Source organism: Brachyistius frenatus, unplaced genomic scaffold, assembly GCF_029030835.1.
Source record: "Brachyistius frenatus isolate BFR_SWC_R1_liver_20210118 unplaced genomic scaffold, ASM2903083v1 Contig_129, whole genome shotgun sequence".
In the NCBI taxonomy this organism is placed as follows: Eukaryota; Metazoa; Chordata; class Actinopteri; family Embiotocidae; genus Brachyistius; species Brachyistius frenatus.
In genome coordinates this window covers 805150-920308 of record NW_027210728.1, presented here as the reverse complement: position 1 = coordinate 920308, position 115159 = coordinate 805150, and the positions used below count along the sequence as shown (strand labels likewise).

Sequence of the window (115159 nt, the reverse complement as noted above, 5' to 3'; positions counted from 1 at the left end):
TCACTGGAAGGCCAAGTAGGTAAGCAAAGTTTTGATTAGAGACTGACTGGATCTGGACCTCAGCAGTTCCCGTGTGTGTGTGTGTGTGTGCGTGTGTGCGTGTGTGCGTGTGTGTGTGTGTGTGTGTGTGTGTGTGTGTGTGTGTGTGTGTGTGTGTGTGTGTGTGTGTGTGTGGGTGTGGGTGTGGGTGTGTGTGTGCATGTGTGTGTGATAAAGAGGCTGAGGGATCACATGATGTTGACACGATGTCACCTATCAACGATGTCACGATGTCTGCATGAAAACTAACTGCTTCCAGTCACAGAGCTCACACACTTTTCTGTCTTCTTTTCTGCATTTTTTTTTTTTTTTATAAATCAAATAATTTAATTAATTAATTAATCAAGGAAAAAAACAACCTGATTATCATTCATATAATGGGAATTTTTTTTCTACCTTTGTCTGTTTGTTATGATATGCTTTTGTTGTGGTTGTAAAAAGGTGTTTGTTGAAACAGTTTCCATTTGTGACTGGAAACTCAGCGACGAGGAAATTTGAACTGTGAAATCAAATTACATTTACCGTAAGTGGGAGGAAGATATTTTTTTTTATTTTATCAGGAAATACAACCACATTAATTTTCTCATAAACTGTCTTGTTTTACCTGCTCGTGCTGTTAAAAATATTGTCTTTCAGCTTGTCCATTTCCTCAAAACAGAACTTGCTTGTATGACTGTAGTTACAGTTATCTAGGTCACATGCAGACAAAAACCCAGTCATAACCCTACAACAAAGGAGACATGTTTCAACGTGAGAGGTGGAGGGAAGTGGTCATGTTTCTCTTTTTCTTCTCCAAACCGGGCACGAGGACTTCCCCTTCTCTGCGGGTTGAACGGGCACTACTTTTTACATGAGCTCAGGCCTCAGGCCAGCTTTACAGCTGCGCTGCATTCCTGAGAGCTCAGTTGAAATCTGCTGGGCCAAAACAGCAGGTCTGAAGTCCCCTGTTTTCCACCACAAACACGGCCTCAGAAAATGTGCTAATGAAGGCAACAACAAAAAAGAAAAGTGCTGCTGCTCTGGAGCCATAAACAGGAAGCGCACATTAAAATACCTGAATGTTTCCCCCCCCCCGTCGCTGTCGGGAGCTGCTGGAAAAGGAAGGTGTTCTGTGTTGTTGTGCAAGTTGTGAATTTTGAACCCGGACTCAAGAGATGAGCTTTCGTTTTTTTAGCACAACGCGCGTCTCTAAACTAATAAAGGCTGAACTTTGTCATCTGTTTCGGGTTATCGAACTAGTCATTGCGACACACCTTCTTTCTGCTCTTTCCTCTTCTTCAAAAAAGCTTTTTTAATCTGGCATTTTAATCCACTATTCGTCCTTGAGTACTTTATCTTTCTTATTTTTAGTTGGTCCTGCAAAGCCCCCCGCCCCCCCCGTGTAGACTAAACATGTTTTCTCACCACTCCTTCAAAATAAGAGTTCACGAAAAGGAAATGTGTTTTTTTTTTTTTAGTTTTCTTTTTGATGAACTGACACTTTAAAAGAATTCCCGTATTTGTTTAGGAGGCTACAGTTTGTCGAAAATAATCAATATACTAGACGCACGTTGTCTTAACTATGTATGAATATGTTTCAGGGTTTAGCGTCTCGAGACTGTGTGAATAAATACCGTTTCAGAGGTGCCTTTTTTTTTTCTAGTTAAAGAAGAAGGACTAACTGAAAGGAAAAGAAAAACCTCAAGTCATTGGTAGCTTTCAACCAAAAATAGAACAAAGTTGAGAAGCCAAATGTGGCTGTATTTTGTTTTAACCCGGAGGCGTATTCTCAATCATGAAATGCGAAATCGGACAAAAATGGGTTAAATGTGAAAAAACACTGAACTGTTAGTTCTGTCATCTTTGTGCAAAAGTGAAACCAAACAACCACATGTTGGTTTTTTTTTTTTTCTGGTAAATGGAGGCTGCTCACATTTTTTTTCTTCAGCAAACGGCGTCTCTGGCTCTCTAACCCATTATACATGTTTCTTAGCACACACAACTCCTGACAAAGCCAAGTCTGCTTTAACAATTATTTTTATTTGCTTTTTCTTCGTCTCTCCTCTCAAATATTCAAGTACATGGATTCGACGATCCAGGAAACACAATCAGTGGCAAATACTTTCAAAAAATCATCGTCGTTTCATCATGTTCCCATCTGATTCACAAAGGTTTCCTGTTTAACCCCCCCCCCCAAATAAATTCCCCTCAGGCTAAGACACATGGACCTTTTGTAAACATGATACAAATCAATCTTTGCTTTTTTGATTACAAAAGGTAATCTGGTAGAAAAATATCTTTTTCTTTTATAGGTATTTCTCTTTTTATGAATATTTACATTAGGTACCTCACAGTATAATCTGAATTTGAAAAAGTACATATTGTAAAATAAACACAAAAAGGTCTCAGAGGGGTAAAAGGCCTTTGGTTTTCATGAAAAAATACGAAAACAACGACAAAAGAACGACAAAAAAAAAAAAAAAAAAGTCCATTCACTGTCCCGTGTACAACAACAGCGATGACTGGATTGGAGATTGTTGGGCTGTCTTGTCGCCAAGACTTCGGGGACACCAGATTTCCACAGGATTCAGAGGGTTGTTTTCTTCAACAACAAAAAAAAAAGTTCAGAACAAAACTGCAGCTACAATCAGGCGTCGCTCCTGGGGACGGCGGAGCCACACAGCTTCCGCTGGGCGTAGTAGCCCAGAACTATGAGCAGCATCTCCGTGGTGCTGCTGAGGGCCACGATGAAGGGCGCCTGCGACGCGAAGTCCGCCTCCAGCCTGCGGAAGGACAGCTGCATGACAGCCAGAGCCAGCAGGCTGTTCTGGACACCCACCTCGATGCTGACCGTCTTCCTCTGCGGCGGAGCCAGGCCCGCCAGCTTGGCCATGACGGCCCCGACCACCAGGCCCAGCAAAGGCACCGTCACCCCAACCGCCACGATCTGGGGCTTGACGTTGGCCAGGATGGACGCGCCCATTTGGTAGGCCATGAAGATGCCGCCCACGATGAGCACGAAGCTGAAGGGTCGTATGAGCGCCAGCAGGACGCGGGTGAGGGCGGGCAGGCGCAGCTTCACCAGCATGCCCAGCGAGATGGGGATGGCGATGAAGAGGAGGGTGCCCAGGATCTTCACGAACGGCACGTGCAGGGCGGCGTGGACGCCCAGCAGCCGGCCGTACAGAGCCGAGGACAGAGGCATCGCCGCCGCCGCCACCACCGTGGACACCAGCGTCATGGAGATGGCCAGGGTGACGTCTCCCCCGAGCAGCAGGCTGTACAGGTAGCCGCCGCCGCCGCCCGGGGCGGAGCAGGTGATGACCAGACCCAGGGAGAGCGCCGTGGGCAGCGAGGCCAGCCGGGACACACAGTAGGCATACAGTGGCATCACGAGGAACTGACCCAGCACCCCGAGGAGCAGCGGCACAGGGTTCCTCAGCAGACCCCGCAGCACCTCCACCTCCACCTTGCACCCAAAGGCACACTTGTTGACAAAGATGAGGGGCAGCAAGGCAAACAGCACAGGGTTCTCGGAGAAATGGGACAGGCCACCCGACTGGATGAGCCGGGTGGCCGGGTCATCGGTACCAGGCGCCACTCTGATGGCGTAATCTGTCCTCTCCTCAATCAGAACCGGCAAGGAGTTCTGGTCCAGGTCGAGCAGCTGGATCTCCAGCTGAGCCCTGCCTGGGAACCCGGAGCGGATGCTGATGATGTAGCTGTCGGCTGCTCCTGCGCGCCCGCTGTCCGTCACGTTGAGGATGGAGAGGACCTCCGGGTCCAGGGAGCGGACTTTCACCGTCTGCTTCCAGCTCTGGCGGCCCTTCCTGCTGCTCGCGGCGCTCCGGTACCGACTGGAGATTACAATCACGCCGTTCTTGTTTTCAGGAAACTCAAATTCCTGCGACGAGCCGTCCCCGATTCGGATGTACCTGCTGCTGCTGCTGCTGCTGTCGGCCGTCAGGTTGGTGTCGTTGCCGCTGTCGACAGTCAGGTTTCCGGTGGCCCACGCCCGGTCTGCTCCGCCGGTAAGAAGGAAGAGACAACAGAATGTAAATAGCGTCCTCATCGTATCGACGGGAAGGGGGGCGGAGGGGCGCCGCAGAGACACGCTTCTCCCCCCGCCTGGCGGCCTCCCCGGACGGTTACACCGTCGTCGCCCCGCAACACCAGGACGGTGAACTTCTCATTCTAGTCTCCGGTACAAAGGCACAGCGTCGGCAGCTGGCTCCGCATCTCTTCTGGTTCCCATTTTCTCGCCGCCGTTATACCGGAACCTAAACATCACCCCGCCCCGTCCTGTCCTGTCGGAGCCCCCCCGGCTCGACAGCGGCAAGCTCCGGGGAAACGCGCTCGCACGGGTCCGCCTTTTTTTTTTTTTTTTTTTTTTTTTTCGTCTACTCGGTGCTAAGATGAACGTCACGATGAACCGAAGCCTCGCCTCGTCTTCTGGAGTTATTGTCTCCCCGGTTGATGAAAACTGAGAGCATCGTAGTTCCGCTGCCGTTTGTTTGCTGCTCAGAGATTTTTTTATTTATTTATTTTATTTTTTTTAAAGCTGGCTCGAACTAAAAAAAAAAAAAAAAAAAAAAAGCGAGACTTCCGGTCACGAGATGCCAAAATAAAAGGCCTTTATCTCGTTGAGGAAAATTAAGCAAACTTTTTTGCTTATTACATTGGCAATTTTTTTGTTGTTGTATTAAATTAGTGAATTTCAGGGGTAATATTTTGCGTTACTATTGTTAGTTCTTTTTTTTTTGCAATAATTTTTTTTTTAAAATTTAATCCTAATTGAAAGGGGAAAAGAATCAGCACTAGAAAAACAAACAAAAACAAAAAAAAATCTAATTCATGATTTTTGATAAAAGCTTGAGTTGAGGTTTAACCCAGACATTTTGAAATCTTAACACATAAACATCACACATTTGATTAAAAACAAACAAACCTAAAAGTAGAATATTCACCCGCAATTTTTTTTTTTTTTAAATATCAAACAAAAGAATTCAGCAGCTGAATCTAAACATTAAACGAGAGAAATTAGTACTGCTAAGAGCCTACCTTTTTAGTTACAAACATAGCCTATGAAACTCTACAGCTATAAAATCTACGGTTTATCTGCTGTTTGCGTTTATTTAAAAAAAAAAAGAAATTCCACTGCTTCCGGTCTCTCGCTGGGTAACTATGACTACCTTGACGTAGCCCGCTATTAATCCAATCGGAGCGGCCCATAGCGTCGGCTCCCCCCCCCCCCCCCCCCCCCGCCCTCAGACAATAAACAGGGGCGGTCACATGGGAGAGGGAACACCATAATGTGTGTGTGCGTGTGCGTGCAAGGGATTACCTATGAAACACAAGACACAGCAGGACGTGTATTTCATTTTCCCCAAGCAAAAATAAAATGGTGGAATTTGCTAAGACTGAATACAAAATAAAACAACGGAGCGATACGTGAGGAGTGCAGCACACCACAGGGACGTTTGGTGCTGGAAGACTTGAGGTTAACAGGTCCTCATTATTGTGCGCGCAATTAAATCAAATTGATTTAAAAATATATATATATATATATATATTGAGATAAACAACTAGGATACATATTTAATGCATAAAACCTTTCATGCGTATGAGCAAACAACGGTGTGTTTTTCTGCTAAATTCAATTCGTATTCATGCATCAGTTCAGCCGATTCATGGTAGACCTATTCAGGTGTCAAGTGCTGCTGAACACAATGGTACGGGAATCAACATAATGGGATGGAAACAGACCCTCTTGCCTTTCCTGTTTTCCCCTGATGTCTAGTTTCCATTTCGCCCCACCTCTCTCCCCGGCATTGTGCTTGTCATTTCCTGCAAGGCAAATCAATATACAACACAAATTACAAGTTAATATGTTGGTACTCGTATTTATTGTGTGACCACACCGATTACTAAAAGTGAAAATGTCAAAGAGACATGAAGGAATAACGAAGACAAAAGAACCAAACCCAAAAAAAGGCACAAAACCCCCCAAAAATTCTACCTGAAACCAACTAAATCAGACCAAAAAAAAAAATAAACAGATCCTGTTATCGTGTGTCTCTAATGTTTAGACGATAAACAACGTTTTAAGACACAAACGGTACAGATAGTTGACAAGTGGAATTAATGTAATCGTTTAATATTTGTCCTCAATGTTGCCTTTATCAAATCATGTCACTTAAAGGGGACATTTCACCCGTCGGTACCTCTATTTATTGTTCAGTGGATGTTCAGCAGGAACACTTGACACAACACACAGTGTGCCCTCCACCATGTTTTTCAATGACTTACTGTAAATATGATGTAAACTAAATATGATGTAAACTGTAAATATGATATACACTGTAAATATGATGTAAACTGTAAATATGATATAAACTAAATATGATATAAACTAAATATGATGTAAACTGTAAATGATGTAAACTGTAAATATGATATACACTGTAAAATATGATGTAACTGTAAATATGATGTAAACTGTAAATATGATGTAAACCGTAAAGTATTATGTAAACTGTAAATACGATGTAAACTACAAAATACGATGTAAACTGAAAATACGATGTAAACTGTAAATACGATGTAAACTGAAAATATGATGTAAACTGTAAATACGATGTAAACTGTAAAATATGATGTAAACCGCAAAATATGATGTAAACTGTAAATATGATGTAAACCGTAAAGTATTATGTAAACTGTAAATATGATGTAAACTACAAAATACGATGTAAACTGAAAATATGATGTAAACTGTAAATACGATGTAAACTGTAAAATATGATGTAAACCGTAAAATATGATATAAACTGTAAATATGATATACATTGTAAAATATTATTTAAACTGTAAATATAATGTAAACTGTAAATATGATGTAAACTGTAAAATATATAAACTGTAAAATATGATATAAACTGTAAATATGATATACACTGTAAAATATGAAGTAAACTGTAAATATGATATACACTGTAAAATATGATTTAAACTGTAAAATATGATATACAAAGTAAAATATGATGTAAACTGTAAATATGATGTAAACTGTAAATATGATGTAAACTGTAAAACATTATATAAGCTGTAAAATATTATGTAAGCTGTAAAACATGATATAAGCTGTAAAATATGATGTAAGCTGTAAAATATGATGTCAATTTTATTGCTCCTCTCTATTGCTGACCTACTGCACACTTTTCACTCTCAGTTTCTGTTTCCTGACCTTTGACCCCCACAGGACTATCCCGTGACACTGATGCAATATGCTCACCACACACCCCGAGCCGTTTCCAGTTACAAACCCGCTGCCAAGTAGGCTGGTGCTTATTTGTCAAACACAAACAGGAGACACAACGGGGGAACATGACACCGCCGCTCATCTCCGGACTGTAGCATTAAAAAAAAAAAAAAAAGGGGGAACTCCGATCTGCCGGCAGAAGGCCTGCCAGCAGCGCTTTTTATAGTAACCGGCTCCCGCTGGGAGTCACTCACGTATTTAAAAGCCATTTTCAATTCATAACCTGCAGTTTTTCATTCCCCGGCGGACGGGTTAGCGAGGTCGCCTCATTGCGAGGCTCATCTCGCTCACTGTTCGGCGGAGTCACTTCCGAGACGGCTTGTTCATCATCTATTGTGTTTTCATGAGTTGTGCGTCCTCCTTCTGTCACCACGGCTAAGTCAGGGCTTCCAGAAAAAGAAAAGGCGGGGGAGTCCTCGGTGGAAACACTCAGCGCACGCCAGGACAACCTGCTGGGGTGATCGCTCCGGCCTGGGCTTTGACATTTTCGAGGAGCGACAGGCAGTTTGTTGTGGGGCTGCCAGGCACGCACATTTTTCCTGCCTGGCATTTGTGCTGCTGCCCTCCCCGGGCCGTCTAATTATTTACCCATGGCATGATAATTTACCTCATGACTTATTTCACAAACAGGAGGAGGGAGACAGCAGGAGAGAAGAGGTGGGTGGGAGTTGGGGGTGGGGGGGGGGGGGGGGGCGTTTTTACATTCATGTGTGAAACCGCCCTCCATCCTGCCGCCCCCTCCCCTTTCCCATCCCCCCACCTCCTCCCCCCTCTAAGATCTTCAATGAGAATCTACAGGAGTATTTGGCAGTTCGTGCTGCAGTTTCGTCTGTTTACCCGGACAACGCTGCAGTCTGTATTTGCACTCTGCTTGAATATTCATAAACCCACGGTTGTGATCTGCCTAGTGTTGCAAATGAGATCATACGCAGCCACGATGACTAATCCAACAGCATTGTCCTGAAATGCCAAATTAGCACCAGGCCACACAATAGTTCTCCTCCCAGCAGCCGAATATTATAAATACTGCAGATGTGTTGTTGTCTTTTTTTAGCACGACGCTCGCATTACAGGCCTCGATGCTGGACCCTGAATCTGAAGGTTCACGTTCATGTTTTTGTAAAACCGCTACGCCACAAGTTCCTGGGACTTACATTTCCCCAAGAACTAACAAGAGGAACTTCCCAAGTGGTGAATGGTGTTCCTGAACCTTCAGAAAGCATCAACAGGAGAAGTCTACGACCTCTTTGATTGCCCTCCGTACGAAGGCTTCGGGCTCAAACGTGCTCGAGTATTCGTCTTTCACGTAGACCCGGTTCATCCGGTGGGAGACGCGGGTAGAGGTACCGAATTTCTCTAAAAAGGTTCCCGTTTCCTGCGTTCGACGCACAAACTACCGACGTCAAACGAAGGACAGCGTCAGAGGGGCAAGATTTTATTTTCACAAGATAAATATACAAAACAAAAAGTGCTGCAGAGACTGCGGAACTCGTATGAATAAACCCTCCCCGTGTTAAAATGGACGAGAAAATGAAAAGATTATCCAGGGGGTGAAGCTGCTCGGTCATAGGTGGAGGTCGGGCTTCTTCTTCCTGCCTGTCTGTCTGTCTGTCTGTCTGTCTGTCTGTCTGTCACCTCCTCAACGAAGTCTGACCAGCGAAACCAGTCAAAGCACTTAACAGGAAAGTCACTGCAGACATCAAAAAACAGAAAACGAGGAAGCCTTTAACTCAAACACATTCAGAAGCTGTTGTACATTTAGTTTCTCTGTCTCTCGGTGTCACCTGCTCGCGATGCAAACCTTCTTCACATCTACACCACCTAAAAGCAAATGTGCAGTTTAAAAAGGCAAATTGGGCTCCGGCATGTCCAATCCATCCCTGCTCTGACTGCACTCCTAAAAATCTGTTGAACGGAAACTGGGTGGAGACGGCTGCGTTATTTCGAGAACGCTGCCCAAAATATCTGAGTGAGTTTTCCGGTGCGGCTCAAATCAAAAACACCCAAAACCCACAAAGGAGATCAGGCTACAGGGCCGGAGATAATAAAATGTCCACCTGTGACGGCGGATGGCAACCGGAGCCGGCGCTTGCCGCGGTCAGCGTCAATGTGAAGTTGGCTGTTGGCTGGAGAAGGAGACAAAAGCATCTCCGGCTCTCGTCTGGCGGGAGGAGCGACGGAAAAATTCCTGGTTCTGATCGCCTAGACTACCGACCTTCAGGCACTGGCGGAGGAAGCACCTATGCAAGCAACTGCATCCCGAATAAGGCATTCAAAGCAAAGAAGAAAGAAGAAAGAAAAAAAAAGTCTGACTACATGCATGAGAAGTAATCAAAAACAAATCAAGAGTAACAGTAAAGGAAGGAAACGTCATTCACGGGGAAACACAATGATTGTCCTTTTGTTGTTTACAGCATCATAAACTGACGTAGATGGATGACACTGAAGTCTGTTAGTGTTACCTGCGTCTATTTTAAACTGATCTTTCTTTCCTGGTAAATGTCAGCGTCTCCGTCCTTCAAACACAATTTAAATCCTTTTCTGGATGAAACAAAAAAAAAAAAAGAAGCTGCAAAAAAGAAACAAAAACACACCTGCAGCCTGCCGCGGCCCGTAGGACCGCCGGGAGGCCCGTAGGACCGCCGGGAGGCCCGGCTGCCCTCATAATAACTATACCTGCCAATTAAAACTCTTCATCTTGGTCATTTGTAGAATGTGGTTTTGTACAAAGCTTTTACATCCAAAAGCCTGTGATTTGGAGAAAAGGGAGAAAAAAAAAAAAAAAAAGTGACGGTAGACTGAGATCCGATGGGGAGTTAAGAGGAAGATGGAGAAGAGATGGATCGAAACGGGAAGGTGAACCACAGAGACACTCAGGCCTTTCTGGGTATTTCTGGGCTGCTGTGTGTTTGTGTGTATATATTTATAGAGCAGAGGAGAGAGGGGGTGGAGGGGCGCGTGGGTGGTAATCAATAGGCTCATTAAGTCCTCCCGGTAGGAACAGTTCGATAGAAACACACACAGCTCCCGTTGTCGCCGTCGTTAAAACTCATCTGCTTCCAGGCAGCTGTCAGAGGCCGCGTCGCCTCTCCGGCGGCCGACTTCAGTTCCTCAGAGCCGCCAACCTGTGAACAAAGAGCGCGAGGTGTTTCAGTGACGTCAACAAAGACGCATTAACAAGGTGAAGTGCATTGAATTACATTTCACGACCGTCCATCTGCCTGCTTTTAAAAGGTGCTTTCACACCCGTCTCGTTTGGGCCGGACCTTCTGACTTCGTCTTTCTCGGTCAAACTGAACCGGGGTTCGGTCACAAAACACTTTTTGGATGGTTCGGACTTTCTGACTAATTACAGGAAATCGAGGGAGACTATTATCACCCATTTAACAAAAGAGGAAGACAAAGAACCAGAAGGGAAGTACATTTTAGCCGGCTGCAGCACAAGAGGAGAGGAGGAGACAAAGTATTGAAAAGTAAAAGACATCAAAAGTAAAAAAAAAAAAAAAAAAAGAAAGAAAAGAAAAGCACTTACAAAGAATTTCCCGTAAGGACAATAACTGCTGGCAGTAATGCCGTAATAACAACACAACAGTGGCAATGACATAAATATGTTGATTCATTTTTTTCCACTGAACAACACGTCAGTCACACACCCGTCTGCCAATCAATCAATGTCAACGACGACGCGCAGCCGTCGTCGGTGATGACAACAGTTTGCGGGTTTGTCATTTAAAGTTCTGATGACTGCTCCCAAAAAAATTCCACGTTAAATTAAAACTAACCGGTTCGAAAGTATGGAACGTAAACATAAACCTCGGTTTACTTTCAGGTGTGGCATCGCACAAACTTGTAGCTATGTATAGCTATAATGTTGTCCATTACAGCTATAAATATGCTGTGAACAGGTAACGATTACTTTCACAATTCTTTCTTATTGTTTTGTTGACAAAATGCCAAGAAAATATAAGGAAATTTCCAACAGACCGAGGTGACTGATAAACACTTGTGTTACACAGAAAAGCTTAAACGTAATGAATAATTTTGTCTACACAATCGAAAAATTGCCATTATAATTTCCTACAGGCCAAGGTAACATTTTCAAATACACGACGCAATAAGCATCAAATCATTAAATTTGAGATGCTGGAAATATTTGGTCTTGTCTCAAATTGTGTTGTAACAGGAATTGCATAACTTGAGTGGTGCTGATACCAAGTTCCTGTCACCACAACATTCCTCTACAGAGCGTGTAAACACACCCCCAGGTCACAAGAAAAAACTCAAATAAAACCATTTATTTATATCTTGTGCTCGTGAAAAAAGGATCGTTATCTGATTTAATTTATTTAAATTTACAAGTATCGGGCTTTTGAGAGACCAAGAAATCCCAAATCCTGAAGAAAAAGGTTTTTGCAGGCTCGTTAAGTATGACAACATGCTCACTTTCCCAAAAAACAAACAACCCTTAAGGACGCTCTGATCACATATAATTATCCTGCATATTAAATCAGTAGAAATCATTATGAATTTACAGCCGGCGTCTCACTCTAACCTAAATCTTCTTTAAGCTGCCCATTTCTCTCAACATGGGACGAGAACAGCACGTTTCCTCCTGACAGCGTGTTTGCTGCCAGAAAGCCGCTCGTAACGAGATAACGGCACCTTCATGCCTTTGTAACACCTGCTTAATGAGCGGCTGACAGGCCGGCATGTGAAAGCTGCTTCCTGTCCTAATTATGCTTTTCTAGAAATAACTCGTGGTTCAGATGCAAAGATCACCACAGCAGCACACCGGTCATTCGTCACCGTCATTTAAAAAAAAGAAGCTCTTAATGCACTGAGAAAAATGTTTGTTTGGGATTTAAACCATCAGAAAATAGACAAGACAGTGATCTTCGAAAAGTGTCTCTCTGTGTCCAACCCACAGTCTAAAACCAAAACATATTCACAGTGAGATAAAGCAGTGATTCTTAACACCTGAGAAGCTGCAACCTTTGATAATTAGCCAATAATTGTAAGAGTCACTGATCAAGAGCCAGAAATATATTCATCCAATTTGCAACATCATGAAAACTACTGAAGAAATTCTTAAAAATTGTATTCGACCGATTGTTTGGTTCATTTAACTACCTGCTTTTTTCTTTACATTTTCCAGCATTATTGTCCATCTACAGACCAAAACTTGAATTACTAAAATCTAGAAAGTATTCCATCTTTATCTCTTTGATTTAAATGTTCTGCGCAGTAATTTTAAAAGGACACTTCCGGTCAATTTATCATTATTTTAGCTTTTAATCTATTTTCTACATTTCTATTATCTCTATCATCTTGCGTGCATTGGTCTCAAAGTGTTATTTAAATTATCTTTTTTTGTGTGTTTTTTTTAACTCGTTTTTCTTCACAGTGTTTACATTGTGTAAAGGGTAGTAACAGCCTCGGTGGTGGTGCTTTTCTTTTCTTAGCCGTGCACATCCAGCTGTAGTTACTGGGGAAAGGTGTAAAGTTTTAATGAGGGAAACTATTTCTGAATCATGTTTTGTTTTGAGGAAAAAATAAATCAATCAATTGAAACCGTGGAGAAAAAAACCCAAAAAAAAAAAAAACTCTGAGATTCAGTTCCTATTCTGAGCTGTAACCCTGCAGTTACAGAACAGTATATTAAGTACAGACGCTCGTCCTTACCGTCGAGACAGCAGGTCCTCCTTCTCCTGGACCCGGGAGCTCTCCGCGCCCACTGACGTAGCTCCGGCAGGCAACTGGCTGAGCTGGTCCATCACCTCCAGGCCGCTCTCCTCTGCTATCTGGTGGATCAGGTTGTCCACCTGCTCCTGAGGCGTGGTCAGCGTCATTGCTGAGCTCATTGAATCCTCCATCACCTGGTGCAGGAGAACAGAGCGAGAGAGAGAGAGGTTAGAGTTATTTTTCATATGTCCTTATCAGCCCTGGTGTTTGTAGAACATTCAAATCATTTGTACTACAAGCACAGAAGCACACAGGCTGCCGCAACTCACTGAGGTGTGGACGTCCAGGTTCTGGACTTGGGTTTCAAACTTGTCCATGACTGCAGAGACCTTCTGGAGGTCCATGGCGCTCAGAGCTTTGTCCAGAGCTTTGGTTACCTGGCCCATGTTTTTGGTCACCTGATGGAAAAAGTGAGACACATTTATAACATATAAATAGTTGGTAGCATTATTTTTCCTTTATTTTAAACATACAGAGCTGTTTTTAAATGGAGAGCAGCGCGCGTCCTGGTGACCTGACTGGAAACTTACTGCCTTCATGGTGACAGCTGTCTGGACTTTAGAGGCCACGGCGTCGACTCGTGACGCCATGCGCAGCCAATTGAGGCCTTCATTTTTTTTCCGGATGGCGTTCTCTCCATAAACTCTGGCGCACTCCACATTTTTCTGTTGCAAAGCCTGTTGCAGGGACAAAGACGCTGTTAATGCTCTTCACCAGTCATTTAATCCTCCAAGTGGACGTGCACACAGTGTGGATACATATTCAGACATACAGGCGCAATACTGCTTCATGTTTAGTCTTAACGTTGTACAAAAGGCTCAGATGGATTCTTATCAATACAGACAAAAAAATGGCTGCAACTAATGATGTTGTTTCACTTTGGAGTTATTCATAGATTAATTTCACTTTTACTGAGATTAAAAAAAAAAAAAAAAAAAAAAACACATCACAAAGCCCCATTAAATATTACCAGATCCCAGATTGGATTATACTTGAATTATTATCATTTTATTACAAAACAACAGAAGCAATTGTAAGCATATACTATCACATACTTGTAGCTTATAAATTACAGTTACAGATAGAGTCAAAAACAGCTACTGGTTGTGTGTGTGTGTGTGTGTGTGTGTGTGTGTGTGTGTGTGTGTGTGTGTGTGTGTGTGTGTGTGTGTGTGTGTGTGTGTGTGTGTGTGTGGACTACAAGTACTTAGTGCTGTTAGTATTTGTTTTCTTTTTGAATTTACTTGTATTTTTTGTGTTGTACTTTGGTGCTGCATTAAACATTGTCCACCTCTCACAGATGACTGAAAACTAATGAAAACAAAGTGCAGTTCACATAAAGCTAACAGCAACAATATGAATCAGAATCGATAAGCAGGAAGAAAACAAACAGCAGCAGCATCACATCAGACTTCCATCCCTCCTCATTTAAAATGCATGAGATGTTAAGCAGAATGACAAGTGAAGACTATCATGACTCAACAGGAAAAAAAATGTCTGTTGAGTGCGATAATAAGGGCTCGGTTGTGACACAGCTCCGTGAGTTTAACTGTCTGAACGTCACTTCTGTAATCTCTAAACCAAACATGTGTTTAAAACAGGAACAGAGTTGGCCAATGACCGATGGTGTAGCTCTAAAAACATCGAGCCATTCAGGAAATAGTGAGACATCACTTTCCACCCAGCCACTCCTTGGTCAGAGCTAAACTTGCACTGCCCCCTGCTGACTCATGTGTGCCACTAACAAGACTCATCTGACCAGTAAAATCTAAGACTATAGATGTACTGTTTATAAAAATTTAAAGTAAAATAATCTAAATATGGAGCCCTAAAAGTACCAAAAGGTTGTGAAAGGACTTCTAGCGAATATATGTGAATTTTCTGGATGGGACAAGAGTCCAAAAAATTAATTAGAAAAGTTTTTTGGATTAGAAGGAAAAGATAAAAGCTACAAAACTGCTCTCAGTGAGCACTTTATTAGGAGCACCACACAAATATTGTGTCTTATTCTCACAACCCAACTCAGTTCTTGGTGTCATGGACTCCACAGATGTTGTAAACCTTCCTCAGATATTCTGCTCCATGTCGACCTGATTCAAAGTCATATCATTTCTGCAGATTTGATACGGGTTTCAAATCAGGTGACTTTGGAGTCTCCTGAAGTCCACTGAACGCACCATCATTCTGACGCAGGGTTCAAACTCACATGTCCAGTGTCAAATTTCCTGACTTTCACTGACTAAAATATTCCATGAATTATAATAAACAGAAAAACAGGCGGTGCTACTTTACTCTTAGCCTTTCTGTCTTCTATTTTTCATCATCCAGTCTTTGAAGTCATCATTTTGTAGACAAAGCTCTTAAAATTTACATTTTCCTGGCATGTTTGCCATCCTTGACAAACACAAAAGGGGATAAAACCACTCAAAACATCTGAAATAAAGCAATTAAAAAAAATAATAAAAAAAAGACTACATGGAAAATATTATATTTTGATAAAATGCAACTAAAATTGAAAGATGCAAAAACAAATTCCCTGATATTCCATGACGTGGCCAAAAAAAAAATGAAAAACAGTTTTAGAAACTCCCTGATATTCCATGAACCCTGTTAATGACAGCTGGCCATTCAATAAACAGGTAATCAGGGTTGTTGTTGTCATCCAGCAACAAATTCCCACACAAGAAACACTTGCACTTCCTGATTCAAAGACTCTGTCATCGATCAGAATTGAAAATAACAATTGACTGAGAAAATAAAGACTTCCGGGCCACACCTAAACCTCTCTGAGTGAGTGAGTACAAATGCAAAGCAGCACAGTTTAGCAGGTTAAACAAATACAGATAAAGGGATAATCGGTAGGAATGTGATAACAAGTATGGATGTTTTAAATTCTTCACTTTCGTTAAACAGAACAATTAATGAGCCAGAGAAGCTGCTGCTGTAATAGTTTCTCTGATTGTTTTTATGCACATTTCCCTCGATTTAGATGCATTTTGATTGAATCAGAGAGATGGCAATGGAAATACAGAAAGAAAATAGTGACAGCAGATAAGACGGACAATACAGAGCACTGCGGGACCATTCAGTTACCCTGTCCTCTCACTACTGGTGTCCCTCAAGGCTCCGTCCTGGGTCCCCTCCTCTTCTCTCTGTACACCGACTCTCTCGGCTCTGTCATTCACTCGCATGGCTTTTCCTACCACAGCTATGCAGATGACACCCGACTGATCCTCTCTTTTCCCCGATCTGAAACGCAGGTAGCAGCACGAATCTCTGCCTGTCTGACTGACATCTCTCAGTGGATGTCCTCACACCACCTGAAAATCAACCTCGACAAAACCGAACTACTCCTCCTTCCGGGGAAAGACTCTCCCACCCTCAACCTGACGACTACCTTGGACAACTCTGTTATCGCCGACCCTGACTGCTAGGAACCTCAGAGACACTCAACAGTCAACTCTCTCTTTCTGCCAACATCACTGCAACGACGCGTTCCTGTAGATACATGCTGCACAACATCAGGAGAATACATCCTCTTCTCACTCAGAAGGCTGCGCAGGTTCTGGTCCAGGTTCTGGTCCAGGCTCTGGTCATCTCACGTCTAGACTACTGTAACTCCCTCCTGGCAGGTCTACCTGTTAGTGCCGTCCGACCTCTGCAGCTCATCCAGAATGCAGCAGCTCGACTGGTCTTTAACCTCCTAAATTCACTCCCACTACTCCGCTCCTCCTCCTCCTCCTCCTCCCCCTTCACTGGTTACTGGTAGCTGCCCGCATCCATTTCCAAACATTGGTACTTGCGTACCGTACTGTGAACAGATCAGGTCCAGTGTACATCCAGGACATGGTCCAACCTTACATCCCAGCCCGCTCCCTCCGCTCTGCTTCCACCAATCGGCTTGTTGCTCCTCACTGAGCTAAACTCTCAACAAAATCACGACTGTTTTCTGTCCTGGCTCCTAAATGGTAGAATGAGCTCCCCACCGACATCAGAACAGCAGAAACTCTGAACATCTTCCGCCGCAAACTAAAAACACACCTCTTCAGACTTTACCTTGAATAGTAGAACTTTAGTAGCGCTTAAAATGACACTTACTGATAGCACTTTGTAGTTTGGCTTTCTTTAAGAAATTGTATTTTCTTGATTCCTGTTGTTCTGGGTTTTGTACCCTCATGGTTGAAATGCACTTATTGTAAGTCGCTTTGGATAAAAGCGTCAGATAAATGAAATGTAATGTAACAACACAGCAGTTTGGCCTGAAGCTCAGTGTCAGTCGGCTCACCTTCTTGACTTTGGCCCGCTCCTTCTCAGACTCCTTCTCTGCCTTCTTGGCCAGTCTCTCGAGCTGCTTGGAAGTAAACTGCGATCCAAAGAGACAACATTTTTTTTTATTTTTTATAAATAAGCCACTTTAAATTGTCCAGCTCATATGGATTTAACATTTTCAGAGGGACATACCTTTAACTGGAAGAGTGTTTCTGCGGACAGACAGTGAGAGACGGAGTTAGAAGTGTGCAGTCTATGCAGTGTAATGTCAAGATTATTTATCAATTACATAGAAATATACTTTACATACAGTGTGTGGGCAAACTATAGATAGATAGTTACTTTATTAATCCCCAAGGGGAAATTTTTTCTCTATAATATATATTAATTATATATTTTCATTCTGATAGACTGTGTTCACCAAAATAATACTTTTTAAAGAGCTGTTTATAGCCACATTAATTCCCTTTTTCACAGTTGTTTCAGTGAGAAACTGAAAGAAAAGCAATTGGAACAATGGGCTCACGCTTATCAGCTAATCTTATTGTCTCGTGACAGGCAACAAAAAGAAATGCATTCAGGACTAAAACCTTCAAAAGGGTTCATGTGAAGGACCTGAATTCAGCGTTTATTAAGACTTTTCCAGACTTGTAGAAACCCTGGTTTGCAGTCTTTCTTTTTTTTTGTTTTTGTTTGAAGGTGAGAAAACAACTATAATAGATTATATTATAGAGGCATCATTTACTTCTGACAAATGAGTGTTTCTACAGGCAGGTGGAAAAAAAAAAAAATCTATCCCTAATCCCTGACACCTGTTTTTTTGTGTGTTGATATCCAGATTAAAAGAGTATTGTGCACATTTAATATGATGCCTTGTGATTTTGTGGAAGTGTCCTGACTGGAGATGTGTGAAAATGCACAAATATTAAGCTGCGAAACAACACTGAAACACGATCGACTCGCGGTTTATTATTATATTTACATATAGTTCATTTAAAATGTCCCTAAAAATGTAATCAAGGTGACGACAAATACAAATAATAATTTTTCCAGTGTATTTTTTTTTTCCAGTTAAAACGTGTCACGTTTGTGTATGAATGAAAATATGAGGACGTGCGTAAGAAGAAGTGACAAACGAAGGAGCTGGAAAATGAAAACAGGTCTGACAGCGAGCTCAGCTAGCCACACACCGAGCTAACCCGCTAATGCTGGCCTATCTTACGTTAAATCGGAGAAATAGCTGGAAAAACAGAGGCTGAGTCCATTCAGACGGTGTTACAACACGCCTTACCGTCCATGTCAACGCGAATATGATGCCAAAGCGATCACAGAAAATGTAGTTTTCAGCTCCTTAACAACCGCTAGTCTCGATTTGTTTTTGACACAACCGTGTCTCTTCCGGGTCCAAAACTAGTCACGTGACTGGAATTCTTTTTCTTCTTCTTCTTCTTCTTCTTCTTCTTCCCCGTCTCATTCTTCGCATATTACGTCACATATCTCCTTCCTCTGAAACACCGCCACCTACTGTCGGTTCCCGGGTGAACGCGTACATCGCTTGCAACAAATTTACAGCCATTTTCGTAAATATGATTTGTGAAATTATTACAAAACGGCTTTAATGGGGGTAATAATTGGAATCTATAAAGAATTTGCTTGAGATTCCTCATGTTTTTAAGATTTACATCGTATCTTTATTATTATTATTTTTTAATTATTTATTTATATTTATTATTATTATTACATGTTGTACATTAAAAAAAAAAAAAAGAATCGAATTAAAAAATTTCAAAATGTTAATAAATATGGGCTAAAAAAAAAAAAAAAAGGGGGGGGCTCACGTTGTAGATAAATCAAGGGCTCAAAGCGCAATTTACTGTGTCCATGGCAACCGCAATATACTGTACTTCCTGTTTCTTTGTTAAAGTTTGAATTCAATTAATTATTATTATTTATTTTTTTAAATATTCTGAAGATGCTGAAAAATAAGAATTATTCTCAAGGTATTTTCCGAATCCTTAAAGACTTCTAAAATATATTGATTAAAAAAAAAAATTAAAAAAAATTATCCCGCCTTGATAATAAAAAATTTAAAAATTAAAAAAAACAACCGTTTTCTTTTGAAAGTCGTCCCGAGTTACAGGTAGCGGAGTCCAGGGAGGGACAGCTGACTTGGCACGGTAAAAAAACAAAAAACAAAAAAAGCGAACCGGGTCTTTTTTTTAAAAGCTGTTGTTTGTTTTCAGTCAGCATCAACAAACATGTGTGTTTTGTTGAAGATGTTTAGTGGTGGAGAAAAGGTGACGAAGACGCTCCGGGTGGTGCAGAGAGAGTCGCTGCCGGGAGAAGACGCGCTGATGAGAAAGAAAGAATATCTGAAGACAAAAATCAGCCAGGAACTTCTGTTTGCCAAGAAAAACAGCATCAGAAACAAACACGGTGAGACGGTTTCGTAGAAAAGTTCATTTATTTATTAAACATTGAAAAAAATACACGTCGCTAAGTGATAAATAAATACAAATTTAAATTAAAAAAAAAAAAAAAAAGCTAAATGACTGCTGCTGTGAATGGACTTGAAACACATTAATAAATGCAATTTATAAACAGTAGAAATAGAAAGTCAAAGTAGATAATGGTTGAAAAAGTTTTTTAAAAAAAGTTTTTAAAAAAAAAGGTTGAAATAGTTAATGTAGATACATTTATGAAAGTCAGTAAAGCTAAAAGTAACAAATAAATGGTCAAACTTGATATGGTGAGTTATAAATAAGAGATAAAATAGCTAAAAGTAGTGGATAAGTATTATGTAATCTACACTATATAATATAAAATATAATATATATACTGTATATGTATATTATTGAACTCAACATTTTTTTTTTCAAATTTATGTTCACAAATTTGTTGAAATCCATATTTGTGAGCACTTCATGTTTTGCCAAGATAGAAAAAAAAAAACCATCAAATTAAACAGCATGATGCTGCTCAGGTGTGCCGTGGGACAATAAAAAGTCAATAACAAGAACCATCTCGAGATCTTCCAACACGTCTGAGTAAAGTCAAGTTTGGTCCTTTCGTCTCAGCGGCTCTGCGGGCGCTGGGAAGAAAGAAGCTGTACGAGAAACACCTGAAGTTCATGGACTGTGCTGTGGAGGCCATGAGATCTGCTCACCAGCACATGTGAGTAGGGCTGCCGGGATCGGTTATTATAGTTTAATAACAGACCTTATAAAAGAATAACAGCCATTTATTAAGCGTTGAAAATTCGAACATTATATGACATTTTTTTGGCTTCGTAAACAACAAATGCGCAGAGCAGATATGACATAAATATCAACTTTAACATACCTATTACTGAAATGTACAAAAAGAATGACTGACAATGATCGGTACCAGTTGTCTCTATAAATATGGTCTTGTTGTGGCACTAACTGTCCACTCAAGGTGCCAGTAAACCCCAGGAGAAGATGTCATACGTTGTCATGATATATAACATAGCTCGTGAATATAATTACGTAGATTTACGTAGAACTTTCTGCTGGCTGTTGCAGAGAAATCCTCCAGAAGGTGAAGGACCTGATGAAGGACATTACGGAGGAGCAGGATGTGATTCAAGAGATGTCCGACACGCTCTACACATCGATGAGCCTGGAAGTGGAATTCGATGAGGTAGAATGTGATTTTGATTTATTTTCAGAGCATTTTTAGTTTATTTGCAATGAATTGTCCAAAAAAAAAAAAAAAGCGTTGCATCACAGACTCGCCAGACTTTGGAGTATCTGTGGTGAGATCTGTGTTTCCTCTCAGGACGAGCTGCTGGCGGAGTTGGAGAAGCTGGAGAAGCTTCTGAGCGACAGCCTTTTCGAGACGGACGCAGCGGAGGACAGAGTCTCTCACCCCAAAGTCTTCTCCAAAGCATCACCTTCCCATCCGGGTAAGAGCTTCGGGGTCGTCCCGGGTCACGTTCGCAAGAGGCCAGCAGCGTCAGTAACCGAACATGTTAACTTCCTTTTAAAGCAAGAAGCTGATAATAACATTAAAAAAATAAATAAATAAAATAAAATCATGCAAATCGCTCACAGTTTATTTAAATTTTTTTCTCCCCCCCCCCCCCCCCCCCGAAAGCCAAGATGGAGGAAGACGAGATCGAAGATGATTTAGAGCATCTTCGGCGTTGGGTGAACGAGCCGTGACAAACACACCATCGGACACGACACGCCGGCGCAGGATGGAATAAATCGGCAGCAGTTATACATGATTGTTCGTGAGTTGTTTTATTATTTGTGAGGACATTTGACCGTCTTCTCTGCACAGGTAAAGTCGGTGAAAGCTCCTCGTTTACTGCGCGAGATGTCACAGAAACCGCAGCATTCACGTTGTGAGCTCTTTACGACAGCGTCATCATAATGACGCTGTCGTAATGGCGCTCTCAACGTCCCCTGAATGACCTTGTGACCTCTTCTAAACTAGGCGGCTCTCAGTACAAACTTGTCCTTTTTGTACGGCCTTTGCTTCGGCTGCGTGTTTCACCTTTGTCCTGTTGGCGTTCCTCTTCTGAGAGTCATTGTTTTGAATCGCTTTTCGCATCGTAAAAATAAAAACATGCATACGACACCTTACCCGGTCGGAGGCAGCGATTTGCGCTCATGAGATTTGAACGCCCGAGTGTGCGTTACCGTGCGGCAGTTTGTTCGTTTTCGTACTGAAGTGAGAGTGCATTCGTCTTATCCCCGTGTGACTCTCAAATCCGGGATCCCGTCCTGCTGCTGTGAGCAACTGCATGGGATTAGTGTCCCAGACAAGAGGCAGTGACGGCGGTGGGAGGAAGACGATTGTCAAAAGCTGCAGACAAACGCTGGTGAGCGCAGGCTGGACGGGACAGATGGGGCGATGTAAGCATCACGAATGTGGACGCGTACGAGCTGTGCAGCAGCTGACTGAAGCCTGATGGGTTCTGGACCGAGCCAGGAAGACTCAGGTGAGGATGAGACATACGTGAAAACTATAATCAACCATACCGGCGTTCTCATCGACAAGACGGATAAGGCTGATTTCTGTTGGCGGCTGCTTTAGCGATCGGTAATCAATTTCGTTCCGAGGTTCTCCACAATGTTCTGTTTTGTGTTTGTCCGAATGTGCCGGAGGTGTTTCTGTACGTGAAGCGTTGACTTTATTCATGCATTATTTAAATGATGCAGACAAAGCCCTAACACTCTTAACAACTTAGCCAAATCCAATTTAAAAAAAGTGCTGGTGCTCCTCGTACTGTACAAACACACACACACACACACACACACACACACACACACACACACACACACACACACACACACACACACACACACACACACATACAGACACTGAGGTCAGTTCAGGCCATTCACTGTCCAGGAAGAAGTACCAACAAGAAGCAACAACCGGAGGGACAGTGAATGACCTAGACACACACACACACACACACACACACACACACACACACACACACACACACACACACACACACACACACACACACACACACACACACACACTGCTGGGTCATATCCTCTATTCAGCAGCTATCTGTCATGTGCAGGTCAGTTCAGGCCAATGACTGTCCAGGAAGAAGTACCAACATGCCACAACCTGAGGGACAGTGAGGGACTCTCCCTGTCGGCTTTAGAGAACAACGTCCCGTCGCAGCCCAACCAAGAGCCCTATACAGCCTCTCGTCGTCCACCCATCATCCTCATCACGTGTCCGTCACAAGAGGACATCCACGCCGCGCAGTCGTCCAACATCACCATCGCCGAAGCCTTACAAGAGCGGCGGCCCGCGTCCACGCCGTTTGTCGTGGGGAAGAAATTCGTAGGCAGGCAGTGACTCCCGGTGTCAGCCGAGGTAAACGGAGAGGAGAGAGGAAGGATTTGTTTACAGAGACAACGGTGGGTAAATTGTACTTGATTAAAAAGTTTGTCATAATGCAAAACGTTCGTGGTGTCATGTTCTACTATTATTTTGAGGGATTCATTAGTGAGCAGCTTTTAAATGCTACATCTTGTCCAGGTTTTTATTTGTGCCTGGAAATCCTTTCAGGTTTAACACCAAAGTTCCCCCTTGCTCACGGACACATTATGAAATAGGACCACTTTTGTCACCTTTTTTTTTTATAATGTCTCTTGGCAGTCCTTTTGTCTCTTTTAGCAATAGTTTCTGTGTCATGTTGTACTCGTTTGCCTTCATTTGTCATTTGTGTTGGGTTTTGAAACTCTTTGCAGATGATTTGTGTTGTTGTAGTCATTTTGCATCTCTGTGCAGTAATTTTTAATGTCTCTTTGCAGTCGTTTTGTCTCCTATTGTAATAGTTTTGTGTCTCTTCGCGGCTGGTTGGACTCTGGCAGCATACACTTACATAAGTAAATAAGAAAAATAATTGTGTCCATTAAAAATCATGTATGATGTTTTACAGTATGTATTACTGCGTAATCTACAACAATGCATCGTATTTTTTTTTTTTAGAAGTCCTGAAGGGTAACTTCACCGACTTTATGCAAGATTAGTTTACTAATCACTGGGAGTGATGATGTCCATCAGGGTCATTTTAATGTAAAAACAGAGATATTAAATATTACAGCCCTTCTATCCTCATCTTGTGAACCTGCTCTTGTAAATGTACTTTTATTCTGGAAAACCTGGAGCAATGAAGTATTATTCTAGAACTGTGAAGCTGCTGCAGTAACAATGCTGCAGTACTTATTTTCTATATTGACCAGTTCATTATTCAGTTTTGAAAATGTCTCTAGGATATATATATATATATATATATATATATATAGAGAGAGAGAGAGCCATGGAGTGTGGACTATTTTTCATTTATTTTCTAAATCCATTAGTTGCTGCTATATTTTTGATATGACGTTTTTGTATGTATTCATATTTATTATTTGAGCTCATCCAAGAGGAACTCCACAAACAATCATCTCGTTACAGAACCGCAGAAGTGTTTCCAAACCGAGTCTGAAACTCCGGGAAAGCACTTTGTTGGCCTGCAAAAAAAACCCAACAACAACAACAACAATGGCGGCGGCGGCGGCGGCGTCGAGCTAAAACCGTTAACGGATGTTACTCGTTTGTACCGAGTTCAGAAAACATTTGAAAAGAAGGAATGGACGCCGTCGTAGAGGACGAACCGGACCCGATAAGGCTCAAGTCCATCAAAGGCAACAAAACCTTCACCGTGCCTCAAAATGAAAGGGTAAGAGGACGAGCGCCGCGTGCCGATCCCCGTTCACATCTCTGGTAGTTTTAATATAATCTGCCTGTCGGAGGCGAAACGTGACACAAAGGACGCGATTAAACACCGTAATACAAGACGGGGAAGCCTCGTCGAAAATTCGGCACACCCAAAAAGAAATATATCCGGGAAATACCGCTGTGCAGCTGCCTCTCAGTCCCACGTGTTCGCAATACCACTCGCGTTAAATTTGAATAATGCTGGCTAATGCCGAGCACCAAATCACGGATTACTGTTCAAGCTGAAATGCAATTAATAAACACGCCCCAAAAATTAAGTGGGAAAGGTGCGATCTGTTTTTTTTTTGTGGTTTTTTTGTTGTAAAGTGGCTTTGGTGTTAACTAGTTAAAATGGCAGGTTTTTTAAATGGACTTTGGTTTCCATCCAAGGGGAGTCTCCTCGGTTAATAAGCCCCTCAGTGCTTGTGCGTATTAGTGGATATTAGTAATTAGTTTTAGCCGGCGCCTTTCCAGTGTTAATGACTTCACTTTCAAGATAGTCACCGACTATCAAGTAGTCATCAAACTACAGCGGGATTCAGTCTAATTACTGACATACTGTGTAAGCCTGCATGTCAAAGCGCCCAAATCCACCTCATTACGGGAATACTGATCACAAGCCGACCCAGATTGGTGATTAATGTGTGTCGGTCCTGAGCGTTTTCCATTTAAGTAATAGCAAATTACCCTGAGAGCCAATTAGTGGCCCGAGACGACTGTCAGATATCTTGATTGTGAAATGCATGAACAAATCCTTTTCTCTTTTATATTCGACCATCCAGTGTCGTATTTTCCATGAGCCATATTTATTCTTTAGATTTTTATCCTGTAATACCGCAGTCAAAATGCACTGACTTTATTCGGCCTTTGGGATCGCCAAAGGGCTCTCTAAGTCTTTTAAAAAGCATGAATTTCAGTTCTGTTATCATGAGACGGGTAATAAATAATATTCGGTGTGATATTAAGGAGGTTTCATAATTTGATGAACGCTCCAGAAACTGTGGATCTTCTTAACTACATATATAGATATATATACTGTACTGTATATACTGTGCATTTTATATTTTTTTTTACTGCTATTTTATTGCTTTTCTATTATTCTATTATTATCTTATTGCTTCTGTATGCTGCTGTAGCGAAAACATTTCCCCTCCGGGATTCATAAAGTAACTACCTAACCTAACTACTGCTTCAGACAAAAATAAAGTACGTGACATTTTTCACCGATTGGAGGAGAAACTCTCTTCATCTCGTTTTCTGGTTGCTGTTTTTTTTGTTGTTGTTGTTGTTTCAGTTCGGGAGCTGCAGGAGCGTCCGAGAGTTCGAGAAGTTCAACCGGATAGGAGAGGGGACGTACGGCATCGTGTGTGAGTCGGCGCGGTTCGGGGAAGAAACGGGATCAACACGTCAAGTGTGAGCGTGAAACGCGCTCAGTAAATGAACCGTGTCCTTCTCTCACTGCAGACCGAGCTCGTGACACAAAGTCAGACGAGATCGTGGCGCTGAAGAAAGTCCGGATGGACAAAGAGAAAGACGGTGAGACGGCTGCTGCGACGTCAATGTTCCTGTTCAGCGTCTTCTACTCGTGTGATGCTTCTTTTTTTAATTTTTTTTAAATTTTTTTTATTGAGTCTGTTGAGGTGATCGTTTAAAGCTGGTGATGTCCTGCTCTTTGTCTGTCAGGGATCCCCATCAGCAGCCTCAGAGAGATCACGCTGCTGCTGAGGCTGAGACATCCCAACATAGTGGAGCTGAAGGAGGTGGTGGTCGGCACCCAGCTGGAGAGGTACTACATATATATATATATATATATATATATATACACACACGCACACGTTGTTGTTTTTTTAGTGTGTATCAGTGCTCATCACAGGATCAACAGCTTTATCAGTGTTACATTCACAGTTAATTGTGGGAATTTAGTATTTTTTGGTCTTTTTGTTTAGTTTGGATCCATTTTTAGTAAATAAGCTCCTTTCTCATATTTTGTGACTTCAAATATGTCGCATCAACTCGGCCGGAATAGGAATGATTTCTGTTAACGCGGTTGATTTTTTTTTTTGTGTGTAACCGTAGTAACCTGTTTTACCGTCGTGTGTTGATGTTCATTTAATGTTTTTCCGTCCAGTCTGTTTCTGGTGATGAGTTACTGCGAGCAGGACCTCGCCAGCCTGCTGGAAAACATGCAGACGCCATTCTCCGAGGCTCAGGTGGGTCCGAGCGACGCGCTCGTCGACCTCCGGCTCGTGTTTATACTTCCAACAGTGTCTTTGGTGTCACTTTCTAACAGAAGTGAATGTAATTCTTCTGTTTTCATGTATTTGTTCAGGTTTAAAAGGATTATTATTATTTATTTTTTATTTTTTTCAAGCTACCACTAAACATCACATTACTTTGGTCTTGGTTGTTACTTTGAGTCGTGGGTTATAATATTTTCTCTCCTGTTTCCAGGTGAAGTGTATCGTCCTTCAGCTGCTCCGAGGTTTGGAGTATCTCCACCACAACTTCATTATTCACAGGTACGAGTAGACAGACAGACAGACAGACAGACAGACAGACACTAACTTCATTAATCCCGCAAGGTACAGGGCAAAGCCATAAAAATGACAGAATAAAAAAAATAGAGGTAGTAAAAAAAATATTAAATGTAAAAATGCACATTATAAACAAATAAAATTAGAATAATATTAAATTAAACTAAACGTATCTTCTGGCAGCTCATTGTCCTCCGTAATCTCGTTATCAGGGACCTGAAGGTGTCTAATCTGCTGATGACAGACAAAGGCTGCGTTAAGATCGGTGAGTCCTCCTCTTCTTGCCGTAATCACATCCCATGATGCGACCGCTGACCTTTGACCTCTCTCCCTCCCCGTCTGACAGTGACGGATTTAGAGTCACGTGGGCGTCGCTGCAAAAGTATTGTCGTTTTAACGAAAACTTTCTTGCCATAACGAGACATTTTTCCTTATTTTTTTTTTAACATCATAACAAAGAGGAGTGAAAGCGTAAAGAAAACAGAAATTCTTCCATATAAAGGTTTTTCCTCATAATTTTAGATCCTTTTGGGGGCTTTAATTACTTTTTATTTACTCCCTTGAAGACACACTGATATCAAAATAACTGATATTAGCTTTTAGACATCAACATCCACCTTCTGCACGTAAACTGTGGAGGAAGTGATAATCTGTAAAATGTTTTTTTTGTTGTTTTTTTTTGTTCCCCTCCATGCAGCTGATTTCGGGTTGGCCCGGATGTACGGCATCCCCCAGCAGCCCATGACCCCCCGAGTGGTGACGCTGTGGTGAGTGTTTACTGGGTCACGTTCACCCAGTCAGCCTCATTCACTTTAAGTGTTCTCTCTCTCTCTGTGTGTGCGTGTGTGTGTGTGTGTGTGTGTGTGTGTGCGAGCTGTGCAGATCACACCTTGTGCAGCCTCAGCGGAAACTCGTACTTGTAATCCCTCGCTGTAATCTGTGTTTATTAAATCCACCACCTTCGGGGCCTCCGTCATGCAGGTACAGAGCTCCAGAGCTCCTCCTCGGGACCAAGACGCAGACCACAGCTCTGGACATGTGGTGAGAAAAACACTCGTTTTACACCTCGACAGAAGGAGGGGAGAGAAAAAAAATAAAAAAAATAAAATCACTATCTTTTAATAATCGGCAATTAACCACTCGAATATCCGAGATCCAAGATTTACAGTCGATTTGGGTGCTTCACAATGAATCGCTGAAGTTATTAATACGCACTGTTCAACGGGATCGCGGTGACGTGACGGTGTTGCCTTCGCAGGGCGGTGGGCTGCATCCTGGCGGAGCTGCTGGCCCACAAACCTCTGCTGCCCGGAACCTCTGAGATCCAGCAGGTGGACCTGATCGTCCAGCTGCTGGGAACGCCCAACGAAAACATCTGGCCGGTGAGACTTCGCCGAGGCCCGAAGGCGCTCTGTGGTACCTGGAACCGAGACTCGTTTCCCATCGAAGCGGCCACGACGTGTCTTTGGGTCAAACGAACTGTCCGTGGCGGTTGAGGGTGCGAAATCAGAGCCGCGATAATAACCGCGTGAATAGGAAGTATGCCGGATAAGTTGCGAGTCGGAGCCGCTGTTGATCAGCATCCTCAAACCCTCCTGAATTCAGCCGTCGACCGCAACGTTCACCGTCAGCACCAACATTATTCACTTCATCTCCGAGTAAAGTTTTACCTCATCTGTACAAATGTGAACTGACACAAGTCTTTTTTTTCCTGTGTGTGTGTGTGTGTGTGTGTGTGTGTGTGTGCGCGTCGCAGGGCTTCTCTCAGCTGCCCCTCATTGGTCAGTACAGCCTGAGGAAGCAGCCGTACAACAACCTGAAGAACAAGTTCACCTGGCTGTCTGATGCGGGACACAGACTGCTCAACCTGCTCTTCATGTTCAACCCACAGCGCAGGTACCATGACGACACCTCCCCCCCCCTCCAGATTACATCATGTGACCGTAACCAAGGCGGTAGCTCGGTCAGGAGCTCACGTCACGAAACCGCCGTCGCTAAAAATCCTTTCAGTTAACCGAGTCTCGTTTTGTTTTTGCCGCTCCAGAGCGACCGCCAAAGATTCTCTGGAGAGTTCCTACTTCAAAGAGAAACCGCTGCGTGAGTGCAAAGATTTCCGATTTGATTTACTCGCCGATGAATCGCCGTTCGCCGTCACCGACCACCCCCCCCCTTACTCTCTGCTCCTTCCTTCCAGCCTGCGAGCCGGAGCTGATGCCGACGTTCCCGCATCATCGCAACAAGCGGGCCGCCGCTCCGGCAGAAGGGCCCTCGAAGAGGAGCAAAGTGTGACGAAGACGAGGAGCCGGTGGACTCAAAGGACGACCCGCCGGTGGACCTCGTGCCGTCGGACGCAGGAGTCTCGACCGATGCGATCGTCTTGACTATTATAAAAAAAAAAAAAAAGGCTGAAACCGCATCTCCTGCAGTGTGGAGGCCGTCGTCCGCGTGCGCCGGAGGAGCGTTCGCATCCAGAGTCACGGACCGGACTCGTTATCTCATAATGACGAGAAATGAGGTTTATAATAACGAGATCTCATAATTACAAACTCCAATCTCACGATTACGAGATCTGATTTGCTAATTGTGAAAAAGAATCTCATTACTACAAAGTGTAAGAGAAGATCACATGATTACAAACTCCCAATCTTTTAATTACAAATAAAACCTCATTATTACGAGACGACTGCGATATCCAGATCTCATGGAGAGCCTCTAACGTTTTTTATTTTTGTCCCAGACTGAAGCAGATGAACCTTTATCTACTAGTTACACTGAATTTGAATGTTTTTAGAATTTCTTTCGCAGACCTGGTTTTTAAGCGAGTTTATATCATTTACTTATAAATAAGGCTGTTACGTAGAAACTCCCTTCAAAAACATTGGAGTGTACGATTTCCACCTGGATTTGCCTTCAGGAACGCTCCTCCTTCAAAAAAAAAAAAAAAAAAAAAATCTGCCAACACACGAGCGGCTCCACTTTTTCCGTGAGGTGAGCGGAAAAAAAAACGCAACTATCGATGACGAGAGATATTCTGGAGGAAAAAATAATAATTGGGGATTCAGTGTGCAAAAATACATCAGAAAAACTGTAATAATAAGAGTTCATTATCACCAAAAATATGTCATAACGACAAGATGCGGCTCATCAAAGTTCAAGAGACCTCATAATTATGTGAAAACAAAACTGTGTGGAGCCTCATGTTGACCCTCGTTCCTCTGGCGGGGAACCATTGCCTGTGTGTAGAAAGCCAGCTCGGGAACAGAGCTCCTCCAAAGCGTCTTGCTCTCCGGGGACAGTTCCTGCAGCTGAAACGTCACTTTTAAAAAGGACAATTAAGGCCTTTCATTTTACATAAACGCAGTTAGGACCGCCGCCCCGTTCGTACCTCGCCGATTAGACTTCGAACCACTTTAACGTCTATGTGCACATTTGTAACGGGTGCCAGCAAAAGACTTGGAAACGTTGTCCGAAGGCAGAACAAAAACCCACCGACCAGCGCCTGTGAAAGTGTCGACGGCCATCGAAAGCCTCAGCTCGAACGCCTACGACCTCGTCGGTAGACGTGCCGGTGGATTTGTTTTGCTTTGTCGCCCGGTTCAGGCTGACATTTATTTACCTCGCCGTCACGGTTCTGAAGACGTTCCCCTCTGCAGAATAAAACGTGTCAAACCAGCGCCGCTGCCCTCCTGTCATTTGAAACGTCAGTTTTTTTTTTTTTTATTAATTCAGGTTAAATTAGTAGTAATGGTTACATGGCCAGCGGCAGGTTGGGTCCCCGTACAGGGACGTTAATAACTGAGCTCCCACTGAACCACACACACACACACACACACACACACACACAATTTCACAACTCGGTGTGTACATTTGCCTCCCAAAATAAATAAATTAAATTAAAAAATAAAAATCAGGCCATTCACTGGTGCTCCAACATGAAACATGAAGAAAAATAATACTTCAAATGTAAACATAGGGTACCTCTATTAGTTACATGTCAACTGTGACTAAGAAGTTGTATAAATAATGTTCTGTAACACTGTTCAACCATGTTTGCAAAGCCCCCCCAAAAAAAAGAAAGAAAAGAAGACGTGATTGACTGATGCTCCTTCACAGGTTTAAACTCTGCCTGGCCTCAACTTTAACTTGAAAAGAAACACGAATCACTTCCTGTTTTGATCCACTACAGATGTGTGAATATTAGGAGCTGATTTACAAACATTTATAAACAGCAGCCGAAGAAGAAGAAGAAGGTGCAAAATATGTCGAAAATATGATGGAGACGCGTATTAGCGCGAGGACTCAGATCTGCTGTTCACCTCTCTGTTCATTGACGTTAAAGTCCGTTTCCATCGCACTTCATCGTGTTTCACTTCCATTTATTCGCCAACTTTTCCGCCCCAGAAGTGTAAAACTGTCTCGTGAGGTTTTTCAGGTGCAAATTGAAATTTTTTTTTTTTTTTTAACAACAGCCGGGTGGAAACAACTTGTTATCAGAGCAGAAATGTAAATGATGTCACAGTGTGGCACTGATGCATTCTGGGAAATGGAGCGAAGAAATTAATGTAAAGATGGACGACGTGACAGCTAAAGAGAAAACCTTTAACAAGAGCTGCAATGAATTATTTTGTTTAAATTATTTTGATAATGGATTAATTAATTGATCGTTTTTCAAGAATAAAAGATAAAAAAAAAAAAAAAAAAAAAAAGCATGGTTCCATGTTCTTGAACTTGAACTTTTACCGCTTTTCATCATCTGACATTAAAATGAACTGAAGACTTTGAGGTTTTGGACTTTTAGTCGGAAGGATACAAAACATTTTTCACTGTTTTTGGATGTCTAATAAAGCGAACAATTAAAACGTTAAACAAGATAATAATCTGAAGGTCCATTACTGAAATCTCAAACTTTCATCGCAGCTCTAAATCCTGTCTGTGTTTTTTTAATTGCAGAAATGTGGTCTTGAGCTCTCAGTCAAGCACATCTCTCTCTCTCTCTCTCTCTTGTGGGTTTTTTGTTTTTGTTTTTTTGCTCCGCCTGCTGCTCGCAGAGTTACAGGTCTGATCCGGACGCACTCGCTTAATTTAACTCTGAATTAAATAACAAAATAACGGGACTCTGGACATTTAGACATAAATATTAAGACACACGAGTTCGATAGAAACACTTGGATGCATTCACACACTCGCATGCCTGGCAGGATAATGAACTTCTTCTTTTGCGTCTTCTTCGAACGGCACCGTCCTTCATTGCGGTTCCGAAGCAAAGCGCACGATGGCAGCGAGATGTACGGGTCCTTCAGTCGGAGACGGGTCAGACGGAGACGGAGACGGAGGCCAACTTTCACGTGTTTCCTCGCGTCGAAATTGCAGCGCAGATGAGAAGTTCCTGTAGTGAATATGCCGTAACGGATCTTCGTGGGAGGAGGAGGGGAGATGGGAGTGGGAGGGGGGGGGGGTCTACTGTCCAACTACCAAATCACAGCAAGAGTTTCTACCGCAGCATTTGGTCCACGTCCTCCGAGGGTTTAGACATCCTGGCCTGGATGAACGCAGGTCAGACCGGCGGTTGTACGTTAAAACGCCCGAGAGGCAGCGAACCAAGTGCTCAGCGGAGAGATGAAAGCCTATCGGGATGGTACAGCGGCGAAAAGGGGTGAGGAAGGAGGGAGGTGCGGGGGAGGAAGGGGGGTTTCCTGTCTCTCAGCCCTCCATCCCAAAGTCCTCTGTGAACTTCTTGACCTTCAGCAGGTCCTCGGTGTTGACGGTGGGACGGGTGGTGGACAGAGAGCGCAGCATGTCCGACTGCAAAGGAGGGACAGACACGCCGCGTTTATTATTATTATTATTATTCAAATTACCCTTCAAGATAATTTGTATTTAGCAGATTTTCGAAAAAAAAGAAGTTGCGATGTGATTTGCAGTTTTAAGTTTGTTTGTTGCAGTCGAGAAAAAAAAGAAGGGATTCTTTTTTTGCTTTTTAAAGCACCACCTGATGAAGAGTGTAATTGCTTCCTTTGATACTAAGCATGCTGCACATCACATTGTTCTAATCTGTGTTTACTTATTTATTGAACTTTATGCAGTCATAGTTTCAGCAGAGCTTCTGTTGAGGATATTTTTGTTAAATTTTATTTCCTGATGGGACTCGGTTATTGTGCTAACTTTGCACCAGAGATTCAGGGGAACAAAAAGTCCCCAAAACGGTAAATACAAGGTCACAAAGTGCAATTTCCCTGCAACTTTCTAATTTTTTTTTTTTTTTTAAATCGGATTTGTACATGAATCATTAAAAAAAAAATAATAATAATTTTTTTTTTTTTAAATGCAGTGAGCCCCTTTGAACGGTCACGTTGCTGACTGCATTAGTTCGCCGACCTGATCACCTGCATAAGTTTTTTTTTTTTTTAAAGGGGGTGAAAATACACCAGAATTATCCTTTAACTCGTACGTATAATTACGTTACATTATAGTTGATATTAAGAGCCGAACTTGTGTTGTCATACGTGTGCGTCTCACCATGCAAACAATAGGCTCCAGTAGCTTATCACTAGGCACATCCATCCAGGTCATCTCTGTGGCTGCGGGGTCGCCGGGGGAACACGGGGTCAAGAGGTCGTCCACCATCACCTGGTTGTTGCTCCGGGACGGACCGCGAACCTGCAGGGGGAGGGAAGAAGAAAAAAAAACACCGTCGATCGATACGACGAGCGCTCGTCTCGAACGGATCGGGATGTTCAGGTGAAGACGAGACCTCCTCAGTTCGGAGCTTCCGGTGACCCAAACAGTTCCCGTCGCACGTTTCTCCACGTCGACTTTTAAACTTTTAAAAGCGCGAGGTTTGCCAGGAACAGCTGATGTGTATGTTGTGCAGTTGTGAAGCTGAAAATACGCTGCTGGTTTTTAACGGTCGATTTAAATTCAGATAAATGTCATTTTCGAGAGTGAACAGCTCAGAGGTGGATCTGATACTGTGCAGCGTTTGAGTGCCTGAACTGTTGTAATAACAATGAATAACGCGAGTGCTTTCATTTTTGCAAAACAAATGACAAACGTGTTGATTTATGCTGTTCTTTTGCTCTTCTGCTGAACCGAAAATGTACAAAACTGTGACTCAAAAAACAGGCGATTACATTGAAACATTACAAAAATGACAACTGTGTCAAATTGTGAAACATTCATCAAGACGTCAGTTACGAACACTTCACCAGGAGGAGTTCTGGTCGGGAACGAAGATGAATAAAGAGTTAAAAACGTCCTGCTATCTGTTCGCCGCTGCGCCGAAGTGTGAACGAGCCGCTGAAGCTCGTTTCCTCTCACCTTCTTGAAGTGCGTGGCAGACTGGACCTTCCTGACCGGCTGCATGAGAGCGTCCCGGACGATGATGCTGATGTCGGCGCCGGAGTAGCCGTCGGTCTTGCGGGCGAGCTGCCGCAGGTCGGCCTCGCTCAGGCTGTGTGGCGTGTTGCCCAGGTGAAGTCGAAACATCTGGGACCGGGCCTGCTCCTCCGGCAGCGGGATGTAGATACGCTTCTCGAATCTGACACACGACAGACGGACAACGGACAGTTTGACCGCACTTCCAACCGGCTGGTCGACGCGTACGGGGTTTAAACAGCCCGCCTCCAGCTTTCAGAAGCGTTTTAAGACTTGAAAAGAGCCGCCTGCAGCTGAAAACGGACACGGGGCACGACGTTATATACGCGTTACCGTGGTTGCCAAATGATCCGACACCACTTTCGCACGTCGGCTGTACGATTGCCTCCGGCGCAGTTCGGGAACATCGGGTGGATTTATGAGCAGTTAAGCTTTTTCATTTGTACTAAAACCGCGTCATAAAGTCCCGCGGTTGCTCCGTTTGGTTGGAGAAAACAAACCGGAGTCCGACCGGGTGTCCGGTCGACCGTCAGCCATCTCGCCCGCCCACGTCCACCACGCAAACAGACCGCAGTGTGATGTAACCGAACCAAAAACACCTTAAGACTTCACTCAGCTGTCCGTCAATGTAGTTCAATAAGACTACAGCTCCAGCGAAACGCCTCCTCTGACTGACTCCCATGTAAGATTCATTGGTTATCTGAATAACCCCACGAAATCAGGTCAGGACAAACTGTAGAGCACCGACGTGACCTCTGACCTTCTGCGGATGGCTGCGTCCAGCACCCAGGGGATGTTGGTGGCTCCCAGCACCAGAACGCCATCGTTGTTGTTTCCCACACCTACAAGAACCGGAGAGCTTCAGTCAGCGCGGGAACCTCTTGTGAACTGTCACCATTTATTTCTCATCACGTAAACCTTTCATTTACTTCGGAAAAACACGATGGTTTGGACTCTGCTTGCGGCAGCAGTGCCTGCTCTCAGTCGGTTTGTAATGCTTATATCGAACTCTAAATATCCTCTGTAGCTGAAAGTACAAAAAAAAACAACCTCAAGTCTAGAAGATTTACGAGGTTTTCTTCCTTCACTGCATCAGTCCAGTTTTTTTTTTTTTTTTTCCACTTCTTCCAAAGCTAAAAAGAGAAAAACCGTGAGCACTTGCTGGTTTTCGTTAAGTGTCAGTGCAGGGTTATGAATTTACAGATCAAAAGTGACTTTACATGTGTTTATGAGTTAAACATGCTGGCGGTGGAAATAATTGCTTTTCCACATGTTCTTGCTTGTTGAACAAGTGGTTTGAAAAAAAAGTACTCTTACAGGCTTTGTACTTCTGAAGGTTTCATTGCAGTGTAACAAGCACAAGTGTTGTCAACTCATTTCAAACATGAACTTTTCACTGCAGTCTCTTTACTGTCTGCTGTGTATTTCTGTTGAGCGACAGGAGAGGCTGCAGTGAAACCACAAACGACACCAAAAATGCGACAAGAGAACTCTCAGCGTTGTCTTTAGGCTGGCTGGATGGGGACGGCTCCACAAACCCAAATGTCTGTCGCTGAGTGATGACGCGTGACAGGTTTCAATTTCAAAAAGCCCGCGTTTCAAATTACAATCCCTCTCGCGTTTCACACACGGTGCAGACGCACACTGGGTTTTCACCTTCATGAGTTTTTTCCCCTTCGTTTGCTTTGGGTTAAGTGTTAATAACGGCAGAGAAAAAAACAAATCCTGCTGACATCATAGTTCCTGCACTTAATGCTGCATATTCTTCTCTGTCCGTCCTCGTCTGATTGTCCTCACGTGACTCACCCTGCATCTGGACCAGGAACTCTGTCTTGATGCGGCGGGCGGCCTCGCTCTCGTTCTCGTTCCTGGAGCCGCACAGCGAGTCCACCTCGTCGATGAAGATGATGGAGGGTTTGTGCTGGCGAGCCAGATCGAACAGGTTCTTCACCAGCCTGCCAGAGACAGACGGAGACGCAGACGGAGAGAATCAGACCGAGAGACACGAGGGCGGAGAACGAAGCGCGTGTGGATTCACTGGGAGCTCTTAAAGTCAGCTTCACAAATCATTTCAGACACATTATTGTCCTGATTTACTTTTGTTAGTTTTGATTGAACTATCGAAAGTCAGTTAAAACATTTTATTAATGGGGTAATAATAAAAGCTTCTATCACCCAATATTTAGATTTTGTTGCAGCTAGGGTAACAACAAATTATTATTTTCATTATTGATTAATCTGAGGATTATTTAATTGATTAATCATTTAGTCTTTGAAACATCAAATAATATTAGAAGCGGTGCCCACAAGCAGAAAATCCTTGTTTTTGTTTTCCATATTTTTTTTTTTTTTTATCTTAAGAGAAGAATTAATTGGTTATTAAACATTTTTTTCTTTCCTGTATGAACAAAAATTTGTTTTGGCTCTCGAGGATTCAGGTTTGAAGTCTATTCGGGCTGAAAATGTCAGAAGTAATAAAACTGCTTTTCTGCACATTTCTCTGAAGACAGCGTCAGACGACAACTATCGTCCCCGAGACAGAAAACGTACTTCTCGCTCTCTCCCAGCCACTTGGACATGAGGTCCGAGGAGGAGACGGAGAAGAAGGTGGAGTTGTTGGCCTCGGTGGCCACGGCCTTGGCCAGGTACGACTTCCCCGTCCCTGGAGGGCCGAACAGCAGGATGCCTCTCCACGGAGTCCGCTTGCCTGAGGACAAAGTCACCCGGAGGGGATGAAGGTCATACGAATGCAGTGATTCTGTAGCTGCCGGCAACAACTGGGAAAGTTATACTTATTTCAGTATATATAGTCAGTAAACAGAATTAGAGAAGGAAGATCGTACAGTACCTGTGAAGAGGTGAGGGAATTTGATGGGCAGGATGACGGCCTCCTTCAAAGCTTCTTTCGCTCCCTCCAGTCCAGCAACGTCGTTCCACCTCACGTTGGGCTTCTCCATTATAATAGCACCTACAAACACACAACACGATTGAGATGAAACACCTGCAGAGCAACTACTGAGATAAGAGCCTACGCGCTGAAAAGCTTTGATTACGATTAGGATCACACGATAAGGCAGGCTTTCCTGGTTTCTGTCCATTTTCCCTCCTCGACACTATTTTTGAAAGGGCAGCATCCTGAGTTTAGCCCCGCCCACGACTACTGTGATTGGTTAAAAAAAAAAAATAAAAAATACAAACAAGCCACAGAGTTTTCCCTCTTTACCAGACTCAAATATGAAAAGCATTGTAACAGTGGAAGAACACTTCCACCATCAGGTCAAACTGGAAACTACAGCAGAGCTCACTATAATTTCCACCCAACATACCATTATTAAAAAAAACAACTAGTTATTACACATCTAAAAACATTAAAAAAATAAAATAAAAACCACCTCTTATGGCTTGTTAACAACATGAGGGTAAAATTCATACAAGCTCACTTACCCATAAGTTGCTCCTGCAGCTTCTTCTTCTCTGGGTTTTCTCCCTCGCTGTCGCTGTCGCTCCTGAAACGAGAAACGGAGATCACGTCGGTACGATGAAGAACGCTTGTTGGGAGATCCGAGTGTGCGTTGCGGGAGAGTGACATCCTACTTGTCATTGCTCTGCGCCTCCTTCACGGGCTTCTTGCCCTGCTTGTCTTTGTTCTTCAGATAGTCCTTCAGTTTCTCCGCTCTGTCCAGGTACTGCATGCACTTGGCCCGTATGCTCTCCTTCGCCTTGTCGCTGTGGGCCTCATCTGGAGAGAAGGACGAAATCCCAATCGGGAGCCGTGAACGCAACGCAACGCAACGCGCCGACAGATCGTCGCGCCCGTCAGGCTGCAGCACTTACATTTGATGGCGTGGAGGAAATACTCCACGGCGTGCTGGTAGAGGCGCAGGGCCTCCTCATAGTTCTTCCCTTTGTCCTCCTCCGTGGCTTTGGTGACGAGATCAATCGCTTTCTGCAAGCAGATGCCGGAGAGACATCAAGATCAAAGGACACACGTGAGATGATTTTGAGGAGGAGGAGGAGGAAGAAGAAGGGTGGAGACATAAAAAAACAAAGATACACGTGTTAAAGTCAACCTCACATCAACCTGCACCTGAACCAACACCAGACCCAAAAACAAAAGCACAAGTTGTTCGGGATCCCGGCTGCTTATTCGGTTCATTAAACCAAATCCACGGTGCCATTTCTTAAGCCAGTTACCACACTGCCATGATGCTGCAAGCCCTAAATCTTTGTGGCTCCTCCAGCAGGAGCAACCTTCACGTGTATAACCCACGCAGAGCTCAATAATCTCATTATTTATGTACTTTATATTTGTATACACTCGTTTCTAATTCAACTCTATTTAACCTGATTTAAAAACTGATTTATCTTCGGGTTGTTTGTTGTTGTTGTTGTTGTTTTCCAAACGGTAAATTAACGGTCAATAAATAAACAACCTCGGAGGTCGTTTAAAAGCAGTTTATAATTGTTCTGCAGGCCAAAAAAAACCTTAAAGACCCCCTTTTTTTTTTTTTTTTTAACCATTTAGTAAATATAAAATATTGTTTTTATATTGTGTTTCCTCCCGAGCAGCGGAGAGGCTCCCCGGCTTTGTTTTGGGCAAAAAAACCCGAGATAAATAGATAAATATGTTTGTTATTTATTGTGTTTGTTCACCCGGGTAGTTAGAAGAGCCTTTGCGGGTTCTGAAACTACCTTCAGAACAACGCCGAGTGGGTTTTTTTAATTTATTTTCTTTGGTTATTTAAAACGTCGCTGGCTGGATAATTTACTTCCGACGGTTTTTTAGCTCCGCGACCCAGAAATGCGTGCTAACGCTGAAGCTAACGGTAGCCTAACCTGAAGCGTTGACGTTGTCATTTCATCTCACTTCGTCTCGCTGCTTTCCGCCCAGATTATATTTATATATATATATATTATTTTTTTTTTCCGGTCCTCTCACCCTCCACCAAGGTGGACGCGTGAAGAAACGCAGCTCGGTGGCGGCCCTGTGTTTGTGAGGCGCTCGGACCAAACACTGCGGCGGGCCATAAGCCAGCCGGCACAACCTCCACTTCCGGTTAAGATTTTCAAAATACAAAAAAAAAAAAAAGGCAAATGAGAAACGCTCTGCCCGAAGATGGCAGAATTCCCATATGCGCCGAAATTAATCGAGAATATATCTTTGTTAAAACCTTCCCTGAATGAAATATGTATCTACTGTCAATTAACGTAATAATATAAACATCATACGTACCTTTAATTTGTTCTGAAGTCCTCAATGTGGAACTTCCGGTTGTATGGTTAAAACGAGCAACGAGCGTAAACGACAGTGGCAGACAGGACCGCGAGCTGCTGCCACCTAGCGGCGGTATGATGTAGTACACTCACCAGTCAAATTAAAATATTGTGCTCATAATTAAAAAAAAAAAAAAAAAAGGAGTTAAACACAAAAAAAAAAAAGTTTCCATGTTCGACTCAGAATAACAATAATCACAAAGTAAAGACACATTTAATCCAGTAAATATTTCACATGTCAGTGGTGAAAATTGTGGAGCGCCACTTATTTGGAAAAACACAGGAATACTAGTTTAAAAGAAGGATAAATGGTTGCAATAAATATATTAAGATTCATGACAAAAAGTTTTGAAAAAAAATAATTTGTAAATAAATGTAACATAAATTGAACCAGTTATCTATTAGTTATCTAAGATTATAAATTGTTGAAACAAGCTAATTGTGATAAATTAATAGTGAAACTCTATTGTAAGTAATTAATAAATGTTACAAAAGCTCAAAGTAATGGATAAACAGTTGAAACGGTTAACTAAAAGTTGTCGATAAATATTGAGATAAACCTAAAAGTAATAAATAAATATAACTGGAAGCAAAAAGGACAGATAATTGTCGAAAAAGGTCACGGTAATAGTCAAATAACTGAAATAGTTAACGTAAAATGTTTAAAAAGCCGAAAGTGATGGATCAACAGTTGAAATAATCAAATAACAAAGTGAAAGGCTAAAAGTTATGCAAGAGCTCAAATATAGCTCAAATAAATGTCACAACAGGTACGAGTAACAGACAAAGAGCTAAAATAGTTAAAAGTGGCGGATAAATGGTTGAAAACGCGAAAAAGTTTAGAATAAATGGTCGAAAGATCCAGTTTCTGTCACTTCAAGTCCAAATGCAAACTTAAAACAAACTGACTTCAATACTGACAGTTCAGCTCCATTAAATAAATATTGTAAAATCCACTTTTATATATCCAGTACTGTTAAACAACCATAAAATGAAACACAAACACGACGGAAGTGTTATCTGACGGAAGTACGTTGTAAATTACAAAATGTGAAGTCATAAAAAAAAGAAGAAGAAATGACACATGACCTCGTGTAATTTATAACAGTTTTATTGGAAGGTATTTACATTTGAAGATTACTACATTGCTATCATACATTGTATACTGTATCTTGGAAGGAAGTCTAAAATACTTTGCATATGGCAGGTTGCTGCAGCAGCACTCTCTCGTGTGACTTTTTCAGTTTTCATGATTGTGTTGGACGCAAGCTGCCACAGATATTTATTTACCTTTGGTTCCAGAAACCCCTTCTTTTTGAAGCGTTGCTTTGCATAGACAGGAGAGCCAACATTTCAGAAACGTAAAGGAGGAAGGTGATGACGAAAAGGTGTACATTCACAGGTTTAAAAAAAAAAAAAAAAAAAAAAGGGGGGGGGGGTTTGACGGGTTTAGTGCATCGAGCTCAAAGAGGGGACGGCCCGTCGCAGATTAGGTTACAGCAAACACGACCGACTGGAAATTAAAAGCACTTTGAGAAAGGTTTAACGCTTCTTCCTGCGTCAGCTGTTGCGGAAACTGACTTCACTCATCAGGCCGAATGTAACTCAAACCTCCCACTCGCACGTCATGTTTGAAGGGAAGCAAAGTCTACTTCTGCTTTAACACAGCCATCGTTAACTGTAGCTTTCAAAAAGAAGTTAGGCAGCTGATAGGAACTATGCAGTGGCATATTTTCACTTTCATAAAAAGAAAAAACTTCAAACAATCACAAGGACATCGAGTCCAACGCAGGACAGAGGTCATTGAGGCGGATGACTGAGTTCCTTATCCGGGGGACAGAGAGGTTATCTTGTTTTCCTCCGTTGGACACAACGGTACATTGTCTGAGGTCCAAACAAACACAGAGGCTCCACTGAAGAGTAACTTTAGTAAACGTGTACTATGAACTAGCCGAAGCCGATGAAAACGTGTTTATTAGTCACGTTGAACTCACCGAGGAGTTTAAACGAAGGCGAGACGAAGCGAAGAGGAAGGACGGCGATTCCTTTACGGCCCTTAAGCAACGTCGACTCGCCTCGATTTCAACCCCCATCCCCTCTCCAAAAAAAATGAGAAACTAATCTAAACGGTTCAAATCAGATGTAAAAGGTTCATTGTCGAGGGAATAGTAGTTCGAGCGTTCTTGGTCAGATTGATGGATTTTTCCGGAGCTTTCAACGACTTCTCACTGTCTTCATTAGACTAAATATACTGTGAACACCAGCACGTGTCTTTAACCTAACAAAAGTTAAAAAAAAATACTATAGATGTGATTTAAAAAATAGTCGCATGTCATTGAATATTAAAATTATATTATATATACGTATAATATATTAATATTAGCATCATGCATAATTCAGAATAGGTACTTTTAGCCGAATCCGAGCCTTTATTTTGAAAATATTTGACAATATTATTGTCTACTCTGAATTGCTTACGGAGGACATTAATGATTTCACCCCCTCAAAAAACAAACTTGAAAAATTTAACAGATGTTTCTGAAAAATAACATTTTGCATTGTTGAGGAAAAAGACAGTGTTTTTGTAAAAGACAAAAAAAAAAAAAAATGTAGCAGAGTCCTGAAAAATACACTTTTTAAATAATTTGATCTTGTCATGAAAATGTTTAAAAAAAATTAAAAAAAAATTATAGTTTTGTTTTGTAAACAAATAAACTAACTGGAGGTAAAAACCTAGTTTGAGTTAGCTATTAGCCAAAGCTAACTTTGCAACTTTCTTCCAGTTTTTTGAAATTTCTAAACTCAATTTCCGAAGCTTCAAAACCTTCAGAATTTAATTTGTTACTGGTGGAGAAAAAAAAAGTAAAACTACACATAGTAGTGCTTAGCAGAGCCACGACAGTGGACCTTAGTGGAATTTGTACGATTTTCTGTGTTTTAGCACCTTAATCAAACACTAAAATGAACATATTATATCTACAGCTTCATTTATTTCAAAAAGGTCCTTTTTCCAACAAACAGGAAAGCTAAAGAAGGAACAACAAAACATTTTTTTCACTTTCATTTCCTCCGTGCTCATTAGCTCCTGCAGTATTTCTACTTTTGGTTTATTGTTCGGTGTGCGGTAGCGATAATCCCTCTAAAGTGTTTTAACATCTACAAGCTCCTCACTCTGCTGTGATGTTTGCCGAGCGAGCTTCATGTCGACTGAGAAAAGGCAGTGGGACGTGGTTGAAAGCTCCAAAAGAAAGTTAATAAAGGGGGATTGTTTTCCTGAGTTTCCTTTAACTCCTAAACTGAAGTGACTTCAGGGAAAGTTTCAACTTCTTTAAAGCTACAATTTTTTATTTTTTTTTAATTTTTTTTTACCATTTTAAAGGTTAGATAGTTTTTGCAGTTGTTATATTTTTATGTTAATTCTGAGAAACTTTACGAAGTACATTTTTCATATTCCACTGGCAGATTTCTTGGCTTGAAATTAGCAAAATTTAACGAGTTAACAAAATTTTTTGTGTGACTTTTTGGAGATTCGGTGCTTGTCAAGATTATGTTATGTACGAGAAGAACAATAAAGATTTCATCATGATGAAATAAGACATTAAAACTCTTGAATTTCCTTTGTTTTTGCTGTGATAGAAGCTAAAAAAAATGTTGTTGTTGTTTTTAAAAATCTAACTGAATGTAAAGTCACTACAGGCTTTGTAGGAGGTGAAGCGTTATTAAACTGCGTTGGTACCTCTGTCATGTGACAGCCCACCTAGAGACAAGCCGGGTAAAAAAGAAAAAGAAAAGTCCTTGGCCAGAGAAAAAGCTATTGTAAGGATGGTAACGAGAGACGGGTAATCTCGAGCAAAGTGGAACGAGACGACAGCGACGCGGAGACGGCGTGGTAGCGGAGGCGAAAGGAGGGGAGGACACACGCACACACACACACACACACACACACGGTCACGTCGTATATCATCTGATCCAGAGTTCACGGGCAGGAAGTCATGCCATCAGGAGATACACACTTAAGAAAAACAAACGTAGTAACACGGTTTTACACTATAAGAGTAATACTATTGCTTGTGCATGTCCGAAGCGTAAAATTCTCTTATTGTGTGAAAAAAAAAAAAAAATAGACGTTATAAAGAGTGTCTTTGACTACATGTAAAAAGGCACAGTTGGCGATCCTGATTACAACAGTAGTTTGGGATAATGTGCTAAAACTATCAGGCACACTATTAAGCCAACAGAAGCGTGTAGCATTTAGACACACAGACACGCACACACACACACACGCACACACACACACACACACACACACACACACACACACACACACACACACACACACACACACACACACACCTTTCTTCATCCGCGCAATCTCTGCTCAGGTAAACTGCATTGTGACTCTAAAACAGCGACTTCCTCTCACACACGCCAACACATTAAAAAGAGCCAAAACGTACATTGGAAGGCTGTTATGGAATGATAGGCAGAGTAAAAACAGGGAGCGTTTACCAATCCGTGCTCGGCTGTGTGTTAACCGTCTAAAAAAAAAAATAATAATAAAAAAAAAAAAGCCTTCTCTTTCTTTAACGCGTTTCTGTAACACTTTGCTTTATCGTGCGCGGGTGTCACATTCTCACAACGCCGCAGCTCATCTTTTCATACGTCACATCGGATAATCGTCACAAAATTTTAAAAACGTCGTCACGTGGAATGTTTGTCGGGTTGTTGTTACCGTCTTCTAACACCTCAAAGACCTGAAGCAAAGTGCCCCTCCCGGTTCACCTCGCCCCGTAATATAAATCACTGCAGGAGGCCGAGGCGCGGCCGGAAGAGAAGGCACATTTTTTTTTCGAGACAATCGACACAAGGACTCCTTGGGTTAAATTTCCCCCGCGGCGCCGCCTCAGTCCTTTTAACGTCAGCTGTGAATGGAGAAACTGGAGTAAATGAAGAGAAAAAAACCAAAACTTTTAAAACATCCTCTCGCCCGCGCCGCCGCAGCCGTCGCCGCCGGTCGCTTCACGTCAGAAGGCCCATGCGGGTGAGCTTGGCCGACAGGAAGGAGTGGAGCACGAACACCACCGGCTTTGGACCCGAGTGGAGGTCAAACACCTGGAGGACGGAGGGCGGGAGGAAGTGAGAGGAGGTCAACTTCAAAATGGATGGGGCAGGAAATGAGAGATTCATGGATATATATATATATATATATAACAAGATTTACTTCTACTAATCTGTTTGACACTACAACATCTGAGCTGTTAGAGTCGCTAACATGCAAATTATTTGTAGCTTTAATCGTTTACATTTGAAATCCGTTCACCTCTAATTCCTCTGTTGTTTTATCAGTTCCTGAACCTGTGATAGCTTAACAGTTAATATGGTTTATGTATCAGTAAATGAACAGTCAAATACGTTTTTTTTGTGATACATTTTTTTAATTGATTTTTATCTTAAAATTAAAAATAAAGGGTTATCGCCACCTTTTCTGAGAAACTCTTTCATACGCACTATTTACATTTTTTTTTTTTCATATATTCAAAGTTGCCCTCTCGCAGGTCCCATCGTCTGTTATTACTTACCATTTCTCCCTCCGGACCTCCAAAGTCAAGGTAAAGGTTGCGTATTCCGTCGTCGGCGGACATTTTCAGCTTCTCGTAGGGGTATCTGAAGAGCACAGCGCCTCCGGCTGAGTCGGCCGGCTCCCTCGTCACAGTGAAGCCCTTCTCATAGTGCAGCGTCAGCCGGACGTCCTGTCGGTTCAACGTGCAGCCTGGAGGAGACGGGGGGGGGGGGGAGAGCGTGAGAACAGAAAAGCTGGTGTACGAGTGATTCGGGGTGAAACTACAGTAAGCGGAGGGCGGTAGTGGACGGAGCAGTGCTGCAACTGGTGATTATTTTCACGATGGATTATTTGCCCAATTATTTTTTCAGTTAACTGGTCGGTTTACCTGCCAGTAAATATTGAGAAGCACGTTCCCAGAGTCCAGGATTACATATTCAAATGTCTTATTTTGTTCGATAGACATTAAAAACACAAAGATAACAAAAAAAAACAACAACAACAACAAAAAAAAACACTAAAAGTAACGGTTAATCAGTTAAAACTGATATCTAAAACTAATTTAAAAACAGCTGAATTAGTTAAAAATGTTATAGTACAGTGAAAGGGCTAAAGGTTGTGGATGGACACAATACGTAACGAGAGGCGATCAAAAACTTCAGAGAGTGTTCCTGTTGTGCACAAACGGTGACTTCCACCGGGCAGAAGGAAGCTATAACCTTCATGAGAAAATATTATAAGTCACGTGGCTCGATCAGCAGCAGTTGTGCGGTTGTTCAGGTCGTTTGCACCGACTGATTTTTTTTCCCCTCAGAACGTCTCGGCAGAACTCGGTGTTGACAGTCTGACCGGGTGGGAAGAATTCGAGGTGCACAACCCTGCAAATATGTCAAAGAAAATCCGAAGCTGCGCTCATGACCCGATGTGCCCTCTTTAGGTCTTAGAGAGAAGCATTTCAAGGGTCTCTGATTTCCTGAGTCCACGGTGAAATGTGCACGTACCGGTGGTCACAAAAACGTGTTTTAACTCAGGAGATTAATCTTGATCAAAGAAACATGACTGGGAGTACTTCCTCACGAAGGTTATTACTTCCTCTTGCTCGGGCTAAAAATAATGGCTGAGCGTCCAGCTTCCGTCACCTTCGTGAACTTTAACAAACTAACCAAAACATTGACTGGTTCAACTGAATGAACCAATTATTGTAATAAATTCCACTTTTATATAACCGACCGTATTAAGTTGCGGCCCAAAGACCCAAAGTATCTCTTCTATAAAAACGCAGCCTGGATGCAGCATGACTGTGAGGTCATTTGATCCGTAAGCATTTCCACGCGTTACGGTAACTTGAATGGTCCGAATGTTCCTGCACAACTGTGTGTTTGTGTAGCAGCCGGACAGGGAAGGAGAGTAAAAAAAAAAAAAAAAAGGCTTTCCAACGCTGTTCCGGCAGCCAACTATTGTTCTGCTCGGAGTGGAAACATTCCCCTCTGCTGGCTCCCACTTCTGCTTTTCCTACACACAGAGCTGCTCTTTCTGAGCTGCAGCACACGGAGCCAGCTGCTGTCAGGAGCTTCCTGTCACCGGCGCAGAAAATATCTTTTCTTGAGCGAACCTGCAGAACATTTTTTACATTTGGTATGCAGGGTTTAGTTTGCCAACATATATCCTCTCTAAAACACTAAATTCCACTTTACATTCGACTTGTACACCTGATGACTTCACGCACAAAAGCGAACCCACATCCTCTGGTCGGCTGACGCCACTGCGCTGCTAACCTGTGTGTACCGACACACACACACACACACACACACACACACACACTACACACACAAACATGGCGCATAAAACAGGCATATTCACATGTAAACACATGTACATGACCTTGCATGCCAAAAGTGCTCAATCACCTCTGTTGGGCTGGTTGGTAGCAAGTGGAAACCAACAGTGATGTCACCCACTGTTTTGTAAACTGCTCCGGTGGTACTCGGTGGTATTGCAGCTAAAGGCACTTCCACATCGGCCTCGTTTTTCAGAAATGGACGCTGCGTCCACTTTTATACACAGTCAATGGTTGCTACTGTATAACGCGGTGTTTCTTGTGCACTTGTGTGATCTCTGCTCACAGAAAGATACTATTTAAACACACCAAACCATGAACTCTGTGCGGAAATGCTGTTTACAGGCAGCAGGGAAGTAGGAAATTTTACAACGTCAACCATTTCTCAACATAACTGGTTTGATCAGTTACCTGCTTGTGTTTTATTTGTATGCAGTTGTAGCAGAGTTACTTTAGAGAAGCAAAGTAGCAGCAGGTTAAATTCTTTCTAATCTACTTTCTGTCAGTTACCTAAATACCAATATATATATATACTGTGCATTTTATATTTTATATTTATGTTATATTATATTATATATATTATATATATGTATATATATTTTATATTTATATTTTTTACTGCTATTTTATTGCTTTTCTATTGTTCTATTATTATCTTATTGCTTCTGTATGCTGCTGTAGCGAAAAAAATGTCCCCTCGGGGATTAATAAAGTAACTACCTAACCTAATAAAAAAACGAGTCAGAGGGCTGACATTAAGCTGGTTAGACTCACAAAAAACGACCCGCCTGACGAAGACAAATTTATGAAAGCAATTGTAAAGTATCATTTAACATCAAAATACCCTGCTCGAATTAGTTTGACCGACACTCGCCATGAAGTGACTTAATTTTGTGCTGAGGAAGTATATCTCTTCCTTTAAACACAACCTTAACAGGCGTTTAGGCAATTTCCCCTTCGGACATCGGAGCTGTCCAACTTCCCAGCAGCTTATGAACGCACCATTAGACACACGATAACTTCCGACATGACGAGGACAATTTTTTGAAATAGCAAAGTATCGTTTAAGGGAAGTAAATCTGTTTCTTTCACTCCAAATGTTGCCATCTCGGTTTTGGAGTTACAGTACGGTAAGTTTTCAGTACATTCATTGTTGGTTTTGGTCTTTTTAAGGGATTTGTTGACAACAAGAAAAATACAGGACATCACCAAAGTTGTCCTTGAGAGTTGCTTTGGGGGACCAGTCTCTACGAACTCTCCTCCGACTCCAAACTCACTCACCAATGGAGACTTCTTTGATGAGCTCAGCGGCAGCGTGCGCCCCCTGCACGAGGGATCGCGTCCACGAGGACAGATCCCAGTGGGTCTCCACTCGGAAGACGTGGGACTCGATTCCCCGCCCGGTGCCGGTCCGAGTGGCAAACACCAGGTCTGAACCTTGGGCGGGGGAACTCCGGGCGCTGCCAGAGTGAACCAGTCTGGAGGGACAGACATGAAAACACAGGCATAGTTGATATAATCAAATTCATGTCACCAGAGATACAGGAGGGATTCTGATCTCTGAAGTGACCCAGTTAGAGTTATTTTTCTTAAGGGGACTGAGTTCACTGCTTTTTCATTTCAAGACCTGCAGATCCTCTAAATTACGAGGACATTGAACTGCTCTACACATGGAGTACAGTTTGAGAACAGTGTATGGACAGAAAGCAGATCGGTCAGGTCAGATTTGAAGACTGCTGTCACTCTTGTTGTGTTTACCTGGTGGCCAGCAGCGGGTGTGTGAGCAGAGGAATGGACCAGGACTCTCGGCTCCACGGCACCGACTCAAACAGCAGGATGTCCTTCTCCGTGAGCGCCATGACCACCGGCCTGTACTGCTGCCGTCCTCCTTCCAGCTGGACCTACAGAAGAAAGTCAGCAGGAGCCGTCAGTGCTGACTGATCCATCAAAAACGTTCGTGGGGTCAGAGCCAGGCAGGTAGTGATGTAGTTTGACAGGAATTGATGTAATTTGACAGGTACTGATGTAGTTTGACAATGTAATGATGTAGTTCAACAGTGTTGTGACATAGTTTAACAGTGTAGTGATGTAGTTTAAGTGTAGTGATGCAGTTTAACAGTGTAGTGATGTAGTTTAAGTGTGTAGTGATACAGTTTAAGTGTGTAGTGATGTAGTTTGACAGGTAGTGATGTAGCTTGACAGGAATTGATGTAGTTTGACAGGTGGTGATGTAGCTTGACAGGAATTGATGTAGTTTGACAGGTGGTGATGTAGTTTGACAGGAATTGATGTCATTTGACAGGTAGTGATGTAGTTTGACAATGTAATGATGTAGTTCAACTGTGTTGTGATGTAGTTTAACAGTGTAGTGATGTAGTTTAAGTGTGTAGTGATGTAGTTTAAGTGTGTAGTGATGTAGTTTAACATAGTACAGATGCAGGCATGTAGCAGAGGAGTTAAGTAGTTCGCTCTGACAATCTGACCTGATTCAGTTGGAGCGTTGTGTTAAAAATAGGGCAGCGTTTCTTCAGAGTCATGACTCACTACTGAGTTGGAGTTAGTGAAAAACAATGACATGAAGCCACACAGTGTGTTTGTGAATGCGCCTGCGGTGAGTAGGTGGGCTCGACAGGAAATAATGCAACGGAAACTTCAATCTGTGTTTCCTGCGTGAACCCGGTCAAGATAAAACAGAACCATACATCCATTCACTGAGCGCGACCTTGAATGACCACTTCATCAAAGTGAGCAGATATTAATCTGGGTGAGGGTCCTGTTCCTGCTCTTGAACTGAAACGGGCCCCGGTTTAAGTTTTACATCTGAGGCTAATTCATGAAAACATGCTGCTTCCTGTTTGCTGCTGCGGGTTTTACGCTCGAGCAGAACTGCCAGTCTATACATTAGACGTCAGGATATACGCACGACTCAGGAAAACTTCGACATCAAAACCGAGATGCCATTTCCTTCTGGCAACAACACGTGTTTCAACTAAACATTTATCAGCACTGAAACTGCACTGTACTCCCGCTCTAACATGTAGGTGTATGTGCTGATGATAAAAACTCAAAATCGTGATCATCTTGAACAAATATTCATGAATAAATGACATTATCTTGGTAACTGTTAAAACTATTTTTTAGTTTTTCGTGTATTTCAGTTTTTGAAGTGAAAGATATTGAATTTGTTTTTTCCATTTTAAACCCAAAATATGTAGAAACAGAGATGTAAACATGTGTTCGAGCTGCCGTATCTTTTGACCAAACTAAATGCTTTTCGGAAGTTGCAAGTACGAATGACTCGAGGGGCAAAATACAGTCGACAATTTGGCAGCTGTTGAAATGCACGTATTTCTTCACCAGGTAATTTAAATAAATAATCAGTTTATTTTAGTTTTAAGACTCTCACTCTTCTTTCATTCTTTAACATTATCCTATTCAGCGATTCTGCAGAGAATCTAACATTTAATGAAATGATTAATCGCACGTGCAATATATGGCACGCCGCTGAAAGTACCTGTTCGGCCAGCCAGCCGATGTGTTTGAGGTGGGGGTGCGTGGAGGCCGGGGACGAGGCCCCCAGGTAGGCGTTGATGTGGGCCAGGGACTGCGGCAGCAGGGCGGCGATGTTGGTGTGGATGGCAGTGAACCAGGAGTTGGCGGAGGGTCCGTCTTTGCAGCGCAGCACCACCGTGTGTTGGCCGTCGGGGGAGTGGAGCTCCAACAGCCTGAAAGGGTCGAAGGAAATTACAAACGGTTCTCCCCCCTTTGTTTTTTTTGTATAGCTCCCATATTTTCCAGCTAATATCCTTCCCTCAAAATCCCCCCCCCCCCCCAAAAAAAAAATTGGATCAGAAGCTGACATCCGTTTCTTAGAAAGAATAACAAAAACTTCTTCAATATTAATCTCAGTGATATTTCTGCTGCACGTTAAATTGTTGCTTGTAATTTTCAGCTGCAGTGAAAATTCCTCAGTTTTGTGCTTCGAATGGATCTGATGATTTACAAATATAACTGACTGCGTGCGATAACATTTCTACCACTCAGCAGTTTCACTTTCGAACATGTTTCTACCTGATTTCCACAGACTGGACCTGTAAAATATAGTATCTCGGTGTGGCTCACTTTTATATCTGATTCACAATTATGAACTCTCTGTGTATCTTTCAAGAAAACCACAAACTATTTTCAATTTCCCTGACACAAGTTTTCTTATTTTTTTCTTAAATATTTGAATATAACAAACTTGTACTTCATAACTTTAGCACTTTCCTCTTAATTACGCAAAAAAATCGGCAGCTATTTAGCTGAAAAGTATAAAGTTATAAAGAGGAACACAACAGGTTTAAAGAAACCTACAAGAATATGAATTTATTATGACCCACTTTCTAAAAGGGCAGTGAGTTAATTCAAATTATGATTGTCATTGTGAAAGATGCATATGTATTGGTTGTGCTGCTGTTACTGACTGAATTTGGGTGGGGTTTTTTTCAAGTGGAAATTTTTGAAAAATTGACAGTAACTTTAGGGGTTTTTAGATTTATGTCTGAATTCAAAAAAACTCTTCATGAAAACAGAAGAAAACACCTGAACCAGTAAATATAGTAACATAAATGACTTACTTTATTTATCTTGATGAATAAGACACAATTTTCTTAATTTATTTAATCTCTTACTTAATCTACTTAAATATGAAACGTAAAATTCACTATACCTCTTGACTGCAAGGGGACTGAATTACAGGTCAACGTGTAGAAGTACTGAGGTTTTGATGCAGTTGTAATAAAATTAGAAGGGAGGTCGGAAGATATACTGATTAATTAAAACACAAAAGAAGCACCTATAAACTTCAAATTTCACATATTTGTAGCTACTAAAGTTGCTGATAATTTGGAAAGCTGCAGACTGTAGTTCTGGTTCATGAGCAACTTGTTAGTGTTATTGTTTAATATTCCACAAACACATCAGAGTGTTTTTTTTAATCACCCTTATTATCTCTCACAGAAAAAACATTCCACACTAATGCAGAGAAGTAAGACGCAGGAACTATTAACACACCCAACCACACCTCACCTCACCGCCCACACACTTAGGTATCTCGCTCCAACAAACACCAAGAGAGACACACACACACACACACACACACACACACACACACACACACACACACACACACACACACACACACACACACACACACACACACACACACACACACACACACACACACACACAGAGTCTCACAGCAGACCTGTTCTCCAGATCGGGCATGGTGAGGTTTCTGCTGATGAAGCACATCTTCAGGCTGATGACCTTCCTGTCTTTGGATGAGGAGGAGGAGCTGCTGTGTTTGGGCGACCCCGAGTCCTCGCTGCCGCTGTAGCTGGGCGACTGCGGGCGGACGCCGTCCCACGGCAGGTCGGCCACCAGGGACGGCTTCTTGAAGAGCGGAGAGACCTCGCGGATGTACTTCACTGTGGAGGAGACAGAGAACACGCATATCAACCAATTTTTTCTTTTTTTGAAATTCATTTGTGTTTTATTTCGGATGTTTCAGTTGCATCTTGTCCACGACTCCATATTTACCATCCTGTGCATTGTGGTATTCACTTGTAAAACACTTGAAATTGCATTGGACTTGTATGAAATGTGACACATATATAAAGTTGAATGGATTTACACACTGTATGCTCCATTTAATGTTCGATGGACGGTTCCATTTTACAGCAGCAATAACAGATTTTTTTTGACGTAAGAAGCTAAATAAACATCACTGACATTTTAAAACTTTCTACAGTGTATGTTGATATCGATGGCAAGCAGTTATGCACAGAGAAACAACAGTATTCATTAAGAGTTGTGATTTTATCCACTTGATGAGTGTTCACTCTCTTTGAGCTCTGTGTTTGGTCTCCACCATCAGACGAGATGAGATGAGAAGAATTTATTTTTTCTGTTTTATGTCATTGGAAATTAAAATATTGTGAAGTTTTAGACTGTTGCTTGAAAAAATACTCTGGAAAACTGTAACGAGTATTTGTCACCATTTACAGTCTGAGACCAATCGATTAATTATAACTAAAAATAATCCTTAAATGCAGCTCTGAATTGGCACCAGCCAAATGCTCAACTTAAAAATAATTTTATTTGATGGTTTGTTTAGCAGGTTTTCCTGATATCTGAATCAACTATGGCCCCAATAACTCCTTAAAATTTCCATAAAATGTTCCATATTTGAAGTATTACTAATAACCAACAGCCATCCTGCTTACGGCTGACCAAATTAAGTCAAATCTGCCAGAAGTATGTGAGATCCACAGATATCCCCTCTTATCATAATAGAATAAACACATCAGCCTGCTGCTGTTCATCAGCGTAAAGCAAAACGTAGCCGGAGCCAAAAGCGAGGCAGCTGTTGAATATCTACATATCTCGAGCAGGCAGTGTGTTGATAGTTTGGCCATCTGTGGGAACCCACCCAATAACAGCAGGTCACTCAGGATATATGGAGCAGCCAGCAATAAAACCAAACCACGAGGAAACACTCTGGCATGTTTTTCTGAAAGAAGTCTGCATTTAATCCGCTTCTAAAAACACTTTCGGGGCCAGTTAGGTTTTAACGTTTTCAACATGCATGGAGAAAAGTGAGGTTTGATTCTTCGGACAATCAGCTTGAGATTTAGTCCAGGGTCGGCCCGACTTGAAGTTTAAACACATCCTAATTACCTAATAGATCATATTCCGACCGAGAACCTGGAGCTTAAACAGTTTCTGCTATCGTCCATGCGAGTCTTATGAACACAAAGTGGTCTCCTGTGTGAAATTATCTTACAAAAACAAGAGTCACCTTGACGGTGCAGCGGTGAGCTTGGCCAGTTGGCTGTTTGTAAAGAAGAAAGGCTTTCGTTTTGATGTGATGGATTCACTTTCCAAATTTGGTCCTGCGGCCTCGTCCACCTCCCGCCCACGCTGTGCCCTCCCTTTCTCCTACGATGTGCGTGAACATCTTATCTCCTCTGTGTTTCCTCCTGCAGTCAGCTCGAGTGTGTAAAAGAAGTGTGTAAATATGAGAACTAATACAGGGCGTCTGGGTGTGTGTGTGTTTGTTGGACAATGAGTCGGTCTGCTCTGTATGAAACCTGAGACGAGGCTCTCGGGAGGTGAGGTCATTCTTGAACATAGACTCAGATATTAGGTTTGTGAAGGTATGCAGGCGAAAGCGAGAGCAGGAGAAGTACGAGAAACTCAGCAGCAAAGATTTCAAACCAGGAGTGCAAAATTATGATTTGAATACATATCCACAGGTAGCTGTCGCAAATGAACACTACGTGCTGTGACTGAGAGGGTGTGTAACTCAGTCAGCAGGTGAGCAGTCTGACATGGAAAAGATACGAGTGGTAATGCATCAACGTTTCAAAAAAAAAATTAAGAAATGCAAATGATAAACAGCTGAATTAGTCAACGAAAAGTGTAAATTGTTGAACAGTTTAAGTGGATGAATACGTGAATAGTACTCAGTGAATGGTTGAAATAGATACCTGCAAATTTTTAATAAAGATCTAAAATATAGCTTAAAAGTATGAGCTTCTAAATATGAATATACTAAATGTCACCGATAAACTGGAAAAAAAGTTTAAAACTAGTGAAATGTAATTAAGAAATGGTGAAATTAAGCTGAAAGTAGTTGATAAATATCTGAAAAAGACAGCTAAAAGTAATTTAGTTGAAACAGTAAGGGATATAACAGATGAAAGATAGCTAAAAGTAAATAATAAATGTTAAAAAAAATACACAAAATGGATAAATAGTTGGCAGTTAGCTACAAGTCATGTATGTATAAATGGTGAAAAAACTAACTGGGGTTTAAGAGATAGATTTAAGTATTTTATACATGTTCAAAAAGCCTAAACCAATGGATAAATAATAAATAAGGGCTAAAAGTGATGGATACATGTTGAAAAAGTTAACAGTATGGATAAACAGTTGAAATATTAAATGGATAAAATAGTAGAAAAAATAGAAATAGAAATGACTGAAATGTACAGCTTCTGTCAAGAAAAGTGTGATTGTAAACTTGAGCAAACTGATCTAAATTTGACAACCTAGTATTAAAAATACGCAAATAAATCCACTATTAAAGCACTAATGTTAAATTATAACCAGTTTAAAAACAGTTTAACAGGTGGTTCGGTTCATCTGACAGGGCGGTGTGGCGCATCATGCTAAAAAAGGTTTCGGGGCCACGACAGAAACATGCTCATGACTCTGAGACGGTGGGTGAGATGCAGAATCAATTTGCAGAGTGAGCTGCACGGTGCGCGACTCCCTGCCCGCCGCTGTGTACATTACTCTCCGTGTGACTCAGAGTGGTGGGCGGGGCGGAGAGTAACACCGAAGCAGCGTGCCAAGATCAGCCATCCAAACCACGCCGCCCACAACCAACATAAGGTCCGGGGTCATTTCTGCAAACGTCGGTGGTTTGGAGCCAGTGAGCGAGTGCATTCCTGGATGTTTGTGTGTGAGGGTGAAAAGGAAGAAGACGTCTCTGCTGCGAAGCTCTTCTCTCAGTCTTAATAATCAGATCTGGTTCAGAGACGTTGAGCTATTTTCTGTCCGCAGACCTGAGCCTCTCTGCGGTTTCTGCATGTTTATATCTTCACATACAAGAGGAATAAAGTCACTGAGTATCACTGCGCTGTGGTTATCTGCGCTCCAGCTAATAAATGCAGCAACTTCTGCGGAACAACGATCCGAAACAAAGAGAGACAGAGGAACCCGAGAGCTTCTCGGCACGACGAGGTGGAAGGTCCTCGACTGGCCGGGTCAGTCACCCGATCTCAATACGACCGAGCTAACGTCCAGATCCTCAAAACCAGAACAAGTTCAGGCCTGCAAGTCTTCAGTCAAGACCAACAAGTCTTTAGTCAAACCCCAAGTCAAGACCACCAACTCTCAAGTCAAGTCCCAAGTCAAGACAAGACTAGGAAGTGACAAGTCCAGACCGGCCAGTCCTGAGTCGAGTCCCATGTCAAGACAAGCAGGCCTCATTCAGGACCAACACGTCCCAAATCAAGTATGAAGTCAGGACCAACGCGTCCCAAGTAAAGACGAGGACGTACCAACTAAAGACCAGGACATCCCAACTAAAGACTAACACATCCCAACTAAAGACCAGGATGTCCCAATTAAAGACCAGAAAGTCCCAAGTCAAGTACAAAGTCAGGACCAGCTGTCTTAAGTCGAGTACAAAGGCATGACTGACCAGCAAGTTCTGAGTCGAGCTGCAATAATGAATCAATGAATTGTTCAGAGCTTCTTTGTTTCTTTAATGAAAAAAGTCTGAAGTACTCAGATTCCTGTGGTTTCACTTTCTGTAGCACTGGCAGGGAGTCTCACAATGATGGTTGTTCTCTGTAAAAGTGAAAGTGCTGGTTTATCCAGTCATTATGAATGAGTCCTGACAAGCTACATGTAGCAGGTCTGTACCCGATTTTTCTTTTTCAGAATTTATAAATATTAATCTTGAATTTGAACAATTTGTTGGTTGGATTATGATAAAACACCAGAACCTTTGGACAACCAATCACAACAGTGGACAGTTTCGAGCCTCCCTCCGGTTGATCCAATGTAGTCATGTTGTTGGGTTATTCTGAAATGTTTAGTTTTCTGTGTTTTGACCCTGGGAGCCACCGTAATTGTTATTGCTGATGAATCTACTAATAAACAATTTTTCTAACTAATCAATTAATAGTTAGTTTAGATATATATATATTTTTTTTTAATAAAAAAGGCCCACACATTCATCCAGCTAACTCCTCAAAATGTTTGTTTTGGCCAACCACCACTCAAAAAAACAAAGAGATTCAATTAAGCAGCAAATTGTTTTTCATTTGAGAAGCTGGAAGCTGTAGAAAACAATTAATCAATTCCTATAATAGTTTAATTTTCTTTTGCCTAATTATATCAGCTCTAATTTCTATCTACTTCAGAAGTAAAAAATGAAATTGTCTAGCAAAGACAGAGAAGAATGGATGACAAAGTAGTGGACCTGAAATCCTATTCTCCATCTTTATTGTGTATAATTAAGTCCTTGTCTTGCTGCAGTGAAGCTTGTGAATGCTCGGTTGTGTAACTTGTTGGCAGTGTGGACCTTTATACATATGCTTCTATTCAGTTTTTCTTTTTTGTTTGGTCTAAATGAAAGGCCTGAGAGCAGATGCAGTCTTTGATGTCGCCACAGAAATCAAATCCATCAGCAATGGGATGCTGCCGAAGTTATAGCCAAGACGCTAGAAAACCTCCAACCAGCTTCATCCGTTGGGCTGTTTCTACCCGCTGCACTGTCACCACGCTGTTACTCCCATCAAACATGTGGCCAAAACAACTGCTGTTTACATGTAACTTATAATTGTGATTAGTAGCCTACAAAACCGCTTTATACGTGAAGATAATGCATAAAAATGGGACTGGAGATCATTTAGTACCAAGTCAAGTCTCAAATCGAGACAAACAAGTTACAAATAAAGACTTGTTGGTACCAATTCAAGTCTTAAGTCCAGATCCACAAATCCCACATCAAGACTAGCAGGTACCAAATTAAGTCTCAAGTTAAGACCAACAAGTCCCATATCAAGATTAGCAAGTACCAATTCAAGTCCTAAGTCATTCGACCAAGTCCAACATCAAGACTAGTAAGTCCAAAGTCAAGTTCCAAGTAAAAACCATCAACTCACAAAATAAGATCCAAGTTCAGACCAACAAGTCCCAAGTCAGGTCCCAAATTTAGACCAACAAGGTCCCAAATTTAGACCAATAGGTCCTAAATCAGGTCCTAAATTAAGACCAAAGAGGTACAGATCAAGAAGTCCCAAAGCAACACCAAGTACCAAATCAACACCAAAAGGTCCCAAATAAAAACATGAGTCAAGACCAGAAAATCCAAAGTCCAAGTGCCAAGTGAAAATCAACAAAGCCCAGATGAAGATCAGCAATTCCTAAATCAAATCCTCTGTCAGGACCAGTAAGTCTCAACTTAGGACTTGAAAGTCCCACATGAAGACCAACAATCCCATGTCCACACAAACACGGGTCTGGTCTGGTCCCTCCGGTCAGGTCTTTAAATTTCCCCATGTTGGGTTTAAGTAGGTTTTCCCCGGGTCAGTTTTGGATCAGTCCAAAAATCCTCTCATCTGAGGATTTCTTTCTTTTTATTAATGGTTTAGCTTTCCTGTTTTTCCTGTCAGAAATAATAACTCTTCCTCTCCGCAGTCTGCAGCTCTCATGATAAAATGCTTTATTCCCGTTCCACCATCACAGACAGATTTAGGGCTTTCTGCTTGCATCGCACGTCTGCCTGTCTCTGCCTCGGTGCCGTCAGATGAACTCATTAGTTCTGTCAGGCCTGTCATTCAGCTCCACTTCTGCTTCTAATTAGGCCTGTCCACAGAGGACTATCTGCTCTGTGCATGTATCTGAGGGCCCGTATGTTTCCACATTAATGCGCTCGTAAGAATATTCCCTCGGAGATGCCATCGAACATCCCACGAGGCCGGCTCATCTGCCTGCCGTCAGACCTCACTGCCTTCTGGGAAAAGAGGATGCACGGAGGGAAAAAAAAAGAGGATAACATGCAGAAGAGAAAGGGAGTCTGACTCGACACATATTTGGTTGTGGTGCAAAGCTACCCGTAAAACAACTCTCTTCTTCTTCCCCACACACACAAACGTAATGATCCAATGGTATGGCTGAAATAATAGCTTACAGAGCGGCGAGTCGCTCAGCTAGACCCCGGCCTCGGCATTTTCCCCCAAAACTGCCCAGAAATTCTCCTGTGGTTTGGCCCGCCACTCTCTCCTCGCTGGCTTTCCTCTCATTCCTCTCTTCGTCTCTTCCCTCCTTCAGTCTTTTCTGCTCCCCTCCACCTTCATCTTTCTCATCCTCCTTCTTTCCTCTGTTCCCACACCTCTCACAAAAAGGTCCACCTCTAGTCTTTTCCTTCTTAATCCACCCCCCGCCCACGCGCGCACACACACACACACACACACACACACACACACACACACACACACACACACACACACACACACACACACACACACACACACACACACACACACACACACACACACACACACACACACACACACACACCCCCCCCCTCCCCTCCCTCAAAGTCTTTCTGCCAGAAACATAATGAGAACAATGTGTCAGGATGCAGAACCCACAGAGACCAAAATGCGTGTGTTTGTGTGTGTGTGTGTGTGTGTGTGTGTGGTTCCCTCCTCCAGAACATGCATTCTCGATAACATGTATACACACTGCTGCAACAAGTCACTTTATAAATTTTAAAAATCACTGTTTATCGTTTACTGACAGTTTAAAACCAACCGGTGCCGCGTCAAAACCAGAGTAAAGTCCTAAGTCAGTTAACAAGTGGAAAACAACGAATCAAAACCAGCAATTTCCAAGTGTGTTCCCAAATTAAGACCACAAAGTCCCAAGTCCAAAGTCAATAACAAGTCCTAAGTCATGTGAAAAGTCAAGATCACAGAGAAGCATGTAAGGACCAACAAATCCCGAGCAAAGACCATGAAAATGATTATGCGCTACTCGTCAAATTATGACCAGTGAAAATCACAGTAAATTATTATGGCACAGAAAAATGAATGCTTTGAAAATTGGTATTATTAGTTTATTGGGTGCATAATATGTTTTTGGTTTTGATTTACAGTTTTTACAATGGTAGCTGCTGCTTTAATATCTCTGGTTGCATTTGACTGTAGCTGCCAATATTCCACGTCAGTGAGCAGCGCTGCTTTGCGGTAATATTGGTTTTATGGGATTTTACAGCAATGTCATTCATGATTTTGATTTACAGGTTATTTAACACACTGGAATCAGTCAAAAACAGACATCTTCAGATGTTTTTCACATTTATTTTCCATTAGAAAAATTTACCATACCAGAGACTTTCTGGTGACCAAGTGAATAAGATGTTTGCCATATACTATAATTGCTAAATCCCTGATTTGGTTCCAGCTTCTCCTTCTTTCTCCTCATGTTACTCATCTGTATACTGACAGCGAGACGAGCAAATAAAGGCAAAAGTACCAAAAACAATCATTTGAATAATCTATATTATAATTTGCTGCTATTATGTCATAATATAAAACGTAACAGAAGATTTTATTCATGTTTCCCAACACAACAGGACACCATTAAATGCTGAGTACATTATTTAATGTAGAACTGTTAATATCAGATTAAATCTATTCCTTCAAATTGGGATTTTCCATTATTAAATCCAAAGTGGTGATTGATTTATACCAGAATCACGACTGGAGCTGCAAACATTAGTAGATCAATTGACTGATTGATCGACAGAAAATGAAAGCAACAACTATTTCCATAAGTGAATAATAATTATTGAAGTCATTTTTCTAGATAACATACAAACAATTTGCTCGTTCAAGCTCTCAAAAGTGAGATTTTGATGCTTATATTAGTCTACATTTGGTTGGACTCTTAAGATGTTGTTATGGGCATTTTTCACCATTTTCTGATATTCTATCAACAAAATAATTAATCAAATGAAAATAATCTGCAGATTAATTAATAATAATTAATATCCATTAGCTGCAGCATCAGTCAGGACAAAAACCTGGATCTGCATCCCTGAGATACATTTAATGGTGATCAGTTTAAGCCACAGATGGCCTTTTATAAGCAGTGCAAATATAAATGCCTCCATACACCAGAGTCCCAACAAAAAATATTCCCATGAGCCCTCACACAGTTACACCTGCCCCCTCCCCTTTGTTGTCCTTTAACCTCAGATCAGAGAAACAGCCTTTGGGAAGTAACGCCGCTGAAGTGTAAACACGAGTGGGTTTATCTGCAACACCACGCCGTTACATTTATGAAATTACATAAGTTGGCCCTTCTAAAAGGTCAGTGTATGGCCCCAGCGTGTGTCTATTTCTATGTGAATATGTGTGTCAACTTTCCACAAAGGATAAAGCAGATTATGGGCAAAAATAATCACATTCGCCATTGTCTGCTGGAGTGACGGTTAAAGATTACAAATGTCTACCTGTCGCTAGCGCAGCTGAGGGCACACACACTGACGCTGGTTGAGCTGCACTGGGTTCTGGTGGGGGGGGGGGGGGGGGAGGGGGGCAAGTTTTGTGGGATGGTGTCTGGCGTGGTGGAGCAGGTGAGTCAGTTACTCCAATAAAAAGTATTTAAGCTTCCACCCTGACAGGATGCTGGGACTAAGGTCAAAACAGATCCACATTACACCTGTTAACAACCTGCAATCCGGATATAATCTGGACAATAAAAATGCACACAGAACACACTGGAAATCTGCACGTGATCGGATCGGATGGTCCACATTTGGCGGTGGTTGGGGTCTCAACTCACCCAGCAAGTTGAAATGTGACGATAAAACAACACCATGGTAACAAATAAAACTATAAACACACTAAACAAACAATTGAATTATGAATGAATCACTTTTTCGGTCTCCGTGAAGTTAAAACCCCACCAGAAGCTGAACATTACATGCTGTTGACTTGTTATCATCTTTCAAAGTTGTTTTTGCAAGTGTGTCACCAACGCCGAGCTGAAAGACGCTAAAATTCTTCGTCGAAAGGGTTAAAATTGCAGAGAGGGAAAAACAGCAGGGAGACAAAAAACTACAGCGATATAAAGCAACAACAAGGAGACAAAAAAACACCAGCAAAGACACACAGCACAAAACAACTACAGAGACAAAAGACGACGACAACAAAGCGAAACAAAAGGACCACGAAAAGATGCAAAACAATGAAGAGACTTAAAACAACAACAACAAAAAGGATGTGAAAGGACAAGAAAGAAGTGACCGGAAGAGACGCAAAACGATTGCAAAAAGGACATCAGAAGAATTTCAGCACGGAGAGAAACAACATGAATACAAAGTGACACAAAACAACTAGAAATAGACGCAAAATGAACACAAATAAATGCAAACCTCATCTGCATTGTTTGTAAGTCATGTTGTGTTTTTGTCACTGTGGGGGTCCTGCTCGTGCATGTGTGGTGGTGGTGGTGGTGGTGGGGGAGGGGAAGGGAAGAGGGTGGGAGGGGGTGAGCGTGAGGGGGTTTACAAATCATACAATTTAAATCCGTCCGTTCGAATACAAGCATGTACATTTCTAATTTCAGTCAAAGGTCAATTCAAAACTCTTTTGACAGCTGGATACCAGCGACTTATCCGCAGATGAATGTGAAGGCAGCGGCGTTTCATACTGGGACGGAGCTGAGGAACTCGGCGTGTCCTACTTCAGGCCGTGCAGACTCACGCTCGGCGAACAGGTCGCAGCCCACGAGGACACCGACGGGCCCAGTGAACGCACGGTCGGCTCCCAAGAAAAGAACCGTTCCTCGTCAGGGCTGTCCCCGTTTTATCAATGCCCTTTGTTTCTGCTAAAGGTTTTTTTTTTTTTTTTCATTCGTCCAATTACTCGCACAAAAGGCTCATCTTGCGTCTCCGTCCACCGGGCAGCGGGCTAACCCAAAAAGACACACGAGGGGGCGGCTGCAGCGACCTTCGACTAATCATTTGGACATATGGGATATTGTGCCTTTCAGTCAGCTGGTGAGGGGAAGGGGGGGTAGGGGGATTAATCAGCAGCTTGTCATGTCTGGAATATGTATGTCATGTCTTAATAGGTCAGTCGAAACTCCCTTGTTCGTACCTGAGGCCTTTAAGAGTGAAGCCCCCCGCCCCAGAGGAACAAACTCGGCATCAAATCACAGGCTGCACGCATACAATGCAAGAAAAGTTCATCTATGCATGGCCTGATTACACTGCTGAGGGGCCCCCCAGGCAAGAACTGGTTGTTGGGTCCATGTTGACCCCCTCACTGACCACTTTAATAGGGACATCTGTCCGAAACAGCTCTGCCATAAATCCTACTTTTATGAAGCTTCTACGTTTTCAGTTTGTGTTGTTAGAAAGGTGATAATTTCTACTTTAACCCTCATGTATGTTAATGGTGCAGTCAAAATATTAGGAACGCTTTTCAATATAATCCAGTCTCATACCCACCAGTTTAATTATTTCCCCAGACACCAAGAAACCAACGAGAACTGTGGATTAAACATGAGTAGTTGATTGACAGAAAATTTAATAACAATTCTCATACATTGATTAACTGCAGTTAATTAAACTGGAGCCCCAAAGTTTGCATGCGTGTGATTCTCCAGATAATTTCCAAAAAATATTTGAATCTTTGGACAAGTCAGAGAAATATTATTGTGGTCCGGTTTTACCTCCACATCCCCACGGCTCCTCCAGTTCAGGATATATGGCTCAATAATAAGTCTTTTCCAGCAAAGACAACAAGCTTCTTCTAGTTAATACACGTTTTGGTGGCTTTATTTTGACTCTCTCGCATCACTACAGGTCGACAACTACCAATGTATTAATCTGATGATCATTTTTCTGATTAATCAAGAAGAATGGTGAAAAATCCCTGTCATAATTTCCAACGTCAGATGTCTGGTTTTATGTGACCAATAACTCATAACCCAAAGAGATCCAGTTTACAATCAGGTGTGACAAATCAAAGCATCGAATCCGCATATTCAAGAAGCCCGAACCATTAAATCTGGGACTAAAACGATCAACCAATTATGAAAATATTGTGTAATATTTGGTTGACTAATTGCTGCAGCTCCTCATCATTTCCCAGCAATCCCCAACAATAAAACATAACCGACATAATCATCCAAGTGGGAGCCGCCGGTGTCGACCTTTGGCCTAAATACACACATGAGAGCGGAGGTCAGGAATGCGGGGCTCCTAAGCTAATTGTGAGAATATCAGGGCGGGGTGGGGGTGGGTGGGGGGGGTATGTGTTGTGTACACCGCACGGCGGTCTGCAAACTCGGGCCTCGTTCTGACCGAGCGACCGAGTGAGGCGGGAGATCGACAAACAACACAGCTCGCTGCCCGTCAAGCTGACAAACAGTGACAGGCAGCTGACACATTCCTGCAAACAGAGGTCCGTGTCTGGACGGTGGCAGCACATCCTCCCGTCTCGGCCTCTCCGCCTCGGGCTCCCTCGGAAATGACTTTTTATACTGATGTCAGATGCGAAAGACCAAAATTCCACCAGTGGTTTTGAAGTGATACTTATTTCTCTGCTGCGTGCACATTTTTGGAGCTTTTGCATGTCAGCAGCAGCAGCAGAATATTTTGGATCATCTCTGATTGAGGGGAGAATAATTTTTTTTTTTTTTTAAAAACTGATACCGTTTCCACACAAAGCCTCAGGTGTTTGTTTAATCAGCACAGCGGATGGCTTAAAGAGTCTCTGACATTTAACTCCGTTTATTTTGGGAGGAACAAAACAGGCCTCATTTAGACTTTGGTGGAAATGTGTCACACATTGATTAGTTCCTACGATACGTGCTCGTCAGTATTCAGCCGGCGTTCATTCCAAACCATTAAACACTGCATTTAGGCCGTTCCCAACCTGAAGTTTCACCACCACCACCACCACCAGCGCTCTGTGGCCTCTCTGCCTGCAGTTTGCCCTTTTTCTCCCCCCACTTTTCTAAGGATTGAACTGTTCGACGTCGGCGCAGTTTAGGATGCGAACGCATCTCCATGGAGCTCTGTGCAGTCCCCCCCCCCCCACAAACAGTTTGTGAAAGATTCCCTTTACATGTCTTCATTTGTTTGGGTTTGTCCAACCAAGAGTGCAGAACGAAATTATATTAAGTTTACAATCATAGAAGACAATAAGAACCGGCAAACATACACATTTGAGAAAGTCATTTCCTGTTTTATCAGTTAATATCTTAACCGACCAATTCTTGTGCTGCTGGTCTAATTCACTTATAGTGTGTAATGCAGTTTGTCCATCTGAAGTTTAATAGGCAATTAGGCTTGTTGATGTGTGTTTAGCTTTAGTAAAACATATCTGAACACCGATCCTTCAGCAGACCTTGGGATGCCTTTTGCGGGACTGCAAAAAAAAAAAAAAAAACGATCAAATAATCTGCCTCCCACAATTTAATGAGAAAACCTCAAAACTAGCTGCACAGCCACGACTCTTTTACCAGCTCAGTCAATGTGTTCGGCGTCATTTAACCTTCTGTCAACACAGAAAAAAACATTCATTTAAAATGTATGTATCTTTCCAGCAACACGACGAACGCAAATCTCATTTTTACTCTACTTTTAGCTCCGTTTTGGTCTCCTCCATCTCTGGAGGAAGATATCTGTCTCTTAAGCATCCCAAGGTACGACTTTCCTAATCAGCCAGCCGCTGTGTTTTTCCAATCTGTGGGGGTCATGAGATCAGGGCCGTGTCTGAGAGTTGTTGTCTTGATTGAACTGACTGGCTTTCAGGTGACTTCTTTTTTCCGATCAACAATCCAGATCGTAAAGATACGAAGATTACCATCGTACGTGACAAAGAAAAGCATCAAATCCTCACATTTAACCAGAACCTGTTGAATTTTGGGGGAAAACAATAGCTGTTCTGGACTTTTATTCTTTCTGATGAGATGTAATAGATTATATTCAATTTTGTTGTCGGTACACTGACAGCATCGGCGCACTGACACACAGCCAAATCTCATCTGGTCGTGTTTACCGTGACCTCTGATCTTCAGCTACCCACAATCATTCAAACATACAGAGCGCATTGTATCTCACTCTGACTGCGACCACGGTGGTTACATTCCTGTTTACACTAATCAAAGGCTTTCTGTTCTGTTGATATTATTTAAGCCTCGTTTCTCCTCCTCCTCCTCCTCCTCTTCCTCCTCCTCTTCCTTCAGATCATAGATCAACTGGGACTGTGTGTGTTTATGGCTGCATATTATTACGTGCAATATAAACAATTATCCTTGGTGGAAGTTAGATACACACAGCACATGTGTGGAGACATCTAGAAAGCTCACAGCAACGTGTGCAGCATGCTGAAATTGATGTGAAGTGGGTCAGATGTATTGTGCTGATGAAATGCATTATCTCTAAAAAAAAAAAAAAAAAAGTTATATTAAGTATGTAGCTATTGACTTGTTAAGTTTTTCCTATTACTTGCATGCTCCAACATGTGACATATTTCCACATGGGGTTTGAAGCTATTTTATGTTTTAGTCTCTGTATGGAAAAATATGCTCCAAATTCACCTGCAGTACTGTGGTGCAGTAATAAGTTCCATAATGAATGTGACACCCATGCAAGTACCTGGAGATATAACAGGGGTAGAGTGCACAAGAGGTGTGGAGCCAGACCACAGAGGTCGAATCTCGGCCTTTTCAAATCCCCGCTCTCGCGTGGGCCAACTTACCCTCCAGCGTCACTTCTTTTCCTGCCTTCTTAAGCGCCTGGACCGCCAGGTCGTGGGTTGCCTCCCGGAGGTCGTTCCCGTTCACCGACAAGATCGCGTCGCCCACCCGAAGAGCCCGGCTCTGGTCTGCGGCAAGCCCCGGAAAGATCTTGGAGATGAGGATGGGCATCCGGTTCTCTCGCCCCCCCTTGATACTGATCCCCAGCCCGCCAGACTCCTGCTTGACAACTCGGACCTTCCGCACAGCTTCCGAGGAGCCGTCCAGGTTGACGGGCAGGTCGCCTTGTCTCGACCCGAAGCTGGACCCGGGACTGCCGTAGCTGGAACCGGGGCTTCCAAAGTCAGAGTTTGTGCCGTTATTCGGGTACTTTCCCGGGCTGTTCATGCCATAGTTGCCGTCGTATTGACCTCGACTCGCACCCCCGCGCCCCGGGCTGCTGCTACGCCCCCGACCCCCGTGGTTCTGGTTCTGAAGTTGGTCTTGACCCGAGGACGAACCGCGGCCGGGGTTCCCCGGACTCGTCCCCGGCTCGTTTCCGTTCGACATGCCGTTTCGTAGGCCCGCCGAAGAGTTGCTGTAGTCCCAGTGATTGGCCCCGGGTCCGGTTGCCTCCGCTTCGGCCGTTAAAGTGAGCGTTTCCCGGGTGAGTTCGGCGGCCACTCGGATCCAGCGGTCGCGGAGCAGAAGGTCCAGTTGACCGTTTTTGTCCGCTCGGGTCCAGACTGCCATTCCTGGACGGTTAGCCTGCTCCGAGGCGGGCCGCTTTCACACTAAACTCATCATCAACTTTTTCCTCTTTTTCAGAGTGCGCACAAGCAGCGACTAGGCTGCACTGGCCCGCATCGACACACCCACTCCCGCCGTGACTGCAGGCCGAGGAGGGGGGGTGGGGGGTGGAGAAAAAAAACAAACCCCAGAAGGACTCCCAGAAAAGAGGGAGAGGAAAGAAAAGAACAACTGGCTGTGATGGGCCAGCCTCACAGGGCTTGTTGATGAGTTCAGGGTCTAAAGCTGTCCAACTTCCACTGGAAAGTCAGCACGAATAAAACAAGAAGACATCCGTTCAAACCTTTCAAAATAAAAACAAACCAAAACATATTAAAAAAAAAAAAATAATAATAATAATCCAAATAACAGATTTGAGAGATATGGAATCTATTTGCTGCCATTCAAAGAAAAAAAAATACAGAGAAAAGTTTGTAATGACCACATTTAATGTCAAAAGAAATTAAAGTGAAGTTAAGATTTTTTTTTTTAGATTTAAAGATTCAAATTAGTCAGGATAAGTCACAATTTTGACATAAATATGAAATAAAAGTTTTGAGGGGAGGTGTAAATTTTTTTTGACCAAAGTTAAAAGTTGTACCTACTAGTCAAAAATGTGAGGTAACTAGTCAAAATTTTTACTCACGTAAAAAAGTAAGAAATAAAAAAATTTTTTTAAAGAGAAGGAAAAATTAGACAAAATGTCTTACTTTTGATAAGGTCAAAGTTAAAAGTTAATTTTAAATTGAAAAAAAATGTCTGAATTAAAAAAAAAATTCTCTATTAACTCAACATTTTGATTTAAGAAGACAAAATTATGACTTTTAATTCAAAATGTTGATTTAAGAAGGCAAAATTATGTTGTTTTTTTTTTAAACTAATGGCACTTTACAAACAGCTGATCTACAGCATGAAAAAAAAAATGAAAAAAAAAAAGGTAGATAACACAAAACAAAACACCCGGAAACAATGCAAATGATTGCAAAAATATGATCTAATTGTGTCATCGCCAAACAGTACCTGCCACTGTTGCAGGCTTATTTTTGGCTCATTTTAGAAATAGTCATAAAACAATATTTACATGTCTCGTTCTGCCAGTACGTGCGGTAAGAGAAGCTTCATAGTACAGTCAGAGACCAAAGAAATCTGCATCCGTGTTTGGGGTGAATCCTGCAGCAGTCTGTGATAAACACAGAAAAATAAACATTTGATGCATTCCTTGTGCTTTTAATGTGAAATGTAATCCCCCAGCTTCCGGTTTCAGTCTGCATAACGCAGCCGAGCTTTCGTACAGTTTGAGAGGGAACTCGGAGACGGATGACAGGCGGACGCAGCCAATAGACATGCAGACCTGTAGATTATTTATTCATGATGACAGAGGCGGAGCGTCAATAGAGGCATTATGGATCCTCTGACTGGGGATAAAGCCGTCTTAGTTCACTCTATTAATGGCATCTGCACGCTTACTGTTAACTTCTATATTCTGCAGGTTTGAACACCTTTTCCATCAGGACTCCTTAACTACACACACACACACACACACACAAGACAATTAAATGAAGTTTTGAGGTTCACTTAGCCAAAGTGTAGAACAGACATAGGAACATTACAAGTTGAATATTATTTAAATTAAATTTTAAAAAAAATAATCAAATAAAATCACCTCAGTTTCTCTGCAGTCTCATAAGGTTACAGCTAATATTGGTGTGAACTTTTATCAGTGCTACTTTATCTTTTGTCTTATGATTAAGTCTGAGCTGCTGCATTATGTGTATATGATATAAACACTCAGTTACTTAAAGATTGGAGCTTTAAGATGAAATAAAATCACATATTTTACAAGTATGAAGCTACGTTGCTTGAGGCTGGTTAATGTTTAATTAATCTTTAATTGCAATATTTAAATATATGATTCAAAGGCACTTTTATTAAATTAAATCGTGAGAAATTGACCGCGTCACACTGCAGGTATTATGCTAAGCTGGGCTAGTTAGCTTGAGGCTGAATATTATAACGGTTTCAAACAGCAGTGAAAAAACTCCTGTTACAGCCAATGACTCAAAGTTATGTTTCATAGAAATATTTAAATATATAATTTAAAGGCAGTTCACTCAGATGAAATCAGGAGAAGGCACAAGGCCGGTTAGATTAATGCCGATTGTCCTCACCACAAACCTGCACATTATAAAAGTCTTGTTACCGCTCATGACTTCGTTTAATTCATCTTCAATCAAAATTATTCAATTATAGGATGATTTAATCAAAAATAAAATCACTCAAAGTTCACCAGTCACACAGTAGTTACACCTTAAAGCTAATTACCAATCCTCGTCATGAGAAACCCTTTAAAAACATCACTTGTTTTTGGGTTGAAGCCAACGGGCTCAGGGAACCGAGTTCATCTTTAATGCAGAGAAACACACACACACACACACACACACACACACACACACACACACACACACACACACTCTTCCACCCGCCACCGCAGTCGCAACATGAGTTTCGGATCCACGTTGTCTTTGTTCTTTGCCGCCAGCAGAGTCACATCTGCGAGCATTTTACCGAGCAGTCAATTCGTCTTCATTCGTTCTCTATGAAAAGGGGCTGACCCGCTGAAACATGCATGCGTGTCGCAGCAGCTCTTTCTGCACATACGTGACGTGACCACACAGTTGAGTCAACATCGATCCCCCATTTCAAACAAAAAGCTGCACGACCCCATGATCTTGATTAAGGTTTATCGCAGGACCGCTGACTCTACTAGTTGCATGAAAGTGGATTTCTTTCCAGCAAAAGCTCCTCCGCCGTCAACAAAATTACGAGATAAACCCCAGTTTTCTTAAAAACAGCACAGAAATCTGGCCTTAAAACGAGTAAAACCGTTTAGATTTTCCACCCGTTTAGCTTCATATAACCAACGAAAGACCTTTAAATTAGTAGATACTTTTTAATAAAAACTTTTTTGACTGATTAAGGATTTCCTACCAAATATTAAAGGATAATTCTGGTTTTATTACAATCCCATTAACTTGTAAGAAAAACATGCATTCACTTAAATATGAAAAACGTTGTTGCATTTGTTAATGAAGAGCAGCTCTGCGGGCGCTAAAAAAACAGCTGAACGCAGCAAAACAGTAAAACTCACAAACAAGTCGTGTTTGTCGTTAGATTTTATTGCAGTCGAGGTTTACTTAGTGTTTACAAACCCAGAGCAGATTGCAAGCGTCCACGGGGAGTGAGGGAGGCGGGAAGTTTTCGTCAGCTCGCTTCAGACCAGCGTTGCTTAAAAAGGTGCAGCCTGTAGCTTCACCCCGTTACATTCACAGTGTCGCCGCCATCAAACCTCACCGAGCTGGACCGGGGACTTTACAAGCGTCGCAAAAAAGAGGCCTCGTTATGCAGCAACAGCCACAAATCCCTTTTTCTTTTATTTGGATGATTAAAAATTAAAAGTTATTGTGCCATGTGCAAGCTTTTCATTTTACAACTCTGCTTGTTTCTCTAATTTACATTCATGACAAAAAAAAAAACAAAAAAAAAACACACACAAGGCAACCACAGAGAGCTAAAATGTTAAAGTTGACTCTATGCTGCGCAGCTTTTCACCCCATCGGACCTCCACCAACCCGACCAAACCTCCAACCTTCGCTCCCCACGGCGTGTACAGCGTCCAAAGCTCTCCTGGTTTGCCCTCTCGTCCATATGCTTGCCCCCCCCCCCCCCGCCCAGCAGCTGTCAAGGGTGTGAAGTCACGGTGCTGTAGACAAGGCAGATACAGACAGAGCCTCTTATTTAAACCTACTGCAGTGAATACCTCTGTGCACGTGTGCGTTCGTGGTGAGCTATGGAAGATGACGGGTGAGGTTGGAGTCGCTAGATTCGTACTAAAAAGGGGTTCAACAAAGCTCCGGAATAGGTTGTTTTTAAGGATTTAAATATCGTAGCATAACCATTAAACGATGCATTTAATGTGCCGACCCAGCAATATTTAAAGAAGCACCCTCACTGGATTATGTACTCTCATCTATATTTAATCGAACCGATGCGAAGGCTCTTTGAGTCCCTTCCTGCGGTGCACTAGAACCCTCGGAGAACCCCCGACCGGTCCTGTGAGCGTGTGCACACGGTGGTCAGAAGGGGAGGGGGGAGAGAGGGAGGGAGGAAGGGAGGAAGGGAGGGGGGAATGAAGTGTCAGTCAATCTGCTCATTGGTTCACGCTGTTGATCGTCTCGGCGCGGCGAAGCTGTGGCGAAGGGGAGGGCGAAGACGCGTGGAGCCGCTGCTGCTGTTGGTGGTGGTGGTGGTGGTGGTGGTGGTGGTGGGCCTGGGGAGTGAGGCGTGGGCCGCACTGTGACTCTGGGTGAGGCGGAGGGTGACAGTGAGGGTGAGGGTGAGAAAAGACTCCAGGTGGGACTGACGCTGCAGCTGTGGTCTCTGAGCAGCGGCGGCAGCAGCAGCAGCAGCAGCAGCAGCAGCAGCAGCAGCTCTGGCCTCCCTCGTGGGAGTGTTGTTGAGGATGTCCAGGCTCCGGCGGCTGGAGGAAATGACGTCGGCGACGAATTTGGTGCATTCGGCGCAGATGTCCCGCAGCGTGCAGCCGTGAGCGTACAGGTGGGGGAACTCCTCCTCCACCGAGCGGCGGGACAAACTGCGCAGGGACCTGCAGACGGACACAAAGGTTTCATATTTCATACCGTGTGAATCCGGAGGTGGGGCTGTAGATGTCATTTTAAAAAAAGGACGATTCTGGTTTATTTTGACCCTCCAACGTTCAACATGAATATGTTGGTGAGCAGGTTAGCAAAATGGCCGTTTCAGGCGGCTCGTTTCTGCGTTTACTTTCAAACAACAACAACAACAACAACAACAAAAAGCAAAAGTTTGAAATGATTCACGGAAGAAAATCACAGTTTTCTTGAAAGCTGCCGGGAGCTCACAGTTTCCGCCCTGATACATAGAAACGCTGTTTTTACTGATTCTCCAAGCAGAGTTAGAGAGTGTAAAGGTAGCACACAGCCAAAATAGCCACAATAAAATAGTTGAAATAAATCGAAATGATCCATGATGTGGGTTTATAATTTGTAATTGATGGATTGAGAGCTGCAACAATCAGCTGGTTAGACAAAGAAAAAACTTTTTTTTTTGTTATTTTATTGTCAAAGGTCCTGGTTTTAGCTTCTCGCATGTTATTATTTCACAGTTTATGTCATCTATCATTTTAAACTACATTTTTGGGGGGTATTGAATTGTTTATTGGATAAAAGACATTTGAAGACGTCACTTTGGGATTTGAGCTGTTAAGACTTTGTGAAACTTGTTTTCAACCCCTGCAGCTTAAATGTTTCTAATTAAGTCAGTGAAGTTTATTTAATACAGAACATTTCACACAGCAAAGTCCCAAAGAGGTAAAAAAAAAAGGAAACGTATAAAAAGCCATGTAAATGGGAAACCTGTCCATACTATTATTGAATGAAAATAAATCTTTTTTTTCCAAAGCAGAAGTTACATTTGAGGATGTCAGTGGTTTTATATTAAAAAAAAAAAAAAAAATAATAATCTAGAATCCTATTAAAAGAGACTTTCCTAACGGTATCATCACTTAATTTTCTGTAAAATAATGACCAAGCAGACACTAATTCCCCTTTTTCAGTCATGTTGTGCTAAAGTTAGTAAACTTTTAACGCTGACCAAATATTTTAATAAGGTTAATTTTAGCACGACACACAGGTTATTTATTGTAAAACAGGCTGATATGAGTCCACATGATCCAAATGTTTTTCTACAACAAAAGAACTAAAAACTTTTATCTATGCTGCTTTAACTTTATTTTTCTTTACCCTGATGTTACTGGGTCACGAAAAAAATAAAAAATTATATGCATAGCGTCCACTGTTTGATTTGCAATATATTTCTCTCTATCTTTGTTGTGGCAGCCTTTTTTTTTATTTATTTATTTTTTAAAAGAGAACTGATAAATATTGACTGTTTCTGTGACTTTCCTATTTCTCGCAGTAAATCAGCTGAACATCTGCAAACACGAAGCCACACTTGATCTTTCTAAGCTCATTTAAAGTGATTGAAATCGAAACATGATGCAGCGGTGGAGGGGCGGGACCATCGCGACCGCTAACGAGCAGATTAAGGTCAGGTCTCCTGATTAGAATAGTGCCAACATTTGCAAAACAAACCATTTCCTGTCCCTATAGCGGCACGGTCGGGTCGTGGTGACAGGTGTTGGACAGCAGATCAGCAGCACAACAACACCACGCCAGCGCACGCGCGCGCACACACACACACACACACACACACACACACACACACACACAAGTCACTGTTCATCCCTTGTTGGCACAACGTCTTTCTTCACACAGCTACAAGGAGTGAGGATATTAATGACAGCTGGGTAATTATTACATAATGGCTGCTTAGAGGCCTTGGAAGAGGCGCTGCGTTGATTATACAACAACAGAGCGGGTGGAGTGTGTGTGTTTGTGTGGGTGGGTGAACTGGGGAAGCGGGGGGTAAGGGGGGAGATGTTGGTGATTGGATTGAGTAGGCGACTGGTTGGAGTAAGCACAGAGGCTGTGTTTCTGCTCAGGCTGGAGGAGGTTAGCAGTCAGCGGCTGGAGGGAGGGGCGGACTTAAATAGGTTTAACCTGTGGTCTTAACTCCAGGTTCTCGTACGTCCTTGGATTGAACCAGCGTAACGTGACCGTCTGAGAGCGGCGTGAGGAAACTGGGCCAGCTGGAGTCCATCCAGCTGCCAAGTCAACGTTAACTCCAGTGACCTTCGTAGTAGGAAGTTGTTTTGTCCTCATCTGGGTAGAAGTTACTAAATGGCCTTTTTAAGTATTAGTAAATAGTCACAAATAGAGGGAGAGGAGTGTTGGCATGACGCGGGCCCAGCCAGCAGCAATCATCATTACACCTTTCCATATTAAATATTAACACATAATACAGATTATTGCCTTTTAAATTTGAAGTTTTAAGTTGCACAAAATGTTTCAAACATTATGCTGTTATTTTTTTTTTGCTGCTTTCTGATCCTGTTCTTTTTTTTTTTAATTTGTTTTATTAATTTGTTTTGTTTAATCCACGTAGGAGAGATGCTGTGAGAAATTTGACAAATAAAGCTCATCATATTTCATCGTGAAGTTCAACACAACAAAAGGATCAGCAGTAAAAAAGTTTTGGTTTTTTTGTCAACCAAGAATTTAAAGTGACAGTAGCATAAATAAATGAGTTACTTTAAGCTTCAGTAAATTAACAGAACTTGTGATAATGTAAAGTAATGTGTTTTTTTTTTCCCAACCTGGAATAACAAAAGTAAATATTTCAGGTTGGATAAACTAAAACTCTAAATTTAAGAGATTAAATTAACACTTTACTGAAGTAGAAAAAAAGAAAAAGAAAAATCACTGAAAAAGTAAACTTAATATAAAAAGATGTCATTTTTTGTTTGTGGTAATAAGTGATAAGAGAATCATTTTGCATTTCAATTATTTTTACTTTGACTGTACCTGATTAAATATTGTGTTTCTCCTAAATGTCCTCATAATAAAGAAGAATTTGTAAAGAAAGAAGTCTACAGAGCTGAGATTTCAGACGTCTTTGACATCTTTGGTCTTCATTCATGGTCCTCAGAGGATGAAGCCTGCCGACTTGATGTTTTTTCTTCTAGTGACAACACAAGGTTTCTAATTTTGTTAATTAAGAAATATTTGTAGCATGGTTGAACTGTAAAAAAAATGTTAATAATAATTTTGTATCTTTCTATCTATTATTATTTGATCATTTTTATTTAGTTTACATTCTTATCTTTTCATATGCCTTATTAAAGGTTTTCCACTATTTTCATTTCTTGTTTTACTTTTTACATTTAAACTGAATTCTATTGATTCCGTCCCGATTTTAATTTGTCTCATGATACATCATGTATCGTAACATAAGCCCGAGTTGTACTGCGTGTTCGTGCTAACTGCAGCTGTGAGCGCGGTAAACATGGCGCCCGCCTGAGCATCGGCGCCGTCGGCGCCGTCGGCTCCGTCACTGCGAGCATGCTAGCGGGGTGACATTTGGCAACGCGGCGCTCTGAGCCGAGTGCTTTCTGTCACGGAGCTGCGAGCGTGTCTGAGGACTCTTAAGTCTTGTTAGAGATTTAACAGCAGCGGGGCTAAAAATATCAAGCCTGTCATGGTGGTGGTACTGGAGGGAAGGTGGCAGAGATCAAACTACCCTCCGGCTGCTGGCTGACGTCTGATTCACGGATTGAGCGATAACGTTGTGTGCTGATTATCTCCAACACTTTTTCTTTTTTTCTTTTCTTTTTTTATCGTGAATTTGTTTTGACCTTCGACCGGAGCTCAGGGAGATTATTTATGTCGAAATCTTTCATTTTCAGTCGGCTTTACGATTCTCTAAATTAAAAGACAACCGGAGGCTCACTTGTAGACTTGGCTTTTGTGTCCATGGCTCTTTGGAGTGCTGTGAAAGCCCACAGTGTACACGGGGATATGGGCCATCTTCTTGGAGGGAATCTTCATCTGGAGCAGAGCAAGAAGCAAAACAGGAGGAGAACGATCAGGCAGAGGGAAGAGAAGAGGAAGAATCTGTGTAGCAGATGACTTTCGCAGCAAAAATACTTTCGCAATTATTTGCAGACTCTCTCAAGTACAACTAACAGGTTCAAACGCACAAACAAACAAACAAACATCAAGGACGACACACCAATCAAAGTCGCAAAGCAACAGAAAACCTAAAAACAAACGCACATACTTCCACAAAAACAAACCACAATAATCTAATAATACAAATGAAGCACAGCATCACACGTTAATGCAAAAATAAAACAAACAAGTACAAAAACACAAAATCCAAACCTACAGAGCACAGAAGCAAACATCCAACACGGCCTGGGACGGAGGCAACAAGACAAAACCAGCAAAAGAACAACAGAAGAAGTGACGTCAACAGAAATAATGTGTTAATAAAGTGGTACAGTGTCCCATTTAACGTCTCCATGCAGCAGCTGCTCTGTGTCACTGTACATTTCTATATTTAATACTTAATAACTTCTCATTCCACACCACAGGAACATGGTTAATGGCTTAAATAAGAGATGCTTGAACCATCAAATGTGCAAAAAATAATTACTCTATCTTTGAAAATGATTAGTTTGCACTTAATTTGTTTTTTGTTTTTTACAGTGAACCTACGAATACATGAATAATAAAACACGTAAAATGTTACATTTCCTGGTTCTTACATTTACTGTCAAGTGAATCAAATTTCAGGTCCATATGTAAAATTACAAAAGTTTTGGTATACACATGGTGCATTCACTTGTATTATTTATATTTCTAGTCATTCAAATTTCACATATTTGATTGTGAATAAGCTGCTGATAATTTTTGAGAGCTGAATTTGTATAATATATCTTAGAGTTCTCCTTTTGTTAACAGAGGAGTCAAATCAACTTTTGTAATTGCTTTACAATTAATGAAACTTTTTGAACAAGTTAGAGCAAAGTGCTTCATAAACTACAAATATTTTCTTTTAAATAATCAGTTAAGAAAAAAAAATAAAAAATAAAAAATAAAAGATACCATAAAATAAAAGCAACGAAAATAACACAAAATAAAGGCCATGAAAGTTTCTAAGAAAAAAATAAATAAATAAATAAATAAAAAAAAGCCAGGTTAAAAAGGCGATTGCAAAGTAATACAAAGCCGAATAATCACGGAAACAGGCTTTGGAATTAAAATCCCCGATCATGTACTACGAGTTACCTTTGCGCTGCAGGATCCACAGACTGACCTGTAAGAAGAGCAAAAACAAATCAATACACCTCTCAGTTCGCATGTGTTGGTTGTGTTTGTGGGTGGTTCGTTCCCAGCTGGGTAACAGCTGGCAGTTTTAACAGATGAAACTCAACTACGAGGGGAAACGAGGACAGTAAACGTCAGAAGAAGAAACAGGAGTCTCATTTTACAAACTTTGACGCACGGCAATCGATAAAATCTCGGCGGCATCGAGGCTTCGTGAAATCAAACTTAAAGAAACGAATACGGATAAGTAAAACTTCAACAGAACATCAGGCAACTGTAAATATAAATCTGGCAGGAGGATTAAATATTTGAGAAATAGATGAAAGATGACACCTTTTACACAGTACGCAGGTGGACGGCCACGAGAAGAGAGGAAACTTCACCCGGCAGCAGCAGCAAACCTGGGAACACACTCACAGTTACTGAGTCCTTTCACTGTAAACGGCACGGAGACAAACGGCACGGAGACAAACGGCACGGAGACAAACGGCACGGAGCTCCACTCAACGCTCACCTTCCCTTTCTTCAGGCTGTTGTACAGCTCTTTGCTCGGCAGGAACTTCTCCATCTCTGCTTTGACCAGAACTCGGCGAACGTTGATGACCTCGTCCAACGTCAAGGCGAGACTCTCCACCGGGTGGCTGAACTCCTCCTGAAACACGGAAGAACAACTCGTCGGTCCGATTTTTATTTACAATTTTATTTACGTAAAAAAAAAAAAAAAAAAAAAAATTCTGAGATAACAGAGGAAGATTCGAAAAATAAACATACTTCAAATTGATGCAACGTAAAATAGCTCACACAAAACACCAGTGAAACTAAACAAAAATATTCATATATTTTTTTTTTCTGTGTTCCTATAAGAAATGTTTCCTAAAATTTTTCACGATTATGACGTGAGATGTTGGCATGAATGTCAATGATGCTGTTTATCAGTGAGAAGCTGATTCTAATTGTAACTCCAGTATTCGTCAGAACAGCATTACATCATCCTCATAGCCACGCCCCCTTTCTGGGGGGAAAACAACCCCGCACAATGTTTTGACGACAACGTTGAACGTTTGTACAGTTTTGTACAGTTTGAACAAAAACTCGATGTCAAAGAGTTGCTTTGTAGTTGCACCGACGATGTCAAAAACGCTGATCTCTGATTTTTTTATTTTTTTTTTCTCCTGACAAACGGGACGCCGGGGTACTAACTAGTATCTACTTTGCACAGCGGGACTAAAAAGTAAAATATTTAACCGGTAGTTTGCTTTCCGGGAGACTCGGTAAGTTAAAAATAGATGATATAGTGATCTGAGTGGGGTTGTTGTAGCTTGACGACCGGAAGGCTGAAGGGACGACTGAGGAGGGTTAAAATTTAACTTTTTGATCTATCTGGCGATAGACTAAGTCTCCTACTAAGTCTTCTCTACTCTCTCCCAGTTCACCCTGACCTATTGCCCCGACATATCTCCTTGCTGCACCCTCCCCACCACCTCTGCCTGCCAGGCTGCAGCCCCTGGTGCCTCCTGCCACCTCCTTCCTGTCATTAGCGCCGGTGCCAACTTCCTCGTCAACCTCGTCTTTGCTTCCTGCCGACTGAAACTCTACTCTCACCTTGGCGCACTTAAATTCTTCTGTTTGGCTTGACAACGGTAATTGGAGGATGCCGATTTCATACAACGCCGCACTGCTGAAGCATCGGGTCTGTCCAGCCTTTATTATCTTAAGAGACTGAACACTCATATACTGTCATTGGCCATCATTATCCTTGGAAACAGCCCAAACTGTAAACACCCCGGCTTAAGCTTTACTCTTTCTAAACCTTCTGTAACGTCTCTCTTCTAAGCTGCTCATCATCGCTCAACTCAGTCAGGTAGCATCTCCCATCTTACCTGGTTTATGTAACACAAAGGGAAACCTACACCAAAAAAAAAAATGCCACTTTTTTTTTTAAAACTTTCCTTTTACCGACGATATGGTGCATGATTTACTCGGCTCAATCCTTCATTGAGCGCACTTTAAATTCTTCTTCAATTTCCCCAAAATACACTAATCTTATGGCGCTCGATTAAGGAAATTGTGCTTTAAGGACTCGATAAGAGATGAAGTTGGTTTGACAGGATGAAACTCTTTGCAGTGGCGTCTCCCTGCCGCGATTTCATCTCACCATCCACTGGTGCTCGTCTTCGGCTCTGGAGCCCGACGTCGTCTCCCACGGCTCCGTGGTCTCGTCGACCGAAGTCAGAGACAGGCGGCCCGGAGACGACGGCGACCAGCCGTGAACCGGGAAGGAGGCTGTCGTGTAGGGAGGGTTGAAGAGGGAAAGAGACACAGAGGAGGTAAGTCAAATGAATAAGGCTGAAATCAAACGAGGCCCAGCAGAGAGTGAATGAGAGAAAGACACAAATCCCGGTCTAACAAGTCCATGAATTACACATCGGCTCCCTTTCATTCAGGCCCGTCTCAGATCTCAGCCCCGCAGAGCGTTCGTTGATCGACTCTAACGCTGCCATCTATTATTAATCTGATTTCAGTGGAGTGATTCGGCCCGCGCTGCTACATCTGTAACTTAGAGCTCAGCGAGAGGTCGGCTCGGCGGCTACTCTCGGCTCTGGGAGCCTCTTCGATCCTTCCAAATGGAAGGTGTCAATTTGGCTCTAATGGAAAGTAAACAGGCCGAGAGGAAGGCTGGAGCAGGCGGGTAAACATCATCAGTACATATAATTTGGATCAGCTGCCGATGACAGCCGGGGCTTACAGGCTTAGATCCTGACACCAACACGGTCGAGGCCGGAGAGTCCCCCCGTTGGCAGAGACGGGTACTGCACAACAAACCTCCCCCCTCCTGTGCTGCAATGTTGTACTTGTGTACTAACGCTCACTATTTTAAGCGCATAAAGTGCGTTCACACTGTCGAGTACAGAAACATGCAGGGCACGACGAGTACCAGGATGATGCACTCAAAATGGGCCAAATAAAAAGAAGTGTGAAACTCGGGACACTTTCCACCCTAAACAGTCGCCATCTTGGCTACTTAGAGGAAAGGGGGCGGGGCCACCGGCGTGACGAATTTTCAAATTAAGGCGTCTGAGGAAGCTGCAGCTGTTCCCGAACGCCAAACTCAAGTGTTTCTTTTTCACTTCTGCTGCTGGACAGAAGAATCAGTGTGGGCACCGAAACACGTTGGTTTCTGGGTAAAAAAAAAAATAATTAAAGCTGCAGACCAGACCGCTCGGTTCCCGAAACAACAGTGTGCGACTTGAAACGACACGAGCCTGTCAAAATTCCTTTACTGCACGAGTTAGTGCCATAACATGCGAGAGCACTATTTGTTAATGTTCTAAGGAAAAGGACGTCATCTGGAACACGGCACTGCTCTTCACTCGGCCTGGAGGGCTCGTGGCGTGCAGCGGCGTGTGGATCGTTCTGCAGCCGTCTGCAGGCTGAGAGTCGATTGAAGTCAGGATCGTTTTTCAAACGATTACCTCTGGATGTGGACGGCGAGGCTGCTAATGCATGAATCATGGCCATCAAACTATAGATAACATCCTTCCCCGGGCTTTCACGCAGCACACAATTCCAGCCCATTAGCTTCCTACCCTCCCTCACCCAGTCGGACGTCGTCAGCACATCTTTATATTTGATTAGAGTCCATCACAAGTCTCTCAACAGCTTCATGTGAATCCCTGTCAACAACCCCTCCCAGCCCCCACCTCCCACCTCCCACCCCCTACCCCCATTGCCCCCTCTCCTCCCCACCGTCAGCACCACAGGGGACTGACACGGCTCTTATTTCAGTGAGGTAACCGTAATTTAATGAGGTTAGTGCTCGAGGTGGAGATGGGAAGCAGTGGCGACATAAAGTCTCCGCTGAATCATTGTGTTGCCCTGAAAGTTGGAAAGGAACAAACACTCTGTTTTAACAGCAGAAGCAAGCAGTTGTTGGTTTCTGTCATGACTTTGTAGTGACGGCACATCGCGTCGCTTCCACGCCTCCGGGCTAAACTTTAAAAGGCTGTATTGATGATGTGAGTGCATCATGTCTGTTTGTGGCGTCTGATGTCGGTTTAAAGGCCAAATTCTTACGTAAAACATCCAAACGTTTAGTTCATTGATCCTTAATGAGGATAGCTGTGAAATTAAAGCCGTCGGGAGAGCTCCACCCCTTATTAATGTGCTGTTGTAATGCCAGCAGGGAGGTGCTGCTGTTCTCGTTTCATCACCTGTATTTTTTTTTTTTTACATTTTGCTAAATTGGCGCCATTAAATGTAGCCGAATTATACATTAGCAGCTCCTGTTCGTAATGCACCTATGAATGTACAGATAACTACCACCGGATTACTGTGACGCTGAAGAAAATTTTAAATGTGACGATTCTCTGGCCTTTTTTTCTATGATCACAAAGCAGGTTTTTAATGATCTTTATTTCCTTTCTATGTTTTTTTTTCCCATCCTGCTGAAATGTCAACATCCACTGCAGACCAGATAATATCATTTTTCTGAAGTTTAAAATTTACATAGAATATTTTATCCTCCACCTCCTCCCAGGGATTAAAACTTCTTTTTTCAAAATTTGCCTCTTCAGCCTCTAAAAGTGTCATAACCACCTTAATAAATATAGAGGTGCAAAACATCTGCTCCTCCATAAAAAATAAATAAATAATAAAAATTAGACTGGTGGTGTGTCTCCCTCTGTGGGAGGAGAATTAAAACTGCAGCCAATGAAAATCATCTGCCACAGCTGGACCAGAAGAGTCTGCAGGTTTTCACAGCAAGCACAAACTAAAGCAGCTGATGTGGTTAATTATCTCCCTTTCAGGCCAAACAGAAAGATGTAACCTCTGAAATGAGCCGCAGCGGTGTTGGGTTGGGATTAATTAACCGCCGACTTCTGACTGTAGAGCGAATGGAAAAAAAAAAAAAACCATGCTGCAGTCCTGCAATGAAAAACCCTGATTACAGCTTGTTATCAGTCCTGAGTGTGTGTTTGTCAGAAGATCCTTAAAAAACTACTTTGAAAATGAGATGAGATAACATTTAAGGGGGTTTATCACACACTTTTGGTTGTTTACACCTTTTTTGTTCACTACATAAATCCAGATGTGTTATTTCATAGTTTTGATGTCCACAGTTTTGTTTTTCCACTGTAGAAAATGGTAAAAAAATAACACTTAAATGAGAAGTTGTGTCCACATTTTTGGCTGCTTCTGTAAAAATACAGTCATTAAATATTCATCTAAAATTGATATGACTGTCTGTGGAAATACAGATATTTTTCTATAATCTAAATTTAATAGAGATAGAAAAAGGCTATTTCAACTGAGTATGTAAAACGACTGAATAATACAATTTCCGTGACCAACATTGATCTAAAAAATGAACATCCAGGATGATCAGTCTGACCTCTGTGAAGAGGAGTCAGCCCGGCGCTCGTCATCGTCCTGGACCGCGGCCTCTCGCCCCTCAGCCTGAACGCTCCGCCCAGCTGGTCCGACTCGGAGAGCGAAGGAAGCATCTCCCTGCGGAGCAGCGCCAGGTCGTGCTCCGAGAAGGACCGGTCCCTCTTCAGAGGCGTGGGCGAGCTCTCCACCCGCCTCAGCTCCCCGTTGTCTGGAGACTCTTCCTCCTGGAGGTCGGGTTGGGGAGAGCGAAGGGTTAAAAGGTGGGGAGGAAGAGGAGGCGTAAGAAAGGAGGAAAGTAAGGAAAAGATGAAGGACAGAAAAGACAAATGAATCTTATCTAGCTAATGAACTCAAATACAGACCAGGACCTCAAGCCATTTATTGAATTGGTACTTTTCTAGAGCTCTTCATCAATTCTATTTTTCTACTTGTCTTTCCTCCATTCACTCATTCCCTGCTGTTTATCTGAAGATGAGATGTGACGGCAGCTAATTAAGCAAGTTCGTCCACACGTCCTTCTCCCGGCGGTGTTTTCCAGCCGATCTGAAGTGTTTACTCATCCAGATTATAAACAGTGGCCTCCAAAAGTATGTTAACAAACAGTGAAACTGATGTTTTTGCTACCCTAGGCATTTGAATTCGAGACGTCCCCGGAGACCAGCCAGTGCAAGGCAGCCATGAGGGTCCGGATCAGCTGCCTGAACCACCTCATAGTTCCCTCTGAACGTTCGAGCTCCTCACTCTGACTCTAAGGACGACCACAGGTGACCTAACAACTGCTTTATCGTGGAAATACTGTAAACCGAGAACAGAAGATGGCTGTCATTTTTACTTTTACTTTGTTTTTCCCAAATAAAGTGAAGCTTGGATTAGTGAACTGTCCATTAGAGCAGGATTTATGTGTTTGTTGCAGGTGCTGTGATTTTAATGTCAACTGCCCTGATCAGTGACTTCCAAACTAGTGCAGGATGTACGCGAGTCACATTTTACTGCCCCTCCCCTGTAATTAATACGGCTGAAACAACTTCCTGCTTTTCAGCAAACTCACTGCTCCTCCTGTGAAACTGCCCAGAGCTACGTCTTCGTTATTTTAAAGCGGGAAGATCTTTTTTCCTTCTCCTGCATGTTATCAGCTCAGCGTGAAATTCAGCTTTTGTGTGAAAATGGAGAATGAAGGAGATGGTTTTTTTTTTGGTCAATCGGATGGAAACTTAACACCAACACACAAGCCTATCTGATAACCAACACCACGATGGAAAGAAATTAAAGCCGTCAGGAGAACGACGCCTCTTAAGCTTGACATAATGTAATTATGTGAGGCCTGTATTTTCCAATTAAAATGATTAGAATTAGCTATTAGCAGACAGCTAGCAGTGGACAACTATTTATACTTGAAGATAAGTGAAAAATGTGATAATTCTCAGGCAACTTCGGAACTCCGTCTTATGATTTCTATGCAGATTTATGGACATTTATTCACGTTTACTCGCTTCCTGAATATCCATGTCTATTTACAGATCATATCCTGCATATCCTGGGAATATTCAGCCCTCCTCCAACGCTCTGCCAAGTTGATCCCACCTGAATAGATTCGTTTTTCAGGTCAAATAAAAAAATATATATAAAAAATAAATATATATATATATATATATATATATATATATATATATATATATGCTAATATCTGACATCTCGTCTTCCAAGAAGTGTTTGCAGAACTTGAACTGTAATCTTCTTTAAATTGGTTAATTTTGCGGTGGCAGATGGGATATTACAGCGTGTTATTTACTGTCTGCGGTCCCAATACTGGATGTAAAGAGACTGCCAGTGACCACAGAGGAGGCTTTAAGACTTCCACAGGATATCTGCTGCAACGTGACAGCAAAAAAGGAGAGCGGAGACGAGATGAGAAACCCACGAGACCTTTTCTAACCTAAATTTGGTTCACAATGAGAAAAAGACTGCAAATGGGGAAAGTGGGATGAAAAAGGAAAACAGAAGCGACTGAAAAGGGAGTCAGCAAACACGTCATTCTCCACGAGGATGAAGCAGAAAATAGTTCTGACCTCCAGCTGGCTCCTCCCTGGGCCAGCGAGGATATTTGTTAAAATGCTGAAGCAACGGGGAGTTTGGATGTTTGACATAACGCAGCCAGAGGGAGCGGGGAAAAGAAAAACACGTTCCCAAGCTGTTGAGTCTTTGTACGGAAGAGAAAAAGGATTCATCCCCATCATTGTTTCCCTTCCCACCCTGCTCTCTCCACAGAGGAATCTTAACCCACTTAGGCTGGGAAACAGGAGCATGTGCTGCTGTGAAAAACACCAGTCAACCGAGACGACAACAGGGATTCCCAGCGGTTTCCTTTTTTTTGTTTGTTTTTCCCTTCCAAGATGTCAGCTCACCTCGGATATGTTCATCTCCTCCATCTCGGCCAGAGTCGGGGCCTTGAGCAGGACGCGCGGGCGGGACGGCGGCCGGGTCTCCGACAAGGACAGGTCGATGCACGAAGTGGATTTGACATTGCAAGGACACGTCTGAGCCAGGCAGGGCAGAGAACCAAACGCTGAGGGAGGAGAAACCGAACACGCACACAGTCAGGGAACAACAAAGTCTGGGATCAGAAGGCAGCGATCCTCAGATGTACCGTGTCTGACATTTTAGTATCTCTATCTCATTAACAGTCTCAGTTTGAGAAATATAATTAGAATAAACCAACGTTGTTGCTGCTGCAGCTTTTCAACTGCATTTAATGTTAATTTCAGTCAATGAGTCGCAATTTGAGCAAAACGTACTTTTTCTCGTTTCACGTTTTTTGCTCATTACGCGTGTCAACATAATATTTCTTCATCTAAAACACAGTCAGTTTCACTGGTGCCCAGATTTTCTATGATATCAGCTGATTGTGAAACACGATTATTTGTTATAAAAAAAAAAAAAAAGTAACTGACAGATGGGTGAGTGAGGAAAATTTAAATTCATCCAGATCATGGAAGCCAAAAATTGCCCAAATAAATGGTTTTATAGTTTTATTTTTGGTATTAATACCAAATGCTCAATATTAACAATGATTCTGCTTTCAAAAGGTTAATTAACGAGTCCATTCAAATTCCAATGTTGGAAAGTAACCGAAAAGTGCAAATAATTCGATTCTCTTTAAGTCTTGATTACCATTTTCTTTAACCGCCACAAGCTCCAACACGCGGATATATCAGCAGAGACGCTGCTCAACCACAAGTGCCTTTAATTGAAAGTGAGGTCCTGGTTTCCACAAATAACTCACAGCAGCTTTAAACAGTCCCAGTCCCGTTGTGTGATTTCACTCCCTGCAAAACCAAGCTCCATCATCACCCTTGGCTGAATTAGCTGACCTTGTTCTGTAAATAGCTGGTCAATGTTTTTGAAATGTAAAACCACCTCCACGTTTACTGTATCGCTAAATGGAAAAAAAATACTCTCGTGCACCTTCACAGGCTGCAGTGCAGAGACTACAGACAACCGCATCAGTGCTGATGTCATCATTTTAATTCAATACAACAACAGGTACTTTCGCGTCTGCCTCCGAATCCTTTTCTGTATTGATTTTAAAATGATTTCCGTCATCTTTAAAGCTCTCCAGGATCTTGCACGCTTTCAGGATATGAACAGCTAAAAATGTTCATATCGTTAAATTCCAACTGGTTTCGGATTGAAATGTTTTATGGCCATTATTTTATTTTCTCTTAATCATTTAAAAAAAAAATTATATTCATGCTTTTACATTACTGTATTCCCTCTTATTGTTTTGTTCATCATTTAATAAAAGGCAGATGTGAACATTTCTCATCATTGCATCATTACAAAACTCATGGTATCTTATGTGTGGTGAACTAATTGGACCTTTGTTGAGCAGCTGCAGTTCAGTAACAAAATAAAAAATAATGGTGAACGACTGCGGTCTTACGTCTGGAGCTGGAAGGGACCACCGGCCGGAGCTTTCTCTCCTGCTTGATCCCGGCCAGGACCAAGTCGTGGAGGCACGGCTGCTGCGGGGGAGGAGGAGGGAGGCTGCGCTCTGAAACCTGACAAGGAGAAATAATTGGACCACATCCACACATCCGTACTTCTGAGCAATAGAAATTAAATTTAAAATAAAAAAAAAAAAAAAAACGGCTCTCGCTGGCCAAAATATTAATTATTCCGTACAAACAAATGCAGACGAAAAAAGGCGCAAAGATTTAAAAACATTATGCATCGACAGATTGTGTCCAGTGAATATTAACGTTTACGATCCGTGTTTGAAACATCACTGCACAATAAAACGTGGACATAAAAACTCCAGTTGTAAAGCTTGAGCAGAATTCACTAGATTGAAGCTCCGTGCCACGATATCAGTGTTAAACTCTGAGGAGAGAAAGATATGCTAAATCTGTGTAAGCTGGAAAAAAAAAAAAAGACCAAAAAATGTGTATCAATTAACAGAAAAATGTTTCTGGAAAATATTAGCATCAGTCTATTAGTAAAGGATAATTACAGCCCAAACCACATGTATTTGAATAGCTTTAATTTCAGCTAATATTAAAAAGAAGGAAAAATACTGTATGTCACACACAGTGTTGTCTATATATAAACACACTGAAATTAAAGCAGACACTTGACACTTAAATGTAGCATCTATTATATTATTTGAGACTGAATGTGCTGAAGAACTGAGCTTCAAGAACACAAAATGTGGCTGCAAGTCCAAAAAGCTCATTGTTATTGACGTAAGCTAGTGTTCGTCAAATGATCTATTCGAGGAAAGTTTGTTTTGACAATGATGCATTATCATCAATTAATACATCAATAACAGACATTAACCTCTTTAAACTTAAGTAAACTATTCACCTCAATTTATTTATGCTTGAGTTCTGGTTCTTACATACGTGCAGCGCACTTAAGATGTTTCCTTCTTGACACCGCTTTGAGAGAATTTGTAATACGAGGCCAAACACACTCACCGGTTTCAGTGGAGGTCTCGATCTGATGAAATCCAAAATCAGCTCGTGGGCATTTCTCTTCACTCTGGTGGGAATGTCACCGTCCACCTGAGGAAGGCGAGAAACCGTGTCAGCAAATCAAACACCCTGAGTGCAGATGGAGGAGGGACCTCTCGGCTTTTCTAATGTTTTAGAGTAAAAATGAGCCGGATTGTTGAAGCAGCAGCGATTCATTTTCTTGGTCACTCGGGAACAAGCGACAAGCTCCAAATCACCAAACTATCTAAACACATCCATCAGCAGCATTAGGATTCATTTAGAGTCGCGTTTCCAAGCACCCGAAACAAAACAGAGCATTAGAAAATCATGCATTTGCCCGTATGGCTTTATTTTAATGTATTGACGCTGAATAGAAACAGTGATACCCATTCACAGTCACAGTGCATCTTTAACTGCGTTGGTATTTTCTTGAAATGAACTGCTGCCAGAACAACAACAGAAGGCTGAGAAAAGCCTTCATTAATATTTGCGTTGTGAGGCTGAATTATGTATCTGCCCGTGGAGAAGGCCTCAAGGTGACTCTCCTCCACCTCCTACATAATTCTCTCTTCCTGTGGTGAAGCCTGTACGCGCTGCCGCGAAGAACAAGGTCTTCAGTCTCACTCCTGGCTGTCCTCAGAGTCCTCCTGCCCTATTTGAACAACGTCAGGAGATGATGAAAACATTTCAATGGCGAATATCAGGGGGAAAAAAACAATAATAATAATTTCACGGTATTTCCTCCTGGAGATCCACGATGGTTTGATTTAGTTAACGTCTAATACTTCTAATGGTATTTCAAGTAAGTGCAGTTGACAATTTAACAGCTTTCAGCACCTACAAGTCAACTAACACTTCAGCTGCTTTCATAATCTAGAAGCCAGCTGACACTTCAACTGCTTTACAAATTTACAACTAAACTGCCGATCTAACTGATTTCAGCACCTACAAGTCAAATTACACTTCAACTGCTTTCAGCATCTGTAAGCCAACTAACACTTCAATTTTAACTGCTTCCATCATTTACAAGTGAAGTGACACTTCAACTGCTTTAACAATTTACAAATGAACTGATGATTTAACTGCTTTCAGCATCTACAAGTCAACTGACACTTCAAATGTACCTGCTTCCATCGTTTATAAGTGAAGTGACACTTTACTAAAAGTCAATGGATAATGTAACTGCTGTCAGCATCTGTACGTCAACTTACACTTCAACTGCTTTAAGAATACAAATAGGCTGCCATTTTTACCGCTTTTAGCATTTACAAGTAGACTGACTGCTTTTAGCCTCAACAAGGCAATTGACACTGCAACTACTTTACAAGTTTACCGTAACTGCTTTCCACATCTACAAGTCAACTGACACTTCAACTGCTTCAGGAATTTATAAATAAACCGCCAATTTAACTGTTTATAGTATTTACACGTCCACTAACATTAACTGCTTTCAGCATGTACTAATTAATTGACACTTCATCTGCTTTCAGCATCTACAAGTTATCTGACACTTTAACTTTTACTCTTTCAACAGCAGTTCATCTGATTTCAACTTTTATTCTTGAATCGGCTTCCTTTATCGCCGACTCTTCAAGTCACAGCTCAACTGGTTTCAGCTCCTATTCTCCCATTGACTGTTTACCTTTATTTCATTGATTGCAGAACTAACCGACCGAACATGTCGACTCATTTCGTGGCGCACACGTCGACACTTCAACTGCTTTCGTGTCTCCATACCAGCGTCGGGGTCTGGACCCTCACCATGACTTTGCGCAGCTGGAACTTGCGCGTCCGTATGTCCTGCATCAGCATCTCGAAGGGAGTGAGGCTGAACTCGGTGGGCAGCGGGTTGAACGGCTGCTCCTGCACTTTCTTCAGCTTCACGCCCTGCCTGAGATCCTTCATCAGCTGCACCCACAAACGAGCCTGGGACGGAAACAACAGCAGCAGCACACGCATCTGTATGCATCAGCGCGACCACACAGCCTCGTCATGTCTAACACACCGCTGTTATTGTTCTCCCTGTCACACGGTGAACTCTCTCGTCTCGTCTCACCCAGTCTGTGTGTTTCAGCGCGTCCAGCTCGGCTGCAGATTTGTCTTCCAGAGCTTCCTCGGTCGAGATCTTCTTCAGCATCTGGCCAACAAAAAGAAAGACACATCTGTGTTTGTTTTTTTTTAAATAGTAAAGCAGTTGTTTGACCGCCGCAGACAACATTTTAAAATGAGGTTGTTTCAAATAGTTCTGATGGTATAAGTTTAATATTTCTGTCATTTTCATACTGCCACCAGGGGGCACTAGAGTCACAAAATATTTGTTATTCTACACATTGTAGTTTTTGACCAGATTAAAAAAATATGATAAAAACAAGAAGACAGCCAGCGCCTACAGTTTGATTACATGTGAAACAAGTTGCTTGTCAACCAAAACTAAGGTCTGTATTAAATGCTCTCAAAATTATTAGCAACTTGTGCACTAAAAATATGTGAAGTTAGAAGTTTACAAGGCCTATATATAAAAGTGTGTTTACAGCATTAAAACAATTTTATCACCAAAATTTTATTTACTGTAATGGCAACAGTTTTCACCCTGAATATACGCCAAAAGTTGTGTAATGTGTAATCTTTAATTGTGTTGTTTTTTTTTTCATGGCTATAAATGAATTAAGAAAATTACAATGGCATAAGTGCCTTCTGCTTCGTAATGGCTCTATATAATAACACGAGAAGTTATGAGGCATTAAACGGCGTTAATAAAACGACGTCTCTTCACTGGAATCTTTTGTGCCATATCTGGATCTGCATCAGCTAAAAACAGCACGTTGTCTACCATCTGCACGGATTTATGTAAACAGCTTGCAGCACAGCGTTTCTGCAAAATTTGCATGAACAGTTCAACAAGCATAAACCACTGCAGCGACACAACAGAAGTCACAGATTTGATGCCGAGTACTCGGCGGACTCTGTGGAGGCGGCATCTTCAGTCATCTATTCAGTCTGTGTTCTGTAGCATGTAAACAGGAATATCAATGGGGAAGGGTTATAAGCATATTAAATTCAGAGAGTGCACACTCTGCAAGGTGCACTCCACCGGAGGCAGGAGAAGTGAAACTCCACTGAAGTAAATAAAAAGCAGCTCATGCGTCTCATGTCCTTCCTTTTATTCCCTGAGTGTTCTCAGCTCCATACGTCTCTCAGGTTTTTCCCATGAGGTTTGCAGGTGACACGACCGTGATTGAATCACTGCTGGGTTGTTTTTTTCCTTCTTGGGCAGAACGGTTCAATGCAAACAAAACCTTTTCCCAGGAATATAATAATTATATGGCTTAAGGGGAAGAAAAAAAAAAGAAAAAAAAAATTGAAATTCCTGGAGCTGGTTGAGAAATAACTGAAGACAACTTGCACTTGATTGAACATGTTGATTATTCCTGGGACCTCAGGGTAATCCGCAATGGCACTTAGCTGTTGAGTGACAGACATGTAAACTAACTGTCGTGCGGGGATGAATACCAGTGTGATTAAGTCAGTAAAATCTGTTTTTATTTGAAGTCAGACTGAAAACAAACATTTAAAATAAGTCATGTAAAAATCAGATTTTCTGAACAGCTGCAGGGACTTTGCACTTCTTGCCCTGATATTCATTGTTTTGTGCGACTCCTCGTTATTATTACACTAAGCCCCGCCCACCTGCAACGGGAACCTGACTTCACCAAATGCTTGTCAATCAAACATATGGCTTTTTGAGGCCAAATATCTAATTAATGATGAAAATATTTTTTAGATGGAGTGCTAGAAAACTAATAAGACGGAGTGACTTTAGCGAATGACACCATAAGGACTTGTGGAAAAAAATGATCGACTTTGTATTTCATGAGAAAAGTTGAATGGGAGCCTGTGGAGCCGGAGCCTTTTTGGAGCCAACCCCCAGTGGTCATTGGTAGTATTGCAGTTTAAGGTACTTCCGCATCAGCTTAATTTTTCAGACCCAGAATTTTTGTCTACTTTCATATGTAGTCTGTGTTTTACAAATATAATTTTTAACAGTGTAACTGTCTCTTCTCACATTTACATGTTTGAGGGCTCTTTCACTCTCCCTCACGTGAATTTTTGTGTTCTCTTGTACCTCTTCTAGATAACCGAGCCCGATAAATTCTTAAGACGCTGCCATGGCAACCGAACGTACCTGCTTTGCGTCTCTGATCTTGATGAGGAAGGTCTGCAGCTCCAGCGTCTCTACGAACAGAGCCCTGCAGACGGCCTGGTAGTGCTCCGGAGCCAGACCGGGGTTGGACAGCCGGGACGCGCACAGCGCCTTCACCTGGCCGAACGTGAACACCGGCCTTATCACACCCTCCGGCTCCTCCTCTTCCTCCTCCTCTTCCTGTCCGCTGTACCCCTCGTCCATGATGCCGTTCCCCGTGATGACTTCGCCGTGTCCGCCGTGGTCGCCTCCGGCCATGCGCTCGATGAGGCGCTCCAGCTGCGGGCTGAGCTCCCGCTCCTCGCTGTCGTCCAGCCCCCAGTCCAGAGCTCGGTAGATGGCCACACCGAGCGACTGGACCAGCTGGACGGATGGAGGAGCAGGAGGAGGAGGAAAGGACGCACAAAAAAAAAGCAGAAGTTAACTGGAGTACCGGTAAGATTTCCCATTCTGAGCACTCGAAATCCATAAAAATGGATGCAAAGTTATCTACGCTGCTAAAATATTAACGTGTTTCACAAAAAAGACACAACAATGGTCTGGTGGTAGAATGTTAAAAAGTGCATTGTTATTTTACACTATAAGATAAATTAAGTATATAATAATATAATCTTTCTCATGCTGGATGAAAATGATTGATTATTATGATTAATGTAATTTCCAGTTTGACCTGAAGGTGGCAGTGTGGTCTCTCTGTTTCAACACCTAAACCCAGACACAATGATACAGTAGTGAGTCTGTTTGACTTATTGCCATGTTAACGTGACCGTGCAGCACCTGGGTGTCAGGTTTAGTGCTGAACAGCATTTGTTTTGGTTTTAGAGGGTTTTGATGACAACAGCTCTACAGATAAAGACAAATCAGGGGCTGCCGATAGAAATTGTTGAAAGATTTTCTGTAGCAGTAACTCTGAGCCTAGACAAATTTTTACCACAGGACAATACAACTGTCTCTCACCTGACATTCTGCAATCTGAGGAAGAGGAGCTTCATCAGTGTCATCTGAAGAGACAGAGAAGAAGACACACAACCAATCAGGATGAGAGACATACAACATTCAACTTTAAGGACAACGCAGTTCCTTTTATTCCACTGAAAGTTTATAATTTAGCTTACATTTAAACATTAAAGGAAAAGATCTCTGAGTAACTGAAAATGTTATTTCATTTAACATTTCAAAATGTTAAAATATATTTTATAAACTTCTCAAAGGTTTTGGTTTCAAATCAAAAAGTTTTTAGGGTATTTGGCCTTTCGACAACAAAATAAAGACATGTTTCTCAAGGACATGGAGTCAATAATATGTATAAAGTTGCATTATAAAAGAAACTGGATGAAAAAAATAATTTTTTACTTATAACTTAAATGTTAAATACTTCATAAAAAGAAAGAGGGAAAACTTTATGTATGGCAGCATATTAATCAAACCATAAGCACTTTAATATTCTCTTCCCAGTTCTGTCTCAGCATTTGTAAGGTTATTTTTCTCTCTGCATGTTTCATATTCTTTTAAACCAGTTGATTTTCCTTCTGACTAATGGTGTGACTCTGTTCTATTTTTTTATTGTATTATATTTTGTCCTCATTTCAATCTGCATCCTGGGATTTCCAATGTTTGTTGATATGATTTTATATATTCTCAAATGCAGATTTTTTTTTTTTCCTTTTGGGTCGATGTCCTATTTTTCCAGTTTTATTAGTGAGCTCCACATTTTGCTGCCATATAAAACAATTAGTCCCGTGATACTTTTTTTAAACTTGAATCCATGTTTCTGTGATCCACGTGAGTAATGGAGGGATTTTATTTTCATCAAGTTTCATGCATGCGAAAAAATGACCCCTTCATGTTAAAGCACACGATTCACACAGTTGTAATTAAAGTAGAAGTGTAATCAGGACATATTGTTACTAATTACAAAACAACAGCAACACTCATAAATACTTTAATGTCACTTATTTGTAGCTTATGTGTTCCACATTTTTGTTAATGAGCAACTTGCTTCGCTGTTGACGCCGGCATCCACTCACAAGGGGGCGCTGCAGAAAGGAGGTTTGAGATGTAAATAGATATTAAAATTGATGCAACAATAAGCTTTAAACCAAACTCATGACTGCTTCGTACCTGAACAGATTAATCATCCCATAATTGCCCACTAACAGTCAAGCTGTGACCTTTATAACAATAGTAAAACCCCAAGTCAGCATGTTTTTAGTCTTCCGATTCATTAAATTAAATGTGTGTCCCACAGTCCTAACTTGTGTTATTGTGTCGCAGTCAGGTTAGCGTGCCTGTGTGAGAGAGTAAAAGCAACTCAGATGTCAGTAATGATACCCGAGAGGTCTGAAACTCCTCGATCAGCAGCTCTCACTGCGGAGAAACAGGAGAGGCAGGAGACGGAGACAAAGAGGGAGGGAGAATCAGGGAGGGGAGAGAATGGACAGTTCAGCAGAATTTTTTTTTATAAAATACACTACAAAAAAGGAGATTTAAGAGAGTCATAATATATTTGTTTCTCATGGAAAACCTCGTCGAGCAGCGAGTGCACTCAGTTATTAGATTTGTTTTAAGTAACAGGTCCTGATTTACTTTTGTGAGGAGTTCGACCTATTTCTTAGCTCAAACAGTAGATTTCCCAGGAGACCAGTTACTTTCAAATAAGTCCAGTCAGCGATTTGCATTTCACTCTTGACAAGAATATTTATCTATGAAGAAAAAAAAATTCATTGAAGCAGAAGATCATAATAATTTCCAGCTTCTATTTATTTATCGTTTGAAGATTTTGAGCCAAAGTAAAATGCAAGTATTCTAGATTTTCAGTCGGAGCACTGTGCTGTATATAATGACATTTTATAAGAAATTACTAGCTTGTTTGAAGATTTTAAGAAAAATTTGTGTTTCAACATATCAAAGTCTAGTTTCAAGCATCTTTATCTTGAATTCCTGTCAATTCCCCGTCAAAAAGGCTTAAATCTGGATTTTTAAGATAGTTTTAGTCATTTTTGATTATTAAACTGGTTTGAACTGATGAATTTTACTGGTTAACAGAATCATTTATGTTGTCTCTAGTGTTTTAACAGGAAGCAGCTTATATGAAACTGATTATTTCATGATTTTGAGGTACCAGCAGATGTCAATTCCTAAACTGAGCTGCATTTTTCAGATGGAGCACCTTGCCTTGATTATAATGTAATGCTTTTATTATTCAATTACCATCTTATTTCAAGATTTGAATAACTTCTGGGTGCTCTTTTTTTTTTTTTTTTTTACATTTTTATGCTTGTTTCAAGAGAACCTACATATTTTTTTGTTTACTCCACGGGCATGTTTTTTGTTGTTGTTGTTGCTTGAAATTAGTCGATTTCACTGGTTAACAGAATACTCTGTGTTGTTTCTAGTAGGGCAGTTTTTGCAGTGTAGGTCTGGGTGTGTTGGAGGGGGTCGACCTGCAACAGCATCCTCCGCTGTCACCAACAAAGTGCTGAGAGCAGGATGTGGAGCTAAGACAGAGCATTACTCTGTTCCCCTTGTGAGCACAGACACTGCTTCCATCTGCAACAAAAGAGGCTCTCCATTATGACGCCTTCATGATAACATGAAGCCCTGCGAACCAGTCAGACAGGTTCCCGTAATTCTCCGCCCGGGTTCACACAGCCGTAACCACAGATACCTCCACTTGGTTCCCACGGTTACACACCAGTAAACACAAAAGAGGAGAGAAAGCCGCATTAACAACCCCTGCAGCTTAGATCACAGAAAACGCAATAACCCAGTCGGACGTTGAGGATGTTTTCTAGATGGAAAGCATAAACAAGTTAGTTTTCACCATGAAAATGAGTCGTTTACTTTTTCCCAAATTTTTTTTTTTTTTTTTTTTTTTTATCCTTAGCTGCTGCAGTGAACTAAATAAAAATACTTAGATATACTGTAAAAAAATGTAAGTTTATATAAAATACTTTACATGGATTCCACATTTTTAATTGGTGCAATTTTCTGCCATCAATTTACAATTAAATATGTAACTTTAAAACAGTCAGTCTGTCCTGTTATAATAAATTGAGCACTTGTGAATCTTTAACATGACAGATTTTTGTGATTAAAAACACATCAAGAAATTAATTTGACAGTCAAATTTAATAAATAAAGTGAATCATTTAATGCCACATAACTGAAACGCCTTATGTTCTGCAGGTAAAGTTAAGAAAAGAGATAAATTGTCAGATCAAAACTTTGACCTGATGACGGCAGTTGATGAAAACACTCAAATTATTACAGTTCAAGCTTATTAAAGACGAATGTTTGAAGCGGCTTTCACGATAATCTGTTAAACAGAAGCAGAGTTTCCCGTCTGGACCGACCGACATCCGTTTAACAACGTCACCAACACGACCAGAAACTGTTGACGATCCAACAGCAGGCGAGACTTTGATCCCGTCACCGAGTCGTCCGTCTGACTGATAACGACAAGCGTGTATAACACACCCCACAGCGTTCCCTATCATTAGCTTTAAGTCACACACACACACACACACACACACACACACACACACACACACACACACACACACACACACACACACACACACACACACACACACACACACACACACACTCCTAAGATGGTCTTTGCCATCTGTTGCCATGGAAATAAGGTCTGAGCAACCACAAAGTGACAGAGAAGGAAAACTGGGTTAAGAAGAGCAGGGCTGATTATAAATGAAATAAAGAAACAGAAAGAGGAAGAGGCAGAGGAAGAGGAAAAAGAAGAGGAAGAGGAAAGAGGAGAAGAAGAAGAAGAATAGGAAAAAGAACAAAAAGAGGAAGAAGAAAGAGGAGAAGAAGAAGAAGAAGCCTACGCAACCTACGCAAGGCGTCGTGTAGAAGTATATCTAATGGTTTATTCTCAGAAGTTCGACTTTAATCCTGAAAACTCGACTCTATTCGCAACATTTCTACTTTACTGTCAAAGTGCAACACGAAAGAAAAAGAAGAAAAAAAAATCGTCCTATTTTTTTTCCCAGCCGATACTCCGTCGTACAGAGCAGACTTCAGAGCCAGCGATAAATCAGCGAAGAACTCCTCGCGTCTTTATCAAATCCCTGATTCACGTGAAGCTCGGAGAGCCGTCGAGACGCGGGGATTTACTGAAGTCAGATGTATTTCACAGAGCAGAGGCTTTTCCAGGGTTAAATCTTCCAGCTGATAGCAGCACAGAAGAGAAAAATACAATCTGTCTAAACACCCGAAGACTTTGTTGAAAAGCCTTTTTTTTTTTTTTTTTTGATTGCAATGTTTATGGGACGCCTGAAAACGATGACGTCTTTTCGTTGCAGTTTTATAGCCAACTGTGGTGGTGGAGTCTGAGCTTACTTCACCTACAACCCACATTCTCCTATAAACACCACGTCAGATCCAGAGGGGTGCAGCACTCACTCAGCATTTATACTTTTCAAAATATGATGAGTGTATTTAAAGCACTAAAACATTAAAATAACACGATATATGTTACTGTAATTGAAGGTCATTTCAGTTGGCTGTTTCGTGAAGTGACGTGTTTCAACAACGAACGCTCAGCGAGCTAAATCTGATTTTTGTCTCTCTTCTGTCTTCAGTTGAGATTTGGGTGGTGCCAGTTTTTTTTTTTTTTATATCCGACAGGAGCGATACGAATCTGGACTTCGACTTCCCGCCGGCCACTCAGTGAATCACTGTCAGCCGCCGCCTTTAGCCCGTTGTGTCTTTCTGCAGCCGTCGGACAGAAACTAGTTTGTGTGAAAACAAGAGCTTTTCAGCGGCTCAGACCAACGCAGGCAAACTGAGCACAATCGCAAAACAATCCGTTTTTAACGAAGGATTTCCATCAGACGGCTTATCATAAATGTGTTAATAAGGATTGAAGTACTATTTATCCATCCAAACTGGACATGAGGGCAAAGCTGCACACTGCGTGGAAAATGACACAATAGTGCTGTTTGTTATTTGGTTTGGGTTCAAAGGTCAATACATTTCTTCACGTCCGCACAGTTGCACCGATTGTTGAAAACTGCGTCTGGAAAATATTTGTAATCTGCTTCGCGGGTTGTTTCATCAGATTGCTCCTCTGCTTCGGAATCACAGAAGTCATTTTTAAATATCAAATATTAATGACAAACATTCAGAGAGTCGAGGCTCTGAAATATGAGATTTCGTTGCTTTTCTTGGTCTCGCGTTTAATGTTTTTTTTGGGGGGGTTTGGGACGGTTCTGGTCTACATGATGTCGTGATGGCTGTTCTTCACCATTTTCTGACGTGTTATTGACCAAATGATGACTCAAATACTCGTGAAAATAATCAGATAATCAATTAGCTGCAACCCTTTGTGCGACATTTGCCTTCTGAAAAGATTTTCCATGAAACATAGCCGCTATGTGTCCTGGACACTCCCTCTTTTATTGTCGAGAAATGTGATATAACAATTCCCTACGCTGTCTCTCGTCCACGCCCATTGTTAACTCCATTAACTCCGTTAACTCCATTAAGTCCTGAATCTTGTTCATGACTTTACTGCTGAAGCAGGCGGGGTTCAGGTTTGGTGCCGAAATGAGAGAAAATTCAGTTTTATCCTTCTGAAACGAATATTGTCGATATCAAAATCAAATCAAACGAAGTGTCTCTCCGTGACAAACCCACGGAGAATCACCCACGCCGTCTTTGAAGTCACCGTTTTGGCTTTCAAGCCTTCAACTTCACATTCGCCGAATTGAAAACCAATTTTAAAATTGTCTAGAAGAGAAAAAGTTTTCTTCAATAAGTAAACATAATTTCAGCTCTGTGTGCTTCTCAATAAAGGCTTCACAAGCTGCACCTCAAATATCTGCCAGCACCAATATAATTTGCCAAACAAAGATTTGCCACCAAAACTGCCGAACTACAATCATCATCTCCGTGGTAACGGTGTGCCAGATGGCAGCTGGCTCACGAGCTCTCCTCTGCTGGTGGGATTCATCGCATTTTCTGCGTTTTATGAGCCCACTGCAGAGCCATGAATCAGTTCATATTACGGCCGCTTCGGGATCAGAGTCAGCGCTCTTTCTGGAGGGAGAGTCGGCGCAACAGCTGACGTCCGTGACGTCAGGGCGCATCCTCCGATGTTTACCAACTGGGGGGCCTTCTGTCACGTTTCATCGCCGAGGAGACCGAAGACGGAGACAGGAAAGCACAAAAAGAGCGGAGCTTTCTCTGCACTGCAAGGTTTTCATTTTGCCTCCTCCTGCTCGTGCCAGACGGCCGAATTTAATTTGGCAAAGAAAAAGGGAGAATCTGCAGCGCATCAGGGTGTTTCTCTCTGCTGCATTTCTCACCGGGTGTCTCAGGTGTGTGTTCACGTTAAAACGCTGCTCGGTTGCAGCTTCAGTCTGGATTTCGCAGTAACCTCCTCCTCCTCCTCCTCCTCTGCAGATTGTTGTACAACCCGATGAGCTTTAGATTTACAGGAAATAGTAAGTCATGAGACTGCCACGGCTGCCTGCTGTGAATGCTAATGTCACAATATGCAGTGTGTTTATATCCCCATGATGGAGACGCGTGTAAACCCATTAACACTCAAGACTGTCAGCTCAGAGCACTTTAAAGCTCAGTAGCTCATTGGGATTGATATAAATCAACTGTCAACCACAGGCACATTTTCTATTAGATGTTTTGGGGCTCAAAGATCAAATGAATTATCTGGTTGGATAGTGCGAGTTGTGGGAATTCAGCTGTTAGGACATGAAACCCTGAGGAGGAGCGTCAGGACGTCAGTCTGTGATTGCAAGCGTAACCACAACTGGGTTATTCACCTCCTGATTGACTAAAACAGGCTTTTATACCATTATAAGGCCGAGCTGCAGCATCCAAAACATTTTAGGTTCTACCTAAGCCGAGTCATTGTGGAGAGATTTTTCCCTTCTTTAGGCTTTATGGTTGTTGTTTGTTTATCATCTGCTACAGCTTTTTATTTTATTTACATTTGTTTCTTGTTTTTTTTTACACATATGTTAACACCTAATTAACTTATTGAAAAATTTTACATTTTCTTGGGGGACAGACGTCCATCAAATAGCACCTCCGTCTTTAACAACCTTACGGAAAACAGTGCAAAAGATACAAAGTTTTTAGGCTTTGGAGCAGCCTCGTCAAAATCCTGACTTAAACAACACTTGAGGAAATTAAACGGGCAGTTTGGGCAACAACAACAAAAAAAAAAAATCACATCACGTCACAACGGTGTGAAAGAGTGATTTCCTGTTACGATCTGGCAGTAGAAAATCCACCTGTAGAGACTGCAGCATCCTTTAACCTTGTGGTTATGTTTAGGCTCTCACGGTATTTGGTTGAGGTAACGGGGAAGCTCGTGCAGTGTTTTAACACAGAAACAGTCCGCAGTGACCTTAGACAACATGTTTGTTTATACTTAACCAAAAGCAACACCTTCCCCAAACTGTAACCGAAGAGCTTTTGTTGCCTGAAGCACATACGAGTCTAGATGTCTCTGATCTCTGGTGTTAAGAGTCAAGTGCTTTGTACGCCCTTCATCCACCCCGACCACCTCCTGCTGACTCTGTCAAGAGTTACATTGTGGGGCTTCAAACATTATAAACACTGTTGCCTCAGAGTAAAATCCATCCAGTGAGAATGTTGCACCTAAAAGTAACGAGGAAATCAAATCAGCCTTTGTTTTATAAACAATTTTGCCTGAAGATAAAATGATTCCCAATGGTGCAAATAGAAAAATTTGCATAGATAGCTATTAAAGTAGTGTAAAAATAGATCAATAAAATAGCCTGTGTTAATAATGCAGCTTGGACCGAGGATACGTTGTCTCGTTCCCTTGCAGCCGGGCTGTCCACAACCGGTTCAAATGTGCTGTTCTGGCACGAACTCGGCCACATAAAGAAAAGAAAACGGCCCTGTCTGTCGCCGGCGTTAATAATGTAGACATTGCAAAAGACTGACATGCCGCTGGTTCAGGGATTTCCACCGCTGCTTTGATATGGTCTGTGTTTACTCGTGGATCAGCAGAGCGTAAACCAACACAGGCTACGAGGATAAACGCCCGCGTTAATGAGATCTAAACACCTCCTCAGTGACGCCTGAGAAAATTAATGAGCTTAGCAAAGTGTTAAATGTAGCTCACCGGGATCTTCCAGGGGCCCCAGCGGTGTACGAGGGAGATCCAGTGCGTCGCCAGCAAAATAACGAGCGTTTTAAATCGCGTGGAACTTCCTGCCTCATGACCTCAGATACGAAAACTCAGCGTTCGCTTTTAAATTGTCTTTGAAAATCCCTTTTTGCAGTCAGAAATCCACAAATCTTTTGTTTATTATCGTAGAAAAACAGGAAACGAGTAAATATGAACTTTTCAGAAGCAAGTTGCACAGATTTGTTTACATTTTTGCATTCAAATGACTCGGCTTCTGGAATGATCAATAACTTATCAATATTGTCGCTCCAATCTGCAGGTGGGTTTCTAAATGGACAACAAAGCAAAAATAACATGAACAAGTTCCCTTCTCTTTACTATTATTATTTATTTAGAAAGTACGCGAGAATATTAAGTTTGACTAAACCCTTTTGGAGTTTGTGTCCCTGCAAGTAAATCTAAAGTTTGAACATGAATTTAAAAATAACTTGACGACAAACTAATAATGTTTCATGATGTAAATTGTAGCGTCAAGCATCAACTGGCACGCGAGGCGTTTAGGGGACATCTGATGATTGTAGCTACAGAAAATAAACTCGGGTCACACTCTCCCCCACTAAACTGCATGATGTGCGATGTAACTTTCTTTTCCTTAAAATGGATTTTATACGATTCGGTATCAGAATTTTCGACCAGTCTCAAAGTCAAAGTATCGGCCCGGTATCAAACATCCTTCAGCACCCGGTGTACACATTTTGAATCTAAATCAAATTCTCATTATTCGTGATATAGAACGTCTTCAGCTCCTATGCCAACTTCTCCAACTATATTCCTGAACAGGTGCTACGCGGACGCTGTATCCTGTCGTGACGACTTGTTACTTAGTCAACAAGAGCTGGAAATATCATCCGTTACTCCTGAGATCCTTGATTTTCTCGACATCTCTGAGTCATGTTTTTAATATTTATGAGGCCTCGACTGGCCTCTCGGCACGAAGACAATTTTTGATATTCTTACTGTTGCTTCAGGGCAAATGTATGAAACAAGACTTCGGACCGTTGCTCTGGTGACTTTCAGTATATTCCCAGCAAAAGGCTACAAACTGAATAAAACACAAGTTTCTGCAAATCATGCAGGATATAAGACCGTAAAAGTGAAAGGTGGAAAAAAAAAAAAAGTTGGGGATAATGAATGCAAGTTCCCCACAGGCCAAGATATATGCAGCCTTTGTTAAAAACCAAGTTGTCTCCATGCAGACTGCTGGACAAGGTTTTCTGCAGTGAGGACATAAATACTTCACATGCAGTAGTTTTCTAGGGGGGCTGCCCTTATTACGCAGGTACAGGCTGAATTCAGAAGAGGGGAACAACTAGAAGACCGCTGAAATCCTCCGGGCCTCCATCCATGATTTGAAGTCTCCAAAACAGTCTTTGCACAAGGGGACGCTCGGGTGAAGCAGTGCTCTATGAATTATTAATCATCTACCGGCATAATACAAGTCATCCTTGTGCGAGCGCGACAACATAAAGAAAAGGTATTACATGATAGAAAACAAAAAATACAGTAAGGGTCGCTTGAAATGATCAAGTGATCTATCTGAAGGTCGATTGGACAAGAATTTCTGTGGTTCGGGACGGGACGGCGCCGATGCGTCCATTTGTGGCCGACGAACAGGATGTTCCTGTGTGCCAAACTCCGTGTGAAATTCGCATAATTTAACGTGGCTTTGATTTTAGCTCAACGTTTCAGCGAGATAAAACGCAATTTAGGATATTTAACGAAGCAACGATAGACGGTCTCGTATCCCGTGCTCATTCAGCCACACAATCAGCATGTAGTTCAGAGCTGAGTACACTTTTCTTCTTTTTTTTTACATTAACATTGATTTGCGCTGCTCGCTAATGCTGAAGACAAAAAAAATAAAATAAAATAAAATAAAATAACTGGTAATTTTTATCAAAACTGTGCTAATTCGTGGGCATTACTTAAAAGTCTGTTTTAATACTTAAAAAACAACAACAGTGAGTCTTGACTGTAAACACCAACTTGCTTTGCACAGCAGGGTACGTTGTTAAAATTCACTTCTTCGCACTTGTTTTGAGTCAGAGCCAGCAGGACAGGGGGGGGAGAGGGGGGGAGAGAGGGCAACAGCTGTCCTACCGTCTTGTCTCGGTTCCGGCTGTAACGTCACGGTTCCGTCCTTGTGCAGGAGGATGGAGGACAGGTCCTTCACCCGGCTGACTCTCCCGGTCGGCGGGCGGGGCACCCCGAGCTTGCTGCAGCACTGGTAGCACACGGCCCATGCCTGCTCCTCGTTGATGGGCTGCTCGTAGGACTTCAGCACCTCCTCCAGAGACAGTTCCCGGGGCTCGGCCAGGTCCCGCGCCTCCGCGCGGTCCGCGGGGGCGGTCACCCGCGACCCCCCGTCCTCGGCGCTCCTGTTGGTGGATCTGGCCATGGCTGCGATGCCACGGAGTCCATTCTTTAGTCCGTAGACAGCGGGGCCATTTGTGCTGTCCGCTGCTCGGCCCGGTCTCCTGTGTCTCTCCTCAACTACCGCAGCTGCACCTCGTTATCACAGCGTTGTCAAGGTAGCGACCGGAAACGCAGCACTTCCGGTTCAAGTTTTCCAAAATAAAACCATGATTCATTTGAAGTTTCAAAGTAAAGATTTTTTTTTTTGGGGGGGGGGGGGGGGGAATGTAGGAGTCAGGGTTTTTAAAGCTTGACCCGAGCTGGACCCGATTTTTTTTTTTTTTTTTCCTATGGCCGGATGAACCCACTGAGGGGCCCAAGGGCAGAAATGTCTTCTTGGCTCCCTTTTGACTCCCACTATATATATGACAATTTCATTCTTTCCCCTGGCACACACACACAAACACACACACACACACACACACACACACAAACAACAACCAGGAGTCTTGAGATTGAATAACTGATAAACCAATTATGACAGAAAAGTGACAACAATTTTGATATTTGTTGATTAATTGCTTGATCAAATTTTTTTTTTCGATTTTATGTAACAAATCAACATAATATAAACTTTAAAAAAACAACAACAACATAATCAAAACAACAAAGGGATATTTTTTAACATGGAGCCCCACTACAACAGCAAGGCCTTATGGTGGAGGATGGCGGGCCCGTCATAGCGGACATTGTGCTTTATTAGTGCAACACGTTTTTACAGAGTACTGTACAGGAAGACAGACGTGTATTTGAGGCGTAACTTGGTTGATTGCAGATTTGTTAGATTTGTTACCTAACTTAGATTATCAGTTATGACGGGTCCTCAATCCTTCATCTTCTGGCCCTCGGTCGAAAAGGAGGACTCTGTCTCAAAATCCAGTTTAAGGCCTTAAATTATTTTGAGCTACTTTGTTGTAAAGTTGTATTTTTTTTTTTACAATAGTCACTATCTTTGTGTCAAATAATAAATACGCATAAACTCTCGGGCCAGGTCATATTAATTCATCATCGAGGAACTTTAAAGCTCCAATATGGCCCATGCAGATATTCAAATGCAAAAAAAGTCAAAACAGAAACGCAAAGAGTTTTACACTGAAATTTAATTTTGGGTTCGAACTTAATCTAATTAGTTGAGAAAACTCTCAGCTGCACATTCACTGAGCTCATTTTCTGAAGTAAAAAAAAAAAAAAAAAAAAACTCGCACTAAGAGCGCGTTTACATGCTTTTATTTTGAAAGTAAAGACATCACGCTTTCCGGTTATGTTCTGTTTGTTTATGAACCACTTGACCACTCGTGTTGCCATATCAGCAAACGAGCGAGACGGAGCGGATCTGCGGGAAAGGTCCATCAAAGGGCGGTGAAGCAGAAACGTCGCATTATCCACCTGCAGCGGAAACGTTCACCTTCATGAATGTTAGAAACAACACTGTGGTGACATGTCACTGCCTCGAGGGATGCACGGACGGATCCTAAGACAACGAGCCCCTGGGCAGAGACTTATTAAAGGTCCCCCCCCCACACCTATTCAAACAACTACAAGCACAATGCAGCTCTGTTTTCAATTTCTGTGTGGTAGTTTTGTGACTGTTTGTGGTCGTTTGTTCACCTAGTTTTAATCCAGCATGTCTCTGGTTGTTTATTATTGCCTTTCTTGTTTTGTTTTGAGTCCCATAGTGGTTGTTCTCCATCTCATAATGGCTATTTTGTCTTTTGTTGTTGCGGTTATCGGGTCTGTGCGTTTTTTGTTTGTGGTCATTTTGCATTTGTAGTTGTTTTATACAATCGTTTTATGGTTGTTTTATCTTTTTTTTTTTATAAACATTTTGTGTCTACTTGTAGTTATTTGGTGTCTTCGTGGTCATTTTGTCTTCATTTGTGGTCATTTTGTAATTGAAGTTATTGTCTCTCTGTGGTCATTTTGTGATTTGTTGTGCGACTTCTTAAATGTCTGCATTAAAAAAAATAAAAAATCCTTTACTTCATTTTTTTTTGAGTGAACAAATGTATTCGTTTTGGTGTCTTCCAAACTTTTTACATCTGTTCACAATCCTCTGCCTGCATGACGAGCTCCAGTTGTCTTGCATGGCCTGCGGGTTAACTGTACTGCTGTTTCTGCACACCAGGGGGCGCAGCACTCAATGTAATCAGACAAGTTTGTCTTGTGAAATCTCGTCTCGGATCCGGCTGTCCACTCCTCGTTCTCTCAACCACCTTCATGACGTCATCACCTGCACCCTTGTTCCCTCGTGCTGATCTCTCGTCCTTCACTTTGGGGTCCAGCTCATCCCGAACCGTCTCAGCTGGGTTTGGGTCGGTGATTGTGGAGGTCAGGTGATCTGATGCAGCTTCATCACTCTGTGTCTTCATCAAACAGCCAGATTTCCACTGGTGTAAATGTCCAGTTAAGTTTTCCTGCTCCCAACAGTTCTCTTCTTCTTCTTCTTCTTGGTCTTAGATCATGAAGGTCGGATTCACACAGTCTCCGGCCAGCAGCTGACGTTGAAACATGTTTGAACTCTGTGAAGCGTTGACGTGGGCTCTAATCTTGATTTCTGAAGCCGGTGACTCTAATGAACGTCTGCAGCAGGGGGAACACTCATTTGATGGTTTTTAAGTTTTATGTATTTAGTGTTGAACAATTTCTAATTCACATTAGATTTTCTTACACAGCTCTGTTAGTATTTCTGGAAAACTTATTGGTGTCATTTTTCTCAACTATTTTTACTTGCCTAATGTCTCTAATCCAAACAATATCTTGTTCTTAATAACACTAACGCTTTCCTTTGTTTCCCTTTTTAGTGTGTTCAACTTTGTTGAAAACGTCACTAATTTACAACCGCCTTGACTTTGGGGGAATTTATGAGTCAAGGCTCCCGGACATTACCTGTACAAATAAAACCTTACCTAACTGAGATCAATCAGAGAGCACACATTGTTATCTGACGGTGAGACGATCCCCGCTCCGAGAATAAGTCAAAGAAACGCATTCAGAACTCCAATCAAAAAGTATGCGATTATAGTGCAGGTGACTAAACATAGTAAAACAGAAGAATGACACATCAAAGGTGAAATATTTCCAACTCAACGCAATGCTCCGCTGTTATTTTATCAGCAGCACTGCAAACAATAAAAACTAAAAACGTGTGCTGCTCGTCTATCCACGACTTCAGATGGGCTTTTGTGGCCATTTGGATTCATAATATTAAGTCCTGTTTTTTTTTTTTTTTTTTAACTTTCACAGTTGAGACTATAAACACGGAGGTCAGGGAAGGAAAACAATAAAAAGAAACAATACTTCTGTCTCTTCTTTCCAAACACTTTGCAGATAAACAGATATTGACGAAGTCACATGTGGAGTATTTGACAGCGCGGCTTGCGGTACCGACGCCCTGTCTACGGGGTTCATCTGTCTTTCTGCACAAAAGCTCTCCCTCCCTCACTCAGAGCTGACGGGACACGTTGTCCTCGCGCAGACGCACATGCCGAATACCTCGGCAACACACCCCCTCATCTGCACCCCAGTTAGAAGCATTGCATCACGCTGAATTTAAATCAGTGACTTATGGGCATTTCGTTCTGGATCTACTGTGTGAGCAGGTGCGTCGGATTGATCAGGTACCACTTGGACTAAAGCCAAACCACCTGGAATTTAAAATGTCAGAGACAGATGCTGAAGGAAGAACTCAGCGGACACCAATGTTCATGCGGGGCCGCGGTTACAGGATTTATGGTGGAATTTCCCTTTCAAATTCGCACCACCCGAGTCAACGCCCGTTTTCTTCGCGCTAGCTGCTCCGAGGTCTGCTTCGAATTGTCCAGAGTGGTGCTCGCCGCAGAGCTAAATTCACCGCATCCAGTGAAACAACGCGTTGGGGGAAGGTTCAGCTTCGAGTTGGGGGCCAGTGGACCGACGGCGAGGGCAGCACACGCCGAGTTTGGCTCTGCAGCGAACAACCTCTCAAATTTCCTGCAACACTAATCCAGTTACATCACGAGCACCGGCGTTCCTCGCACAGAGTCTCCTATCAGACACTTCGAAACATAATAGTTTGTATATCTGCGACCGTTTTGGGGAGCGGTTGTTTTGACTCAATTAATTTTCCTCTTTTTGTTCTCACGTCTTGTTGTGACGATCTTCATCTCAATAAGATTCTCTTGAGAAAGAGAAGTAGGATCTCTACAGTCTGTATGATGACTCAGCATTCACACAATAAAGCTTCTCTAACAAACCAACCTGTTTCCAAAATGCAAAATAGTTTTACGACAAAAAAAAAAAAGAAGTCGACAAAGTGCTTTCAGTTTGCAAGCTAAATTATTATTGTTGTTTTTTTTAACGTATTTTGGTCGACAAATAACAAAATGCGCAAAGGAATCGGACACGACTTACAGCTGGAATAAATAAAGCCTTTTGAGAAACCACTGGATTAAATCCTTAAAAACACATGATCCTTTCTGATGGTTTGTTGGTTGATTTTTTTTTTTTTTTTGGCAACTGGCGAGCAGGAACAGATAAATGAACGAGCACCGGGGCCTCGGTTTGAAAGTCAATCAAAAGAACGGAAATGCAAAACTACGAGTAAAAACATGCAAAATAGCTATGAAGAGCTGCAAAGTTAAACATAAACTGAACACAAAGAGAACCAGTTAGAGATTAAAAAGAACTGCAAGGAGATGAACCGATGAAGTGACAAAATGAACACAAACAGATGGAAAAGGACCTTCAAGAGACCAGTTAGACTTAGACATGTAAAAAGACCGGAGAGCAATGCAAACACACAAACAATGATTGCAAAGAGACACAAAACAACCACAAAGAGAGGAGATAACAAAAGATAAAAGATAGTAAACGACCAGAAAGTCAGCGCCATTCGTAGTCGTTTTGTGTCTCTGAGTCCCATCACCTTATATAGATGAGAAGGCAAACTTATTAGCAAATAGTTTCCTCATAAGAAGTAACATCAGCAGTGACATGGAGCTGTGTTTGTGTCCATCTGATGAGTCCGACGTTATGTCTCCCTTTAGCTCCGTTTTGGTCTCCACCTCCATCAGAGGAGAAAATCCAGTGATTTAGTCAACGAATTCGCCACCTGCTGCCGCATCACTTCTGATTTCTGTCATTTGGTGGCGGGCAGGTCGAGTTCAGGGGGTTTAATTAAAAGAACAAAAACGGCAACGCCGAGAGGGGAAACCAAAACAAAGCGCTGAAAGATGCTAAAAACAACAACTAAATAAACTGTCGATCTGAGGGGATCTCGTTGGCTAAGTAATTAGCTCCTTTGTTGATTCAAAATAAAAAATTGATTCGTGTAGCTTTAAAGTTTTCAAATTTGAAAAAAAAAAAAAGCACTTTAAATCAACGTTCATGTCTTCTGTACTCTCAGTAATTCGTGTCGTACTAGAAAAAGACTCTTTATAGTCGCGGTGGACGGTAGTTTGTCAAGTTTTTCACATGTAACTTCCGTTGCACATGAAACATAAACATTCGTGTTTAAGTCCATGTTTAAAAGAAAACTACCGTACCTTGATGCGTTCACATTTTCTCTGCTGAAGAACATTTCCACACACAGCACTCAGAGGATCTAAACGCTACTAACAGTAGTTCATTTACTTCTTTAATTTGGCTCTGAAGATGTAAATCAACATGATTTAATGTTCCACTATACTGACTAAATGCTTTGATCCTTAATCAGTCAAACGTACTCTACTCGAAACACAGAAGTCATTTAGTGTGTCAGTACGATCATTTATCAAACAATCACTCCCAAAAGTCCTGTAAACAAACATAAATAAAGACAGTGCAGGAAGCAGATTCACAGTCAAGCCAGTAAGAGTGAACATCTTGACACTCCTCCTAAAGAGCCCGACGCTGTCAGCAGTCAGCAATTTCAGGAACCAGATTTCCCTGAAGCTTAAAGATATCGTGAATTCAGATTTTGTGTGGATGAATATGTCGGCGTTCAGGTTAGACGGAAAGTATCACCAGATGCAGATTTCTAATTATCAAAATGTTTGTTACAGGCAGAAAATGTCTGTTTTTTTCTTCTTTCAGTCAGACTGAAAAACAAACGTTTAAAATGTTTGTTTTTTATCTAAGTGTAATTTGAAGGCGACTGGACTCGCTTGAGTTCCTTGAAGACGTTTCACGGCTCTTAATGACGCCATAAGAGGTTAAACTCCCCGACAGTCAGTTTGACCCGAAGAAGCCTTTCGGATGGGAAGAGAAACGTCTTCAAGAGCTTCACACAAAACCAGCTGCCTTCAGATAAAACAGACTAATAACAAAAATCGGAATTTCCCCTTTAAAAAAAAAAGAAAGAAGAAAAAGCGTCTTCCACCTCCCTTATATTGCAGAGTACACCGTGTGCACATTAATTTGACATGTGGGAACCAAATGTACGCGTTAAAAGAGTTGGAGGGTATTGGAAACGTACCAGAGCAGAGTCAGACCTTTACTGCACGTCTCCTACTTTGTTTGTCTTCCTTTCCTGTCTGTCTCTCGGTGTCTCTGTCAAATGGAGCCAAAGATTTATTCATATTGAGGCAGGTTTCTGTACAATACAGCAAATTCTTTTTTTTTTTCCCCATCCAATATTTTCTATATTCACGGAGGTAAATAAACATAACTCGGGCTTCTTTGTGTCTGCCTCAGTTTCTCCACAGTGCAGTGAAGTTAACGCGAGCGATGATGAAGCATCAAACAGAGAAATGTAAAATGACGTGGTGATAAATCCACCGGCTGCTGCAGCGAGGAGTGAAGCTGTTTTCTGGCTGACAATGGAAACGTGCTTCCCGACCGTCCCGGATGAAGATCCATACCGTGAACAAACATCCCATCTCAGTGACATTACCGTCCCCCCCACCACAACCCCATCCTCCTCCTCCTCCTCCTCCTCCTCCTCATCACAGATCAGGCCTGACGGGGACACTGGCACGATGCTCGGTTTAAAAAAAACAAAAAAACACTACGGAATCAAAAGTAGAAGAGTTGACGTTGTTTTCATGGCAGCAGCTGAACAAAACATCAGAACCGCAAACACGGACTCTTTTGGTGACTTTAATGTTGCATGAAATGGATTCGTTCAGACTTCCTGTCGCCACCAGAACGGCTGCACCGAGCACAAATTGTGCAGACGAAGTGGAAAGCTACTCTCATTGCTGCTTCTTTAGAAAAGCTCCATGTAACAGACGATGTGCTCATCCGTCAAATTCTCTCTTTGTTTTCCAGGAGCATTATTTGCATGTGAGCGCATGCAAATTTACGACCACAGCTGGTACACGAACACCGTGAACGTAGACTAACGCTGATTATAAAATCTAGTGACTGGTTTGTGTTTTACACCTTTGCCAGGTGTGGCTGCTGATGTGGAGCTCAGAACGTCAGCAGATGTTCGGTTTGCTTCCCAGTTTAGTTTCAAATATCCCAAAATTTCGCCCTCGCACCAACTACTCTGTTTGTGTTTCAGATAATGCCGCTGTGCCTCCCCGAGCGTCGTGCCAGTGTTCCCCCCCCCCGTCGGTTCAGCGGATCGATCGGTCTGCGGTACCCGGTTCAGCCTCGCACCGGGAGCAAAGTACAGAAACGGACTGCGTAGTCTCTCTCGCCGGCGACGTCTTTGTCCTACGGCTTCTAACTCTCACTTGACTGCTGTTATTTTCGCCGGCAACCAGCTGAACTGATACGGCTCCCGGGGCACCAGCAGGTCGATGTCCAGCCTCTTCTGCTCCTTGTCGCTGCTCACCGTCCGGTAGCCGAGCAGCGACATGGCCCCTTTGCACAGCTCCTGGATGCGCTTGACCTTGCTGTGCGGCAGCACGGTGCGCCACGCCTGCGACACGTCGGCGGCGTTTCGCGAGGTGATTTTGAAGGCCTCTTTCTTGGTGCCTTTTCCTTTCCCGTGCGTCACCGAGTAGACCCACTCCTGCAGCTGCGCGCTCATCTCCAGGCCCACGAAGTCGTACATGGCGGTTATCTCCTCGAGCGGGTTGCGCGCCAGGTCCTCGTAGCGAACCATTTTGTAGCGGCCTTTGAGGAACGGCGGCGGCTTCATGACGGCCCTCTCGTTGATGCGCACGTGGCTGCGGCAGATCTCCTGCATGACTTGGAACTGCACCTCGGACGGCGGTACGTTCCTCTGCTCCAGGACGACGGCGTTATCGCTCACGAAGGCCTTGGCGGACTCCTCCCTGGAGCGCACCACCGCCCGCGGGTCTCGGACCAGGTGGATGATGCGGAGGTCTAAGCTCGGGTCCTGCAGAAGCGGGTAAAGGGATTCCAGCTCGAAAAATCGCACTTCCTTTAACACCACGTGACTGTAGGTGCCGCAGGCCTCCTGCACCCGCTGGAGGCCGCGAGCGTTGCACCGCTGCATGCAGAGGGTCTGGTTGCTGAACTGGTTGCGTGGCGTGAGGGGACAGGCCGGCGGCGAGCACAGCGCTCGGCTGTGGCTCCACATGAACAGGGCGGACACGTTGTGGTTCTCCGGCAGGTAGGCCTCCATCACGGAGAGGTCGCACTGGAAGACGCTCCGCAGCAGGTCGCGCACGGCCATCCGCATCGTCCGCGCGCTGCGCTTCTCCAGCCTGGTCCACACGTGCCAGGCGGGCTCCATCAGGTAGAAGACGGACGGGTGCTGGCTGAACACCTGACCCAGGAAGGACGAGCCCGATCGCCACGACGACAGCAGCAGAACGTGGACTTTGCCGCTGGAGGGGGCGGCGCCGCAGGGGCTGAGCTGGACGTACCAGCCGCAGAACAGCACCACCGCCGCCCCTTGCAGGATGACCAGAAAGATCATGGTGCCGAGGTTCACTCTGCAGCGGGGCATCATGGCTCCGGGTCGGCTGCCTGGCGTGGAGCTTCTTCTTTATCGTCCCGTGTGGAGCTGTGTGTCGGTCCGCTGCAGAGAAGACAGAGGAAGAAATATTAGGCCGGACACCTGCACGTTTCCACAACTCCCCCTGCAGATCAGCTCGTAGCAGCAGCTGAACAAATGGACTCCCCTCCTTCCTTCCTTCCTTCCCTCCCTCCCTCCCTCCCTCCCTCCTACCCCGTTGCTTAAGATCATCGGGTCAGTGGTTTCACAGACGAATTTACTTCACACCACTAATGCAAACTGTAATGAAGGCAAGGGGTAAGAAATAGCTGCACAAAAGCAGAAATAAAAATAAATGTGTTTTGTTGATAGCACTGATGATCGTTTTTAATATTTTTTTTTTTATCCCAATCAAACAAAGAAATGTTGTGATTCACTGCGTGAAAACACATTTTACAAGTTGCTGACGTTTATGGAAATGTCAGCGGCCGTGGAAGTTCATTTTTTGTTGGATGTCAAGTTAATATATTGTAATTTTAGTCAGATCCATGCAGAGTTTAACTTCATACCTGCCTTTGCATTTCCTGCATTACGGCTTCTAGACGTCCACAGGAACCTTCTCCAGTGGAGGTCCCCGTTTCTCCGTGCAGGAATTTTGACTTCCTGTTTGAACAAGTGTATCAAACCTCCACTTGAAACGTGAGTGTCTGACCGGAAAGAACCAGTCAGAGAAGGAAAAGGCAAGATGAGAAGACGAGGAGGAAGTAAGACGCGTGACAAAAGGAGGTGACGGAGCATCCTTCACAATCACGACTCTTCACTTCATGTGATCCGATCTGAATCATTTAAAAACACAGGAGGAGCTTCTGTAATTAGTTTACCGGAAGCATTTTACTGATGTGCAACAAATGTTGAAATAACTCCAGTAGCAGTTATGACTCTATTATTGCTCTCTTATCTAATGTAGGTACTCGGAGGAAGCACCGTACACATGTGATATCCTGTTAGGTGGACGGACGTCACCGTCAGATACAACATGACTTTTATGGTATTTAAGAGAATCTTTTCTTTATGAAAATGTATTAAACTGCAAATCTTAGTAGTCAGCTTACTGATGTTTTTCTGGAGCTTTCAACTGAACGTCAACTTCATCTTCAGTTTGCTCAGTTTATAATTACGTCATAAAGATATAGTTTAAAATGATCCAGAATGTGTCTGACACAGAATTTAATGTCTTGTATTTATTTTAATTTTTTTTTAAAATCTGAATGAACCTGTATGAATTATAGCACCCAAGTGTTGTTGTTTTTTTGTTTTTTTTCACAGCTTCACTATAAGCTTTGTTTTACCAATGTTTGGTGATCATTATTATTACACTTGTGTGTTTTTAAATAAATATTGTAATGATAATAGTCCAATGTGAAAATGTAGTTTTTAGTCAAATATTTGCCCCCCGACCACCAAAACAGCTCCAAAAACCTGAGAAAAATATATGAATCAATGATTAAATGATAAACTGCACGTATATATTTTAAAGGAATATGCAACCAAAACTGATATTTTTTAATCTGTCACTGAGCATACCTTAAAATAATGGATGACACATTTTTTAGACATGAAGTCCTGGAAAAGGAAACAACCATTTACAAACTTGAACTCTGCCCTGTCAGCTACTGTTAACTTTAATGCCATTTATGTTTCAAAAGCCAGCGCATCGAGGTCAGCGGGGTTATCAGCTCATCCCCTGAGGACATAAAGGCACATAAAGTCCAGCAGTGAACCATCCACATGTGCATCAAATGACAGTAGTAAAGTAGAAAGGAAATATGGATATTTACCGCCGAGAATAATGTGATCCTCATGTTTTAATGCCGTGATGTTTTTGCATATTCAGTGATATGAAGGCTTTAGGGTGCATCATAGCTCAGAAACAGCCGCGGTGAAAGGTACCGTTGACCCCTTGCATTGCCTCAGACAACGGACTCATCTCTATTTTTGTCCTGCTGGATCTCAGTGCTGCATTTGACCAACATTATATTACAGAGACTGGAACATACCATTGGGATTAGAGGAAGTGAACTAGGCTGGTTTCGATCATATTTATCAGATAGAGGCCAATTTCTTCATGTCCACCATTAGTCTTCCAAACAAACAAGAGTTAGTCAAGGAGTTCCACAGGGCTCTGTACTTGGTCCGATACTTTTCACATTGTACACACTTTCCTTTGGCAGTGTCATTATTCACCATTTAAAGTGCCCTGAGATGACATTTGCCTCGCTTTCGTGTTATATAAATAAAACTGCATCAAAGTTTCTGGCAAAACATTTTGAGGTGCTCAATTATTTCATTCACAAATCAGTGAAAAGCAAAAAGACACTGTTGTGTGTAAGAGTATCGTTCAAAGTTGCCGGTGGGAGATCAACCTCCGTGCTGCCTGAGGGGATCCATGTGAGCGTGACATAATGTGTTGTGCTTTTTGAACAAGTCCCGACAGGAGCTCCTCACCGTCAGACCCTCGGGATACGAAGGTAAACACCAAACTTCCTGACAGGTACCACCACCCCCCCCTCTTCTTTCCGTCATTCAGTCTCTCACTTCTACAGCTGCTATTGTTCCCATCGCAATCCAGTTCACATTCGTCTGTTTCCATCAAACCCTCTATAATGTTGTTAGTCATTAAGGTTTAACCTCATCATCCTCTCAACTATAAAAACCCTTTTACACAACACATTGGCAGCGTCACTGGAACACAGTTCGGTGCGTGATCCGCCGTTTTTATACGAATAAATAAGTCATCGAACAAAAATGAACAATAACACTGCCAATTAATAAAGTCTAAAGTCTTAAACATGTTGGGAATCAGAGATGAACTTAATGTGGGTGTTAGACGCTTAACTTCATTACAGATTTTGATAATTAAAAAGTATTTTATGATGCGTCTCTTTGACTTTATAGTAAATCATAATTGGTCTGGCTTTCT

At 42.3% G+C, this 115159-nt stretch overlaps 8 protein-coding genes and 1 long non-coding RNA gene across 11 annotated transcripts in view; 2 read left to right on the top strand and 7 right to left on the bottom strand.

Moving 5' to 3' along the window:
- Positions 1-2037: 2037 nt before the first annotated feature.
- Positions 2038-4559, bottom strand: slc10a3 (solute carrier family 10 member 3). Its single transcript, XM_069714330.1, has one exon. The coding sequence runs from the start codon at positions 4088-4090 to the stop codon at positions 2666-2668; it is 1425 nt and encodes a 474-aa protein (XP_069570431.1). The 5' UTR covers positions 4091-4559; the 3' UTR covers positions 2038-2665.
- Positions 4560-5905: 1346 nt separating this feature from the next.
- On the bottom strand, positions 5906-7038 carry LOC138630143 (uncharacterized). The gene is made up of 2 exons (XR_011311622.1): positions 6812-7038; positions 5906-6326 (listed from the first exon to the last, which is right to left on the bottom strand). It is a non-coding gene; the product is annotated as an uncharacterized lncRNA (long non-coding RNA).
- Positions 7039-8761: 1723 nt separating this feature from the next.
- chmp1a (charged multivesicular body protein 1A) lies at positions 8762-18753 on the bottom strand. Of its 2 annotated transcripts, XR_011311621.1 has the most exons (8): positions 18642-18753; positions 17543-17562; positions 17367-17444; positions 13612-13758; positions 13351-13479; positions 13022-13215; positions 9397-10464; positions 8762-9029 (listed from the first exon to the last, which is right to left on the bottom strand). XR_011311621.1 is itself a non-coding variant. In XM_069714293.1 (7 exons), exons 1-7 carry the CDS (start codon positions 18646-18648, stop codon positions 10443-10445), a joined length of 597 nt encoding a protein of 198 aa, XP_069570394.1. In that variant the 5' UTR covers positions 18649-18753; the 3' UTR covers positions 8762-10442. The 2 variants fall into 2 exon arrangements, 1 of the variants encoding a protein (XP_069570394.1); XM_069714293.1 differs by having other exon boundaries at positions 8762-10464.
- Positions 18754-19626: 873 nt separating this feature from the next.
- On the top strand, positions 19627-22116 carry LOC138630172 (charged multivesicular body protein 4b-like). The gene is made up of 5 exons (XM_069714344.1): positions 19627-19786; positions 20428-20524; positions 20896-21013; positions 21152-21327; positions 22053-22116. Exons 1-5 carry the CDS (start codon positions 19627-19629, stop codon positions 22114-22116), a joined length of 615 nt encoding a protein of 204 aa, XP_069570445.1.
- A 2180-nt stretch (positions 22117-24296) lies between these two features.
- Positions 24297-31237, top strand: cdk10 (cyclin dependent kinase 10). The gene is made up of 13 exons (XM_069714291.1): positions 24297-24578; positions 25911-25983; positions 26081-26152; positions 26300-26402; positions 26745-26826; positions 27068-27135; positions 27363-27415; positions 27848-27917; positions 28132-28191; positions 28409-28532; positions 28907-29046; positions 29195-29247; positions 29345-31237. The coding sequence occupies exons 1-13, from the start codon at positions 24489-24491 to the stop codon at positions 29437-29439; spliced, it is 1083 nt and encodes a 360-aa protein (XP_069570392.1). The 5' UTR covers positions 24297-24488; the 3' UTR covers positions 29440-31237.
- Positions 31238-31927: 690 nt separating this feature from the next.
- Positions 31928-39556, bottom strand: vps4a (vacuolar protein sorting 4 homolog A). The gene is made up of 11 exons (XM_069714272.1): positions 39361-39556; positions 38359-38470; positions 38119-38263; positions 37969-38030; positions 37373-37492; positions 37075-37231; positions 36331-36479; positions 35285-35366; positions 34468-34687; positions 33667-33807; positions 31928-32952 (listed from the first exon to the last, which is right to left on the bottom strand). The coding sequence occupies exons 1-11, from the start codon at positions 39379-39381 to the stop codon at positions 32851-32853; spliced, it is 1311 nt and encodes a 436-aa protein (XP_069570373.1). The 5' UTR covers positions 39382-39556; the 3' UTR covers positions 31928-32850.
- A 5123-nt stretch (positions 39557-44679) lies between these two features.
- On the bottom strand, positions 44680-67426 carry sntb2 (syntrophin, beta 2). Its single transcript, XM_069714260.1, has 7 exons — positions 66551-67426; positions 52444-52666; positions 50710-50920; positions 48954-49096; positions 48477-48673; positions 45378-45568; positions 44680-44910 (listed from the first exon to the last, which is right to left on the bottom strand). Exons 1-7 carry the CDS (start codon positions 67278-67280, stop codon positions 44818-44820), a joined length of 1788 nt encoding a protein of 595 aa, XP_069570361.1. The 5' UTR covers positions 67281-67426; the 3' UTR covers positions 44680-44817.
- A 3050-nt stretch (positions 67427-70476) lies between these two features.
- Positions 70477-103472, bottom strand: spire2 (spire-type actin nucleation factor 2). Its single transcript, XM_069714255.1, has 15 exons — positions 103050-103472; positions 92690-92733; positions 91715-92095; positions 89588-89668; positions 89293-89457; positions 87514-87600; positions 86478-86595; positions 84940-85100; positions 82539-82761; positions 79302-79429; positions 77661-77798; positions 77480-77547; positions 77108-77135; positions 75765-75862; positions 70477-71979 (listed from the first exon to the last, which is right to left on the bottom strand). The coding sequence occupies exons 1-15, from the start codon at positions 103345-103347 to the stop codon at positions 71532-71534; spliced, it is 2466 nt and encodes an 821-aa protein (XP_069570356.1). The 5' UTR covers positions 103348-103472; the 3' UTR covers positions 70477-71531.
- A 6790-nt stretch (positions 103473-110262) lies between these two features.
- The window catches only part of chst6 (carbohydrate sulfotransferase 6), a 10347-nt gene continuing 5450 nt past the window's right edge, over positions 110263-115159 (bottom strand). For both annotated transcript variants that reach the window (XM_069714314.1, XM_069714315.1), the window contains exon 2: positions 110263-112263. In XM_069714314.1, coding sequence (XP_069570415.1) covers positions 111001-112194 — 1194 coding nt within the window. In that variant the 5' untranslated portion in view covers positions 112195-112263 and the 3' untranslated portion in view covers positions 110263-111000. The remainder of the gene's footprint in view (positions 112264-115159) is intronic.

What these genes read in the sequence shown, in the direction of transcription:
- chmp1a (XM_069714293.1), bottom strand. An exon ending in AGCGGGCCAAAGTCAAGAAG is followed by an intron (nt 13,759 to 17,366) that starts GTGAGCCGACTG and finishes TCCCTGCAACAG; the next exon opens with GCTTTGCAACAGAAAAATGT. An exon ending in ACCTGGACGTCCACACCTCA is followed by an intron (nt 13,216 to 13,350) that starts GTGAGTTGCGGC and finishes CTCCTGCACCAG; the next exon opens with GTGATGGAGGATTCAATGAG.
- spire2 (XM_069714255.1), bottom strand. Translation starts at nt 103,347, where the DNA reads ATGGCCAGATCCACCAACAGGAGCGCCGAGGACGGGGGGTCGCGGGTG. An exon ending in CGAGACCTCCACTGAAACCG is followed by an intron (nt 86,596 to 87,513) that starts GTGAGTGTGTTT and finishes TCTCCTTGTCAG; the next exon opens with GTTTCAGAGCGCAGCCTCCC. An exon ending in GCTGACTCCTCTTCACAGAG is followed by an intron (nt 79,430 to 82,538) that starts GTCAGACTGATC and finishes CCTACACGACAG; the next exon opens with CCTCCTTCCCGGTTCACGGC.
- vps4a (XM_069714272.1), bottom strand. Translation starts at nt 39,381, where the DNA reads ATGACAACGTCAACGCTTCAG. An exon ending in TGGCTGGGAGAGAGCGAGAA is followed by an intron (nt 36,480 to 37,074) that starts GTACGTTTTCTG and finishes TGTCTCTGGCAG; the next exon opens with GCTGGTGAAGAACCTGTTCG. An exon ending in GACGCAGCCATCCGCAGAAG is followed by an intron (nt 34,688 to 35,284) that starts GTCAGAGGTCAC and finishes GTCGTGTGTCAG; the next exon opens with ATTCGAGAAGCGTATCTACA.
- slc10a3 (XM_069714330.1), bottom strand. Translation starts at nt 4,090, where the DNA reads ATGAGGACGCTATTTACATTCTGTTGTCTCTTCCTTCTTACCGGCGGA.
- cdk10 (XM_069714291.1), top strand. Translation starts at nt 24,489, where the DNA reads ATGGACGCCGTCGTAGAGGACGAACCGGACCCGATAAGGCTCAAGTCC. An exon ending in ACCACAGCTCTGGACATGTG is followed by an intron (nt 28,192 to 28,408) that starts GTGAGAAAAACA and finishes TTGCCTTCGCAG; the next exon opens with GGCGGTGGGCTGCATCCTGG. An exon ending in CTTCAAAGAGAAACCGCTGC is followed by an intron (nt 29,248 to 29,344) that starts GTGAGTGCAAAG and finishes CCTTCCTTCCAG; the next exon opens with CCTGCGAGCCGGAGCTGATG.
- sntb2 (XM_069714260.1), bottom strand. Translation starts at nt 67,280, where the DNA reads ATGGCAGTCTGGACCCGAGCGGACAAAAACGGTCAACTGGACCTTCTG. An exon ending in TCGGCTGGCTGGCCGAACAG is followed by an intron (nt 49,097 to 50,709) that starts GTACTTTCAGCG and finishes TTTCTTCTGTAG; the next exon opens with GTCCAGCTGGAAGGAGGACG. An exon ending in CACCCGCTGCTGGCCACCAG is followed by an intron (nt 48,674 to 48,953) that starts GTAAACACAACA and finishes CTGTCCCTCCAG; the next exon opens with ACTGGTTCACTCTGGCAGCG.
- LOC138630172 (XM_069714344.1), top strand. Translation starts at nt 19,627, where the DNA reads ATGTTTAGTGGTGGAGAAAAGGTGACGAAGACGCTCCGGGTGGTGCAG. An exon ending in TGGAAGTGGAATTCGATGAG is followed by an intron (nt 21,014 to 21,151) that starts GTAGAATGTGAT and finishes GTTTCCTCTCAG; the next exon opens with GACGAGCTGCTGGCGGAGTT. An exon ending in GTTCGCAAGAGGCCAGCAGC is followed by an intron (nt 21,328 to 22,052) that starts GTCAGTAACCGA and finishes TTCGTACTGAAG; the next exon opens with TGAGAGTGCATTCGTCTTAT.